This window comes from Ischnura elegans, chromosome 8 (assembly GCF_921293095.1).
Source record: "Ischnura elegans chromosome 8, ioIscEleg1.1, whole genome shotgun sequence".
Classification (NCBI taxonomy): domain Eukaryota; kingdom Metazoa; phylum Arthropoda; class Insecta; order Odonata; family Coenagrionidae; genus Ischnura; species Ischnura elegans.
In genome coordinates, this window is record NC_060253.1 from 104,341,671 (window position 1) to 104,463,566 (window position 121,896).

The 121,896-nt window shown below is 35.7% G+C and overlaps 2 protein-coding genes across 12 annotated transcripts; one reads left to right on the forward strand and one right to left on the reverse strand.

Annotated features, from left to right (window-relative positions):
• The first annotated feature begins 42,654 nt into the window (after nt 1-42,654).
• On the forward strand, nt 42,655-53,226 carry LOC124164106. 7 transcript variants are annotated; one of them, XM_046541284.1, is made up of 9 exons: nt 42,655-43,249; nt 43,531-43,557; nt 50,977-51,160; nt 51,238-51,390; nt 51,703-51,843; nt 51,931-51,996; nt 52,107-52,512; nt 52,739-52,928; nt 53,043-53,226. In XM_046541284.1, the coding sequence occupies exons 3-7, from the start codon at nt 50,977-50,979 to the stop codon at nt 52,268-52,270; spliced, it is 708 nt and encodes a 235-aa protein (XP_046397240.1). In that variant the 5' UTR covers nt 42,655-43,249; nt 43,531-43,557; the 3' UTR covers nt 52,271-52,512; nt 52,739-52,928; nt 53,043-53,226. The 7 variants fall into 7 exon arrangements, with proteins under 7 accessions (XP_046397240.1, XP_046397239.1, XP_046397236.1 ...); XM_046541283.1 differs by having other exon boundaries at nt 42,655-43,240; XM_046541282.1 differs by lacking the exons at nt 42,655-43,249; nt 43,531-43,557 and adding an exon at nt 50,782-50,890 and having other exon boundaries at nt 52,739-52,954.
• A 6,426-nt stretch (nt 53,227-59,652) lies between these two features.
• LOC124164226 lies at nt 59,653-120,795 on the reverse strand. Of its 5 annotated transcripts, XM_046541456.1 has the most exons (15): nt 120,643-120,795; nt 120,363-120,528; nt 118,146-118,319; nt 111,861-112,120; nt 110,812-111,019; nt 106,673-106,924; nt 102,779-103,262; nt 98,838-99,082; nt 97,610-98,023; nt 93,896-94,137; nt 93,198-93,432; nt 92,642-92,809; nt 90,131-90,341; nt 72,881-73,437; nt 59,653-60,730 (listed from the first exon to the last, which is right to left on the reverse strand). In XM_046541456.1, exons 2-14 carry the CDS (start codon nt 120,366-120,368, stop codon nt 72,977-72,979), a joined length of 3,360 nt encoding a protein of 1,119 aa, XP_046397412.1. In that variant the 5' UTR covers nt 120,369-120,528; nt 120,643-120,795; the 3' UTR covers nt 59,653-60,730; nt 72,881-72,976. The 5 variants fall into 5 exon arrangements, with proteins under 5 accessions (XP_046397412.1, XP_046397411.1, XP_046397410.1 ...); XM_046541455.1 differs by lacking the exons at nt 120,363-120,528; nt 120,643-120,795 and adding an exon at nt 119,591-119,734; XM_046541454.1 differs by lacking the exons at nt 120,363-120,528; nt 120,643-120,795 and adding an exon at nt 119,414-119,497.
• Between the last annotated feature and the right edge of the window lie 1,101 nt (nt 120,796-121,896).

A 121,896-nucleotide genomic window follows, 5' to 3' on the forward strand; every position in this document is an offset into this window, starting at 1 on the left:
AATAGAGTTTTAGTGAGATTGTGATAGAAATACGAATTCGCACATAGAAATTCAGATTTTATTAAAAGAACACATTTTTAAGTCGGAGATGATAAAAATAGTAATTCAAACATAGAAATTCATTTTTTTTTTCAGAACACAGTTTTAGTGCGGAGATGATAAAAATACGAATTCACGCATAGAAATTAAAATTTTATTACAGAACAAAGTTTTAGCTCAGAGATGATAAAAATACGAATTCACACATAGAAATTCAAATTTTATTGCAGAACACAGTTTTAGTGCGGAATGATAAAATACGAATCAACACATAGAAATTCAAATTTTATTACAGAATACAGTTTTACTGCAGAGATGATAAAAATACGGATTGAAACAAAAAATTAAGTTTTTATGCAGAACAAAGTTTTAGTGCGGAGATAATAAAAATACGAATTCACACATAGAAATTCAAATTTTATTTCAGAATAGAATTTTAGTGCGGAGATGATAAAAATACGGATTGAAATAAAAATATAATTTTTATTGCAGAACACTGTTTTAGTGCAAATATGATAAAAATACGAATTCACACATAGAAATTCAAATTTTATCACAGAATACAGTTTTAGTGAGGTGATAAAAATACGAGATCAAACATAGAAATTTAACTTTTATTACAGAACACAGTTTTAGTGCGAAGATGATAAAAATACGAACACACATGTAGAGATTCAAATTTTTTTACAGAACACAGTTTGAGTGCGGAGATGATAAAAATACGAATTCAAACAGAGATATTAAAATTTTGTTACAGATAACAGTTTTAGTGCGCAGATGATAAAAATACGAATTCACACATAGAAATTAAGATTTTACTAAAAGAACACAGTTTTAGTGTGGAGATGATAAAAATACGAATTCACACATAGAAATTCAAAATTTAATCACAGAATACAATTTAAGTGAGAAGGTGATAAAAATACGAAATCAAACAGAGAAATTTAACTTTTATTACAGAACAAAGTTTTAGTGCGTAGATGATAAAAATACGAATTCACACATAGAAATTCAAATTTTATTACGAAATACAGTTTTAGTGAGATGGTGATAAAAATACGAATTCACACATAGAAATTAAGATTTTACTAAAAGAACACAGTTTTTGTGCGGAGATGATAAAATACGAATTAAAACATAGAAATTCAAATTTTATGACAGAATACAGTTTTAGTGAAAAGGTGATAAAAATACGAAATCAAACATTGAAATTTAACTTTTATTACAGAACACAGTTTTAGTGCGGAGATGAAAAAAATACGAATTCACACTGAGAAATTCAAATTTAATTGCAGAACAAATTTTAGTGCGGAGATTATAAAATTACGAATTCACACATAGAGATTCAAATTTTTTTACAGAACACAGTTTGAGTGCGGAGATGATAAAAATACGAATTCAAACAGAGATATTCAAATTTTATAGCAGAAAAAAGTTTTAGTGCGGAGATGATAAAAGTACGAATTCACACATAGAAATTAAGATTTTACTAAAAGAATACAGTTTTAGTGTGGAGATGATAAAAATACGAATTCACACATAGAAATTCAAAATTTAATCACAGAATACAATTTAAGTGAGAAGGTGATAAAAATACGAAATCAAACAGAGAAATTTAACTTTATGACAGAACACAGTTATAGTGCGAGATGATAAAAATACGAATTCACACATAGAAATTCAAATTTTAATACAGAATTCAGTTTTAGTGAGATGGTGATAAAAATACGAATTCACACATAGAAATTATGATTTTTCTAAAAGAACACAGTTTTAGTGTGGAGATGATAAAAATACGAATTCACACAGAAATTTAATTTTTTACGGAACACAGTTTTAGTGCGGAGATTATAAAAATACGAATTCACACAGAGAAATTCAAATTTCATTACAGAACACAGTTTTAGTGCGGAGATGATCAAAACCTAGTCACACAGAGAAATTCAATTTTTAGTACAGAACACAGTTTTAGTGCAGAGATGATAAAAATACGAATTCACTAATAGAAATTCAAATTTTATTACAATACACAGTTTTAGTGCGGAGATGATAAAAATACGAATTCACACATAGAAACTCAAATTTTATTACAGAACACAGTATTAGTATGGAGATGATAAAAATACGAATTCACTTATAGAGATTCAAATTTATTACAGAAACAGTTTTAGTGCGGAGATGATAAAAATACGAATTAACAATTTGTTATTCAAATTTTATTACAGAACACAGTTTTAGTGCGGAGATGATAAAATACGAATTAACACATAGAAATTCAAATTTTATTACAGAATACAGTTTTAGTGCGGAGATGATAAAAATACGGATTGAAACAAAAAATATAATTTTTATTGCAGAACACAGTTTTAGTGCGGAGATGATAAAAATACGAATTCACACATATAAATTCAAATTTTATTACAGATGACAGTTTTAGTGCGGAGATGATAAAAATACGAATTCACACAGAGAAATTCAAATTTAATTGCAGAACACAGTTTTAGTGCGGAGATGATAAAAATACGAATTCACACAGAGAAATTTAAATTTTATTACAGAACACAGTTTTAGTGCGGAGATGATAAAAATACGAATTCACACATAGAAATTCAAAATATTATTACAGAACACAGTTTTAGTGTGGAGATGATAAAAATACGAATTCACACATAGAAATTCAAAATTTATTACAAAACACAGTTTTAGTGCGGAGATGATAAAATATGAATTAACCCATAGAAATTCAAATTTTATTACAGAATATAGTTTTAGTGCGGAGATGATATAAATACGGATTGCAACAAAAATATAATTTTTATTGCAGAACACAGTTTTAGTGCGGAGATGATAAAAATACGAATTCACACATAGAAATTCAAATTTTATTACAGAATAGAGTTTTAGTGAGATTGTGATAGAAATACGAATTCGCACATAGAAATTCAGATTTTATTAAAAGAACACATTTTTAAGTCGGAGATGATAAAAATAGTAATTCAAACATAGAAATTCATTTTTTTTTTCAGAACACAGTTTTAGTGCGGAGATGATAAAAATACGAATTCACGCATAGAAATTAAAATTTTATTACAGAACAAAGTTTTAGCTCAGAGATGATAAAAATACGAATTCACACATAGAAATTCAAATTTTATTGCAGAACACAGTTTTAGTGCGGAATGATAAAATACGAATCAACACATAGAAATTCAAATTTTATTACAGAATACAGTTTTACTGCAGAGATGATAAAAATACGGATTGAAACAAAAAATTAAGTTTTTATGCAGAACAAAGTTTTAGTGCGGAGATAATAAAAATACGAATTCACACATAGAAATTCAAATTTTATTTCAGAATAGAATTTTAGTGCGGAGATGATAAAAATACGGATTGAAATAAAAATATAATTTTTATTGCAGAACACTGTTTTAGTGCAAAAATGATAAAAATACGAATTCACACATAGAAATTCAAATTTTATCACAGAATACAGTTTTAGTGAGGTGATAAAAATACGAGATCAAACATAGAAATTTAACTTTTATTACAGAACACAGTTTTAGTGCGAAGATGATAAAAATACGAACACACATGTAGAGATTCAAATTTTTTTACAGAACACAGTTTGAGTGCGGAGATGATAAAAATACGAATTCAAACAGAGATATTAAAATTTTGTTACAGATAACAGTTTTAGTGCGCAGATGATAAAAATACGAATTCACACATAGAAATTAAGATTTTACTAAAAGAACACAGTTTTAGTGTGGAGATGATAAAAATACGAATTCACACATAGAAATTCAAAATTTAATCACAGAATACAATTTAAGTGAGAAGGTGATAAAAATACGAAATCAAACAGAGAAATTTAACTTTTATTACAGAACAAAGTTTTAGTGCGTAGATGATAAAAATACGAATTCACACATAGAAATTCAAATTTTATTACGAAATACAGTTTTAGTGAGATGGTGATAAAAATACGAATTCACACATAGAAATTAAGATTTTACTAAAAGAACACAGTTTTTGTGCGGAGATGATAAAATACGAATTAAAACATAGAAATTCAAATTTTATGACAGAATACAGTTTTAGTGAAAAGGTGATAAAAATACGAAATCAAACATTGAAATTTAACTTTTATTACAGAACACAGTTTTAGTGCGGAGATGAAAAAAATACGAATTCACACTGAGAAATTCAAATTTAATTGCAGAACAAATTTTAGTGCGGAGATTATAAAATTACGAATTCACACATAGAGATTTAAATTTTTTTACAGAACACAGTTTGAGTGCGGAGATGATAAAAATACGAATTCAAACAGAGATATTCAAATTTTATAGCAGAAAAAAGTTTTAGTGCGGAGATGATAAAAGTACGAATTCACACATAGAAATTAAGATTTTACTAAAAGAATACAGTTTTAGTGTGGAGATGATAAAAATACGAATTCACACATAGAAATTCAAAATTTAATCACAGAATACAATTTAAGTGAGAAGGTGATAAAAATACGAAATCAAACAGAGAAATTTAACTTTATGACAGAACACAGTTATAGTGCGAGATGAAAAAAATACGAATTCACACATAGAAATTCAAATTTTATTACAGAATAGAGTTTTAGTGAGATGGTGATAGAAATACGAATTCGCACATAGAAATTCAGATTTTATTAAAAGAACACATTTTTAAGTCGGAGATGATAAAAATAGTAATTCAAACATAGAAATTCATTTTTTTTTTCAGAACACAGTTTTAGTGCGGAGATGATAAAAATACGAATTCACGCATAGAAATTAAAATTTTATTACAGAACAAAGTTTTAGCTCAGAGATGATAAAAATACGAATTCACACATAGAAATTCAAATTTTATTGCAGAACACAGTTTTAGTGCGGAATGATAAAATACGAATCAACACATAGAAATTCAAATTTTATTACAGAATACAGTTTTACTGCGGAGATGATAAAAATACGGATTGAAACAAAAAATTAAGTTTTTATGCAGAACAAAGTTTTAGTGCGGAGATGATAAAAATACGAATTCACACATAGAAATTCAAATTTTATTTCAGAATAGAATTTTAGTGCGGAGATGATAAAAATACGGATTGAAATAAAAATATAATTTTTATTGCAGAACACTGTTTTAGTGCGAAAATGATAAAAATACGAATTCACACATAGAAATTCAAATTTTATCACAGAATACAGTTTTAGTGAGAAGGTGATAAAAATACGAGATCAAACATAGAAATTTAACTTTTATTACAGAACACAGTTTTAGTGCGGAGATGATAAAAATACGAATACACATATAGAGATTCAAATTTTATTACAGAACACAGTTTTAGTGCGGAGATGATAAAAATACGAATTAACAATTGTAAATTCAAATTTTATACAGAACACAGTTTTAGTGCGGAGATGATAAAATACGAATTAACACATAGAAATTCAAATTTTATTACAGAATACAGCTTTATGCGGAGATGATAAAAATACAGATTGAAACAAAAAATATAATTTTTATTGCAGTACACAGTTTTAGTGGGGGGATGATAAAAATACGAATTCACACATAGAAATTCAAATTTTATTACAGAACACAGTTGTAGTGCGGAGATAATAAAATATGACTTAACAAAGAAATTCAAATTTTATTACAGAATACAGTTTTAGTGCGGAGATGATAAAAATACGGATTCAAACAAAAAATAAAGTTTTTATGCAGAACACAGTTTTAGTGTGGAGATGATAAAAATACGAATTCACAGAGAAATTCAATTTTTTACGGAACACAGTTTTAGTGCGGAGATTATAAAAATACGAATTCACACAGAGAAATTCAAATTTCATTACAGAACACAGTTTTAGTGCGGAGATGATCAAAACCTAGTCACACAGAGAAATTCAATTTTTAGTACAGAACACAGTTTTAGTGCAGAGATGATAAAAATACGAATTCACTAATAGAAATTCAAATTTTATTATAGAACACAGTTTTAGTGCGGAGATGATAAAAATACGAATTCACACATAGAAACTCAAATTTTATTACAGAACACAGTATTAGTATGGAGATGATAAAAATACGAATTCACTTATAGAGATTCAAATTTATTACAGAAACAGTTTTAGTGCGGAGATGATAAAAATACGAATTAACAATTTGAAATTCAAATTTTATTACAGAACACAGTTTTAGTGCGGAGATGATAAAATACGAATTAACACATAGAAATTCAAATTTTATTACAGAATACAGTTTTAGTGCGGAGATGATAAAAATGCGAATACACATATAGAGATTCAAATTTTATTACAGAACACAGTTTTAGTGCGGAGATGATAAAAATACGAATTAACAATTGTAAATTCAAATTTTATACAGAACACAGTTTAAGTGCGGAGATGATAAAATACGAATTGACACATAGAAATTCAAATTTAATTACAGAATACAGCTTTATGCGGAGATGATAAAAATACGGATTGAAACAAAAAATTAATTTTTATTGCAGTACACAGTTTTAGTGGGGGGATGATAAAAATACGAATTCACACATAGAAATTCAAATTTTATTACAGAACACAGTTATAGTGCGGAGATGATAAAAATACGAATTCACACATAGAAATTCAAAATTTTATTACAGAACATAGTTTTAGCGTGGAGATGATAAAAATACGAATTCACACAGAGAAATGCAAATTTTATTACATAACACAGTTTTAGTTCGGAGATGATAAAATATGAATTAACCCATAGAAATTCAAATTTTATTACAGAATACAGTTTTAGTGCGGAGATGATAAAAATACGGATTGCAACAAAAATATAATTTTTATTGCAGAACACAGTTTTAGTGCGTAAAAATACGAATTCACACATATAAATTCAAATTTTATTACAGATAGTAGTTTTAGTGCGGAGACGATAAAAATACGAATTCACACAGAGAAATTCAAATTTAATTGCAGAACACAGTTTTAGTGCGGAGATGATAAAAATACGAATTCACACAGAGATATTCACATTTTGTTAAGGATAAAATTTTTAGTGCGGAGATGATAAAAATAATAATTCAAACATAGAAATTCATTTTTTTTTTCAGAACACAGTTTTAGTTTGGAGATGATAAAAATACTAATTCACACAGAGAAATTTAAATTTTATTACAGAACACAGTTTTAGTGCGGAGGTGATAAAAATACGAATTCACACAGAAATTCAAAATATTATTACTGAACACAGTTTTAGTGCGGAGATGATAAAAATACGAATTCACGCATAGAAATGAAAATTTTATTACACAACAAAGTTTTAGCTCAGAGATGAAAAAAAAATACGAATTCACACATAGAAATTCAAATTTTATTACAGAACACAGTTTTAGTGCGGAATGATAAAATACGAATTAACACATAGAAATTCAAATTTTATTACAGAATACAGTTTTAGTGCGGAGATGATAAAAATACGGATTGAAACAAAAAATTAAGTTTTTATGCAGAACATAGTTTTAGTGCGGAGATGATAAAAATACCAATTCACACAAAGAAATTCAAATTTTATTTCATAATAGAATTTTAGTTCGGAGATGATAAAAATACGGATTGAAACAAAAAATATAATTTTTATTGCAGAACACTGTTTTAGTGCGAAAATGATAAAAATACGAATTCACACATAGAAATTCAAATTTTATCACAGAATACAGTTTTAGTGAGAAGGTGATAAAAATACGAGATCAAACATAGAAATTTAACTTTTATTACAGAACACATTTTTAGTGTAGATATGATAAAAATACGAATTCTCACATAAAAATTCAAATTTTATTACAGAATACAGTTTTAGTGAGATGGAGATAAATATACGAATTCACATATAGAAATAAAGATTTTACTAAAAGAACACAGTTTGAGTGTTGAGATGATAAAAATACGAATTCACATATAGAGATTCAAATTTTATTACAGAATACTGTTTTAGTGCGGAGATGATAAAAATACGAATTAACAATTGGAAATTCAAATTTTATACATAACACAGTTTTAGTGCGGAGATGATAAAATACGAATTAACACATAGAAATTCAAATTTTATTACAGAATACAGTTTTAGTGCGGAGATGATAAAAATACGGATTGAAACAAAAAATATAATTTTTATTGCAGAACACAGTTTTAGTGGGGGGATGATAAAAATACGAATTCACACATAGAAATTCAAATATTATTACAGAACACAGTTTTAGTGCGGAGATGATAAAATACGAATTCACATATAGATATTCACATTTTGTTAAGGATAACATTTTTAGTGCGCAGATGATAAATATAAGAATTCACACATAGAAATTCAAATTTTATTACAGAATACAGTTTTAGTGAGGAGATTATAAAAAAAGCAAGTTCACACAGAGAAATTCAAATATTTTTACAGAACAAAAGTTTAGTGCGGTGATGATAAAAATACGAATTCACACATAGAAATTTTAATTTTATTACAGAACACAGTTTTAGTGCGGAGATGATAAAATACGAATTAACCCATAGAAATTCAAATTTTATCACAGAATACAGTTTTAGTGCGGAGATGATAAAAATACGGATTGCAACAAAAAATATAATTTTTATTGCAGAACACAGTTTTAGTGCGGAGATGATAAAAATACGAATTCACACAGAGAAAGTCAAATTTAATTGCAGAACACAGTTTTAGTGCGGAGATGATAAAAATACGAATTCACACAGAAATTCAAATTTTTTTAGAGAACACAGTTTTAGTGTGGAGATGATAAAAATACGAATTCACAGAGAGAAATTCAAATTTAATTGTAGAACACTGTTTTAGTGCGGAGATGATAAAAATACGAATTCACACATAGAAATTCAAATTTTATTACAGAATACAGTTTAAGTGAGAAGGTGATAAAAATACGAATTCACACACAAAAATTTAACTTTTATTACAGAACACAGTTTTAGTGCGGAGATTAAAATATACGAACTCACACAGAAAATTACCTTTTGTTTCAGAACACAGTATTAGTGCGGAGATGATAAAAATACGAATTCACACATAGAGATTCAAATTTTATTATAGAACACAGTTTTAATAAGGAGATGATATAAATACGAATTAACACAGAGATATTCAAATTTTATGACATAACACAGTGTTAGTGCCGAGATGATAAAAATACGAATTCACAAAAAGAAATTTGATTTTTATGACGGAACTGTTTTAGTGCAGAGATGATAAAAATACGAATTCACACATAGAAATTAAAATTTTATTACAGAACAATGTTTTAGTGCAGAGATGATAAGAATACGAATTCACACATAGTAATTAAAATTTTAGTTCAGAATACAGTTTTAGTGAGATGGTGATAAAAATACGAATTCACACATAGAAATTCAAATATTATTACAGAACACAGTTTTAGTGCGGAGATGATAAAAATACGGATTCACACACAGAAATTCAAATTTTATCACAGAACACAGTTTTAGTGCCAAGGTGATAAAAATACGAATTCACACATAGAAATTCAAATTTTATTACAGAACACAGTTTAAGTACGGAGGTGATAAAAATGCGAATTCACACATAGAATTTCAAATTTTATTATAGAACACAGTTTAAGTGCGGAGATGATAAAAATGCGAAATCATACATAGAAATTCAAATTTTAATACAAAAAACAGTCTTAGTGAGAAGGTGATAAAAATACAAAATCAAACATAGAAATTTAACTTTAATTACAGAACACAGTTTTAGAGCGGGGATGAGAAAAATACGAATTCACAAAGAGATATTCGAATTTTGTTACAGAACACAATTTTAGTGCGTAGATGATAAAAATTTGAATTCACGCATAGAGATTCAAATTTTATTACAGAATAAAGTTTTAGTGAGATGGTGATAAACATACAAATTCACACATAGAAATTAAGATTTTATTAAAAGAACATAGTTTTGGTTGGAGATGATAAAAATACCAATTCACGCATAGAAATTCAATTTTTTTCAGAACACAGTTTTAGTGCGGAGATTATAAAATACGAATTCACACAGAGAAATTCAAATTTCATTACTGAACACAGTTTTAGTGCGGAGATGATAAACACCAAGTTAACATAGAAAAATTCAAGATTTTGTACAGAACACAGTTTTAGTTCGGAGATGATAAAAATACGAATTCACACATAGAAATTCAAAATCTATTACAAAAAACAGTTTTAGTGCGGAGATGATACAAATACGAATTCACACATAGAAATTAAAATTTTATTACAGAACACAGTTTTAATGCGGATATGATAAAAATACGAATTCACACAGAGATATTCAAATTTTATTACAGAACACAGTTTTAATGCGGAGATGATAAAAATACGAATTCACACACAGATATTAAATTTTTTTATTACGGAACACAGTTTTAGTGCGGACATGATAAAAATACTAATTCACACAGAGAAATTGGAATTTTATGACAGAACAGTTTTACGGCAGAGATGATAAAAATACGAATTCACACATAGTAATTAAAATTTTATTACAGAATCCCATTTTGTCAGAAGGTGATATAAATACGAATTGACACATAGAAATTCAAATTTCATAACCGAACACAGTTTTAGTGCGGAGATGATAAAAATACGGATTCACACAGAGTTATTCAAATTTTATTACAGAACACAGTTTCAGTGCGTAGATGATAAAAATTTGAATTCACACATAGAAATTCAAATTTTATTACAGAACACAGTTTTAGTGCGGAGATGATAAAAATACGGATTCACACAGAGTTATTCAAATTTTATTACAGAACACAGTTTCAGTGCGTAGATGATAAAAATTTGAATTCACACATAGAAATTCAAATTTTATTATAGAACACAATTAAGTGAGAAGGTGAAAAAATAGCAATTCACACATAGAAATTTAAATTTTATTACAGAACATAGTTTAAGTGCGAAGACGTCTAAATACGAAATCATACATAGAAATTCAAATTTTATTACAGAACACAGTTTTAGTGAGAAGGTGATAAAAATACGAAATCAAAATAGAAAGTTATCTTTAATTACAGAACACAGTTATAATGCGGAGATGATAAAAATACGGATTGAAACAAAAAATATAATTTTTATTGCAGAACACAGTTTTAGTGCGGAGATGATACAAATACGAATTCACACATAGAAATTAAATTTTTATTATATAACTCAGTTTTAATGCGGAGATGATAAAAAAACGAATTCACACAGAGATATTCAAATTTTATTACGGAACACAGTTTTAGTGCGGAGATGATAAAAATACGAATTCACACAGAGATATTAAATTTTTTTATTACGGAACACAGTTTTAATGCGGAGATGATAAAAATACGAATTCACACAGAGAAATTTGAATTTTATGACAGAACACAGTTTTAGTGCAGAGATGATAAAAATACGAATTCACACATAGTAATTAAAATTTTATTACAGAATACAGTTTTAGTGAGAAGGTGATAAAAATACGAATTCACACATAGAAATTCAAATTTTATTACAGAAAACAGTTTTATTGCGGAGATAATAAAAATACGGATTCACACAGAGATATTCAAATTTTATTACAGAACACAGTTTCAGTGCGTAGATGATGAAAATTTGAATTCACACATAGAAATTCAAATTTTATTACAGAACACAGTTTAATGCGGAGATGAAAAAATGCGAATTCACACATAGAAATTCAAATTTTATTACAGAACACAGTTTTATTGCGGAGATGAAAAAAATACGAATTCACACATAAAAATTTAAATTTTATTACAGAAAACAGTTTTAGTGCGGAGACGATAAAAATACGAATTCATACATAGAAATTCAAATTTTATTACAGAACACAGTTTTAGTGAGAAGGTGATAAGAATACGAATTTACACACAGAAATTCAAATTTTATTACATAATATAGTTTTAGTGCGGAGATGGTAAAATAACGGATTGAAACAAAAAATATAATTTTTATTGCAGAACACAGTTTTAGTGCGAAGATAATAAAAATACGAATTCACACATAGAAATTCAAATTTTATTACAGAATACAGTTTTAGTGAGAAGGTGATAAAAATACGAAATCAAAAATAGAAATTTAACTTTTATTACAGAACACAGTTTTAGTGCGGAGATGATAAAAATACGAATTCACACATAGAAATTCAAATTTTATTACAGAATTCAGTTTTAGTGAGAAGGTGATAAAAATACGAAATCAAAAATAGAAATTTAACTTTTATTACAGAACACAGTTTTGGTGCGGAGATGATAAATATACGAATTCACACAGAGATATTAAATTTTTTTACAGATAACAGTTTTAGTGCCCAGATGATAAAAATACGAATTCACACATAGAAATTCAAATTTTATTACAGAATACAGTTTTAGTGAGATGGTGATAAAAATACGAAATCAAAAATAGAAATTTAACTTTTATTACAGAACACAGTTTTTGTGCGGAGATTATAAAAATACGAATTCACACATAGAAATTCAAATTTTGTTACAGATAACAGTTTTAGTGCGGAGATGATAAAAATACGGATTGAAACAAGAAATATAATTTTTATTGCAGAACACAGTTTAAGTGCGGAGATGATAAAAATACGAATTCACACATAGAAATTCAAATTTTCTTACAGATAAAAGTTTTAGTGCGGAGATGATACAAACACGAATTCACACATAGAAATTCAAATTTTATTACAGAATACGGTTTAAGTGAGAAGGTGATAAAAATACGAATTCACACACAAAAATTTAACTTTTATTACTGAACACAGATTTAGTGCGGAGATTAAAAAATACGAACTCACACAGAAAATTACCTTTTGTTTCAGAACACAGTATTAGTGCGGAGATGATAAAAATACGAATTCACACATAGAGATTCAAATTTTATTACAGATCAAGATTTAATAATGAGATGATATAAATACGAATTCACACAGAGATATTCAAATTTTATTACAGAACACAGTTTTAGTGCGGAGATGATAAAAATACGAATTCACACAAAGAAAATTGATTTTTATGACAGAACACAGTTTTAGTGCAGAGATGATAAAAATACGAATTCACACATAGAAATTAAAATTTTATTACAGAACAATGTTTTAGTGCAGAGATGATAAGAATACGAATTCACACATAGTAATTAAAATTTTAGTTCAGAATACAGTTTTAGTGAGAAGGTGATAAAAATACGAATTCACACATAGAAATTCAAATATTATTACAGAACACAGTTTTATTGCGGAGATGATAAAAATACGGATTCACACAGAGATATTCAATTTTATTACGGAACACAGTTTTAGTGCGTAGATGATAAAAATTTGAATTCACATATAGAATTTCAAATTTTATTACAGAATAGAGTTTTAGTGCGGAGATGAAAAAAATGCGAATTCACACATAGATATTCAAATTTTATTATAGAACACAATTTAGTGAGAAGGTGAAAAAATACCATTTCACACATAGATATTTTAAATTTTACTACAGAACACAGTTTTAGTGCGAAGGTGATAAAATATACGAATTCAATCACAGAATTATAAATTTTATTACAGAACACTGTTTTAGTGCGGAGTCGACAAAAATACGAATTCATACATAGAAATTCAAATTTTATTACAGAACACAGTTTTAATGAGAAGGTGATAAGAATAAGTATTCACACATAGAAATTTAAATTTTATTACAGAATACAGTTTTAGTGCGGAGATGATAAAAATACGAATTCACACATAGAAATTCAAATTTTATTACAGAATTCAGTTTTAGTGAGAAGGTGATAAAATTACGAAATCAAAAATAGAAATTTAACTTTTATTACAGAACACAGTTTTAGTGCGGAGATGATAAAAATACGAAATCAAAAATAGAAATTTAACTTTTATTACAGAACACAGTTTTGGTGCGGAGATGATAAAAATAGGAATTCACACAGAGATATTCAAATTTTGTTACAGATAACAGTTTTAGTGCCCAGATGATAAAAATACGAATTCACGCATAGAAATTAAAATTTTATTACAGAACAATGTTTTAGTGCAGAGATGATAAGAATACGAATTCACACATAGTAATTAAAATTTTAGTTCAGAATACAGTTTTAGTGAGAAGGTGATAAAAATACGAATTCACACATAGAAATTCAAATATTATTACAGAATACAGTTTTAGTGAGATGGTGATAAAAATACGAAATCAAAAATAGAAATTTAACTTTTATTACAGAACACAGTTTTTGTGCGGAGATTATAAAAATACGAATTCACACATAGAAATTCAAATTTTGTTACAGATAACAGTTTTAGTGCGGAGATGATTAAAATACGGATTGAAACAAGAAATATAATTTTTATTGCAGAACACAGTTTAAGTGCGGAGATGATAAAAATACGAATTCACACATAGAAATTCAAATTTTCTTACAGATAAAAGTTTTAGTGCGGAGATGATACAAACACGAATTCACACATAGAAATTCAAATTTTATTACAGAATACGGTTTAAGTGAGAAGGTGATAAAAATACGAATTCACACACAAAAATTTAACTTTTATTACAGAACACAGATTTAGTGCGGAGATTAAAAAATACGAACTCACACAGAAAATTACCTTTTGTTTCAGAACACAGTATTAGTGCGGAGATAATAAAAATACGAATTCACACATAGAGATTCAAATTTTATTACAGAACACAGATTAATAATGAGATGATATAAATACGAATTCACACAGAGATATTCAAATTTTATTACAGAACACAGTTTTAGTGCGGAGATGATAAAAATACGAATTCACACAAAGAAAATTGATTTTTATGACAGAACACAGTTTTAGTGCAGAGATGATAAAAATACGAATTCACACATAGAAATTAAAATTTTATTACAGAACAATGTTTTAGTGCAGAGATGATAAGAATACGAATTCACACATAGTAATTAAAATTTTAGTTCAGAATACAGTTTTAGTGAGAAGGTGATAAAAATACGAATTCACACATAGAAATTCAAATATTATTACAGAACACAGTTTTATTGCGGAGATGATAAAAATACGGATTCACACAGAGATATTCAATTTTATTACGGAACACAGTTTTAGTGCGTAGATGATAAAAATTTGAATTCACATATAGAATTTCAAATTTTATTACAGAATAGAGTTTTAGTGCGGAGATGAAAAAAATGCGAATTCACACATAGATATTCAAATTTTATTATAGAAGACAATTTAGTGAGAAGGTGAAAAAATACCATTTCACACATAGATATTTTAAATTTTACTACAGAACACAGTTTTAGTGCGAAGGTGATAAAATATACGAATTCAATCACAGAATTATAAATTTTATTACAGAACACTGTTTTAGTGCGGAGTCGACAAAAATACGAATTCATACATAGAAATTCAAATTTTATTACAGAACACAGTTTTAATGAGATGGTGATAAGAATAAGTATTCACACATAGAAATTTAAATTTTATTACAGAATACAGTTTTAGTGCGGAGATGATAAAAATACGAATTCACACATAGAAATTCAAATTTTATTACAGAATTCAGTTTTAGTGAGAAGGTGATAAAATTACGAAATCAAAAATAGAAATTTAACTTTTATTACAGAACACAGTTTTAGTGCGGAGATGATAAAAATACAAATTCACACATAGAAATTCAAATTTTATTACAGAATTCAGTTTTAGTGAGAAGGTGACAAAAATACGAAATCAAAAATAGAAATTTAACTTTTATTACAGAACACAGTTTTGGTGCGGAGATGATAAAAATAGGAATTCACACAGAGATATTCAAATTTTGTTACAGATAACAGTTTTAGTGCCCAGATGATAAAAATACGAATTCACGCATAGAAATTCAAATTTTATTACAGAACAATGTTTTAGTGCAGAGATGATAAGAATACGAATTCACACATAGTAATTAAAATTTTAGTTCAGAATACAGTTTTAGTGAGAAGGTGATAAAAATACGAATTCACACATAGAAATTCAAATATTATTACAGAATACAGTTTTAGTGAGATGGTGATAAAAATACGAAATCAAAAATAGAAATTTAACTTTTATTACAGAACACAGTTTTTGTGCGGAGATTATAAAAATACGAATTCACACATAGAAATTCAAATTTTGTTACAGATAACAGTTTTAGTGCGGAGATGATTAAAATACGGATTGAAACAAGAAATATAATTTTTATTGCAGAACACAGTTTAAGTGCGGAGATGATAAAAATACGAATTCACACATAGAAATTCAAATTTTCTTACAGATAAAAGTTTTAGTGCGGAGATGATACAAACACGAATTCACACATAGAAATTCAAATTTTATTACAGAATACGGTTTAAGTGAGAAGGTGATAAAAATACGAATTCACACACAAAAATTTAACTTTTATTACAGAACACAGATTTAGTGCGGAGATTAAAAAATACGAACTCACACAGAAAATTACCTTTTGTTTCAGAACACAGTATTAGTGCGGAGATGATAAAAATACGAATTCACACATAGAGATTCAAATTTTATTACAGAACACAGATTAATAATGAGATGATATAAATACGAATTCACACAGAGATATTCAAATTTTATTACAGAACACAGTTTTAGTGCGGAGATGATAAAAATACGAATTCACACAAAGAAAATTGATTTTTATGACAGAACACAGTTTTAGTGCAGAGATGATAAAAATACGAATTCACACATAGAAATTAAAATTTTATTACAGAACAATGTTTTAGTGCAGAGATGATAAGAATACGAATTCACACATAGTAATTAAAATTTTAGTTCAGAATACAGTTTTAGTGAGAAGGTGATAAAAATACGAATTCACACATAGAAATTCAAATATTATTACAGAACACAGTTTTATTGCGGAGATGATAAAAATACGGATTCACACAGAGATATTCAATTTTATTACGGAACACAGTTTTAGTGCGTAGATGATAAAAATTTGAATTCACATATAGAATTTCAAATTTTATTACAGAATAGAGTTTTAGTGCGGAGATGAAAAAAATGCGAATTCACACATAGATATTCAAATTTTATTATAGAAGACAATTTAGTGAGAAGGTGAAAAAATACCATTTCACACATAGATATTTTAAATTTTACTACAGAACACAGTTTTAGTGCGAAGGTGATAAAATATACGAATTCAATCACAGAATTATAAATTTTATTACAGAACACTGTTTTAGTGCGGAGTCGACCAAAATACGAATTCATACATAGAAATTCAAATTTTATTACAGAACACAGTTTTAATGAGATGGTGATAAGAATAAGTATTCACACATAGAAATTTAAATTTTATTACAGAATACAGTTTTAGTGCGGAGATGATAAAAATACGAATTCACACATAGAAATTCAAATTTTATTACAGAATTCAGTTTTAGTGAGAAGGTGATAAAATTACGAAATCAAAAATAGAAATTTAACTTTTATTACAGAACACAGTTTTAGTGCGGAGATGATAAAAATACAAATTCACACATAGAAATTCAAATTTTATTACAGAATTCAGTTTTAGTGAGAAGGTGACAAAAATACGAAATCAAAAATAGAAATTTAACTTTTATTACAGAACACAGTTTTGGTGCGGAGATGATAAAAATAGGAATTCACACAGAGATATTCAAATTTTGTTACAGATAACAGTTTTAGTGCCCAGATGATAAAAATACGAATTCACGCATAGAAATTCAAATTTTATTACAGAATACAGTTTCAGAGAGATGGTGATAAAAATACGGATTCAAACACAGAAATATAATTTTTATTACAGAACAGAATTTAGTTCGGAGATGATAAAAAACGCGATCGAACATAGAAATTTACCTTTTATTAAAGAACACAATTTTAAATCGGAGATGATAAAATTACGAATTCTCACATAGAAATTCAAATTTTATTTCAGAACACAGTTTTAGTAAGGAGATGATAAAAATACGGATTCGAACACAGAAATATAATTTTCATTGCAGAACACATTTTTAGTGCGGAGATGATAAAAATACGAATTCAAAGTTAGACATTCAAATTTTATTACAGAACAATGTTTTAGTGCGTAGATAATAAAAATACGGATTCAGACACAGAAATATAATTTTTATTACAGAACACAGTTTAGTACGAAGATGATAAAAATACGAATTCAAGCATAGAAATTCAATTCGAAGGTGATGAAAATACGGATTCAAACAATGAAATATAATTTTTATTGCAGAACACAGTTTTAATGCGAAGATGATAAAAATACGAATTCACACGTAGAAATTTAACTTTTATTACAGAACAAAGTTTTAATGCGGAGAAGATAAAAATACGAATTCACACATAGAAATTTAAATATTATTACAGAACCCAATTTTATTGCGGAGATGATAAAAATACGGAATCAAATACAAAATTATAATTTTTATTGCAGAACACAGTTTAAGTGCGGAGATGATAAAATTACGAATTCACACATAGAAATTCAAATTTTATTACAGAACACAGTTTTAGTAAGGAGATGATAAAAATACGGATTTGAACACAGAAATATAATTTTTATTGCAGAATACATTTATAATGCGGAGATGTTAGAAACACAAATTCACACATAGAATTTCAAATTTCAGTACTGAACACAGTTTTAATGCGAAGACTATAAAAATACGGATTCAAACACAGGAAAATAATTTTTACTACAAAACACAGGTTTATTGCGGAGATGATAAAAATTCGAATTCCTATTTAGAAATTCCAATTTTATTACAGAACACAGGTTTAGTGAGAAGGTGATAAAAATACGGATTCAAACAAAGAAATATAATATTTATTATAGAACACAGTTTTAGTTCGGAATTGATAAAAATACGAATTCACTCATAGAAATTCAAATTCTATTGCAGAACACAGCTTTACTGCGGAGATGACAAAAAAACGAATTCACACGTAGAAATTTACCTTTTATTACAGAACACAGTTTTAGTGCGGAGATGATAAAAATATGAATTTACACATAGAAATTCAAGTGTTATTACAGAACAAAGTTTTAGTACGAAGGTGATATAAATACGGATTGAAACACAGAAATATAACTTTTATTACAGAACACAGTTTAAGTGTGGAGATGATAATAATACGGATTCAAACACAGAAAAATAATTTTTATTACAGAACACAATTTTAGTGCGGAGATGATAAAATTACGAATTTACACATAGAAATTCAAATTTTTTTACAGAACACAGTTTTAATGGGAAGATGATAAAAATATGAATTCACACGCAGAAATATAATTTTATTGCAGACAAAGTTTTAGAGCGGAGATGATAAAAATACGGATTGAAACACAGAAATATAATTTTTATTACAGAACACAGTTTAAGTGCGGAGATGATAAAAATACGGATTGAAACACAGAAATAATATTTTTATTGCAGAACACAGTTTAAGTGCGGAGATGATAAAAATACGAATTCACACATAGAAATTCAAATTTTATTTCAGAACACAGTTTTAGTGCGGAGATGATAAAAATACGGATTGAAACACAGAAATATAATTTTTATTACAGAACACAGTTTAAGTGCGGAGATGATAAAAATACGGATTGAAACACAGAAAAAATATTTTTATTGCAGAACACAGTTTAAGTGCGGAGATGATAAAAATACGAATTCACACATAGAAATTCAAATTTTATTTCAGAACACAGTTTTAGTGCGGAGATGATAAAAATACGGATTCGAACACAGAAATATAATTTTTATTGCAGAACACATTTTTAGTGCGGAGATGATAAAAATACGAATTCAAAGTTAGACATTCAAATTTTATTACAGAACAATGTTTTAGTGCGTAGATAATAAAAATACGGGTTCAGACACAGAAATATAACTTTTATTACAGAACACAGTTTAGTACGAAGATGATAAAAATACGAATTCAAGCATGGAAATTCAATTCGATGGTGATGAAAATACGGATTCTAACAATGAAATATAATTTTTATTGCAGAACAAAGTTTTAATGCGAAGATGATAAAAATACGAATTCACACGTAGAAATTTAACTTTTATTACAGAACAAAGTTTTAATGCGGAGAAGAGAAAAATACGAATTCACACGTAGAAATTTAAATATTATTACAGAACCCAATTTTATTGCGGAGATGATAAAAATACGGATTCAAATACAGAATTATAATTTTTATTGCAGAACACAGTTTAAGTGCGGAGATGAAAAAATTACGAATTCACACATAGAAATTCAAATTTTATTACAGAACACAGTTTTAGTGCGGAGATGATAAAAATTCGGATTTGAACACAGAAATATAATTTTTATTGCAGAACACATTTTTAGTGCGGAGATGTTAAAAATACAAATTCACACATAAAAATTCAAATTTCATTACTGAACATAGTTTTAATGCGAAGATTATAAAAATACGGATTCAAACACAGGAATATAATTTTTACTACAAAACACAGGTTTATTGCGGAGATGATAAAAATTCGAATTCATATTTAGAAATTCCAATTTTATTACAGAACACAGGTTTAGTGAGAAGGTGATAAAAATACGGATTCAAACAACGAAATATAATATTTATTATAGAACACAGTTTTAGTTCGGAATTGATAAAAATACGAATTCACTCATAGAAATTCAAATTCTATTGCAGAACACAGCTTAACTGCGGAGATGACAAAAAACCAATTAACAAGTAGAAATTTACCTTTTATTACAGAACACAGTTTTAGTGCGGAGATGATAAAAATATGAATTTACAAACAGAAATTCAAGTGTTATTACAGAACAAAGTTTTAGTACGAAGGTGATATAAACACGGATTGAAACACAGAAATTTAACTTTTATTACAGAACACAGTTTAAGTGCGGGGTTGATAATAATACGGATTCAAACACAGAAAAATAATTTTTATTACTAAACACAATTTTAGTGCGGAGATGATATAATTACGAATTTACACATAGAAATTCAAATTTTTTTACAGAACACAGTTTTAGTGCGGAGATGATAAAAATGCGAATTCACACATAGAATTTCAAATTTTATTATAGAACACAGTTTTAGTGCGGAGATGATAAAAATGCGAAATCATACATAGAAATTCAAATTTTAATACAAAACACAGTTTTAGTGAGAAGGTGATAAAAATACAAAATCAAACATAGAAATTTAACTTTAATTACAGAACACAGTTTTAGTGCGGGGGTGAGAAAAATACGAATTCACAAAGAGATATTCGAATTTTGTTACAGAGCACAATTTTAGTGCGTAGATGATAAAAATTTGAATTCACACATAGAGATTCAAATTTTATTACAGAATACAGTTTTAGTGAGATGGTGATAAACATAAAAATTCACACATAGAAATTAAGATTTTATTAAAAGAACACAGTTTTAGTTGGAGATGATAATAATACCAATTCACGCATAGAAATTCAATTTTTTTCAGAACACAGTTTTAGTGCGGAGATTATAAAATACGAATTCACACAGAGAAATTCAAATTTCATTACTGAACACAGTTTTAGTGCGGAGATGATAAACACCAAGTTAACATAGAGAAATTCAAGATTTTGTACAGAACACAGTTTTAGTTCGGAGATGATAAAAATACGAATTCACACATAGAAATTCAAAATCTATTACAAAAAACAGTTTTAGTGCGGAGATGATACAAATACGAATTCACACATAGAAATTAAAATTTTATTACAGAACACAGTTTTAATGCGGAGATGATAAAAATACGAATTCACACAGAGATATTCAAATTTTATTACAGAACACAGTTTTAATGCGGAGACGATAAAAATACGAATTCACACATAGAAATTCAAATTTTATTACAGAATACAGTTTTAGTGAGAAGGTAATAAAAATACGAAATCAAAAATAGAAATTTAACTTTTATTACAGAACACAGTCTTGTTGCGGAGATGATTAATATACGAATTCACACAGAGATATTCAAATTTTGTTACAGATAACAGTTTTAGTGCCCAGATGATAAAAATACGAATTCACACATAGAAATTCAAATTTTATTACAGAATACAGTTTTAGTGGGATGGTGATAAAAATACGAAATCAAAAATAGAAATTTAACTTTTATTACAGAACACAGTTTTTGTGCGGAGATTATAAAAATACGAATTCACACATAGAAATTCAAATTTTGTTACAGATAACAGTTTTAGTGCGGAGATGATAAAAATACGGATTGAAACAAGAAATATAATTTTTATTGCAGAACACAGTTTAAGTGCGGAGATGATAAAAATACGAATTCACACATAGAAATTCAAATTTTATTACAGATAAAAGTTTTAGTGCGGAGATGATACAAACACGAATTCACACATAGAAATTCAATTTTTATTACAGAATACAGTTTAAGTGAGAAGGTGATAAAAATACGAATTCACACACAAAAATTTAACTTTTATTACAGAACACAGATTTAGTGCGGAGATTAAAAAATACAAACTCACACAGAAAATTACCTTTTGTTTCAGAACACAGTATTAGTGCGGAGATGATAAAAATACGAATTAACACATAGAGATTCAAATTTTATTACAGATCAAGATTTAATAATGAGATGATATAAATACGAATTCACACAGAGATATTCAAATTTTATTACAGAACACAGTTTTAGTGCGGAGATGATAAAAATACGAATTCACACAAAGAAAATTGATTTTTATGACAGAACACAGTTTTAGTGCAGAGATGATAAAAATACGAATTCACACATAGAAATTAAAATTTTATTACAGAACAATGTTTTAGTGCAGAGATGATAAGAATACGAATTCACACATAGTAATTAAAATTTTAGTTCAGAATACAGTTTTAGTGAGAAGGTGATAAAAATACGAATTCACACATAGAAATTCAAATATTATTACAGAACACAGTTTTATTGCGGAGATGATAAAAATACGGATTCACACAGAGATATTCAATTTTATTACGGAACACAGTTTTAGTGCGTAGATGATAAAAATTTGAATTCACATATAGAATTTCAAATTCTAATTACAGAATAGAGTTTTAGTGCGGAGATGAAAAAAATGCGAATTCACACATAGATATTCAAATTTTATTATAGAACACAATTTAGTGAGAAGGTGAAAAAATACCATTTCACACATAGATATTTTAAATTTTATTACAGAACACAGTTTTAGTGCGAAGGTGATAAAATATACGAATTCAATCACAGAATTATAAATTTTATTACAGAACACTGTTTTAGTGCGGAGTCGACAAAAATACGAATTCATACATAGAAATTCAAATTTTATTACAGAACACAGTTTTAATGAGAAGGTGATAAGAATAAGTATTCACACATAGAAATTCAAATTTTATTACAGAATACAGTTTTAGTGAGAAGGTGATAAAATTACGAAATCAAAAATAGAAATTTAACTTTTATTACAGAACACAGTTTTAGTGCGGAGATGATAAAAATACGAATTCACACAGAGATATTCAAATTTTGTTACAGATAACAGTTTTAGTGCCCAGATGATTAAAATAAGAATTCACACATAGAAATTCAAATTTTATTACAGAATTCAGTTTTAGTGAGAAGGTGAAATCAAAAATAGAAATTTAACTTTTATTACAGAACACAGTTTTGGTGCGGAGATGATAAAAATAGGAATTCACACAGAGATATTCAAATTTTGTTACAGATAACAGTTTTAGTGCCCAGATGATTAAAATACGAATTCACACATAGAAATTCAAATTTTATTACAGAATACAGTTTCAGAGAGATGGTGATAAAAATACGGATTCAAACACAGAAATATAATTTTTATTACAGAACAGAATTTAGTTCGGAGATGATAAAAAACGCGATCGAACATAGAAATTTACCTTTTATTACAGAACACAATTTTAAATCGGAGATGATAAAATTACGAATTCTCACATAGAAATTCAAATTTTATTTCAGAACACAGTTTTAGTAAGGAGATGATAAAAATACGGATTCGAACACAGAAATATAATTTTCATTGCAGAACACATTTTTAGTGCGGAGATGATAAAAATACCAATTCAAAGTAAGACATTCAAATTTTATTACAGAACAATGTTTTAGTGCGTAGATAACAAAAATACGGATTCAGACAAAGAAATATAATTTTTATTACAGAACACAGTTTAGTACGAAGATGATAAAAATACAAATTCAAGCATAGAAATTCAATTCGAAGGTGATGAAAATACGGATTCAAACAATGAAATATAATTTTTATTGCAGAACACAGTTTTAATGCGAAGATGATAAAAATACGAATTCACACGTAGAAATTTAACTTTTATTACAGAACAAAGTTTTAATGCGGAGAAGATAAAAATACGAATTCACACATAGAAATTTAAATATTATTACAGAACCCAATTTTATTGCGGAGATGATAAAAATACGGATTCAAATACAGAATTATAATTTTTATTGCAGAACACAGTTTAAGTGCGGAGATGAAAAAATTACGAATTCACACATAGAAATTCAAATTTTATTACAGAACACAGTTTTAGTGCGGAGATGATAAAAATTCGGATTTGAACACAGAAATATAATTTTTATTGCAGAACACATTTTTAGTGCGGAGATGTTAAAAATACAAATTCACACATAAAAATTCAAATTTCATTACTGAACATAGTTTTAATGCGAAGATTATAAAAATACGGATTCAAACACAGGAATATAATTTTTACTACAAAACACAGGTTTATTGCGGAGATGATAAAAATTCGAATTCATATTTAGAAATTCCAATTTTATTACAGAACACAGGTTTAGTGAGAAGGTGATAAAAATACGGATTCAAACAACGAAATATAATATTTATTACAGTTTTACAGAACACTATAATATTTATTACAGTTTTTTTTTACAGAACACAGTTTTAGTTCGGAATTGATAAAAATACGAATTCACTCATAGAAATTCAAATTCTATTGCAGAACACAGCTTTACTGCGGAGATGACAAAAAAACGAATTCACAAGTAGAAATTTACCTTTTATTACAGAACACAGTTTTAGTGCGGAGATGATAAAAATATGAATTTACAAATAGAAATTCAAGTGTTATTACAGAACAAAGTTTTAGTACGAAGGTGATATAAACACGGATTGAAACACAGAAATTTACTTTTATTACAGAACACAGTTTAAGTGCGGGGTTGATAATAATACGGATTCAAACACAGAAAAATAATTTTTTTACAGAACACAATTTTAGTGCGGAGATGATATAATTACGAATTTACACATAGAAATTCAAATTTTATTAAAGCACACTGTTTTAGTGCGAAGGTGATAAAAATACGGATTGAAACACATAAATATTATTTTTATTACAAAACACAGTTTTCGTGCGTAGATAATAAAAACACGACTTCACACATAGAAATTAAAATGTTAGTACAGAACACAGTTTTAGTGCGGAGATGATAAAATTACGATTTCACACATAGAAATTCAAATATTATTACAGAACCCAGTTTTATTGCGGTGATGATAAAAATACGGATTCAAATACAGAAATATAATTTTTATTGGAGAACACAGTTTTAGTGCGTAGATGATAAAAATACGAATTTACGAATAGAAATTCAAATTTTATTAAAGAACACAGTTTTAATGCGGAGATGATGAAAATACGAATTCACACATAGAAATTTAACTTTTATTATAGAACGCAGTTTTAGTGCGGAGGTGATAAAAATACGAATTCAAACACAGAAATATAATTTCTTTGCAGAACACAGTTTTAGTGCGGAGATTAAAGAAATACGAATTTACACTTAGAAATTCAAATTGTATTATAGAACACAGTTTTAGTGCGAATGTGATAAAAATACGGATTGAAACACATAAATATAATTTTTATTACAGGACACAGTTTTAGTGCGTAGATAATAAAAACACGAATTCACACATAGAAATTCAAATTTTATTACAGAACACAGTTTTAGTGCGGAGATGATGAAAATACGAATTCATACATAGAAATTTAACTTTTATTATAGAACGCAGTTTTAGTGCGGAGATGATAAAAATACGGATTGAAACACAGAAACATAATTTTTTTGCAGAACTCAGTTTTAGTGCGGAGATGATATTAATACGAATACACACATAGAAATTCATATTTAATTACAGAACACAGTTTCTGTGAGAAGGTGATAAAAATACGAATTCAAACATAGAAATATAATTTTTATTACAAACAAATTTTTAGTTCGGGGATGATAAAAATACAAATTCACACATGGAAATGTTCATTTTTATTGCAGAACACAGTTTTAGAGCAGAGATGATAAAAATACACATTGACACCTTAAAATTGAATTTTCCATATGGATTTCTTTTAGACTCAGTGCGGGGATGATAAAAATACGGATTTCCGAGCAGAAACTTAATTTTTGTTACTGAACAGAGTTTTAGTGCGGTGACTATAACAATACGGATTCACACACAAAATTTAATTTTTATTCAGAACACAGTTTTTGTTCGGACATAATAAAATACAAATTCACACATAGAAATTTCAACAAAAATTTCTAAACAAGCTCCAATACACAAAATTAAAATATGAAACTGAAATCTGAAAAATCTGAAAAGTAATATAATATAAAAAACTTTATGTCTCGATTGTTACACTTGCTATATAGGACAAACATCAAATTATTTAAAACATATTATTTCACAACGTAAATCATCAGTAAAAGGTGGTATAAAACTGTAAGCTCTTGCTAGCCAAAGCATAAGCAATAGCTATGTTTTTGATTTTGACAACGCCGAAATTTTAGATAATGAGATTATATTTAAAAATGACTTTTCAAAGAAATGGTTTACATATCTAAAACAAAAAACAGTTGTAAAACAAAAAACAGACATTGATAACCTCAGTAAAATTTATTTTTATTTAACCAATCAAAATTAATGGCCTTTGAATACCTTAGTAACACAACGTCAATAAATATGTACAAAGTTAAGAGGTATGTAGAAATGTTTTATGTATTCCATTCTGTTCTTATATACACATATATATATGTGTGTGTATTCTTTAGTGTATATTCGATAGTAACATTTCTATGTAAAAAAAATTGTATATCGGTTCATCTTTGTATTTTATATTGTTCATGTTTTCATTTTCATAGCCCTAAGGAGGATATTACATGAATCGAAACGTTGGCTTTAACCTTTCAATTGACCAAAACACCATATACCACACCACAAGAAACATCATATAAAAGCTATTTAACAAGTTCAAGAATAGAAGAGAAAAAGTTGTAATAATACATATTGAAAATTAGTTAATTGCACATAGAAATTTAATTTTTATTACGGAACTGTGTTCTGAAATGAAAATAAATTTCCATGTATGAATCCGAATTTTTATCATCTCCGCACTAAAACTATATTCTGTAATAAAAATGAAAATTCTATATTTAAATTCGTATTTTATTATCCCCAAACAGAAACTGTGTTCTGAATAAAAAATTGAATTTCTGTATGGGAATCCGAATTGTTATAATCTCCGCACTAAAACTTTGTTCACTAAAAAAAATAATATTTCTATGTCTGAATTCGTATAAATATTGTGTCCGAACAAAAACTGTGTTCCGTACTTAAAATTACATTTCTGTATTTGAATCCGTATTTTTATCATCTTTGCACAATACAACTTTGTTCAGTAAGAAAAATACAATTTCTATGTCTGATTTCGTATTGATATTATCTCCGAGAAAAAACCGTGTTCTGTTATAAAAAATATTTTCTGTGTGTGACTCAAAATTGTATAAAAAAATTGATATAAAACATTGTTCTCCAATAAAAATTCAATTTCTATGTACTTACCAATTTGTATGTTTTTTATCTCAAAATAAAAACATTGTTCTTTAATAAAATTAAATCATTGTGCGCGAATCAGTATTTTTATCATCACCGCACTAAAACCGTGTTCGGTACAAAAAATTCAATATATCTGCGTGTTGATTAGTATTTTTATTATCTCCGAATCAAAACTGTGATCTGTAAAAATAATTAAATTTCTATGTGTATATTCGTATTTTATTATTATCTGCAAACAAAAACTGTGTTCTTTAATAAAATAAAAAGTCTATGTGTCAATCCGTATTTTTGTCATCTCCGCACTAAAACTGTGTTCAGTAATAAAAATACAATTCCTATATCTGAATTCGTATTTATATTATCTCCAAGCAAAAACTGTGTTCAGTAAAAAAAATTAAAATTCTCAGTGTGATTCCGTATTTTTATAATCTGCGCACTAAAACTGTGTTCTGCAATGAAAAGTATATTTCTGCAGTGAATCCATATTTTTATCATCTCCGCACTAAAACTTTGTTCTGAAATGAAAATTAAATTTCGATGAGTGAATTCGAATTTTTACTTTCTCCAAGCCAAAACTGTGTTCAGTTATTCAAATAAAGTTTCTCTGTGTGAACCGGTATTTTTATCATCTCCGCACTAAAACTGTATTCTGTTAAAAAAATAAATTTCTATCTGTCAACACGAATTTATATTATCTCCATACAAAAAATATTTACTGTAATAATAATTAAATTTCTATGTGTGCATCCGTATATTTATCATCTACGCACTAAAACTGTTTTCTGTAATTAAATTAAATTTCTTTTTATGAATACGTATTTTTATTATCCCCGAACATATACTGTGTTCTGTATTAACAATTAAATTTCTGCGTGTGAATGCGAATTTTTATCACCTCAACACTAAAACTGTGGTCTGTAGTAAAAATTAAATTTCTGTGTATGAATTCAGATTTTTATAATCTCCACACTAAAGCAGAATTCTGTGTAAAAATTAATTTTCTATGTTGCATTCGTATTTCATTATCTCCGAACAGAAACTGTGTTCCATAATAAAAATTAAATTTTTGTGTGTGAATCCGTATTTTTTTCATCTCCAATGTATAAAATTTGTTCAGTAATAAAAATACAATGTCTAAGTCTTAATTCGTATTTATGTTATCTCCAAACAAAGCCGTGTTCTGTAATAAAAATTTAATTCCTGCTTGTAAATCCATATTTTTATCATCTGCGCACTAAAACTGTGTTCTGAAATGAAAATTAAATTTCTATGTGTGATTTCGTATTTTATTATCTCCGAAGGAAAGTTGTGCTCTGTAATAAAAATTAAATTTCTGTTTATCTGTTTGTCTAGGGAGCCTGTGACAGGTATATGGTCAAGGTACAGTGATGCATTTGGAAAAGCACCCAAAGTCACCATAGCAAACGCTGTTGAAGCTTAAGTGGAAGCTTATTTATCAGAGATGAATGCACCACTAAATTCCTTCCCTGGGAAATACCGGAAGACTTGTATCTCCTACCCAAAGCTGAAAGTATTAGCGAAGAGGTTTCTTGCCATACCGCCATCCCCTGTGTTCAGTGAAAGACATTTAGTTCTGTTGGAGAAATATGTGAAGTAAAATGCAACGGGCTTTATCCTGACAGAGTGAAGATGCTTTGCTTTCTGAGCAAAATTTAAAGGCTGTAAAGGGAGACTAAATTTGTGAGGCACTATTGATAATGATAAGACATTATCAATAAAAGATAGATGTTAAAGAAGATATTTTTTTATTTAAACATGAGTGCTAATATTCTAAAGTAATACCTATCATGTAACTACACTTTTCAGGTATGTTCCGTTTTGATTATTATATTTTAATTACATAGTGATGATATGAAAGATGCTTTTGTCAACTCACTCTTTCAGTGAGTAATATTTTTTAAGTGGTTTTCTTGCTGGCTGGAATTAAGTGATATTTTTCTTGGAGCCTATGGCATCAGAATCGATGGAATCGGTATCGGTAGAATCGGAATCGAAATGTCAGAATCGGAATCGGGATCGGAATCGATAAAATTTTGGAATCGACCCATCACTAGTTATAACAATTCCATATATTTTAAGAAAAATCAGATTCGATATATATCGAATGACAGACTACATACAAAAAATGTTCCCATTGGGCATTGTGAGGGATACCAATGTGTACCTATTCACCAAATTTCAATGGTCCAACGCATATATTATTCAAGTTATGCCAATTTGCATATTTGCTATAATAATCGATTCGATCTTTCCATTTAACTGCCATCTGCACTGTAAAATCCGCAATGCTGTATATTTTAATTCCAGTCAATAGTCATCTACTCTATAATTCCTGGTCAACAATGCCTGTGGATGTAAAATCCTAAATGTTAAGGCAAATCGATATAATTTGGAAAATGAAGATTCGATATATATCGCATGTGAGACCATATACAAAACATATTTCTATTTGTCATTGTGAGAAATATCATGATAGACTCATTCCCAAAATTTCTTTGGTCCAACTTATATAGCAATCAAGTTATGCCAATTTGCGTATTTGCTATAATTATCGTATCGATCTTTCGATTATACTGACATCTGTACTTTAAAATCCGCAATGCTATTGGTTTAACTTTAAGTCTGCGGGTATTTTCTATATGATTCCTGGTCAACTATGTCCTTGGATGTAAAATACTATATGTTATAGCAATTCGATATCTTTTAGGAAAAAGTAGATTCGATATATATGGAACGTGAGACTACATACAAAACATATTTCCATTGGGCATTGTGAGGAATACCAAAATGTACCCATTCACCAAATTTCATTGGTCCAGCGGATAAAGTATTGAAGTTATGCCAATTTACGTATTTGCTACAATAATCGAATCGATTTTTCGATCATACTGACAACTATACTGTAAAATCCGAAATGCTATTGGTTTAACTTAAAGTCTATGGGTATCTACTATATAATACCTGGTCGACTATGCCCTTCGATGTAAAATGCAATTTGTTATAGCAGTTCGATATATTTGAAGAAAAAGCATATTCGATATATATCGCACGTTAGACTACATACAAAACATATTTCTATTGGGCATTGTGAGGAATACCAAGATGTGCACCTTCGCCAAATTTCATTGGTCCAACGGGTATACTTTTCAAGTTATACCAATTTGTATATTTGCTATAATAATCGAATCGATTTTTCGATCATACTGACATCTGTACTGTAATTACGAAATGCTATTGGTTTAACTTAAAGTCTATGGGTATCTACTATATAATACCTGGTCAACTATGCCCCTAGATGTAAAATCCTATTTGTTATAGCAGTTCGATATATTTGAAGAGAAAGCATATTCGATATATATCGCACGTTAGACTTTATACAAAACATATTTCTATTGGACATTGTGAGGAATACCAAGATGTGCACCTTCGCCAAATTTCATTGGTCCAACGGGTATACTTTTCAAGTTATACCAATTTGTGTATTTGCTATAATAATTGAATCGATTTTTCGATCATACTGACATCTGTACCGCAAATACCGCAATGCTATTGGATTAAAATCCAGTCTATTGGTATCTACTATTTAATCCCTGGTTAACTATGTCCTTGGATGTTAAATCTTACATGTTATAGCAATACGATATATTTTAAGAAAAAGTAGATTCGATATATATCGAACGTGAGACTTTATACAAAACATATTACCATTGAGCATTGTTAGGAATACCAAGATGTACCCGTTCACCAAGTTTCATTGGTCATTGGTCACACTTATCAAGTTATGCCAATTTGCGTATTTGCTATAGTTATCGAATCGTACTTTAGACAATAGTGACATCTGTACAGTAAAATCCGCAATCCTATTGATATCCCTTCCATTCTATGGTCACTGCGTTATCCCTGCCTTCTCTACTATCCCCGCTTTCAAAATTTATGTTCTTATATTGGTGACGTAGATAGACGGGATGCGTGTATTTCTTACGGGGGCCTAATACAAAAAGGTATAAATTCATATCGTTGTATCTTCATAAGGAAACATAATTCATCTAAATAATGTATGTGTGCGCATAATTCATTCTTTTCTTTACATATTGTTAAAATTTTTATCCCCGTAACTATGTAAATAAGCCCAAAAAAAGGCTCAGTCGAATACAACCTTGTATCGATCATAACTTCGAGTCTTATCAATCGATCCGCTTGATTTAACTTTTGTCGGATGAGTGACATTATCAGTTGTATTTTGTATGACTTTCATGTTCAAATCTTGATTAACAAAAAAGTTATTAGCGATTAAAGCGTATCCAAGGAGATTCGTATCGATATAACTCGCACCTGAATCAATCGAGCGGAATCATCACCATCGCAAAAGTTGACCATTTTTATGTTGCTATTACCCTGAAAATTTCATTCATCTAGCTGAAATGGTTGCTAAGATATTTAAGGTTGTATGCTCCACAAAAAAATGGCGACAATGATTTTTCGCTTGCAGGACATTTTTCGGAATTTAATTATTAATTAACCAAGAGGGATACGGAAGAAGTGAGCTCAAACGTAGTGTAGCTCTCCTAGAAAAACCGTACAGGGTTCTCCGAACCCTGTACGGTTTTTCTAGGAGATTCCAAATTTTCGCATGGCACATGTATCAACGCCGAAATCCAAGATTGAAAATTCGACCACCTCTACAATGGAAAGTCGAAATCGATTATTCCTCGGAATTGTTTCGACATGTGAAAATTCCGAGATAGCCAAAAAATCAACCAAAAAATCTAGTACCTTGCGTTTCAAGGAATTTGTCCTGCGATGATTGGAAGTTGAACAAAAAAATTCTTTACGTAGTGCCGTAAGAAAAGCATGGGGCACTTTCAAAAAATCATAAAAAATACTAAATATTAATTCATTGCATTGACAACCACACCAAAAAATCAACCAAAAAATCTAGTTTATGTCGAGGGATTGTCATGTTCGTGACGCATTTGCAAATACCGAAAAAAACCTCAAAATTTTTAGTCCCATAAGGCTGCCATGTTAATTCAAGTCGATATATCTCGAAAAGTTATCGACTTTTTAAAGTTTTCAGATTTTTCCTCCCGATGATTTTTTTTTTTACTTTTGCATCCAATATTTCATGTAGCCACACCTATCACCAGAACAAAAACTGCCTATCGTAATCAAAATAAAATTTCTGTGTGTTAATTCCTATTTTTATCATCATAAAACTTTGTTCTGCAATAAAAATACAATGTCAATGTGTCAATTCGATATTTTATTAACTCCAAACAATAACTGTGTTCTGAAATAAAAATTAAATTTCTGTGTGTGAATTCGAATTTTATATCTCCGCACTACAGCCGTGTTCTGTTATAAAAATTAAATTTCTATGTTTGAATTCGTATCCCAGCCGGCACAGCCCATACCGCATCTATATGTGAAGTGGATGCAATGCGTGACAAAATGCGCTAGGTACCAAATATCCTTCTGCCATCCTTTGCTAGTTGCGCCTATGAATGCCATATTTTTCATGATGTGGTTTAATACTTAAAAATATCTGCAAGTCCTCGCATTAATTATTATAAAATTTCAAGAACTATTATTATTATAATTATTCATTGTATTCAAGATTTTCACGGACATACGGAACTACCAATGACTACAGCAGTAGGTATGGACTTGTCGTCTTGTAGCCATCTATCCCTATCTCGACGTGTTGGAGCCTCGTAGATAGAGTGTTGTGTTGGGTATGTTTTATAGTGATATTTTTTTATTCTGACCATTGCAGCAATTTTGTCTAATCTCCCGGTATCGACCCTCGCGCACTCATTGGCCTCTACTTTCCTGGATTTGAACTCTTGCGTTTGTTTTGGACTCCGATGGATAGCAATGTTGTACTGAAGTTCTCATATGTTGTCTTGTGTACGCCTGTATTCCTGTGTTCGCCTGCCTCTTGTTTTATGCTGAGTCATTAAAGTTATATTCATGAAATAAAACGTGCTCTGATTTATCCCGAGTAGTGTAAAACAATCACGAGATAAAGAGAACCAGACAAGCAATATAGGAATACTAGTATGACCGAGTTCAATTTTCCGCCGTTAGATGGCAGCACTTTCGTGCATCCTCATCCTCACGGCATCTCTCCAAGTGCGGCGGTTCATCCCCTCGGCGGTGGACCGGCATATGGATGGCATCTGTATAAAAGGATGCACTCATACTCTTTGCATCTGGATGACATCCAGCTGCCAAAAAGAAATTTGATGGTTTGTGCCGGCTGGGCCATACCATATATATATTAATATCCCCGCACTAAAACTGTGTTCTGCAATGAAAAGTATATTTATGCTAGTGGATCCATATTTATCATGTCCGAACTAAAACTTTAATCGGTAATGAAAATAAAATTTCTTTTTATGAATTCGTATTTTTTTATATTTATACTAGAACAATTTCTTTATAAAAAAAATTTTCTAGTATAAAAATTCAAAATCTATGTGTGAATTCTTGTTTTTGTTATCTCCGAAAAAAAATGTTGTCTGTCATAAAAATTAATTTCAATCTTTGAATACGTATTTTTATTATCTCCGATCAAAAACTGTGTACTGTAAAGAAAATTAAATTTCTATGTGTGAAATCGAATTTTTATTATCTCCGAGCCAAAACTATGTTCTGTATAAAAATTAAATTTCTATATGTGAATTCGTATTTATTATCTCCGAAGGAAAACTGTGTTCTGTAATAAAAATTATATTTCCGTTTGTGAATCCGTATTTTTATCATCTCCGAACAGAAACTGCGTTCTATAATAAGAATTAAGTTTATGTATGTGAATTCGTATTTTTATCAACTTCGCAATAAAACTTGGTTCTGCAATAAAAATATAATTTCTATGTGTCAATTCGTATTATTATTAACTCCAAAAAAAACTGTGATCTGATATAAAAATTATATTTCTGTGTGAATCCGTATTTTTGTCATCACCGCACTGTAACTGTATTCATTAATAATAATTAAATTTCTGTGAGAATTCGTATTTATATTATCTCCATACTAAAAATATTTTATAATATAATAATATATTTAATAATATAAAAATAATTCTTCTGCGTGTGAATAGTTTCTTTATCATCCCCGCACTAAGGCTGTGCTCTGTAAAAAATTAAATTTCTATGTGTTAATTCGTATTTTTGTTACCTCCGAAAAAAAAATGTTCCAGGATAAGAATTAATTTTCTATGTATGATTTCGTATTTTTTCATCTAAGTACAAAAACTTTGTTCCGTAGCAAAAATTAAATTTCCTTGTGTGAATACATATTTTTATCATCACCGCGCTAAAAGTGTGTTCTGTAATAAAAATTAAATTTCTTTTTCTGAAATCGTCTTATTATCACATCCGCTCTATAAAACTTAATTCTGCAATAAAAATTCGAAGTAATAAAAATTAAATTCAAGTGTGAATTCGTATTTATATTAGCTCCGAACAAAAAATGTTTTCTGTTATAAAAATTAATTTTCTATGTGTGATTTCGTATTTTTATAATCTCCAAACAAACACTGTGTTCTTTAATAAAATTTTAATACCAATTTGTGAATCCGTATATTTATCACATCCGCACCATAAAATTTAGGTCAGTAATTAAGGGTTTATTTTAGAGCACGTTATTCATTCCTGACTTATTTTTGTGCAGTTTAGTGCAATCCTGACCTCACTGTACTGGATAGTGGCCGAGTTATACATTTTTAAAGTTTCAAGTGTTTTTCTTTCCGGCTTTGCAGTGTCATCAGTCTACGTTCCGATACATGGGGGTTCGTGACTCTTTTTTTCGCCGCTGGTTCTCTTTCCCCCAGCACCTTTGCATAGGAGCGGTGCCAGAATGCCCCTGGTCCGCGCCATGGCGGACCCGGGCGCAAAGCTTGCGGTCGCGTGGAGTTCGGGATCGCCGTCGAGGGAACCCCCAGTAACCTCTTCCGACGGGATCGCCCCATCCCTCTCCATCCCCCATCTACTTCTGTTGCTCCTCCGACAGCAGTTACCAGTAAACCTCCCTCCAATTCCACCATTGCCACATCTTCGACACTTTCCACCCCCCAGCCACCAATGCCCCCTGCCCTCATGGCCATTCGGGTCCCCAAGCCCCCAAATCCTCCGGCCCCGCCACGACTTCTGCCTCAAACCCATCCTCCAATGCCCCCAATGATGCCCGTTCGTACTCGGCTGCCGCCCAAAGTGAAACGGACTTTCACCGCGATACCTCACAACCGGAGGTCGGCCTGCCAGATAAACGTATGGCGGTCATCAGTGAGGTCATCGATGGGCTGCCCTTGGACGACTATCTACTATCCATGTTTTCGGCGGTGGAGCCGTCGGACATCACCCATGCCGCGAGGATCTGCCACGGGAGGGTGTGCGTCTACTTGAAGTCCATTAATCTGGCTGAACGGGTTGTGAATGCGTCTCCTCTCCAATATGGGGGACGACAGTTCGCGTTCCGTAAATATATCTCTGGGGCCACGCGGATCTTTTTGTCTAATTTGATACCGGATATCCTATCCTCCACTCTTCACGCCATGCTTTCCCAGTATGGCAGGGTCGTCGGGTCCATCTCCGCCTTCAAATCCTCTTGCCGCGACCATCGTCTGGCCCACGAGAGGGGATTCCGTCGTTTCGCGAACGTGGTCGTGGACAACCTGGCGGTCCTCCATGTCGCGGTGCCTGTTCTCCACGCGGGTGCTACGCATACGGTGTTCCTAAGTTTGGATGACCACACCTGCTCTGTTTGCCGACAGACTGGGCACCACGAAGCCCGGTGTCAGGCCGCTCGCAACGTGGAGCGTCATGATGTGCCTGCGGTCGCCAACGCCGGGAATCCCAGTGTAGTGACTGAGACAGTGGATTCGGGGGTCCCAGGGCGGGCCCCGCTAGGATACGCTCTCGAGGACCAGGAACCAAGTCTGAGACTTATACGCCCCTGCCTCTCGAGAGCGGGAGGACAGAGGAAGGAAAAAGGAATGGAGGCATCGCCGCGATGAGAGCCCGACGACACCTCCAGGGGAAGGATAGGAAAGGAAGGGAGGGGACGAGGAATCCCGAATCGTCACAAAGGCGGGCGGGCCCTACTAACAGCGAAACCAAGCTTACGCAATTAATGTTCTAACGACCTTGGAGGATCATTCTATGGGGAAGAATGATCCGACGATCAAATCGTTAGATGGTGACTGAGACAGCACCAACTGACGTCACGACACCAGAGCCGGAGGAACCCGCAGAGACAGCAACGGAACGTTAGGGATCCTCTGAAACTTCCCCCGCTGATCCGATCCCTGGGCCCGAAGAATTTGGGGAAGAGATGAAGGCTGATACCCTAAATGTTGATTCGCCCCCCATGGAGGCCGAAGAGAACGCCTATAGGGCCTCAAAGCGTGGCCGCCAATCGCCGCCCCGAGAGGCGTCCAAGAAGATGGCGACGGAGCTCGATGATTCCGATGATGACCGACTGTCGGTGACGACCGTTGGGTCTGATCGTTCTGCCCCCGATGCCAGTCAGGGTGAGTTCAACGATCCTTCGGAGCAGCAAGTCTTCGCCCGCATAATGCGGGAAATAGGTAACCGCAAGGACACCCTCGCATACCGCCGCTCCCTCAGGGTCCAACCTAAGGCTTTCCACCGGAAGCTTGAGGACACCCTAATGGACATACCCCCAAAGGAGCAGCGAGGCAAGAGTGGAGGCAAGTACCGTAGCCTTCTCCAGAAGCTCCGGGGAGAATTGATATTATAATGGCGGGACCCCGAGATGGAGAAATAACTTTTTCAGCCGTGGATATCCTTCGCATCGCACATGTAAACGCAGAGTCCCTGAGGTCGCACTGGGAGGACTTCAAGGCCATAATGGAAAGGAGAGGTGATGATGTCATGGCCATTTCCGAGACTCATCTGCACCCACAACACAGTGACGCTGCACTCATGATCCCGGGCTACTCCCTCCTCCGTAACGATCGGGTGTACAGGGGTGTAGGCACGGGCAAACAATACCGGTATTCGGTAGTACCGAGTACTACTTTTTTTCTACTTCGGTAGTACCGGCCAGTATTTTTTTATCGGTACTACCTGAGTACCGGTACTAGAAATACCGGTATTTCGACGGCGCTGCCATCTTATGTGTTATCAATCAACTACCTACCCAGCTACTTAAACAAGTTGATAATATACAAGAACCCTACATGTAGGGTTCTTGACAATATATCAAGCGAGGTAGGCCATTTGCAAGAAATAAACATCAATTTACAAGTGGCTTTCAGCAAAAAGTGTTTATTTAATTAACGCCAAGGATATTTCTCAAGAAGTCATAACAAGAGACAAGAAAATGTAGATGCAGACGTATGCAATAAGTGCACAACTTGTATTTAAGCACACTAAAAATAGTACCATCTGTTTATTTTAATTTAAACTGATGGTATAAGCACTAATACAGTTGATCAACGTAGGAAGAGACTGAAAAATAGCGATGTTATCGTGAAATAGGCATTTCTATCAAGTTTAAGCTTGTTTACAATAGTCATCAACTTTTTTTAATGTATTAACAATGTTAATCCGTTTCTCGTTTTTTTACATACAACCATTCAATTGCACCACCAAAAGAACAAATTAATTTTGCTTCTTAATTATTAAGATGTGTCCTCCTTCCTTTGTACCTTTCTTGTTTACTCATCATTTTACAGTACTTTCACAAAACTGTGAGTTCGATACGAGTGATATCATTATTGATGTAGAAGATATTTATTTACTCAAATAAGGCAAGAAAATTTAAAGTTAACGAACTCCACGTATGTATTTCTTTCTCTGAAATAAATGAAACAGCGACCTACACGTCAAATTTTATTCGATCGCGGTATTTTAGGCATAACTAGCACCGATTCTTGCTGTGTAAAATCATAAAATTAAATGTCTTAATATTAGAGGAGCTTTTTCTAGGTAATCTCAGATTGACAACGTAAGCTCTGTGAATAAGAAGCCTTTTCATTATAAGTTCTCGGCAGATGACGTTCTAATGTTGGTCTCGACTCTCGAGTGCGAAAAAACGTGTGGCTTTAGGAAATAATTCATCTGATAAAGTTCCCGAGAGAACTTCACACTTCATAGACGCCAGGAAAGCACCAAAATTTAATGATATGCACCAAAATCAATGCCTTTAAAAGCTTTATCGCTATCACTCTTCTCACTGTTATAGAATCTAGCCTCCCATGTATTTTTCAGATAAATTTTCGTAAAAAAATCCAGTTAATGATTTTTTTCAGCGCATTCCTTCTGTATGTTACGCCAATTTGCCGAAATACCGGACAATTAGGGTAAGACAAGCGTTTAATTTCAACTTATTAGCATATTTTATCAATTATGAAAGTACCGGTATACCGGTATTTTTTCGCCGGTACTACCGGTAGAGTACTATTATTGCTTTTTAATACTCATCACAAAAATACCGGTACTTTTTCAAGTACCGCCCATGCCTACAGGGGTGGTGGGGGGTGGCCTTGTACGTTCGCGAGGGCCTCCGACCTAAGGTACTCGGCCGTTCCTCAGCTTCCTTAGATGACCACGCCGAATATATGTCCGCTGAGTTGTGTTCCAGCCACGCCCGTGTAGTCATTGGGGTAGCGTATTGCCCTCCCAAAATGCTCTCTCCTCAGTCTGTGGTCCATCCTTCTTTGCAATGGGCTTCGGGCTATGAGGCTGGTGTCCTCCTAGGGGACTTCAATGTCCCCATCAATCGTGACATCTCTTCTTCCTCGGCCTTCCTGCGGACCGTAGATGATTGCGGCACGGAGGTCCTCTCTAGGGTGCCTACCTTACATACCACGTCCTCGCCCAACACCCTGGACTTGGTCATCTGCACCCGTGGTAGTGGAGCCGCGAGTTTAAGTCAACGTGCGGTGCCTGGTCTGTCCCGGCATGACATGGTGTTCCGTTCACTACCAGTACATGTCACACCCTCTCCCACCAGGATTGTCTACACCCGCAATCTAGACCGGATCTGCTAAAACTGACCCACTGTGCCCCAGTCTCCCCTACTTTTTATACTATCTTGAAAAAAATATTAAATATTGTTGAAAATTTAAAGAATATTAGAATCGAAAGTAACCAATGTTCTCCAGTTATTGTTATTTAAACCAGTTGGAATGCTTATTCTCACTGACATTCATTATCATTTTTTCGCCAACTCCAGTCTATAAATCACATGTTTTACGTGCTAAACAAAATAAAAATATCCACAAGAGTTCAAACTTTATACTTGAGGAGAAAAAGCATTTACTTCACATTAATAGGATTAAATATTAGCATTATGTGAATGTTTCAATTAGCCCTGTAGGACCTTACCCAATGTTCAACTCCGGTTATTTTCTATTTGAAATTCTCATATAATTCCTCCTACAGTTCTAAGTTGAGAAATTTATCTGCTGTATCATTGAATATTAACTGTAACACAAATGGTAGTCAAGATCAGTGGCGGTTTTGGGGGATAACCCCCCCCCCCCCCCACCCCCCAGAGCTCAGTTAAATTTTTAATTTTAATCCATTTTACTTTTTTGGATCAGTACTATTACTTATAGAATAGTGTTAGGATTAGTCAAATATCCCTCAGGAAGGCATAAAACTCACCATTTTGAACCATTATTCTTAAAAATTTTCTGGAGTCGGGCCGCCGCTACTCATGCTTACCCGGGTTGGTATGCAATACCCCCACACCCATAAGTATTAGTTGCACCTAAAACCCCCCTAGCCTTAATTCCTGGGTGCGCCCCTGGTCAAGATGTTTGATCCAGCTAAATTTCATGTTCCACATAGTTACAGTATCTCCCACCTTTTGCTTGCTGGGAAAATCCTCTTCCAGTTCTACTTCCACAACACTGAAAGGGTCTAGCCGGTTAAGATGGTGAAAAGTGCCCCCCGAGATTTTGAAAAATAAAAAATATACACATAAAGTGCATCAAAAATAATATGTTTCCCCAAAGTTTCAGGCCTCAACAATGGAAAATAACTCCAAAAAAAATTGAAACACAATTTTTAGTTTTTTAACCATATCTCCAGTATTTATTTCTTTAAAATCGTTATCGTGATTTTAAAATGAAAATAGTTACGTTTTACCATCCTGATTTTTTTCATAAATTTTTGATCCAAAACTCAACTTTTACATAAGTTTGAAATTTTCAAAATTAAATTAAAAAATTTAGGAAACAAAAGTCACGCCGAAAAAAATATACATATGTTGTCACCCCTACCCTGAAGTATAATCTTAAATTTTTCAGATTTTTAAAATTGGTGGAACACGGTCAAAAACACGAATAACTGCTTCGCGCCATTTGCATCTATGTATTCCAAAAGGATGTTTGATTTGATTGTTGAGAGCAACTATTGTTGATCAGTTTCTAATATTATCGATTAAGAATAAACATTAACATGAACAATGCCTATCACACTTAGATTGATCGTAATTATTTTTTATAACCATACTGTTAAACTTTAAATTCCTAATTACTGCGCGAATATGACAGAAGCGGTGATAATTGGTATATCGCAGAGTCCTCTGGATTGTTGATAATACACTACAAAGTTGAGTCGTCGCATCCTACCATCTTTGTTCTCTGCACTTGTTGTTTACACATAGAAAGTGAATGTGGCTGGCAGTTGCTCGGCAAGATATTCCGTTATTTGTAGTAGAAATACGGCACAATAGGTTGTAGTTCGGCTCCTAATTGCTCCATTAGCACCAAGGACGTGTTTAAAAATTTAAGTTTCCCTCAAAATACTGAGAGAAGAGCGAAATGGCTTCAAATATGCCGAAGGGACAAGTGACACCAAGCAACGTCTTCCCGCCTACGTGAGGTAAGTTTTTCTACACTTAATGGTTCCTTTAATACTATTACCTTAAATTTTTATTAGTGTTGATCCACGTATTTCAATTATTAGGTTTGAACTGTGCATAAGTAGTAATTTTAAAAAATATGTGTTCCGGTTCAGATAATCCGGCGAGGTTCTTGACGAGTGTTATGTGCTCCTGTGTTTTCTATTCATCAATGGAATATGTGGACCCTATGAGGTAGTAGTGTAGAGAACTGCCATCCAGAGGACTCTGGTATATCGCCTTTTCGAATATGCATACTGGCCGTTTCCCTGGAAAAATCATTGCGCAGGTTAGTACCCAGTCAACACAGGAGTCGTGATGAGGTCATATAAGAGGTCGTACGTGAGACCTCTTTTAGACTCGACTCTAGGAGGTCTTAAAGAGGTCTTCACGGCTCATGCTGTGTGACTCTTGTTCGACTCGACTAGTAGTAGGTCTAAAGGTCTGGTTACACGGATATTTACACGTACAAGTTAATGTACGAGTGCATTTCCCAAATAATGAGGGTGAACTTGCCTCTGAACGTAAGACATTAAAAAAATAGAGGACGTATAATGTCTTTGAGATATACTAAATCGAGGAGACATTTATAGACCAAAGATTGGACCAATGGATTATTAAGTACATTTTTTTCTTAATTCTCCACCATTCCAACGGTGTGGGTATATTTCTCCTGTATTCTTATTTCCCCTGTAACTTCGTAATTCCGCGCGGAATAAATTTAAAATGGCGGTATTGCGAAAATACGAACGGAAAGTTACACCATAGTTACACAATCGGCCCCCTTGTGGTAGACCACAGAAACGACACATTCAGTTGTTAGCTGGCGTGGGCGCGTGGGTTTCCTTGTGATTCGGTGTGTTTGTTTTGCGACTCGGCTTCTTGTATTATTTGACCTCTGCTTCGTTTGGACTTTGCTCTCCTGTTTTGACCTCCGCACCTGATTGAACTACCCTAACGGAACCTTTATTGACTTCGCGCGTAATTTGGACCTCTCTCTCCCGTTTTCGACCCTCGCACCGCTTTGGACATTCCGCTCAGTGAATCTATTTTGACCCTGCCTCCTTCGGACTTTCTTTGATTTTCACCCTGCCTGAATCGGACTATTGCATCGTTTTACTTGCCCGATTTTTCTGGGTCTGTTTTGACATTTGGTGGACTTGAGTGTCGTCGTAGGACGCGTGCGTGCCCGGACATCGTCTTGAATTTCCGAGGTCAGTTTGGTTCGTATGCATTCCTTTTGCACAATTTATAATAATGAGTTCGCAATGAAATATATTTACGTGACTAATTTTTTTCTCGCCCTGCTGTTGAACCCTTCACGGAATCGGGACATGTTTTGGATCATCCTTCTTTGCTCTTCCTTTGGATTCCTAAAAAAATATTATCACCATACCTTCTTTGGACCGCTCTACTGATCCGGCTTTGTTTCGACCCGTTTTTCCTGGGATCGGCTTGTTTTATCGGACCCTCGTGTGCATCTTGCACCTCGTCTGGTTCGCAGAAAGTGTACATCGTGCTGAAAATCGAGGTGAGTAACGTTCATACAATACTAATATCGGCAAATGAGCGATAGGGTCGTCTGGGAGAAAATTCTCCCAGACTGGACTTTATCGCACAAACACCCTTATTAAATATAATTAATTGCGGCGGGTGAGATGTGTTCATGAATTGTTTATTATATTCACCCTGATCTTGCTCTACATGTGCGTAAGGGTGTACCATGATGAAAATTCCAGTTTAATCTATTTTGAGGAACTAGAATAATATAATAATATGTAGAAACCATTAGCACAATTGATAAACAAAAATATGACACGGTACGACAGTCATGAAGGGAAATTATGTGTTGAATCTGTTTATCGACATATAAATAGAAATTATGGTTATTGACCATGACTCTTTTTATCAAACATACCAAACATAATTCTACGGTGGAAAATAGTGGCTGCCGGCTATCACAATATCAGCCTGAAATTTTAGCATAAGATTACATTAGAATTTTTCGGCCCCGAGGTGTTAAGATTTTTTTGAACAGGACTGTACATTTTAAATGTGTATTTAATGCTAACATTACCCAGTCAGCACACGAGGTATTATATACATATTTTTTAAGTCAATCTTGGTAAACTATGTAAAGTATATTGAAATATGTAAAATTTACATATCATATACTCGAAAATATTTACATGGAAAATGTTGTTAACTTTTATTTTAGGTCAACATAAAATGCTGTCTTATTTAATACGTGATTGATTTAAACCTATTTTCTGACCCATTTATCGATGCATTTAATGTAAACTGAATGTAAATTATTTACATTCCATATACTTTTAGAATTGACGTAAAATATACATATATTTACGTCCAATATACATAAACCATTTTCATGGATTCATGCCAGATAGTTCATTTACTGGACTACCCACACAGCAGAGGATATTCCAGGAATATCCCATTTTGATCCCCAATATTCCTATTTCGTCCAAGGGTTATTGCAAACCATTACGGGATATTCCTGGAATATCCTATTTTGATCCCCTATATTCCTATTTCGCCCACGGACATTGGAAACCATTGTGGGATATTCGCGGACTATTTTTTGACAATAGGCTTTTGTGTTCGTAATAACTGAGTCATAGGTGTTACTAAATGATATTGTAACAAAATAAGAATAACTACTTGACCCTTTCGAGACGGGGGAGTTTTCACTGCTGTACTGAGCCCCAAGAGAGACTTCTTTCTAGTGGTACGGAGCAGGGGGTTCCTCTTTTTTTGCACGTTCGCAAACGCAGTTCCAGAAATGCACTAGAGGAACACAGTAGAGCACCTACCTAGGGTGTTTGCCTTTCTGTTCTGGAACACTCATGAGCGCTATCCAACTGGGCTGTGTTGTAACGCAGGTGAACGCCCGAGAAAATGCCTACCACCTTTGTTTTATCATTTCTGTTCGGAACATCCAAGAACGCTGTCCGCCTGGGTTGCCATGAAATGCAGATTTATTCAAAGATCAATCAATTCCCTTAAGATGTAAAAAAATCCTGCCATGAAAAGTTTTCCTCGTTTCATAAAGAAGAATGCTTTTCAAAATGTGATTTCACTCGTGCTTTTTAATCTACTGAGGCGATGACACAAAAAAGATATATTTCTCAGTGGGATTTATTCCTCAAGTCGTAAGGCGAAACTTAATTTTTTGAATGCCAAGATTGACTCCCGCCCGCGATTTCGACCTATCGATTTGGGATACCATCGATGGTCGATTCCACCAATAGTCGATTTCCATCGATACACACATGGCGCACATGCGTCCCTTAACTACTTCGACGCACACCTGCTGCAACGATTGATGTTACGTTAACTGTGTTGTGTTCGTCGTTAGCGAAATTGATCCTGCCGAAGTTTATCAACCTCTAAAGCTCTTCTTTTACCTGTTTCACCAGCACCTGCGTAGTCATCTACCGTTACAACGAAATTTGTAGTGTTGTTTTTTTCGAAACTTCTCCAACAAAAGTTTATCAACCGCTGAAGTTCTCTTTTTTCTTCCTTCACCAGAATCTGGGTAAGTAGAAGTGTTGCTCATTGCAACAATTTTTATTTTAAGTGAAGCGTATTCTTAATATTTTCAACCTTCTTACACTTCCTGAGACAGCTCAGTCAATCATCTTTTCAATCCATCTTCTGTGGATTGAAAAACGTTGCATATGCTTACCCTTAATTTTATTTTTATGCTTGACGCATTTTATCACTGTATGGTGGGAGGATTATGAAGAAAAACTTCCCGGCTTAACTATTTATTGAGTCATTTAAAGTTATTTCCATTTTTTAAATTCGCTGTCGAGTCATAAGTTTAGCTTCCTTCAAAATGTAATCATATTTGTTGAAGGGGTATTTTAGTCTTTAGGTTTGTACACATTGGTTTTAAGTTATTGCGAATTAAATTCTCACATCAAATTAGTACTTCGAATTTTCAATGTGAATAACTTGTCAATTTTTACACTTAGAACAGATTTTTTCGAAATTTCCTTTGTTGACTGTTGGGGGATTTCATCTCAAATCAGGCAGAGGGGTGTCAGGTGACCATCACCGATTTCTCTGAAATTTATATATGTGAAAGCAGTATCCTTATGATGAATAATGATGCCTTTATCTCAGCTCAGAACCGAACCGTCATAAAGTTACCTTCCTTTGAACATTGCAGTGTCAGGCCTCACAGTAAAAAAATGAAAAATCACATAAATGCTGATTACTAAGGAACCATGGCCTGTAATGCAGTGGTTATTGTTTCATTTTGAAGAAAATTCATTCATGCACATTATGGCATAACTTGCAAGTCATTTGAAGCAATAATAAACAAATAGGACTTGTTTAAACAATAAAAATTAGTCATTATTTAACAATTTATTACTAAAAAAAGGCCACCTTTTATTTTCTTTAAAATTTCTCAGGGGGTAGTTTAAATGTTCTGCTTTCAATTAAAAAAATAAAAAAAGGTAGTATTTTTATACTTTTTGTTTTAAGGCATGTCAAATTTAGGCATGTTTTAGACTCTTTTACACCAAGATTGCATACCTTCATGGGGATAAAAAATGAAGTTCCATTCTACATAGCATTCATAACAGTGAAAAGTTCATATCTGAATGATTGGTTACATCTATTGAGTGAAAGCAAGTTCAATCTTGTTTACTTCCACGGCATCCAATGTGTGCAAACACCCACTGCTACCGGCTGGAAACTGTGAATGAGTCGCAATTTGCACAGAGTATTTTTCAATGGCACTTCACATAAGTCTTCTACTTTGGGCCATGTGAAACTATTCGATGGACCTTGTGGATGTATAAGCAAGACACTAATGTCATTCTCTTCTAAAGACACTGCAGTGATTTTTGAAATTGACCAGGTTTTTCGGAAACACACAAGTCATTCATGGTGAGATTTTGAGTACTGTACATATGTCATTATATCTGAATTTGTTAGAGTCACAGCCTGTTTGATTGTGTGCATTACAGAGCGAGCTTTAGTTGTCCCGTGTCTGTTAACTACCAAGACATAAAACTGTCGATGCCATGTACAGGTGCTACTTTCACCGCCTGACACTGCAATGTTCAAAGGACGGTAACTTTATGACGGTTCGGTTCTGAGCTGAGATAAAGGCATCATTATTCATCATAAGAATACTGCTTTCACATATATAAATTTCAGAGAAATCGGTGATGGTCACCTGACATGATTTTGTGCAATCTGCCTGATTTGAGATGAAATTGCCCTGTTGGCATTTATATAGCTTTAGGGAAAATCCCATTAATAGAGATTACTTTTTAACAAAATGACTAACTTTAATTAGAAAAATTAGATGTATCACTAATAGATTTTAATAAAGTGTTTATCTAATATTGTTCACAGGTGTAGTAAGAAAGAATTTTCCAAATGCCAATTATGAAGAAATACGAGGAAAAGTGAGCTGGTTCTTCATGGATTCTGTTGACCTTAAGGAAGGATGATTAGGCAAAAACATTGATATTGATCCTATTGGCCTTTATTTTTCGTATATATTGAACAAGGGCATTTCTTACGGTATCTGTTATTTATCAACACTTATCAAAATATTCAGAAAATATTTGGCTGGTTTTATTTGTAATCGAAATTCTGACTACTTCTTGAACTGACTTTTAACTTACAATGCTTATTGAATTTACTCATGCAATACGATCGTTTTTTTTTACATTTGATGGATAGACTGAGTAAATAATTCCGTGAGAGAATCCACTAAAACCTCTTGACAATAATTAAGCACCAGAGGTGGAATACCATCTGGGCCTGGCCCCTTTGTTGTGTCTAATGAATTAAATTTCTTATATATTTCTGAGATTGTGTGGTATATTTGTAAAAATATGTGTAATATTTAGTTAAATAAAATTGTTTTGTCAAAGCAGCACTCTATGTGTTTTCTATTTTCTCCGTAGACCATGTTAAACCAGAATCTCACTGATTTTATTCTTTATTTAATTATTTGTCAGGTAGAAGTCTAAAACAAACTGGTAAGTGTTCCCACAGTGTTCCAGAACAATGCAAAACACATTAGCATGTTACATTATGTTGATGAAGGCTCTCTACTTCCTAGACAGGATGTTCTCAAATGCATGTAAACGCCTCAAAATGCTGAAGCTGTCCCTCACACTAAATGGCACAATGGATGCACTAGTACTTCCATGATTGCACTAAATACATACTGCCACCAGAACAGAGTTTTTAGTTTTTGTTTTAATAATTTCGATACTTTTTGGATATTCATGCAATATTATTGGATGAAAATTGGATATTAGGTAATATACAAAAGGATATTACATATGGCAACTTCGGATATTATGTGGAGATCTAGGCAATGTTGTTGGATGAAAATTTACATTCCAGATACATATATCATTGACGTATTATTTATGTATATCATTTACGTAAATTGACGTATTAGTAATACGTATTATTTACAAAATAAAGTGGGACATATAGACGTATTATTGATGTATTCAATATCAAAGCAATACGTATCATTTACTTAAGATTTACTTTGGCTCAAAGTAAATAATACATATTATATACTTCTGTGTGCTGACTGGGTAATGTTTATCTGCCTGGGATATGAATAATATAATTTTATTGTGACATTTAAATATCTGGCCTTTAAAACATACTCTATCCCTTTGAATTTGCTATTCCTCCTGCAGGTTGAAATTGATATGAGGAAGCAGAAATCATTCCTTGATCTCTCGGAGAGTCAAAAATATAGAAGGCTTAAGAAAATACGACTACAATTCAACAGCTCTGGTAGTACTGCCGGTGAACTGGATGCATTGCCTAATCACTCTACTGGTGACGTGGATGCATTGCCTAATCACTTTGATGAAATAGACGTTGCTCATCTGCATTCACCTTCAGAACACACTGATATCTTACCTTCAGTCACAGACTTGCCCTCAACTCCAGTTGTTGATAATGATCAGTCACCTGAAAGGGATATTGCCCGTGGAACATTAGAACCACAGTTTCATGCCAATGAAAGTCAATTAAAGAACGCCCTTGCCCATTGGAGCATTGAAAACAATGTAGCTCATAGTACTGTGGACAAGCTGTTAAAAATATTGGTCTCAGAAGGTAAGCTGGAGGGTCTTCCTACCACTGCTAGAGCATTGTTATGCACACCAAGAAGCAACAACTTAAAAAAAACTAGTTGTGGCGAATATTTGCATTATGGCCTAAAAAAGGCATTGGGTGAACAATTGCAGAAAGTGGATAGTGATTGCTTCAGTGACGTTATTGAAATAGATTTAAACATTGATGGCCTCCCTTTAGCAAAAAGCAGTAGAAGTGTGTTTTGGGCTATTTTAGGACGGATATATTGTAAAAAAGTACAGCTATCCCCATTTGTAATAGGAGTACATCACAGCTATGGAAAATTAACTTTAACGCCACAAGAATTGCTTAAAGAATTGGTAGAAGAGTTCAAAATGTTGCAGGAAAGTGGATTTCAAAATGACAAAAAGTCATTTGGAATAAAAATAAGAGCTATCATTTGTGACACTCCTGCCCGCTCATTTGTTACAGCCACTAAGGGTCACATGGGTTTTAACTGTTGTGGAAAATGCATTCAGAAAGGGTATGAGAGCAACCATCGTATCATCCTCAGTGACTTGAACTGTCAGCTTAGAACTGATGAGTCATTCCGTTGCCGGGCAGACATTGGACATCATGTGGGTGTTTCCCCGTTTGAAGAAATTGCAGAGTTGGGAATGGTCAGCCAATTTCCCCTAGATTACATGCATTTAGTTTGTTTAGGTGTTATGAAGAAGCTGCTACTGCTTTGGAGAAAGGGGAATGCCGAGTTGAAACTACCACCTCGTAGAAGGGAGTGCCTTTCCAGGCGATTAATCTCAGTTGCCTCATGGATTGGTGTTGAATTTGCACGAAAAACCAGAAACTTTGATGATGTCTGCCGATACAAGGCAACAGAATTCCGGCTCTTTCTTCTTTATGTGGGACCCTCTCTTCTGCATAACTATCTGCCAGAGAAGTATTTAAGGCATTTTCTTTGTCTTCACGTAGCTATTTCAATTCTCTGTGATGAAGTAAACTGCATTGTGTACAATGAATATGCCAGAAGTTTGCTTATGTATTTTGTGAAGTCTTTTAGCAAGTTATATGGCAAAGAAGCACTCACATATAATGTTCACAACCTAATTCATTTGGCCAATGATGTGAAAGGACTAGGTTGTCCTTTGGATGCATTTAGTGCATTTCCATTTGAAAATCACTTGGGAGTCATGAAAAGGGCTCTTAGGAAACAGGTAAAACCTCTTTCACAGTTGCATAACCGCCTGCATGAAAAGTCAATGCTTAAAAAGCCCGAGGGTCATCCAATCAAGAAGTACCCAATTATGTTGAAGCCACTAAATAAAAAGATTGCTGGGTTGTGTGCAGCATATGAAAAATTAGAGTTCAACCATTTTGTGTTATCTAGTAAAAGTACTGCAAACAATTGCTGCTTCTTGAGAACTAAGGAGCTTGTAAAAATAGCAGTGATAGGAGTAAAGAATGACACTCCTGTTGTGATTGGCAATGTGCTAGAGGAATCGGAAAGCATGCCATTTTATCCATTGGATTCTCGTTCCTTGGATATTCATGTCGGAGGGAAGTGGAGTACAGAAAAAATTATCAATGTTGACCAGATTCTTTCCAAGGCTATTCGCCTACCATATAGCAGTGAAAAAGTCTGCTATTTTCCCTTGCTGCATACTCATACAGCATGAAAGAAAAATTATTTGAAGAAAAGAGGTGTTCCTGTACATTTGGAAATGTTAAACCTTGGTCTTCTGGTTTGTAGTTCTATACTATATCCACGGATGTATTGGTATACCAAAAGTTTGATATTATATTATTATGCTTCTTACTTCAATTGCAGATGTACTACTATGTTGTGTTAGCTGAAGACTGGTGTGCATCTATTCCCAGCAGCTGGATTAATGAAGTAGAAGGAGTCTACAGGTGGCCAAGAAATGTGTCATCGAGGACTGCTGTTTCTCGTCAGCTTGAGCCTGATGCTACCTGGCATAAAGATACCTATGATAGAATACTAGGGCCTTATGGTATGATAATACAAAATTTTTTCTAATGGTGGACAGATTTGAGAGGAAGTGAAACTAAATTCATTCTTTCACTCCAGATACCGAGGAGCAAGCACGAAAAGTGGAGAGCAGAATGGCTCAGGTTAGCACTGAGGATGAGGATCATATACTCTGGGCAACCCAAGGGAACAAAGGGAAGAGGCAGAGAAAAAGGAAACATTTTGATGATATGGTGGAACTTGGAAGTGAAGGTAGGAATATGTTCCATCATGAATACTGGATGGTTCCTCATCCACTGAGGATTGGATATTCTTGGTGGATAAGGATCTACTGCTCCTCAGCCTCAATAGGAGTTATCTTTTATTTGTCGATTTTTGTAGCTCATTGTTTATGGTATTCAGGCTTTTGGTTTTGCAATCAATTAATTTCATAGTATTAGGCAACAGTTTCGCCGTGCTAAGCTGCTGGTTTCGTCAGGCTTTCAAGAACAACAAAAGTTGTTTGTTGTTCTTAAAAGCCTGACGAAAGAGTAATTGTTCTCCAAATATGTTCTTTTATTCTAGGTGATGATCTTTTAGATAAGTTGCCCCCTCCACCTGTGGGATTGTCTCGTGGAGAACACACTAAAGGCATTCAAAGGCCTCAGTGCAGTGGAAGCATTAAAAAATCATCAAATACTATGAAGTCGGGCATCATTGAAAATGGTTGGTTTTCTCAATAATGTATGGACAAAGTTTGTGTTGAAGGAATTTAAATAGTCCCAATAATGATGCCTTACCTTTGCCTTCCAGAAGTTCATGAAAATTGTGCATCTAAAAGTGGACCAAGTTCGGTCAAAATTAATGTGGAAACGAATGGTAGGAAATATATTAATGATGGATGATAATGGATTATGTAATTTGTCATTCAGAAGGTGATTTGCAGAAAGAGGTTATATTTGGCATTGAATTGCTATTTTTGTTTTCAGGTCTTGGTGGTGACAATGAAGAAGGACCTCTGCCTTCTCCTATAGAGACAGATGACGTTGGAGGAGGTATTTTTACTTCAAATCTTGGTTTTAATATGTCTTTATCAATCAGTTTAATCCCTGCATTGCATACTATATTTCAGAATATAGCATTGCAGCTCTAATGAAAAGAGAATTTGCAAATTTGCATGCCAGATTAGATAATATGGAAAGGAAGAATGAGACGCTAAGTAATAAGCTTGACTTTGTGCTGGCATTCCTTCAAAATGAAGGATTAGAGAGTTATTCTGGTGCCCAAATGTCGAGCACATTAGATGCTCTGCCAACTTTTCCATTAAAGTCAGTCAGAGAAATTACAACTTTTGAGGGAAAACTACTGAGTGATGAGCAAGCCCGGAAACAGTTGGTGAGCCATATCTTCAATTGATTCATATTTCTTAAGATGTGAAATATATTGTTTCTATGCAAGGTTTTCATTGTAGTAATGAGCCATGAATTTTAAACATTTTCCTGAAATAATAAGCATTATGAATTTTAAACATTTTCCTGAAATAATAAGCATTGTGAATTCCTTAGGAACTGGGTATGATGATCCAAAACATTCTAATTGAGATCTTTCTTGCACTTCGCAGAAGCTGAAAGTAAAACTCATTGGAGGAGCAAGTGGAGATGCCCACCTGAGGAGGGTGTTGTCGACCCTCCTGACTAATGAGTTAGCATATCAACTGACGTGGACTGGTCCACAGCATGGGAGCAAGAAAGGAGGGTGCTCCCAAGATACCATGTCTTTAAGAACTACTAAGTTTGCAGATACATTGATTGGTATGAATAAGTTTTCCTCCTGAATGGTATTTAGGTGGCTTATGAAGTCTACTTAATCATTTCCTCAGCCTTATAGTTATTTTCTATCACCCTTATGATGAATATATTTTCCAGCTGCTGTAATGGAGTCCCATTGTTCAAGCAACATTGCCAGCTTGGAGAGAGTAGCCAAGCAGTGGCTGCAGCATGCAGGAGACCGTTTGAAGTATGCCGAAAAAAAAAATGTTCCTGCTGTTTAGTTGTTGATATTGTTCCCATTTCGTGTCCAATAAAAAATTGTTCATGCCTGTAAAGTGAATTATATGTCTACTTATGACTTCCCATGCTTCCTTCCATTAGTGGTTTAGTTGCCTTTATTGTCAGTTCGTTTTATAATTTCAGGTGATTTATTAACAGGATGAGGAATGCATTTGTTAATTCAGCCTCTGCCAGCTTAACATCTAGGTAATTGATACTATTTGCCAAGGAACCAAAACCTTGGGAGATTGGTTGATGGCTGTCTACTTTTTTAACTGGAAACTTTTCTCTAAATGGTTATTTCTATTGAGTAGGTTAATGTTTTGGTATTTTTATACCTCTCCCTAGTGTGTTTGAATGTGTAGCTACTCTATTTCCTTTTTAATAACAAAGAAGATTGGTTTCTTTCACTGCTTTTTTCCAGTAATATTCATGGTCAGTAAGTTTTAGAACAACGGAATTACTATATTATTAACAGACGGTACTGTGGTCTCCCGGGGGTTATATAGGCAACCCGGCGTATTATGAATCGATTTTAGCGCCATCTTTCGGTATAATTAAGCGATGATAGATCGTAGTTCTACCATCAATCAACAGATGGCGCCCCCTTCGCAGCTACGGTCTTATAGGAGTCTTACGGGACCTCATGCTGGAGGTCTTTAGGAGTCTTACGTGACATCCTTCATGACTCTTGTATGATTGCATAAGACCTCATAAAGACCTCCTCATGAGGCATTTGAGACCGTGTCATAAGACTCATACAAATTTGTATGAGCTCTTTAAGACTTCACATAGGACTCATGTGTGTTGACTGGGTATGTATTGAAAACATTTGTTGAAATTGCGAGAATCCGAGCCTGCAGTTAGAGGAGGGCCTATTTTCCCCCCTGATAGCAGCACATGCTCTCGTGCGTTGTAGCAATTCACCGCTTTTCACGAAGCAATTTTGACTCTGCTTTCGTATATACGTAAGATTGCGCAGTGATGTGACCGGAGTAAAACGGCCTAAGTCATACTAGTACACCATTTACGGCACAAAATATCTTTGAACTAGACCACGTCACTAATTTCCTAAGAAATTCCTTCATAAACTAAGCTGTGTTAAGCGACTTTTTGTGTGCGATTTTTTCCTTGCAGTGAATGCCACGCCTTACACATTTTAATCCATATTCTGTTTCCTTGTAGACATGACTGTCCATTAGAACAGATATATTGGCTTTAATGTAATGCTCTACCGATGAAGGTATTAACAGTATGTTTGTAAAACCAAGAAATAGAATGGGTATACAATGTAAAAATGAAGTCATATGCAGCAGTAGCTATGCTTTATTGCAAAATGATTTTTTTTTACATTTTAAAATTAATTGTAAACAATATCTCCATTATATAATACCATTCATAGAGAAGGGCGAAAAACACTATCTTTATTTTGTTACAATAAACATTTCGTCATACCATATGGTAACGATATCGTTAACATCACAATCTCTAACCCTGTCAGTTATTTAATATAGGGTATCGTATCTCTTCGCGTTCCTAAACTGAGAAATGGAACCCTCTACGACTCAACTTCGTATGTCATAGGGCAGCAGCCTGGTTCTTTTGGAATACAATAATTGCACTTTTCTCAAGTTGAAATCCCGCCATTGCTCCTTCCGAATGTGGTGTCTCTGGTTCCTCTTCCGTCTCGGTGAATACCAGGTGCCAACGGACGAGATTATTCGACTGCCCTATTTTTTCTACGGAATTGGACTAACTCTTACAATGTACACGCATGTAGACTTTTATAATCAACATTCATGGAAACCTGTCTCTCACTTAGCAATTTATCCGAATAATTTTCTCTCTCAGTGCTGCACGTGACTCGTACGTATTGTTTCACATTCACTGATTAAGAAATTAGGCATCAGAGAAAGCCTATTGCTGGCATTAACAATGAGGAGGTGTCATTGTCTCGTCGAAAACCCTTCCCCGAATATTCTGTCATATTCTCATACTATTAGGAAGTTGGCTTAAATGTAGGTGATAAATACAAAGTTAATTAGAGTCAGGAGATCATTCTTAACAATCATTTTCGGCAGACGTATTTGTAGAAGCTTGGGGGCTTAACCTTTCGTCAGGCGCAGTATTGGAATTGCTGTGTTCAGGCACAATTTGCCTAGCAGGCAAAGATGTAAAATAACATAAATGACTCTTAGCGCGGCTCAGTAGTTCGCCTTTTAAACTCATAAGCGCCTTAACTAGCGTAGTCTAACACATAAATTAATTATTATTTGTTATGTATAATACAAGGATATACATATTATATATCCGATCAAGTTTTTATTTCGCTTTATTTTACCATTATTTTGCTTAATTATGCTTGGCAGGGAAAGTCTATTGCTTGCATTAACAATTAAATTCTTAACTGATATGTTGGCATAAATGCGAAAACCGAAAGGCTGCATGTAGCGTTAGAAAGCAAACAGATACTATGAGTATAAAAGGTCTATGACACCTATTGGCAAGAAAAGCGCCAAGTCTGTCAGATCCATTGCTCCCGAATGAAGATTAAAGTTTAACAGTATGGTTATAAACAATAAGGGCCCCCGCGCACTGGCAACTTTAATCATCGGCAACTAAACAATTTACTCAACCAAGAGTTGCTCGCTACCGCGCACTGGCGATTAAATAGTTGCCTCTCAGCTCAGTTTACAATGGATATCGTGGAAGCAAGTTGTGTTGTTGCGCTCATTTTGAGATAGCGAAAAAATAAGCAAAGGAACAAAATGTTTTGGGTACAGTATTTGTCCTTGTGGACTATCCTCTTTTTAGAGTAATTTAGATAAACTATACTGCAAGTAAAATTGGTAGAAATTCATAGAACTTTCGTTTAATCTAAAATTTTGTTGCCTTTAATTCCAATTCATTATCAAGTTACTTAAAAATGATCACAAATCCAATCACCTAAATAAAATAGATATCTTAATCAAATTAAATAAATCTGGTTTATATAGGTACCAGGAATGATCTTCAATAGCTTTAATCGCAAATTAGGCACTAGAGAAGCTGTAAAAATGGTGGAGTGGCTATTTAATATGGGACTAGATATCAGGGAAGAGATACATCCATCTAGTTATACATGGAAAGGAGACTAAACTATTGAAAAGAGACTATGCTGGATCGAGAAGCACATGAGGAGGGAACTCAAGAAAATAAAATATGACGCGAGCTAGGAAGGATTGGGCTGCAGTGAGTGGCGTAAATATGGGGGGTGAGGGGATAGATCCCCCCCAAACTATCAGAGGAAAAAAAGATATTTAAAAAATTACCTAGTACTGAAATATAGTAACTTTATCTGCTTAAATTTAAATTTTTAGCGCCAAAATTATGTAAAATGTATATCGTGGCATGTCATATTTCAAAAATTTTCCCACCCCATGCCATCTCATCCTCACCCCACCCCCAAAGCATATTCCTAGTTGCGTCACTGGCTGCAGTACAGCATTCTTTGGATTGCAATCACGGATGCAATACTGTGGAATCTTTGGGGATACACAGTGTTTCCTTGTTTTTGGTAATCCTCTGTTCAGAATCACTTACTAATCTTTGACATGTAAGTACGATTCCTCCATTAAATCCATGATAAATTTGAGTGAATTTTAAACGCTTTCCGCCTTTTATTAATTGTAATTTGCTTCTTTCAAACAACTTTCATTTTATAATGCTCACTAATTTTAAAAAATGTGAAATTGATAAGAACCTGAAAAGAGACTGAACCAGAAAATAAAGAAGAACGTTAGGATTATATTTCAGCATTAAATTTTAAACGAAAAATTAAGAAAAAAAGTGGTTCTATGGAGTAACCCACACCTGTGCATATTAGCTCCAAATTCGAACGATTGGCGCCGCCTCAGTCGAACTTAAGACTCGAATTTTAACATGGATTGCCGAATCTTTCCGTAGGGTATATGACCGTTGGTTGTGAATTTATGGCTTCCAAATTCAATCCAGGGCTTGTTCAATAAATTAAAGTACCGCAAATAATCCCAAAAGGTCGGAGCAACATTTGCAGTAAAATTGAGAAATGGGAAGAAAGAACGGAAGGAAAAAATTAAAGAAATGGTGGCGTCGGGTGAAGGTGTGACGCATACACCGTAGCGGAAGGACAAATCAACCTACCCAATGTGGTGTTTTTAAATATAAATCCCATTTCGAACAACAGAAATGATTGAAATAATTGAAGGTGTCGACTTGAACGAAGAAAAAGAAATGAATCAAGATCAGAAACGTAGATGGAATGCGAGAAATTCCAAGGCTCAGCATTATATAGTCTCTTGAGATTATTCTCAGCATTATATAGAGATCCTTGGTGTAATGTGCTGTGAAACAGTTGTAGTTGGAAAAGTAGAAAGGAGAAGAATAGGAAAGTGAAGAAAAGAATTTCGAAGAATCTCAAGAGCATAAAGAAAATCAAGATGAAGAAAATTTAATGAAAGGTGTTAAATGAAGGGAAGTTGTAACTATGTGTGTAAAATTATTCTGAGGCTGTTGTGTATTTATTTAATGGAAGTAAGTGAAGTTATAAATATAAGGCTTCCAAATAAAATTCAGAGCATGTTCAGTAATTAAAATTACAGTAAATAATCCCAAAACTTAAAAACTATGAGACCTTTGCAAAACGCGTCCTGTTAAACACTTCCCATGATGCGCTCCGATGAAGTGCCATCAAGCAACTGAAAAGTTGACAGTGCACGGGGTTGGGTAAACATCTACGCGATCTATTCCTGGCGGCAACAGTTTAATCACCCTCAGAATAGGTCCGGACGCAATTATTTAGTTGCGGCAACTAAAAAGTCGCCCGTGCGCGGGGCCACAGTCAATGCCGTGTGTTTCATTTGAACTTCCATTAAGCAACTAAATAGTTGCTTTGAAAAAGTTGCCAGTGCGCGGGGGCCCTAATTACGATCAATCTAAGTGCGATAGGCATTGTTCATGTTAATGTTTATTTTTACTCAATAATATTAGAAACTGATCAACAATATATTATCAACTATAGTTGCTCTCAACAATCAAATCAAATATCCTTTTGGAATACATAGATGCAAATGGCGCGAAGCAGTTACTCGTGTTTTTGACCGTGTTCCACCAATTTTAAAAATCTGAAAAATTTAAGATTATACTTCAGGGTAGGGGTGACAACATATGTATATTTTTTTCGGCGTGACTTTTGTTTCCTAAATTTTTTAATTTAATTTTGAAAATTTCAAACTTATGTAAAAGTTGAGTTTTGGATCAAAAATTTATGAAAAAAATCAGGATGGTAAAACGTAACTGTATTTTCATTTTAAAATCACGATAACGATTTTAAAGAAATAAATACTGGAGATATGGTTAAAAAACTAAAAATTGTGTTTCAATTTTTTTTGGAGTTATTTTCCATTGTTGAGGCCTGAAACTTTGGGGAAACATATTATTTTTGATGCACTTTATGTGTATATTTTTTATTTTTCAAAATCTCGGGGGGCACTTTTCACCATCTTAACCGGCTAGACCCTTTACCATGATTTTGGCCAGGGATTTATAGAACAGAAAAACCCCTTCACTTGGGCCCAATACTTTTAGATCAATAAGTCCCTGCCGAAATCATGGTAACCACAGTAGTGCAACTGATTGCGCATTCACCTCTCAAGAGGTTCTTGACTCCCAGTAAGGGGAAGAATTGACTGGTGTGACTTAGAGAGCAATATTTGGCCCGGTTAGTGTCTTAACACTTTCGTTCATCCCAGATGTGCACCAATTGCAAGTTCTCCCCTCAACGCTGGCAGCATTTATGGGGAGAATTTCTATTAGGGAGAGGGCCGGGAGATCCTCTCCCAGTGACCGAAAATATGATGACAGAATTGATCAGCACCCTAAATGAACTCTGCAGGGAGATAGTATGGGCTTCAAAGGAAAATAGAAGTTTATGGGGGTCTGGCTAGCATCCTAAAAGGCGATTGGCCTACCCTGTGAGCAATGGTCCTATCAAAGTACTATCGAAGGAGGCAGCGTGTTGGGGTACAGGCTCAATGAATGGGAGGCACGACTTGGTGGAGTGGTGGTGTTTATTCATCCCAATGAATGCTGGTATGGTGCATTCTCCAATACAATATTCAGGGAAAAAATTACAGGACAAGCGGTGGACAACATTGAAGAAGGTGCACCAGGGAGAATAGGATTTGCTGATGACTGGTGAGGAGATGGAGCAAAACAGGCGGCAACATTGTTGATGAGGTTCATTGGCTGCTTAGGTTTTCCGTGGTGTGTAGTGTATTTAGCAGAGGGTGATAGAATTTTCTATTTAAGAAGAGATAACCTTTTCAGAGGCCTTCTCAATTATGGCCTGATGGCCTGGGGGTGGGGGGGGAGGATTTCTGAGATATCATTCTTGAAAACAGATATGTATTTATTATGTGGTCAAATATAGTAATCACATTTGTCATCTCCGATAATAAATAAATACGAATTTTATAATAATAATTTTTATTATATCTGTATAAGATTCCTGAAAGCACCTGTATCTTTAATCACTGGCAAAGTAATACAAAGAAAACATCTTGTTTTCTTTTAAAAAACAAATATTAATTCCATATAACAAAATCTTCACCCAATACTTATGGGGAAGGGTTTGAACAGCATTTAATCACCCTATACCAAATGCAATGCAAAATTCATTTCTTCACAACTGGTTAAAATATTATAACTCAAAATAAAAACACTTGTGCAAAATAATTTTCAACATGCATCTGCCAAAATGACAGCAGTCACAGAGTTTAAAAAACAATATCTCCTTTGAGTATACAAGGGTAATACCCATTTTACGATTCTCCATCATTGAACAAAGATCATGAAACCCCACCAGGGCAGGCGAAACAACAACTGAATTTGAAAGACGATTTATAACAAAAATAAATAACCAAAATACAGACTTGATTGTAGAGTGGATATGAATAAATTAGTTGATAAATAAATACAACAAGTTACTCCATAAATATTGACACATTATTTAAGTGCAACAGTTAGAGCAGAATATTATCTGAACACACAAAACATAATGCATCATACCACTTCATAAAATATACTAGAAATAATGGAAATGGCCAATGTATTTCGCTAAAGGTAAAATATTTTTAAGTAAGGTAATTCAGACAACATCACATAAAATGATGGCAATTATAATACCAAACCTTTGAAATTAAATTAGTAACAATACAAATACAAGATGCCAGTAATGCCTAGCAGTACACATACTGTATAAGCTTGTCACCTAAAACAATTTTAGTATGTAGCTATTTCTTGGAATGAAAGCCAGTTGACACTTAAATGACTACACTCCCACTCAAAAATCCAATAAAATTGTAAGAATAAAAACCACTATTACATTTCAATTACATGATACATACTATTTTATGTAAACCCGTGCACACATTTGTATGCTGTCTTGATTACTCATATGTCAAGGCAATAAACAGACAACAGTCTTGGCTGATAATCCACATTTAGTAAAAATATCAACACCACACAGCATTAAAAATCTGACGTAACTGTAAAAAATGATAAATATGCGATAAATTATTCAGCACTAACATTCTGCTTTTAGAAAAAAGCAAGTACATGTCATACAAATTATCATTTAGAATCTGAGTCACATGAAACCTAGAGAGCAAAGTTAAAATGGCAATTTTCATATATCAGGATTCAACTGCCTTCCCTTGCAGATGGCAGCTAAAATAGACCTGGTATACATATAGAATTTCTACTGAACCAATGTAAGGCCAATTTTTTACATCTTGCAATTTTGAGGTGTCAAGAGATGTAAATATTTTAAATTCACATCAATGCAAACTATTGTAGCGCTGGCATTTTTGAAGAAAATATGCAAACGCAAAAAAAAATATTTCATTTTGAGGCTAAAACAGTAACAACAGTGCAATAAGATCATTAATGCAGTGCTATGAATATTCGAGCATGACCAGGAAGTTAGTGAAACATGCAAAAATGGTACTTTAAAAAATGATGACTCCTCATTTGCTTATTACAATATTCACATTTAACTAATAAATTATGCCAGAATGGATTCATAATGCTTACAAAATTATCTTTCCCCCAAATAACCAAAATTAATGTCTTTCCTCTAAGCACACTAATGGATTAATAGAATTTCATAACTAGATATACCCATCATTTGACCCACAACACCCAGCTCACTTAAATACTCTGAACTTTGCAGAATCTGGGCTGTGATGAAAAAAGAACAGATCTTTCAACACTCTAGATCAGCTAAGAACAATTAATATGTAACACTCATAAAACAGTAGTTTGGTAAGACACAGCTATCATAATCACAATATAGTTAACATTCATATCTTCTAAGACAGAACATCTTCTTCACTAGTTTAATAATATATACTGAGGTACTCCAAGTTTTATTTTTTTTTACCTTTTTGATATGGTGCCAGAGAGGGATGATGAGTTTCATAAAACGTATTACTTTCTTTCTGAGAGGAAAATTCATGTGAATGTATAAAATGTGAAATTGTACATAGGTACTGTTTTATCATGTAAAATGTATGGCTTTAACAATGGGTGCTGAATTTTCAATAATGTGATATGACACATATTTCCAAGGCAAGGGGATTCCTTATCATGAAATTAAGTAAAAAATGCCTATAATTATAGATATCACGAATTATTACATAAATCTTGAAATTCAACGTCAGCATCACAAGGAAGCTAATTGGTGGTCAATTAATGCCAACCAGATATAGTTTCCCAAGTCCACCAAGCACTCAAATGCAAAAAAATAAAAAGCAAGGTGTTTCTTACATTTCAATAGTTAATATTTGTATGGCTGTCTAACATCATACCAATCAAACTTTGTCAAAAATTACTATAGCAAGTCAGTCATTTTACTACAAAAATATCACACTATATATTACGAGTACATGTATATGGATAAATCTAATAATGTTTATCCTTTTTAGAACATGCTTGGCAATGGAGTTAAATTCCCTACTTCCTATTGCATTTAAAACCTTTTTTTTAACATCAAAAAAGTGATTTAGATCAGAAGAGAAACATTAACCATCTGGTTCAGTATAACTGGGTGTACAAAGCAGGAATAATTCCTCAAAATTGCCAATATGGTTTGCAAAAACTCCACTTTCAAAGTTTCTGCTCTGCAATTCTTATTTCGAAAGGAAGCAACAGCAAATGGCTTTTGTACTTGAGAATCTGAAATGGCAACAAGGCTGCTAACTGGGTACGCATGATTTGTGCATGTACGTAATTAGAGAATTCTAAAACTTGCAAATGATATATTGGAATTCTAGCTGTATCCTTAAAAGTATCCTCACTGCTGTTGCTTTATGATAGCCCATAATAACTAGAGACAGATAAGTGTGCAAAATTCTGAGACAAAGGATGATCTAAATTATTCTGAAACTTTGGTATAACGTGGCATAATAAAGATCGTTTAGATATCTGCATCCAGCAGACAAACTAACTGTACAGGGAAGGATGAAAATGATGGAATTAAAACTGACAAGAGAATGAAGATGCCAAAACAAGAACTGCAAATAATTTCCTTCGCCTGAGTTGACAACATCACAGAAACTAAAAAGTTGATAAACGATGATATCATGATAAAAATAGCAATTTTTTTTTCAAACAAATCTTTCAAACACCTCTTAAGCATATGGAGTAAGCAGTTTTCACTGTGGATACTTTTCTTCGAGCATATTCTCAGTTAACAAGTAGTGGTAGACTACTTGGAAACCACTTTTTCACTCTATACTTTCCGACAGAATCAACTGGTACTTGCAAATGTAACATAAACATGAGAATGAGAAGTACTGCTGCTCCATTAGCCGGCTTCAAAAAAGAAATTGAATTTAAAATCCGTTTTCTATATGATTGGTCCCTGTTGACAGTTAGCCAATGCTAATTCAGGAAGCACACAATTAATGGCAAGAGACAAGGGCATCGTGTAACTTATAAAAGATTATCACTCAAGTCACTCTTATGTAGTCTTTTATAATTACTATTACAGTTAATTCTCTTCAGAAATGTGTTAATCCATGGCAAAAAATGGCATGCTAAAAAAATTAATGGTTCCTTAAATAGCAATGATTCTTATCACACTGGTACCATAGCCAGGCACAACTCCAAAAGCTTAATATATGATCAGTGAAGATGAAAACTTGAAGCAATTTGAGTTAACTTCTATAGCTAGTAAAACCATGAAGGTGAAGTTTATTCAGAAAGTTAATATTCACTGACCACTGGATGCAGCAAAAGGAGTACTACACACCCTCTGCGGTGAGCAAGATCATCTACATTACTCCCTTTCTTGAGAAATCAAACTTTACCCATGAATGGACCAATGAAAGCAGTGTTTTTAAAAGTAGAGAAATCTTTTCATTCCCATCATATATAAAAGCCGGCCCATAATACCAATATCTACGAGTTGTGACATTGGGGCATGCACGAACAACCTGCAGAAAACTACATGTATAAAGGTAAAGCAATCCTGTTTTTTCGCTTGGTGAGATTTTCATTTCGCTTCACACCACACGAGCGCATATTGCCGTGCCGCATCTGCAATCCACAGAATCACATCTTCATTCAAGCTTTACTTTCATAAAGCTCACCCACCAACTCTGAGGGCATTCAAGGCATGATCAAAAGTGAACCAATTAATGGCAAATTCATGAAACCACGCTCTTTTGATCAACAAGGGAGACCCCTGCCCTATCATACCACAAGATGGATTTTCCTCATCTACAGGTCTCTGCCAACAAAACAATACTGTCCCGCCTTCAAGCCCCCAAAACTTCCTTCACATTGCCTACAGCACAACAATTTTATTTAGACCTGGAAACTGGATTCCAGAGAACAAAACACCACACAATCCAACTCGGACTAATTATGGAATCATTCCCAAATTACCATCAGCAAGAACATTAAGGAAGAGATTATAAATTCACTATTCAGTCCCTTAAGTTAGTCATAGGTATGTTCAAATGATTTGTTTAGCACTTGCCCAGATACAAGGATAAGAAAAAATAATACACCTGGAATATTTAGGAAAACCATTTCCATAAATGTATGAAAGGACAAATGTAAATATGCATGTATATATAGTATGTGAGTGTATATGTTCTAACTAACCTTCTAAAAAATTTCATGCTATTGACTAACACAGCCCATGTATAGATAGGTAATAAATTTTTACGATTGTGCGAGTGCAAACGGTATAAGGTATTAGCCGAGGGAGCATTTTCATTAACCAACATTCCCTTTGCTCGAGAGAATTATATATTATTAAAACTAAATATGCCCACCGCTTTAGCTCGTCAAAAGCACTGAATGACCATTCATGAAGAAAAGTCTGTCAAGAAGTCTCATAACATCACTAACACACAACATCCTTCAAAGTTGCTAATAAGGTTAGAATTCCACCACCACACCCACAACCTCTTCTTCGATACTTATGTTTAAAGTGATCACATGCAGTACATCAAAGCAGACAACAATGTTTGCCCTAGTTACACATTATTTTAATTTAGAATTGTAGCCAATTTTTCCTAGTGGCAGAGGAAAGCCTTTCAAAATATGTTAAATGGATGTATTGCCTTGACAACACACTTAAGCAACCAATTAACATTCAACATTTGGACCTCCAACCGCTTTTGACACTCACTTTCATGGAATGCCTTTCAACACAACAGAGTGATTCCTTCAAAATAAAATACCATCGGAGGACAATGCTTGGGCCGACAGTTGGCCCTCGCTGAAACATTTTTGCTTCCCAGTACGTAAATGATGGTGTGCACAATAAAAAATACCTCGTAAGCTTCTGAGGTTCTTCAAATGGCCCCAATAAATGGCACAACAATAAAATTGACATTGTTTTCAATCACTTGGATGGAAAAAATGGATGGAAGGCCTAGAAATTAGCAGCACCTATATACAAATATGATTACACACATAACATTTATGTATACCAGAATTTTTTTCAACAAGACAAAACATATCAAAATATCAACTCAGTCCATCCATGACGAACAATCATTTGTCAAACCACTGCATCCAAGTGTTTAGCATTAAATTACGAAATGTGGGTCTGGTTGCAAAATACAAATCCACCTTTTATGACCAAATAAAAGTCAACAGCATGCATATCCTCAAATGGGTCAATTTGAACTTATGAGAAGTGCTTCAATTTTATCGATAGACACTCTTCATGACATGCAGTGAGAGAGCAAAAATGAAAACACCTACCCAGCAATGAAATTAAATCCCTAACATGCAGCAGGCACAAAATACATCCCTAAATACTAAGCAGCAGAAAATGCCTTGAACTTAAGTGTGCTCATAGCCACTGCAGAGCTATAACAATCATGTTCATTTGACTTTGTTCCCTAGTATGACCGCTCTATAACACGAATTACATGAGACTATCACCATTCATTTTGACTTCTCCTAACAAAGTTACACTATTGTGCTTCATTCATCTCAAAGAATTGCTATGTAGTAGGCAACAACATCTACTTAATGAACAGACAATGAACCAATTATCACAACAAAACAATCATGTTCACATAAATGTGTGTGTGTGTGTTTGCATTTTAATCCATAAATATTGTTGCATCCACACCCATGAATATCCACAAATGGACCATCGTCACTACTATAAAATATTAAGCATGAAAAATCCTCAACAAATGTTTGTAGTTCAACCCTGATTCAATCTTAGCCATCATAATGTCAGAAATATTATCAGAATTAACATTTGCTCTTTAAATGCAGTCACCACAAATTAAGCTAACAAGATTTAAGACCACAAATTACTTGCAATTTGCATCAGTAATCAATGCGATTAATGTGAGCACCAATTGCTTTATATATCTTAAATTATATGGAGTGCTTTTTATTTTCCAGGATCCAGTCAGTCTTTGTATCATTTAAAAATTCAAGAAATATTGAAGATAAAAGTTAAGTCAACAAACTCAGCCATAAAAAATGGTAAATTTCAAGAATACAGTAGCTGCCTTCAGAGGGTGAGTGAGGAACTGAGGCACTAATGGCAGTGATCCCAAATGAGAAAGGAAGAACCAATACAAGTGAGGAGAGCTAGGACTGCAATGGGCTGCCAAGCTGAAAGGGCAAGCAACTGCAATGGTTTCCAGAGAACCAAGATTACAAATATTCTGCAAAAACATGAGCCCCAAATGGATTTATCAGATGAAGTGCACTGGTTTCATACAAATACGAAGAGAATCCGTAAATTATTGAAGAAGTGAAATGACATCTAGAAATCTGCCGAGAGGAAAGGTTCGCTTTTAGCTAGAGAATGCTATCAACAAACCGCTTCCAACCTTCCAACATTATGAAAAGAAACATTAAAAAATTCCATCTATTTAGCAATGCTCAACAGATCTAGCACCACCATCTAGAAAAGGCATAAGAAGAATTAAAATCAACTGCCTTCTACCAAAGAAGTGCCATGTGGACCCAAGATACCTATTCAGTCTTATGAATTTCTATGCACCATAAGATCAAAAAGCAGAAAATGCACATGAAGCTAGTGGACAACTAAGAACAATACATTACTGTCTCAGTTGAAAGCACAATTTAACGAGCACTTCCAGAATATTTTTGACTGAAGCATGCTCCTATTAGAAATAGCAACCACTAAACCCGATAATGGATCCTGAAGACTCCAAATTCCCCATTTCATGGTGTTTTTTTCATTATTTGCACTTCCATTAGAGTCCAAAAAAGTCATCTCCTAAACTAAAAGACACTACTAAAATCACTAACTAATCCTTTCATCAAAGGAAGGAAATCAACCACCAAAATGCCAAATTGTCTTCAACAGCTTGATAAAAGAGAAGAAATAACGATTTTTTACCTAAGGTAATAGCAAGATGAAACAGTTCACCTTGCAGGATATCCTACTAGGCCACCAATAGAGCATCTTACGATTTCCTTTCCTCTCTAACCCTAGAAGTATATGTAGAATAAATCCCAAATGGCAATAGATAATCATAGAGTGGCATTTAAAATTATAACAAGAGATTTTATTAAGGATGATATATGTATTTATCAGTATCAATGTCATAAGTTATATCTCACTTCTTTCCAATTAACTCAAAACTATCAGAAATTCAATGGTCTATTTGGAACAAAATGTGCAGAGTGACTAATGTAAATCAGGATCAATTTATTACATATAACTCACTTTAAAATCAATTGAAGATTAAACCGGTGAAAGGACACCAAAGTTGTGAGTTCATTTGCTATTGGCAGCCAGGTGATTATGATTGGAGAGTTGATAATGCTTTGGCAGTGCTATGAGTGCCAAGAGGAAAATAATAGTATATTAAAAGTTATGTTGATTATTAATTAGTGGCTACATATGTGAATTCACCTCAGCCATCTACACCCGACAGTAGTTTGGTCAATGCTGTAAACAGTCTCCTTACACCTACAGCACAAACAAGTTTCTAGCATCCTAATACTTGTAATTATTTAATTTTTAATTATTAATATGTATTATTAAAAGCTTTTATATCACAGATTTTGATTAACACTGGAAGATAGAGGAAATATCCACATTCATTTTTCACAGGTAATATGTATCATAAATATATTAGAAGCTCCAAAAACTGAAAACTAGTGAGTATATGAAATTTATGATAGTAATCAAGTGGCAACTCATCACTCTGTTGTCCCTGTTAACAGATGTTGATTTAAACCAAGAAGGGTGCAGGCATCACCCTCTACACACCCTCCACTGGAGGGATGCACCAGAGGAGACGCCTTGGGCCAATTCCATGAACGCCCTTCCACAAACGTCCACCAGCATGAAATTCAACCTTGGCGGGTGAAACAAAAGCCAGGGATCAATGCAAGGCTCGTGGTGAGATAGGGCCAAACCACTCAGCCATCCCCTGTCCAGTGACAAGCTCCAAAGAAAGTCGAAGAGAGAGAGAGGTGTGAGTGTATAATTCTAGTGAGTGGTAGGTAGGGCCACTTTGCATCAAAGTCACCTCTCTTCGCCCTGTTGAGTGCAATGGGAAGTCCCCTATGTGGTGGAGTGCACACCTTTGCTCCACATGCTATGCAAGGACATGCACATGCATGCATGCCAACAAACACACACACACACATGCTGCTTGGGAAAGAGACATCCACACACAAAAAGGAGAACGACAAACACGCAAGTACGTACACACACAAGCAATCTGTACAATATGGTAATGTAACACCCTTCCCTCTTCCTGCACCGGCTCATGGAGCCTGTGTGTCCTTCTAAAGAATTGATGCACTCACAACAGATCACAGCAATATCAATGGAATATTAAATGTGCATTTAATAGTCTCAACGCCCAAGCAAATGCTTCAGTCCAATGGGATACATGCGTGAGAAATGCAATACATCTTTTACAACTTATTTCATCATGATTATATCATCATAATTAGAATTTAATTATCTGACAGGTCAACTGTTTTTATCTCTGTGACCAAGCCATATTTTTTGAGCTTCGCTTACGTAAGATTAATGCTGCACTTGAATTGTTATCAATACCCTTAGATCTCTAATTCGTTGCTCAGCAAGCTCAAGTTATAGGAAGTCAGTTGCTTAAATGGCACGGACTTGGAAAAAATTGACATATTACATATATTAATATATATATATATTTACACATACATGTGTGTGTACTTAGATATACCCAAGTTAACCTTCAAAGTAGATATCTTCCACCACTAAGAAAACTGAAGTAGGAAAAAGTGGGTGACACAACATGAGCACAGCCAAAAATTACAATCAGCAGAGAGGTACACCTCATGCTGGGGAGAGCGTATCGCTCCATGCATCTGGCGAGACCTCGTAGAAGCAAATGTGCCGAAGCAAAGGGTCAAGAGCAAAGAAAGAGAGGTTGAGCATTCATACAGGCACTTCAGTACTTTTTTGAGCTGAACATTTCCAGCACTTGTGTAAAAAATTCCTGGACAAAATTGTGATAAAATATACTTCATAAGAAAGCATTGTTTAAAGAAATCAATCATGTGGCATCCCTTTAGAAATGAAGACAAGGCACGGCCTTAATTGCAACCTCTTGATTATTTCCAGTTGAAATTAAGTTCCCCTATGCTCTGGATTAACTGATTTCTTGTCTTCATAAAAACAATCAAAGGCTATTCACATTATTTCTCCAGCGAGTAGAAAAAATTATGCAATGTCATGACCTGATAACTTTTCAATAGTTTTAAGAAAAACGTACTTAATTATGGTGATCCTGTTTTGAATGCTGGTGGAGGATATTCAATTCAGAACTTCACAATCTAACAATCTGCTCTAATAATACATGGATGACCCAAAATCCACTTGTATATTCAGTATCAATGCTTTAAGTGTTTGAGGTCCTACCATCCAATGAGAGTTAACATACATCTAGACTTACTACTGACGTATTATACACTCACAAAATCCTTAGGATCATTATCAGTACGTGTCATAATTTGCATGTACTCACATATTAATTAGTGCTCTAATTATTTCCTATTCTGTAGCATTTGAATTATACATTTATTGAATAAGCTACAAACCAGTCATTTAAGAGCAAAGTGCAGTCCAAAAAATACCACCAGCTATCCTATCACAGGCAAACTGCCAAAAGGTATTAAGAAGTATTACAAGAAGTCAGATGAAAATATTATTATTATTAATCATTAGCTTTGATTGATGAAGCCATCTTCTACTCTTAAAATCTTAGCAGTCCATCAACTTCTACAGTAGTACTTGGGTGGAGTGAGGTAAAGAGAGGAGAGAATATTTTTTGCAACTATAGTCTTTCAACTGAGAAAGCGCTATAAAGAACAGGAGAAATAGAATTTTAGCAAAAGCTACACCTTGTATATTTCACTTGGGAGAAATATTCAATGAAATGTTATATTTTAAACAGGGCTGAAGATTCTTAGTCTAACTTAGCATCTGAGCACAACCAAAAAAAATGAGAAAATTCACTCCACCCTGATGGAAAAAATGCCATATTGAATGAAACTGGGAGATCTGTTTCCATTATTTTTTTATGACCCCACAGAGAAAGCAATAAAAATACAATACCAATTTTAATAGCTGCAAAAATTATTTTTTTCTTGGGTATAAAAATTGCATTGAATATTAATGACTCTGAATTACAAGTGTCTGAGAATCATCAAAAATTATCTCCAAAGAAATACTTGCATTAATAGTTGTTTCTCTCCTTAAAATTTTAAAATCTGAATCCGGAACTGTGAATAATTAAGATATAATACAAGACTCCAATCTACATCTCCTTAAGGAACTGACACTCTTAATAAATAGCTTTTTCCACCAAACTTCAAACTTAAAAATCTTCAAAATCATTACTAAAATGAATCAACTTGAAACAATTGGATAAAGAAATTCCATTCCTTGAACAGACTCACAACTCAAAAGCAACTAACCAATTAGCTAGGCTAAATTCATTGATTTTGAATATTTTTCCCATATGAAATTAATCCAACAGCTTTTACTGTAAACTTAACCACCTTTCAAAGACAAAATTCTTCCACCCAACAAACATCCTGCCAATGAAGATATATTGGAAGACAGCTTTAGAGGTGCTCCAAGCTCACTACACACAAATACACCTGATATTTGCACTATGCCAAACCAAACAATCATGGTCATGACTAATTTACGACGGCCTATATACACATTATCAAAACAAGTTGATGTATGGCTAACTTTCCATTATTTAAAAAATTACGGACAATATGCCTTGAGTAAAATTTCATCTCACTATTCAAAAATTTGAGATCCATAATAGTAAACCTGGCAAAAGCTGTCACCACACCAAATGCAGCTGCCATTGAACAATTTTCAATATATAGTTACACATGTCGATAATGTCTATCATGTTATATAGATGCAATCACACCAAACAAGAGGAAGGATGTATTTAACAAAGTAAAATATAATCAAGAGTCACTTAAAACACAGAATACACAGCTTCAAATGCATTAGAACTTCCTCTATAGACTAGGGGTATTCAACAGCCAATCTTTAGAACTGTATGAGAATCTACATCCCACTAAACGATACAAATTATAACAATAAAAATTAAATAAGCTATGTAATGATTACAAAAAGTTTAAACCAAGGCCACCTGTACATGAGTATTGGTAGATTATCTCCTCCAAAATAAAATATGACTAATACCTTATTGCTTCAAATCACTCAAGCAAAATATTCATCGATGCTTGAATTATTTTTCTTTTCACCAAAATATCACATCTATAATTACTAAATTTAATTCCTTGAGAGCCACACCAAACTAATGAATTACTTCCATTGTAATTGACCACTCCAGTAAACAAAATGCATTCTCATCACATGAGTGCTATGGTGAAAACTACATAAAAATTTCCACTAAATTGATTCAATGGACTATTTGCAGTTATCTATGCACGTGCATGCACATAGATATATATGTGAGATCATATACATCTATATACACTTAATGTATACGTGTACGTACTTGCAAGTATACAGAGTCATATACAATCAAATACGCACAGCTAACATAAATATGATATGATAAATTAGGAAATACCACTTCAAAAAGTTAATGGATGATAAAACTTTCTTATGGTGCAAAAAACCTGGCTCTTTCTCTTGGCCTTGTCGAGCCTGAAGTGGATAAGCAAGCAGAGATTCTTGCCACAATGGTCCTGGTTAAAAATGCTGCTGCATCTATATGATAAATTCTGTCAATACAAGTAGTGCTATGGCAACACACTGCTTGCAAATCCTTAACAAATATAAATTAGCTTTCCCAGTAATCAAACCCTTCAATTAGTAAACAAATCTACAGTGAGCTAACAGACATCACTTTTTTCTGATGTCAAGAGAAAGAGTGAAGCAAGAAAAAGAGTTTAATTAGTAAAACTTCCCTCCGGCACATCAGCACTAATCAAATGTGCACAGCATTTTTGTACTGTCTCATACAGGAGCCACCCTTGCTCCCTCCTGCCCTCTCAACTCATGCGCAAAATACACACCTTAAAAGGGAAAAATAAAAAATACATCAATAAAATAAATCCAGCAATTAAGCTGAGAAAACAAGAGGACTTATGACCTGAAGCTTGCTGAATGCACACAAATGCAAGCCATAACTCCTTCCCTGCTTCACACTCCTCTATTCCACAAGCATGCCAACAACATTAAATCTATCAAGAAATACAACAAAATTAGAACTTTTCAAAGGTGAGCACTAGAATAACTGACAAGGCATAAAAAAAATATAAAACATTTCACACCATAGTGATCCCAACCTATTATCTAAAGCCTTCCTCATATTAAGAATTACCTTGAGGGAAACCAAGTTCCAGGGAATCAGAATGGAGAATTCAATCATAAATGCCATGGGCAGCATTATTCAGTGGTCAGGAGAGTGCAACCCACTCGATCAACCACCTTCTTCCCAAGTATGCACACTTCCCAATACCAAACACAGTCTTTGGGAGGAGTCCTAATTCTGTTTTAGGGCAATAGGACTATTCATAACCAAAACATATTTCATCGCGTGCATCTTCCACAGCTCCTGAATTACCTCATTTCATTGTAACAATAAAAAATTCAACTAGATGAACAATACCTTAACAAAGTACATCAATGCTCATCTCTTCCACCAGGCAATGTTTCAATTACGACCATCACCAGATATCAGTCTGCTCCAATACAAAAGAGACCATTAGCAGGATTCGGCAGCTGATTCCTCAACCACTTCCTTCTCCTTTACACTTGCCCCAGGCTCAGCTGTATCGGATGAGCTGCTGCCAGCCGCTGTGCTACCCTCCTCCCCACCCTCAGCCATGGCTCCCGTCGTCGCAGCAGCATCCCCCTCGGCAACTGACTTCTCTGCATCCCCTCCCTCCACCTTGTCCCCTCCACCATCGCCAGTCTGCCCCCCCTCCCCCTCTTCCATCGGAGCAGCCGCCTCCTTACCTGCAGCCTCCTCTCCCGACACCCCCTCGGCAGCTGAAGCACCACTAGTCGATGATGACATCTCTTCTGCTTCATCTCCTGCTGTAGCAGCGCCTTCAGACTTCCTCTCGGGCAGAAGAGTGCACACGAGTGAGCACCACAGTGCCGTTCTGGCATAGCGAGAGGCCAGACCCAGCTCATGGATGCCAGATGCCAACGCCAAGATATCTGATGAAAGAACATACACATGGGAGAATTTTAACATCACCGCTTCACTAGCATTCACCCATGAAGGCCAGTTATAAGATAAGTGGACGTCCACCTAACTATGTGTTCAATTTATGATGGCATTGATAAAAAACCTGAGCTGACTTTATTTGCATTTCTAAAACTTTCAAATTTTCACCTATTTTGTTTCCACAACAAAAACACACCACCATCAGTCCATACCTTCCTGCATCATTAATGTATTTTATTTTCTTTGCTCTTATAGGTTTTTCCTAGAGCATAATAAATATTCAATCATTCATTCACCACTGATCTACACCATTGATTGATGTTGTTTCCCTGTGTCCTGTCCATTCCTCTCAATATGAATTCAGCATATGTCATTAATGATAAAACTGAAACCACAGAGGCAAATCATCCTCAAAATTAAGTCACCGGACCAAAAACAAAAACAAAATTAACAAAAAACAGCGAAAGTGACATATTCATATTGTGTTACTGCAGGTGTCTCCCTTCCAGATTGTCTAGGTCTTCCTCAATCTTGAAGAGCCAAAAGAAGCTGTGCAACACCAACAGATGAGAATGACTAACAATGAGCAAGGGCAATCTCATCTACAAAAATATCTGCCACTTAACCACTTGTGCCTAAGAACCGCTCATATTAGGTTCATGATGCGTGGTGGCACAATTACAATTCCAGCAACCCTTAGGGTGAGCCCCAAGTCGGAGCTTGACACGTTGGCTAACATGGAGAATTTAACCCAGTAGTGGGAGTCCCAAAAAGCATTTATCCACATTATTCCCCTGGAAATCATCAATTGCTAATTCACAATTTACTTGCTTCAGTTCTTATGCTTACTGTTTCCACAATCCACTGATGACTCGATTGCTTCTCATACTGACGGAACAGCATCCCTCTACGACTTTGAGCAATGCCACTCTTACATATGATTTGGAATATGCTTTCTGCCACCACACGGCAGTTTGGATCCATCATGCCAATCCCTGGCAAAACCAGATTGGTGATCATGTCACTACCAGGGTTCCCACTCTACCTGAATAATGAAATTCACGGTTTTTTCCAGGTTTCCGCGGTTTTTTTTTCAGGTTTTCACGGTTTTTTTTAGGTTTTCACGGTCTCAATTCCGTCAAATTCATGGTCCGTTAAGAAGCCAACAATAAGAAAATCACTGGCCGTATATCAACAGAAAATTAACGTATGCGACAAACGGCCGTGAATGTTAACGCCGCAATGAAAAGTGATATCTGTTATGACGTGATCTATCGTTTGCAAAATTCAGGGCCGACTAAAGGACCAGCCCAACCGCGCTCTTGCCCGGACGCCGAATACCCTTTGGACCTTCTTCTGTCCAGGCACCAGAAGTCCTTTTTTAATTCCTCGCCGAGAGATTATTTTTAGCACACGTTGTTATTACTGCACAGTAACCAAATTTACCATACCCAATCTTTCGTATTTAACAGAAAATATTTTATTAAAATTATTTATAGAACATAATAAATCAAAAAACAATAACATACACCGTATTAGCACTAATCTAAGACGAACATGATTCTAAGACTACTCTCCTTTTGTGGAACTCCACCAGGGGAAAAAAATTTTTACTAATAACGATACGATTATAAAATGAATGCGGTAAAACAATTAATGCTTGATTTTTTGCTAGGTTGCCTATGTCCAAGGAAATGCAGGATTTTGGCGAGTAATTATGATATTCATTAAAGGTTTCAAACAATATTTATGATAATAACAGGAATAATAGTTCTTTATCAAGACACTTAGGTCATATTGTCGATTCGTCTCATATCTCTTTCAAAATCCTGAAGGAAAACGCCACCTCGCTAAAAAAATGTTTGCTCTCCACTCGGCATTTACACTGCTATTATGGATTTCTGTTTGATGTAATGAATATGACTGCGCCATGAAATTTTTTAACCTAAAGATACCCATTCTTCTCTAATTAGCGCAGTGCCAGATGAGCAGATGAATTCGGATTGTTAGTAGGGAGAAACAAAAATACAGAGAAGATATCCCTTCGTCAGTAACCCTGACAAGTGAGATTTATAGTATAACTCGTAAATTGATAACTGATAATAACCTGATATCTTGTTCTCGGAAAAATGCCACATTAACTGCCGAGAAGCTCAGCTACGAGTATATAGAGTTTCGCCAGAAATCATCATTGTATTTTTCCAACTATTTTCTTGTTTTAAATGCTTAAATAACGTTAGAAATACATCGTGTTTGGTCTCATTCTTTTTTGAATTACATGCACTTTACAAATATTTCAATCTAATAAAAGTAAAAAGCCAATTGCCGAAATTAATTGTTAGACACCTTTTGGGCTAATAGGTGATTCATGCAGCAGTTGACCTCCAGAAACTGGGAACTTCGAAGCAGTTAGGTTGAAAAAGGTCAGTGGGTGAGAAAAGGGGGGAGCACGAAACACGTTTCTATTGTTCTCGTGTAACTTGATATTTTTTTCAAAGCTAAGGTCTTCGTAATACGATCCCTGTGCGAGCTGAGACCTTTTTCTTATTTCGGAGAAGAGGAAAGCTTCAGAGGGGGGAGGCGAGTTCTGGCAAGGAGACATCGCCAAAGTGATGTTCGGGATCTGGATGCGGATGTTATTTTCTAAAAGTATATAGGTTAGATAGAAATAACGTCACGGCTTTCTTTCACATAGGCCCGGGTTCAAGAGATATTCACATTTAAAGATTTCGCGCAGCATGAGATCCCAAAGGTAAACGCTCCCTTTCTCAACTACGGCCGTGGCAGTGCGGTCTGGGGCGTTAGTCTCCTGAACTATAATTGGTAACATGGGTTTGTGTTCCAGTGATGGCAATATTTTTTCTCTCTTCCAATTTTTGAAATCAGTGTTACATTTATCCCCATTCGTTTTATTTAGTTACTTCGCGAATTTTTAAATTTAATATCAATTTATGGATTTTAAACGAAACTCCTAATTGTGCTTTACCACGCAAATTAAGAGGACGTATATAATGACTTACCCGCAAATTTCCCGGAATTTGATCATCCTCGCCCTAGCCATTGCTCCCACAGCCTCTTCGTGTATTCGTAATCTCAAGTCTTTCTTCTCAACAAATAAACACCATTGCCTATCCTCACATTCTGTTAATGACCCTAGCCAGTTTCCCCTCCTACCCATCCAGTACAATGATCCTGCTATCCAGCAGCCTACTCAAGCCGTTTTTGAGGTCTTCTTTGTTTACCTTTCGCACCTGTTTTCACACAATAGGGAAATCGCATACTTTTTATAGACAGTATGCTGATATACTACAGTAAATACTTAGTACTGCAATATAATTTTTTCCGCTAAAAATTCAGTTTATACCCTAGAAAATGAATCCCAAAAGTCTCCAGAGTTTCGCCGGTTAAAAAATACCGCCCCCACTAATCTTACGCCGTGACGTCATAATTCAGTAGGAGTCCAAGATCCAAGCCCAGTAACGTCGTAGCTGCAGGTTTGGAAGAGCCACGTTGCGTTTAAAGGAGAACATGGCTGAAACAAGGAAAACCTACAAGTTGTGCATTGTTGCAATAACACCCCAGAAAAAATTTCGTTTGCATTCCCACAGAGGAAATTAGAAGAAAAGCCTCGATGCATGCCGTCTGGCCGGATGAGCGTTCACGCTTTTGCAGAAAAATAAGAGTATAATAAACGGAATGATAAACCCGTGAGCAATGTGTTCGAAGATAACTTTAATATAAATGATATTTCGATATTTCATCGACTGAATAACTTGAACCTCAGATTTTTCTGTAATTTGGCCGCCTTTTAATAAAAACTTCGAGATACTTGTTTCTCGATGGGCTCGAATTATTTATGGCAGTTGTTCAATTTCAGTTAACGAAGGACATAGAAAATTCCATGATGTTTACAATCAAGGGAGGAAATATGAAAATAAAGAGCAACGTTGTTCCTCATACATTCGACTGCCAGCCAAGTATACATCGTTTTCTTCTACTGTCGGCATTAAAATTATGTGCCGCTGTACTTCGCAAATTTACATCTTGGCTTCAGTGCATGCTATAATAATGAATTATACGTCATTATAAAGAAAATTTTATCCTTAATTCCGATTTATTTTTTTACAAAAAATTCCGAACTGTATACACACCAGTGCAATAAATGACTCCGCGCACCGTAAAATTAGCCGTTTTGTCAACTTTATGAACTTTGTAACTCAACCCAGGGAAAACGGCTACGTCTACACCATTCATCTACCACAATAAGTTGCAAACCTTAATGAAGATAATAATAATAGCTTTTGCGTGTTTCATGGACCGGAGACGCATTATAAAGGAAGTTGTAGATGGAAAAAGAATGGAATATCCGGAGGTGGTCACATAAAATGAATCGTAGCATTCTTTCTTTTTATTCTACGCCGTTGCTTGCTTTTCAAAGAAAGTTGAATCACAAGAGGAATGCTCCGCGGCCCTTGATTTGGAAATTGTGGAGGAAGAAGCAGAAGACATGTGTGGCTCAGGAATTTCTATTCAGCATTTTATTTTGGTTGACAGGAAAAACCAAGGATCCATTTAAAGGTTGTCAGGCCATCGTATAACGTAGGACTGATGTGCATTACAGGGGAAATGGGGAGTTTAAGGGAAAGTAAAAGTTGCCCAAAGAATGTGCAGTTCTCTCATATGTTGCTCTTTCCCCAGATAAAACCAAATAGAAATTGGATTATGATGATATTTTCCCCACGGATTCCACTGATGGTGAGAGTCCAGGTGGAGGTTATCCCTCTAGGATTTCCGATACGGAATTTTTAAGTGACAACGATCGCAATGACGATGAGCTCATATTGTGAGTACAGGTTCCAGATATATCGTGAGAAAAGCTCCCAAAATGTATTAAGGACTCTGTTTGGAAAATATTCATATTTTAATGTTACTTTAGGAAGGCCTTAATTACAAAAGTAACTTATTATTATATTGATCGAAGTGTGATTGACTGATTCTTTCTGCAGAATAGGAAGTGGCTTCCGAGTTTTTGAGTCACAAGCTGGTAGATTGTGTTGGAAATTCGTGCATATTACCGCTACTAAATAGAAACAATGAATAGTCTGGCTTGCTCAGATACCAGTCTTAAAGAGCTTCCTGTCGCCGTCCAGACAAGTATTTTTAAGTTAAAAGCATCATTGATTACTTCGAGGTGGAAAATAAGTTCACCATAAGACTCTCTACCGGACTGCCAAAAGAATACACATTTCACATGAGTAGGGACATGCAAAAGTCGCAAATGCGATAACGCGAATTTTAACGCGAATTCCGGTATTTTCCCGCGAAATACGCGATTTCCGGGGTTTTCCCGCGAATACGCGAATTTCGTGTTAATTGCGATTTTCTCCAATTCATGGGCGATTTTCACTAACTCAGACGCAATTTTCACAATTTTTTTCTTCAGCTCATGCTCCTCCCACGAAATTATTTTTCGAGACGTAGATTTAAGGCGTAATTTTTTCACTGCATTGGCCGCTTTCCGACGCGGCGAATTTCCATGGGCCGCCGTTCACGGCACAGCGCCGTGAGATGTCTCGTTAGAAAGTGGCCTGAATTTCACGGAACCGTGCCGTGAACGGCGGCCGGCGAAAAGTCGTTGCGTTTGAAAGTAGCCTCAAGGTAGCACGATGTGTATTTCACGCCATAAACGGCGCACCGCCGGGCCGGATTGAACCTTGCCTTGCTGACCGTCAACAACGCCGTGCCGTCAACTGCGCGAGTCGACTCGCTTGCAGACATGCATTGTGACCAATGGTTATTTAAAAGCACAGTGCCGTGCCGTTGACGACGGGCGGAGCAAAGCAAAAGTCTGAAAGCGGCAAAAAGTGGCTGTGCGCCGTCTATTCCGTGAAATACACACGGAGCTACATTGTGGCAGCTTTGTGCCAAAACGACTTATCGCCGGCCGCCGTTCCCGGCACAGCGCCGTAAAATTCAGGCCACTTCCCGACAAGATGACTCTCTGGATTTCATGGCGCTGTGGCGGGAACGGCGGCCCGCGGAAATTAGTCGCGTCGGTGAGCGGCCAATGCCGTGAAAAAATTACGGCTTAAATTTACGCATCGAAAAACAATTCCATGCAGAGCAGAAGGAAAAAAATGATGAAATTCGCGTCTGAGTTGGTGAAAATCGCCCATGAATTGGAGAAAATTCATGGTTTCCACAAAGAAACACCCTCGAGGAAATAAGGCGACTTGTTTGTCCGGAGGATGTCTAAACCGCATTCACGATGTCTACAAAGTAGCCAAAATGCCATTGGAATCTGGGAATCTGATGGTTGACTTAATACAATTACTGGAGGGTTCAAACTATCAAATACTCACATTCTATAAAGAGTTAACCCTTTCGCTACTAATGACGAAAATATGCGGCAGGACGTTTCTTGACCCGGGAGACGAAAGGCGAAAATTTTCGTCCGAGATTTTCCTACGCAGGCCTAATGCCGAAAATACGTTTCCTTGCTCTCCTCCTTTTATGATATTTGTGGGTTCGCAAAGTCTTAGTTTCGGGACCCAACACAGGCCAACACCATGGACTGGCAAAATCTGTAACTTCCGAAATCCGGAAGCATGAACCTAGACCCTCGTCTCTTATTACCTCTCTTTGTGGCAAGGGACCGCAGTCATACACTTGTTCATTCAGTTAGTATGCGAAATAAATATATGGTTCTTTCTCAAAAAATATAAACGAAGAATTGAATTCTTAGTCTTTTGGCAGCGTTTACAATTTTTAAACGAAATTCTACCACAAATATTAACTTATATCTCGATTTCAGTATAAAATCAACATGGAAATTGTTAATGCATTAAATTCGTTAATGCAGATGGTAGAGCTTCATTCAAAATTTTAATATTCTCAGAATAAATCGAGGAATTCAATTGAAAGTCTGCAATTTACATGCAAGCAACAATCATCCATATAGCTAATTCACATGAACAAAGCATGAGTTGACAGCAAACCAATGCTGCTGGTAGGGTTGTAAACCACGAAAGGAGGGAGACCAACTACCCTCAGAGTCCAAGATAATGCAAAATGCCCACTAGGAAGGATCAGAAAAGGTTGGTGTTGAGAGTGTTTGATTATCTGCAAGACCTTTAACAGATGTCCAACATAAATGCTCCATACAGAGGGGACCGAAGAGTCTCATGGAGCGCAGTACCGCATTCATCTTAAGGAGAGAACTCCACCATTTTGAAAGAGTTAAGGAAGTTAAAAATGAGCCTCCAGAAAGTTCATAAGAGTACTTTTTTTTTTTAGATAAAACCACTTGTTACATCTGCAAAACATGAAAACCTCTAAAGCAGCTGCTGTAAAGTCAATACCTATGCAGATGGCTGAAAAAGCGTCAACCAAACTTAGTTCTCTTATGGTAGAAGACCTAAGCAGAAAAGATCTCAGTTTTTGATCCCCAAGAAGTTCCGTCTACAGACATGAACCCTGACTTAAAAACAAACAATTCATGGCCTGGAATCAATGGAGACAGAGAAGTTGGAGTTGGGAGAATTACAGAAATTACTACAAAAGTAAAATTCCCGGGGTTCAATGGATGTAATTAAAGCAATCCAGGAGCTCAAATGTCTGAGACATCGTTTGCATCTAAGTGCCTTTAAGCAATTTGGATCCCTTCTGCAAACATGGACTGAGAAAGATTTCTTTCCTGCTATAGCACTGTGTTAACAGATATGAGAACAAAAGTAAAAGATGACAACTTGATCACAATAGCAATATTTCATTTGAAGTTACAGACATTTAAAAGTAATTTCTCTCTATGTAAGCTAGAGATATGGTTACGCGAAGGATAAAATATGTAAAATAGGTTAATTCAGTCAATACTCCATGTATATTATTGCTTTAATTATTCCCGATCAATAATATCCTAAATTTAGGGCAATGGGTGGGCCACTGGAAGGATGGCTCTCAATCAACATAAATTATTTTGCCGTTAAAATAACACCGATTTCAGGGCAAAATAACATCGCTTTTGTAGAAAAATAACACCACTTTTGGCTATAAAATAACCCCACCTTTTGCATGTCCCTACACATGAGTACTATACGCTTTGGCCAATAATTCATGCAAGTCTCACTTTTTTGTGAACTATAAAACATTTCAGATTCACATGAACTACCTTTCCATTTCTCAGCATCGACTTTCGCCGCCGACGAAGTCTACAGTTTCACTAAAATACCCTGATATCATGATGAAAAAAGTAACAGAAAGCTTGCTGGGATCAGCCTAAGAATAACCATATTCCTTCATCTTCACGCAACCTATCGCTTTCAAAGAAAGATAAATAGATCAAATAATAGCCCTGCAGTCACAATTAACAACTCCGAAACGTCTGCACTTCAATAAATGAATCATAACTACGCCGTCGCTTGTATTCAAGTATGCAATCTCTACAATGGCCGTGCCTCCTCGTACTGAATAATGACGTCACTTTTCTACCAGCCAATCATCAGGCGTTTCCGATTCTCACTTGTATTTGAAAATTCTCGAGAACTTTGATGAATAAAATATCGCAAACCACGTCATAAAATAATAATAAAACTTTCACTGTGGTATGCTAACATATATTTTTATATAATTTTGGGGCTCTTGATTATATCTTAAATATATGCAAGTTCCTTATTGGGCCTCGGCGCCTCATTCAGGGATTATCGAGGGTCAGCTGTGGAACGAGGGTTGTTGGGACGGAAGTCTTTGAAGGACGCTAGAAGGCAGGGCATAAGGGAGGCATGGTGAGTGGAAGAACATTCTGTGGTAAAGATCGAGATTTGTAGGCAAGACAGTGGGTGGGCTGTGAAGAAAATCTAATAGAGGGAATGCCTAGTGGAAATGATGTTTTGAATCAAAAACATAGAAGCCGGAAAATACCGGTGCTTCAGAAATGGAAAAATGACATTGAAAGTGGAGGCACACGCGTCAAAAACCAGAGAATGATTCATGAATAGATGTAAAATCAGTATTTATTATTTATTATGTTAATCGATGCGAGGCAGAGGTGTGCATCGGTGCACATGATGAGTTCATTACACGGAAATTGGTTTTAAATATATAAAGACAAAATAAATACCTGACTGAAACACATTATTTTCACTATTACTTTATTATTCACATAAATTCAAACGAGGTGAGCGTAGTCTATTGAGAGCTATTGCTATAAATTGAAAGCCTATTTGCCGTAGAAATTTTTCCTTAAGTAAAATTCCAATGGCAAACTCATATTTTGAAGCATATGGCATGTGCCCTAATTTTTTTGTGGGAACCAAACTTCGAGTTAAAAATCAGATAATTTCGTAAATGGTTCATTAGAAATGCAAATTATTTCATTCGTCCTTTTTCGAATACAAGTCCATCCCAAGCTATCACTGAAATAGGGTCGTTTCCTTCATCACAGAAAACAAAAGGCATTGATTGAGATTCGTTACCCACCATTAGTGCATTCATAATATACAAATTATTTGGTTTTAGAAATACCGATTTAGACGAATGGCAGTGGTCAATTTTATCCTCATTTGAAAAAGGCCAGATTGCTGCCCATGCGATGCCACTCCACGTGACGTCACAGGGACTTAGTTTCTACACGAAAGGATAGGAGTTTCACATCGTCCGAGATTACCAATGCATGCATGAGGCACAGAGCTCAGGGAAACATGTCTTTATAATCACTTATTAAAACTGCCTATGGTCGGAAAGTTTCCTTCGTTTGATAAGGTATTAATAATCCTTATTTAAGCCGAGCCAAGCGTAAAATAGATATCATAATTTAAAAATCTAAAAGCGTGAAATACGTACTCCAGGAGTAATAATCTTTCGATTTAGGCAATAAAAAAATAATAGGAAACCACCCTATTGAAACGCTTAGACAAAATAACAGACTTCCGCCATTAAAATGGAAAATATCGGTCAATATGCCGTCATATAGTACGGACCAATTATTACACTTCGAATATTCGTGTGCAGAGAAATGCGTAGACTAAGAGTGCGCGTGCCTGACCATGAAACATGATTAACATATCGAATTTCATCAGTCAATCATAGTATTATTATCAAGATTGAGATAATTTTAAGGTTTCATGGCGAAATTCACGGCTTTTTCCAGGTTTTTTTACGGTACATGAAATTCACGGCTTATTCACGGTTTTAAGGTTTTCACAGTTGAGTGGGAACCCTGCACTACACGTTGCGCGACAGGCAGCCATAGATGCCAGGTTTTCAGAAGCAAGCTCCAATAATTTTTTGACAATAATTCATTCGCAAAATTATATACAAATATGCAATTACATACAAATGCAGATCCTATTCCTCTGAGAACACTGGTATGAAATAAAAGAGTAATAAAAGGTGATACTGGAATTGAGGGGCTTGAATCTTCACCTTCGGATATGATGTGAATCTGACGTAGTGAGTGATTTTCCAAGGATAACGACTACTCGTTAAACCAAGCTTCCACTGTATGTATTCCAGGGTGCTATCCAGTCACAAAAATTGCAGATGCATTTTTGGGCAGATATACGCCACGGAGTTGATTTTACTGACCATAGCACAGCTCGCATGAGGAATAAATAGCACAGGAACAACAGTATACTCTCGTTATTACGAAGTTCATGGGACTGAAAAGCCGGAGGTTCGTAATAACAAAGTTCGTATGAATGTTTCTTTTAGGAATGATCGAAAGGAAAAAAAACGTACTTTGTCAAAATTTCCTATCCCTTCAAACTCCCGCATTTATAATCTTCAGAGTCAAGAGTATAATATACGCGATAAAATTATGTGCAAGTCCTCAATATACTAGGAAGATGTATCCCGAGACCTTGCTCATAAGTTAATTAATCTATACAAGGCATTGAGGAGAGTGCTTATCCTGCAGAATGCAACACTGCATAACAATCCCACATTAACTCACAATGGAGAACTTGCATGGGTCGTCGATTACTCTAAAAACTATTTTGAATAAGTAAAATGTACATATTAGTTCGCAAAAATAACCAAAGTTTCTCCATTCATCATCAAAAGAAATAAAAAAATTGACTTTAAAATTGAGAAAAATTTCTCTGAGCCGACCACTGCGCGAAGACACCCAAGCGTTGCCGAGGCCAGGCGTTATAGGTGCCTAAACAACCGTAGGGAGTAGGGAAATACGCTGAGCGCATGCTGTAAAATTTGTTTGAGGGAGTGCTTAGCCGCTCATCGTCACTTTATTTTGCTCTGTTATTCTTAGGCAAGTTTTCTTATTGCTATTGTGCCACGATTATTACTCGCGATATAAATAATGCGACATCAGAGTGATGAAATACAAGCGTTTCACTTCATATGTTTTAGTTACCAGAAAAATGGATGATAACGTTGCCCCTCGTTCGAATAGTACACCTGAAATTTATCTACATCTACATAATACCCCGCAAGCTGCCTATCAGGCGTGTGGCAGGGGGTGTTAGGACATCAGCCTATTTTTAGGACTCCAAAAATTGATGCCACGACCCTCATGGAATTTGTTATGACAAATTATTGCTATATGTCGGTGAAAAATCGAGATATAAAAGAAACTTGTAAAACTGGAGGATAACGATCGTAAGCTAACGAGTTGTGTTGTTGAATTTGGTAACATCGTATTAGCGGAGAAGGTAATCCTATCCGTCCTAAGGTACGAATTCACAGCAAAACAGTCTGCACACAATCCACATGTGAGATCGAGAATCGGTTCCGCTGCCAACACACACACAAGTTACAATCTATTTCAATCACATAGGTAAATGCATAAACAATATACATGCATATACCATAAAAATATAGTGGGAAATAGGCAAATAAAATTATCAAAAACTGAAAGTCACTACCATTCTTATATTCATCACATAAAACTTCCAATAATAACAGAGCTTGTTATGATGAATACAACTATTCATTCACTGATTTAAAGCCTTAAATTAGCCCACGCAAGTGGCACAGGTGACTTTTCTCGCTACTATTCGTTGAAATAGTAGAATAACAAACTTCAATATAGTTACTAATTTGGACTCCACTTTAGTTGTGTCCAAGATTCTCAGGTCTGACCTTTCAGACCACTACCCTCTTGTTGCTAATTTTTCAGTGCCATCTACTCCGCAGGTTGAATATCGCATAGGTCGCTCTTGGTCCGCCTCAAATACGGCTAATTTCATTAGATTACTTCAAACTGAGACGTGGACTGATGTATACTCTTTTAATGATCTCAACTCCAGCTTTGATTGCTTCTACAAAAAATTCTTAGCTTTCTTTGATTTCTCCTTCCCTGTAACTAGAAGGAAAATTAAACCCACTCCTTGTAATCCTTGGATAACCGATGAAATTCGTTATTTCTCTCGCCTCCTTAGAGACACTGCATACACCTGCAAAAACTCCGACAACCCTGAACTCAAATCTCAGTACATTGAGCTGAAAAAACAATACAGAAAAATGATCTCAGAGGCTAAACATAACTTTAATGACCAACGAATTTCTTCTGCTGATAATAAGTCCAAAGTCATCTGGAAAATTATAAATAGTTCTAAAATGAAGCAGAAACCCACCCACCTCCAGTTAAAAGATGAATCTGGTAATTTAATTAATGATCCAACGAAATTAGCTGCAGCATTTAACGATCATTTCTCGCAACCCAATGGTTCAACTCCCACCCCTGGACGTCCATCTCACCAACCCAACTGTTCAACAGCTTCATTATTCCTTTACCCCTGCTCTGAAACTGAGTTAACCTCTATTATCCGAAAGTCTTGCTCTAAATTTTGTGCAGGTACTGACAAAATACCATATCACTTAATACGCCTGTCTTATGATTATATTAAATCACCTCTTCTTTTCCTTGTTAATGCCTCATTACAACAAGGAGCCTTTCCTGATTCTCTAAAGGAGTCTAAAGTAATACCACTCTATAAGAAGAAGGGCTCTATCCACGATTTCAGCTCCTATCGACCCATTTCACTTATAAATCAGTTTGGCAAGGTTTTTGAATTAACTTTTTATAGAAGACTGACCTCTTATTTAGAGTCAAACAACTTCCTATCACCTTTTCAATATGGCTTCCGTAAGTACAGATCTACCAGTCTTGCTATTGCCCAGGTAGTCGACAAAATTTTAACAGCACTAGACCGCAAAACGGAAGTACTTGGCATATTTTATGACTTCTCCAAGGCTTTCGACAGTGTCAACCACCGTATCTTGCTGAATAAGTTACCCTCTTTTAGCATAAGAGGTATTCCCTATCACTGGGTAGAATCATATCTCTCCAATAGATCTCAAATTGTCTCAGTGGTGTCGAATGGTCATAAGTTCAATTCTCTTCCGAAATTTCTGACCCAAGGTGTTCCTCAAGGATCTATTCTTGGCCCAATTCTATTTTTATTATACATAAATGACCTCACCAACTTTGTATCCTCTGCAACTGGTATTCACCCAGTATTATATGCAGATGATGCCAACTTTATTATAACGTCCTCAACTGTCAAAGGGTTACATACAGCAGCCAACTTTGTCTCCGATCAGGTTCTTACTTGGTGTAAATTGAATTGTCTTAATCTCAATGTCACAAAATCCCAACTTATTTACTTCTCTAATTTCAATAAAACCCCTAGTTTGCTTAATGTTGACCTAAATGGAACATGTATTCCACAGTTTGACGACACCATGTTTCTGGGAATGAATATCGATGCGCATCTTTCCTGGGAAAAACTTGTCTCTAATCTAGCTGGTCATCTTAGCTCTAAGTGTTTCCTAATCAGATCAATTAGATCCACTGTATCCATTGATGTTCTTCTAATTATTTACTATGGGGAATTCTACCCCCATTTACTATACACCATTCTACACTGGGGCTCTTCACCCCATGCAGTGACCATTTTTAAAATCCAAAAAAGAGCTATACGTTTGATTGCAAACAAACCATGTAGAACCCCATGTCGCCCTTTGTTTAAATGTCTTCGCGTGCTACCCATTCCCTGTGTCTACATACTTTCTGTTTTATTATATGCCAAGTCAAACTTTAAGGACTTTGCACTAAACTCGGATATTCATAACCAGGGTACTAGGCAGCAGGGTGACTTGCATATCCCATTTGTACGCACTAAGAAAGCTATCTGTGGCTTTAAAACAATGACTCTAAGGCTTTATAACAAGCTTCCGAAGAACCTAAAAGCTCCTATGAGTTTGTCGACATTCAAAACTAAGTGTAAAAACTTTTTATTATCCAATTGTTTCTACTCAGTTGATGAATATTTATCTTTGTAACTGCCTTTGTATTTAAACTGCCATTTTGTAAATAACTTGATTTTGTATACATGACGTGCCATATACAATGTGTGTACAATACTTGTCGTCTGGCAAATTAATAAATTATTATTATTATTATTATTATTATTCACACACAGTTTTGATCTTGATAGCTTGATCGTGAAATGTCATGTCTACGGTGAACAATGGAGGTGAACACGCCACTGACAACTTTTAAACTAGGTTAACTGTTAGACGTTTATCGATAGCGTAATAGCACTTTTTACAATTCAATCCCAATGGAACACTGATAAGTCTTGGCCGATATGTTTCAACCTCGCCAAAACTTTAGCGTTAAAACCACTGGCACTATGATTATTAGCGGTAGCTTAACGGGAGACGTCACGTTGAAAATAACACTATTTTGGCACAAAAATTTTCTCCGATCTAGATGTTCTAGATGTCTCAAAGTGAGCAAAAGTTGCATTGACTGGAATTGACCTCGTAATACAAGCACAGGCAGTCCTAAACGACGAATTCTCCGGTACTTACGAATAAACGGATGAGGTTATTGTATATAAAAGCTAAGCGGACATTAGTAAACATCAAAATCGTTCCAATTACATACTTAAGTTTTTTAAATTTAATTAAAAGTTGATTTAATTAAATGAATGACGTGCCGTCGATAACATCAACCTACAATTAATGTATCCCCCTTCCAACGGCCACGGCGCAGACTCCAACAACGATGTTATTTAGGTATTATAACATTTTTGGTTTAACTGCTCCAGTTTTATATTTTATGCCCTTACTCAGATATTAATATTAAAAATAATACAAAATATGAAGGCTTCCGAGCCTCTATCGTCGGATATTTATCTTTAAATAGAAAATAATCAACACGTCTAACAAACGAAGCTCTCACAACTGCTGGCAACTATTACAAACAATCACAACAATTGCTCCGTGTGATGTTTAGGCACCTTTGACGTCATCGAGGCTTTGTCGGCAGTGGCTTGGGGGGTGAGGGAGTTTTTCCCGCGCTTTAAAATTCGTCATATTTATCATTGAATATCTCGCGAAGGAAAACTCAGATATACATACGGTTTTCTTTTTTGCATTCAGAAAATAATTTTCTGTCCGCCTGTGAAATAAAAAAAATTCATGCAAGTTCCTCATTGTGACAAACTGATCTAGCTTGCAACGTAGCTGGAGCTGAAAAAAAATCGCTTTCCTTGGGAAGAAAGAATGGGTGAAGCACTGAACAGTTCCTGACTTCACACCGGATTAAATGATACTTTGTCCAGAGTATGCCCAAAGTGTGAGTTCCCCTACACCACGTCGTGTCGCATCGGCAAACTCCTAAGGACGCCAAATTTGAAATTTTGGGCGCGCTTGAATTTTTCGAATGTTCATATCTCTGAAAGTTCATTAATCCAATGCGCTTAAGAAGAGGATTTACTGTGCATCCAATTTACGAGCCTTAATGATTGGGTCACCATAATTCCTCAGGAATGAAGCTTATTATATGATGTTGCGTGCAATTGAAGTATCTCCTCCTGAATAAAGACCCAAAATTGACGCTCTTGGGCACAGTACAAGAAGAGAACTTCAACGTAGATCAATGATGACAACGTAGCATTGTGTATATACACCTAAATGCCATGGCTTTTTCGTGGAACTTCGTAATAAAGTTCATTTTGTAACCACCAGGACCGAGACCGAGGTTCGTAATTTTGTAATAACAAAAATTTCATAATAACGTTTCTTTAAACATAGATTGAATATGCTTTTTTGTCAGGACCAATGAATTGCATCGTAATAACGAGGACTTCGTAGTAACGTTGTTCGTATTGATGAGTCTGCTGTATCACATTATCATGATCTTCACAGATATTAATATGGCAGACACTCTCGACTACTTCCTTCCAAAGATATCTACTTAAATGTTGTCAACATTACAGCGACTTAACAGCCTGAAATATTCTGAATAGAAAGTGCACAGATCTAGATCTGAAATCCAGCTACCAATCACTTCTGCTAACAAGTTTCCAAATGTGAGCTGTACATCAATAGGTGAGGAAAATTAAGCAAGCAGCGATGCTAACGGCAAATTCCTCTATAGAAGGTTAAGAAGAGGAGCTTTCACTTAAGGTATTCAGATATCTGGGGAAATTAGAAACAAAAATCCAATTAAAATTAGTTTCAGCTGCGCTTTTGGTGAATCCCAAGAATTCAATGCATTAGATTAGGATCACCAGACAATGCATTTGCTAAAAACAGATTTTCACAGGTCACTCAAATAAATCCCAGAGTTTCTCTAGAGGAGCAAAATTCCCTGAGCGTTTGAGGGAATTTTATGGTGGCATTTATGGTGGCCTGACCTCAGGGAGGGCTTACCTTTCTCCTCCTGTATCTTAGGGTATGCCATCGGTGGAGGGACACTCGTCAGGGGTGTGCCATCCTGCCCCAGCAGCAGCCCACCTGGGAGGTGAGCTTGGGCCCCTGACGATGCAGCAAGGAGTGGAGGATGGTGTCCTGCCCCAAGAGGATGCTGGTGATGGTGGGCCGCCACTGCTGCAGCAGACATCAAAGATTGGTGCAGGTGGTGCTGCAAACAACACCCATCAAGTCATCAGTAAAAAGCCTATTTCGTTAATATCATTTGCCTATCATAACCACAACTTGCTAGAACAAATAAGCAAAGCCAAATCTACAGTCAAGAAATTTACTTTGAAGGGTAATGACTCAATGACAGAGGTGACCACTCCTCCTAAATCCTCACGGGTCACTCAAAAACGTTTATAAAAGTGATAACTCTTGAAAAGTTTTCCAGACATTCCAAATTTTAAAATTAAATCATTATGTCATGCTTCTGTTGTTAACAAATCCTCCTTCCTTTTACTAGTCACAAACCAGAGCAACTGCAATGGATGCCACTATCAATGTTAGCAGCACAAGTAATGGCATTCTCAATGAATTTGTAAAGGAATCCTTTCACCGGAGTTCCATAAATTAATGAAAAAAGACTTTCTGTGCTATATTTTGTGGAAATGATACAAAAAACCAGCGTTTTAATATAGACTCTTATAGCAATAGTTTTCTAAACATATGAAAAATGAGAATTTTAGGGCTTGAATTCTTCAAGCGCTAAAACTTGTGTTAAGAGGACTGAGATGTTTTTGTGTCACATCTATCTGATTATGGTGTCCATAAGCATTTCAACTTCTCAGAATTTCCCTTAGGATTTCATTGAAAGTGATGAAATATTTGAAGAACAACTTCATGAATGCTTGAATTCTACAAGAGGATTTGATTTAATGGCTAAGACATTTATGACTCATGTGATGCAGCGTATCGAGTCGCTACTGCCCTTCTAAGGCAAGGGCACATGCTCTCTTGCCATGCATTGCAGGAACTCAAGAGAGGATCAACAAGAGTTCTTGCCAAACACGGCGTTTTGACAAGATTCTAAAGCTTAAAGAAGACCTCTGACCCCCATCGGAGTGAAAAAGATCACCACCCATCCAATATTTAACACGGAGTGCATGAAGTACTGTGTACCTGTGGTCAATCATGCATCGGGCAAACATCTAGATCCCTCAAATGTAGAAGAGAAGAATACCATTAGGCAACCGAAAAGATAACTTTTCGCCTTTCTGCAGTTGCGGAACAAGCACGGTCTGAACCTGGGCACGTCATACTATTCCAAGAGTCAAAAATCATTGCCAGAGAAAATAAATATTTCCCTCAGCTGATAAAGCAGCCCATAGAAACAGTGAATCACGAAAAGAACTTCAATAAGGAGGACGGCTATCCTTTAGCTTCATCTTTCAAACGGCTCTTACAACAATGGAATCCAAACCGAGCAAATCAGCATGCACCTGACTACCCTTATACATTAAGACTGAAAGCACTGTAGATGATTTGGACCCGAAGACAGAAGCTGGAATGCACCCAAAAGTGTCGTCCACGAAAAATGAGTCAACACGACATTAAACAGAAAACAATCACCAATTCCAAATCATGTCAGAATTTCACTCTTGGAACACTCACCACTTTCACAACTGGCAATAATTTGCATTATGGTTTTTAGATCAAAGGACTTGCATTTACCAGCCATTACGTTAGCAGTTGGGCTGAAGAATTTTGAACCTGACTGCAGGAGGTGCATAAGCATGACAAAAGAACATTAAAATAAGCAAATGAGAAATTAATTATGGAGCAAACAGAGAATGTGTGCATAAATAACACTTCAACATAGAGGCAGGTGGAATAATTGCAGTTTTAGTAGCATTTATTGCTAGAGATATAGCACGTGATAACTAAGTCAATCTGCCGTAATTACAAATGGTGTAGGCAAGGAATCAAGCCATTATTGCAAGTAGGGATTTATTTTACATTTAAATCACAGGGATTCAAATTTTTCCAAGGCTCTCTCTCAGTAATTTGACCTCATCACTGTACCCCATATTTAAGTATACCGGGACTAGCCACGGTGATAACTTTTACGGAGTCACACACAATACACTAATTGTGTAAAAAATCCACAGAGGAAAAATCATTCGCCTTGACCTGGATCCCAGTCAAGGCAAATGCTTTTTTTCCCTCTGTGGATTTTTCGCACACTGTATCAGATGTTTATTGTATGGTGCTTCCACTAGTGTTCATTTTTAATTGCTCAGTTGCAAGCCTTAATTTTCAAAATATTCATTAACTTGAAATAATTTAAAGAGCAATTATTATCAACAACCATACAACAACCATTGATGGAATAATTTATAGGAAAACCCTAGTTTTGCATTCCAAGATTTCACGTATTCCTACTTTTTGCATCATTCTTGGGGGCCAATCATTTCCCTCATTATTAATCATGTTAATCAAGTGGAGATTAAATGCCAGAGGTCATACCTGTGCCACTTGGCTTTGGTGCTGTCGGTTGTTGGTGTTGGCAATTTCCTCCTTCCGACGAGACTGCACAGCCTTAATGGCAGCCAACCACCTCTCAAGGGCTAAATGAATTCGAGCATGAAGACTCTCCTCACTCAGGCGCTCCATCTTGGCAACCAGAGTGATAACCTAGTCAAAAAAATACAACAGAGGCACTTAATTTTTAAATATTGTTATGCTGAGGAATTTTCACATAAGAATCTAGAGAGATACTTAAGTACTTTGCCATTAACTAATACAAAAGAACACTAAATCTATGGGTTAATTAACATGGATTTTCTGCAGAATATAAGAGCCGTAGGCCAGTGAAAAAAATGGTCAAAAACATCACATTAACATAGCAACATTTATCAAGGAGACCTCATGTATGTGGCAGTTGCTGCAGTGGTCAAATATGAAAAATCAATTCCAGAAAATTTTCAAAGACCAGTTTCCTAGATTGCATGCATCTGGATTCGAATGTTCTACTTGAGGTCCAGCGTCATTTCAAGGGTACAGTTGCAGCATTTGTACTTACCCTAGCATGCTCACGCAGCTGGTCCACAATAAGCCTGTCAACACGGGATGGTGATGGGGGCAAGCGAGGGATGGGGATGTTGTTAGCAGAGGAGAGACGTTTGCCTGGGTGATGGCGTGCCAACTCTGCCTCCGTCTTTTTCCTCTCCCTCTCTAGCATTCGGAACTGCCCGTAACACTCCTCCAAGCAAGCATGCAGCTCTGAGGATGGTCCACATCGGCGAAAGAACATAGATCTATAAACCGCAAAGGTGAGAGAAATGCAGGTGTTAAGGACATCACCATTGACAGAATTCACATATGGCTTTAAAGAAATAAACCCAAACTGTATGATATCACACATAACAGGCATTGCAAGTTCCATTTTTCTCTTTACTGACTTTCCAAAATAAAAGAGAACATTTCAATTCATTTCAAGAAAGCGAAGAATATAATGAAAAGTACCGTTTAGTATTGCTTTAGAAATATTTTTCAAAAACATAGAATTTGTATACAGTAAAACCTGACTGCACGTGGCACTCAAAGAAAAATCAATCATACGTCCTTCACAGTGAAGTCAGAATCCATCTTCATTAGGGCAAAATGAGCAAGGAGCAAATGCCTCACTTCCACAATTGTAATTCTTATGAATATGCTCACTAATATTTCCACCACAATGTTTCCATAATTACACCATTATATGTATATAGATTTATTTACCTCCAAGATCGCAGTCCAAAAGCCTGGGGTGGCAGTCCTAGGAAAGCTGGGGGGATGTCATAGGAGGCCATCATATCTCCACCAGAAGCAAAGATATGGTCTGGCTGAGATTGACCACCGGTGAAGTTGGCCCCGTTGGCAGGGCCACCCGTGGTGGCATCGGAGAGGCCACAGTGCGGAGGCTGCTGCAGGTGAGGAGGCAGCGGGGGCGGCACGAAGAATTGTCCATTCCCAAAGAGGCCCTGGTAGGAGGGTGGGATGGGGTGAGGAGGTGGGGGAGGATCAGAGTCCGTAGCAGAGTGGTGGAACATGGGTGGGGGGAGGGGGGCAGAGAGGTGGTGGGGAGGGGGTGGGCCCTTATTAGCCCCCCTCATTGTGGGGGGAGGCACGCTGAAGCGCGATGCGATGCCGCCACGATCCGGGCTTGTCAAGCCCTACAATACACACACACACACATCCACCATTCAAAAACACTTGCACAATCAAATTTCACCATTCAACCATCTCCAAATACATATGTATTACCAACCATACTAATTCTCAGCATATTAACACCTCATCCAGGGTAACAAATGCTCTCTATCTCTCATTTCATCCTCTAACCCTTGATTCAAAAATGGATAAACATCATTAGCTACTATTAATTTAACTCTTTCACCACTCCAATTCCTTTCAGGACACCATTTCTCTTACACATGACCAGGTGTGACCTCAAATATTGAGTAAATTATTTTTCAATCATGAAGTTGGTGGTGACACGATGCTATCCCACCACAAAAATAAGTTTCTTTAAGGCTGCCAGAATGTTTCAGAGTCCCTTTATTTCATCTCAACTCGCATCATTGCACACTTTATGGATACTTGAATGTGAGTCATGGAAAATATTATATAAAAACTTTCTTCAGTAGACTCTCGTTAAAACGAAGTTCACAGGACCAAAAAACCGGAGGTTTGTAATAACAAAGTTTGTATGAACGTTTCTTTTAGGAATCGTTCAAGAAAACAGTGTATAATGTACACGATTAAATTATAAAGCAATGCTTTGCATGATTTTTTTCCAGTATGGCACTTATAAATTGTTTGAATAGTTAGTTGTTGTGTATGGAAATTTAGTGATTCAAAAAAAAAATAGCCTTTCGTCTGGATTTATGCTTACATTTATCGGATAGAAATTTCATTGCCGCACCACTCCTTTTCCTGCATAACTGTTCGCAAAAGGTATATTGGCTATTATTTGCTCCACCTCCGGTAATGCGACAATTCGATATGGCGAGTGTTTATTTGAGCACCATGGGGTCTCGTTTTATCGAGGTTGCACAGTAAGTGCTATTTGTCAAGACTGTACTGCATCTTCCAGTATGCATACTATCTTTAAACCTGTCAATAATTCAGGATAAATATTTCTCATGACTGATGATGAGATTAAAATATAATGCTACGAAAAAAATTATTTGAACTGAGAGATACATGGGTTTTTCTAAAACTGGGACAAATAGTCTACTGCACCACTTAAACGTATTGTTTACTGGACTCTGACATCATGCTCAGCCAACATGGCTATGGGTCGTTTGGAACGCAAGATTACTATACAATTTTCAAAGTGGAATTTTACGAATAATACGCAGGTTATAGAAGAATGGCTTTTACTATAATTTTCAGAATTAAGGATATTTTTTTATTGCATAATCATCCATTTTCAGTGGAATTCCCCATTGAGGTCACCTATAACCGAAGGTTGTGCATCTGCGGTTCAATTGTATTCAAGTACTGACCCAAGCATAAACAGTGGACTCTCGTTAATACGAACGTTATTACGAAGTTCTCGTTTTTACGAAGAAAATCGTTGGTCCCGACGAAAAGGCCTATCCAAGCTATAGTAAAAGAAAAGTTATTACGAAATTTTCGTTTTTACGAAATTACAAACCTCAGTCCCAGTCCCGGCAGTTACAAAATGAACTTTATTACGAAGTTCCACGCATAAGCAATGGCACTTAGGTGGATATTCTCTACGTTCAGTTTTTATAATCGCGCCACGTTTAAGTTCTCCTCATGTACTGTGACCAAGAGTGTCAATTATGGTTCTTTCTTCACCATACACGCAACGTCATATAATAAGCTTCATTCCTGGGGAATCATGGTGACTGACTCATTACAGCTCGTAAATTTGATGAACAGATAGTCCTCTTCCTATGCACATTCGAATTACGAACTTTCAGAGAAACCAGCATTCAAAAATTTCAAATTTCGAATTTGGCGCCTTTTGGTATGGCCGTTGCTACGCGGTGCGGCGAAGAGGAAATCGTACTCTGGATGTAATCAGAACCAAGTATCATTGAATCCAGTGTGAAGTTAGGAACTGTTCAGCGTTTCGCCCGTTGTTCCTTGCTGCAGAGAGCGATTTTTTTTCGGCTCCGGCTGCGTTGTACGCCCAGCTAGATCAGTTCTTCACAATCGTGTAACACAATTATTATGAAGTGTTGCATTCTTCGTAACTGCGTATTCTGCAAAGATTACCGTACTCCTCGATGCCTTGCATACAGTCCGGCCAGCAAGAGTTGTCCGATGACGGCACAACAGGAGGTGCGGATGACCCTCTGCCAGCACGGTTTGCAGCCAATCGCTGTCCCCCAAACGCACCTCACACCATCGCCTAGTCATACAACGTTGTCAAATGCATAAACGAGCAGCGAAATAAGCCTGATCCACTAAAACATGCCCTTTCTTCGAATCCCCTAAACAAGTGATTCTTCCACTGGGTCCTTCAAGCTCATCGTCCTCTCCGTCTCCTTTCTTCACGGAGCCCTTTATAGGCGTTTCACTCTCTTACCTGGCAATTCTGCCCCAGCATAGACTATTCTACCTGTCATCGGACAACTCTCGGCGGCTGGACCGTAGGTTTATCAACTTAGGAACAAGGTCTTGGAACGCATCTAGTTTGTAAATCGGACTTACTGTACCCGGGAGGATATCAACCCTCGACTACATCATGCCGCATGCCGAAACTAAAACGAATTTTCCTGTTTATATATATTTCCGCGTAATTTAATCGTGTTTATCACATACGGTTTTTTACGACGATGCCTAAAAGAGACATTCATACGAACTTCGTTATTACGAACCTCCGGTTTTTTGGTCCCGTGAACTCCGTAATAACGAGAGTCTACTGTAGTAGCAGGGATACTAATTGGAATGTAATGGACAATATAGCGGGATAATCTCACTTTATAAAACTTTATCACACATCTTTCAAAGGCAAGGATAAATTCTTTTTATTTCAATTATTGTTTTAGCAATATTTATTAATCATGGACAATGAGAAAAAATTGAAACAATCAAAACTTCTATTTAACTTGGTAATGAAATTTTGTTGCATGCGGAAATAGTTCATTGCTTCTCACTTCAACACAAGGACACTGAGAAAGTTAGAATTTGCACGACAAATTTTATGTTTTACTTGAACTTCGAAGATGTTTCAATAGCAATGCAAAAAATTAGTGGATTATCCAAAAAATTCATATTTCAGCAATAAAGCATACTTTCCAATAGTCAACACAGATTTAATAGAGCTTAGGACATTAATTGAAAGGCAGTGTCAGAAGAAACTGATGAAAATCTAGAAAAACAACGAGTGCAGATTGAAGAGTGAGCCCATGGCAAAATGTGAACCATGATGTGAAAGAGACGGACAGTCACCAGGGAAGAGACAACACTCACCTTGGCAGAGGAGGCAGCAGGCCCCCCTCCCACCCGACCCACGTCGTAGCTGCGCGCCGCAGTGGGAGAAGACAGGGAAGGGGCATCCTGAGAGCGAGGGGGGAGATGGGGAGGGAGCATTGTCGCAGGGGAAGAAATGCCACCCCTGGCCAGGGGTGGAGGTGGTGCGTGGTGCAGCATTAGTGAGCAGGGCAGGGCAGGGTGGTGGTGCGAGGGGGTGGGGTGGGAGGGGGACGAATCCATCTTGCGTGTGCTGTTGAATATGGGTGAGAGGGGGGAGAGTGGGGTGGTGGCAGTCGATGACGAGGGCACGGCCGTTGGGTGTGGCCTCTCGCTCCCCCCACCCAAGTAATCTCGCTCCATCACACCACCCTCACCAGATCGTGAAACTTGCAGCACACCCAATGGGAAAGGCTGCAAAGGATCAAACAAATACCAAAAGGGTCCACAAACAAAGACAAGAATGGAGTAAACAGCTGCTCATTCACTTAATACGGTTTACTAATTTCTTACACATCTATAGTATAGTGTGACTATTTTTAAGTTAGTGATTCCAGCTTAAGCTAATGGAATTAGCCCATTCCAAAAATAGGAAGAGATGACAAGCACATCAAATCCATGGTACAAATGAACTAACCACCATAAGTGTATTATACCACCATAGCTAACTTTCAAGTCTCAGGAATATAGTTAGAAGTTGAAGAACAAGAAAAAATATGATTATCAAAAAGGTCATAAATACAATTTCATACTTTCACAACATGAAATGAAATGGAATTCAGAGAAAAAGAACTCTAATGATGATGGAATCATTGTAAATATCAAAGAGCCATAAATATTTAAAATAAATTATTTTATACAAGTAAAACACATCCCATAGAAACTGTAGGAAGAGTATTTAAATGGATTCAAAGAGTGGTCATCTGTCAGCTTAAACATAGATTGATTTTCATACATCAAAATTTGAACATGGAAAACAACTTCATAAAATAAATTTTAACGCTCCATGGGAAAATGAGAGAAAGAAGAATAATCATATTCGGTATTTCATTCCTATAAGGTGATTTTGTGGCCTTAAGGACACACTATTATTGCAGTGAGAGGAGGTTAGTACAAAATAAGGAGTTTCAATGAGTAATGGTTGATATTGTAATAAGACCAGCAAAAAATCATTCAGTAAAAACTTCGTGGTAATGAATAATCGATGTTGTAACAGTCAAAATCATACCTTTCCATTGGGAGACCTCTTGGGAGGTTTCACAGCAGCCATCTCCAGGCTAAGGCCATTCTGGCCATTCAAAGACTGAGACAAAGATGTTGGAAAGGAGCAACTGGTGCCATTCGCCATGGTCACACCATCCATTCCCTTCCCAGAGCCACCCATGAAACCACCATCCGCCCCTAGGATCTGCACATAATTCAAAAACTGCTGGTCCTTTGACATGTTCTGGCCATAAAACGACGGAGAAGACACTGGAAAAGAAGATGGGAATAGGAGCAATGGCAAGCATTCTTTCCTAAATTTAAATATTTTACTTTAAGATACACTTTTAAAAAAGCCATAACTTTATTCATTGAGACATGAATACCTTGAACTTAGGCAATTTGAATTATCCTTTAGTTCAAACTTTTGCTAGATTTGCAGCACCTTGCAAGCAAAGAATGTCACAATGATTTTACAACTACAATCTATTTTATTTGCAGTTAAAAGTGATTCTACAAAACCAGTATGTATATAATAAATTCATAGCAACTGATCTGCAAGTTATTTCACATGCTTGAGTTTGAAATACTTGATAATTAAGTATGCAATTGAATGGGATATGGTAAAACTATAAGAATTCCTTCTATGTAAAAAGAAAAATGTTAATTTGTGTTACATCATGAAAAATGAATCGCTTTCACAAAGTTACGCCTCAAACAATCAATTGTGTTACATCATTTTTTGATTACATTCCATTCATTATTTTCGCTTAATTATTTGAGAATCTCACTAAATACAAGTACAGTGGAAGCCCCTTATAACGAGTACGGGATATAGCGACAAGCTCGAATTAGCGACAGCTACCCAAGGAACCATTTTAAACCCTATGATTTAAATGTAAAATAAATTCGTATTAGCGATAATGGCTCGATTCCTCTCTTGCACCATTCGTAATTACGACAGGTTGACTTTTTGACCACGTGCCACATCTCTGGAATTCAATGCTTTTAAAACGGCATTTTTTCCGCCAACGTCGACGTCTACATGTTCCGTATTCTCCTATTCTTCTTTCCTTAATAAAATTCTCGAGTACACATTTCATTGCTCTTTTGTCATCTCCCTCCCGCGCCTCCGCAGTGAGGTTAAAAATTATTCCGCCCGTCTGCTAGCACTATGGCTGGTAAACGTAAGTCCTTGGATTTAAAAACCAAAATTAGAATTATTGCTGATTGTGAAAGTGGAGAGTGTTCAAAGAGTGAAATAGCGAGGCGATTTGGAATTAATACATCAACATTCTTCACTATTTTAAAGAAAAAAGAGCAAATTTGTTCGGCAGTGCTTAAAGAAGGGCGTCCAAGCACTCAAAAACACCTGCGGCCCGGAGAGCATCCGCAGCTAGAAACTGCTCTTTTATCGTGGTTATGCCAGCAAAGAGCCGCAGGGATTCCTATCACTGGCCCTATGATGAAGGCTAAAGCTGAGTATTTGTGTGAGAGGCTTGGTGAAGACAATTTTAAGTGCTCGGATGGATTGTTTGCACGGTTTAAAAATAGGAAGGGGATATCCCTTTACCAACTATCCGGTGAATAATCAAGTGTTGACCTTAATGCCCTGGAAGGCTGGGCTTCGGTCATTAAAGGACTATTTGGACAAAGGACTATTTTCGGACTATTTGGACAATTACAGCCCCTGCGATATTTACAACGCGGATGAGACGGGCATATATTTTAACCTTCTCCCGGACAAAACTCTCGCCACTCGAACGGGCCCCTGCAAAGGAGGGAAGAAAAGTAAAGACCGCGTAACTGTTCTTTTATGCGCCAATATGGATGGTTCAGATAAGTTAAAACCGTTCGTGGTGGGGAAATCCGCCCATCCCCGATGTTTTAAGGGAGTTAAAACTCTCCCTTGCACTTACGAAGCAAATAAAAATGCTTGGATGACGGCTGCTATCTTCACGCAGTGGTTACGAGCGTTTGATGCCAGGATTGGTGGAAGGAATAAATAAGTACTATTATTCATTGACAATTGCCCAGCCCACCCACCAATAGAACTAAGAAACGTTAAAATTGTGTTATTGCCGCCTAACACTACGAGCGTTCTTCAGTTCCAGTCAGCATTCCTATCAAAAAGTGTGCGCTACTGCCGCTAGAGGTCTCTACGTCTGCTGATATTGCGTCTGATTGCGTGAATCTCTACGAAACATAAATATTGCTAACAGACAGAAAAAGAGTGGACTTCATTTATCATTTGTCCTTCTATTTATTTGAAACAGTTTTTCACCCTTTCCACCGAAGATAATTGATATGACTAATATGCTTTTTAGATGCCGTAATGCTGTTCGGTTTCATGATTCCGATAGCATTTGAGTCGGCTGTTTTGAAACACGATAGTAAACCATTCATACTGGCAGACTTGAAGCATAAGAAGATTACTTCCACCTTCATTCCGCCGTTAACCTGAAAAAGATAGATTTGCAATGCTCATGTGGAACCCTAAAATTTTATCACGCTCCTTTCGTCACCCAATTGCAGCAGCCACCCATCATTTTCATTACTACTCGGAAAGATAGAAGGTATGAATTTTTGAACAGATTCCGAAGTTTTAGCATTTAATAGTCTGATGCATAGCCATAACTGGTAGTTATGACATGCATATTTGGAGCATCCAAGAAATAAGGATAATAACAGCTCATAATGCACAATTCAGTACGAGTGAGTCTGAAGCTGGGACTTTTAAAATAGACTTCCTAATGCCTCGGCATATAGCATCCTGCATAATTACATATGATTTGATCATAGATTGCAAGTGAATATGATCATTTGTGAATTAAATGTTCAAAATAATGATTTAAATCGGCTATCATGCTGCAATTTTCGCCTCTCGGCAGAAACAGCCGTGGTGACGCCTGATGAGTGATTTTTTTGTGACGATGTAATTGCATTCGGTAACAACGACAACTCACTATAGCGACAGATTTCTCAGTTCCCAACAGCTGTCGTTATAAGGGGCTTCCACTGTAAATGAGTCCTTTAGCATTTTTTCCACATATTCAAACTCCTGCTATATAAACGTACTTTTTAGGATGCCTAGAAAAAATGCAAAATAGTTAACTGCACTCAAAACATGAAAATGAAACACTGTCCTGGACTGAAACACAATATATGCATACAAACAACTACAGTAAAACCTCTATGTAGTGAACCTCTCTACATCATAAACCTCCATACTTCATACCACCCGTACGGTCCCGTCAGATTGACATGTAAATTTATAGGCAATCCTCTTTGTAGTGAACCTCTTTATCTCGTAAAACTTCCACTTATCATACCAAGGAGATACCCCCGAGACAGCCTAACTACCTCCGCAAATCGTACCGAAACTACTAGAGACCATTAATGCAGCCACAATTACGTACGTGGAATGACATTTTCAGCGATAAATGTTTCACCCTCATTTTTTTCTTATACACCTTTAACATGCTGTAATTTTCACGTTAACCATTAGTTGTGGCCATTTTGTTCCATATGAGAGCATACCTAACAGTAAATAAGAAAAAAGGTATCCAACTGTCCTAATCATTTTAAGTGACTTGAATTAAGAGAGATCACATTGTTTTCTCTCGAATCATGGCAAAAATCACGCAATAGCACTTGCTTTCTGTAATCATTAAATAATAAATATATGTTCACTAATGCATGCATGTTTGTTTAAAAACATAAATATAATGGTTTAGAAGACAGTAGTGCCTTTCATTTCCGAAGGATATGAAAAAATGGTGCCTATCACTAAAACCTCTCCATAGTGAACCTCCATACATCAAATTGCCCAAATTTTGGTCCCCTCCATTACGATGTAAAGAGGTTTTACTGTACCAAACTTTAAAAACCAACACTTAAAAATACGTAAAAAATTGAATACATTGTGCCCTCATTAAGGAAGAGAGACAAATACATTCAACATACACTGATGGTTGTAGTCAATGGCGTTGCTGAGAGCCATGGGGTCCATGCCGGAGAGGCCATTAAGCGTCCTGTTAGGAGGCGTCGAGTCGCACGATGAAGGAGAGTAAAGGGAGAGTGGAGATGGAAACCCTGAGTCAGATGAGGGCGAGAGGTCACCAAGGAGCACGTTGGCAGTTGAGGGCGGTGAGGACCTTGACGAAACACCTCCACCCATGCCAGATGGCGATGAGACTGTCGTGGAGTGTCGATGGCCCCCATTGGCGACAGACGTTGAGCTGCAGTAAGGTGGGGGCGGCTGCGAGAAAGAGGTCGAGAGGCGCTGCTGAGCAGCCTGCTGGCTGGGAGTGTATGACGAGGAGGGGAAGTAGGAGGAGGAGGAGGAGATGATGGGGGAGGCAGAGGAGAGGCCCTTTTGCAGCGGAGATTGTGACTCACACTGGAGCAGTGGGTGCAGCTGGGCTGAGGGCATCATTGGAACATTTGCCTGCAGAAATTAAACACAGTAATGAGTAGTGCAAGCAAGAAGGCAACATGCCATTGCTGAAAGTACTGAATAAATATATTAACATTTGTACACAGTCATGCATACAGGTTATTCAACTTCACTTGGATTGGAACAGAGGTCTCCCCAGGATGTAATGGCTTTTCCAAGGCACCTCCAATGCCAGGTGGGGAGGATTTTCCTTTGATTTATTTTGTCCATCAATGTTCTTTTCTCAACTATCCTATTTAACACTTGCTCATTTCTTACTCGATCCGTCCACTGTATTCCCTCCCTCTTCCTCCAAACCCACATCTCAAATGCTGTCCCTGTCTCAGTATTGTATTGAAAGTACACATTATCATTACGGTAAATTTGCATTATTTTTAGATTTCTGCAGAATATTCATGGTAAATTCCACAATACGTGACCTGAATGAAGATTTCTCGTAAGATGTTTACTTGCAAACACTATTATTTCCAGTTTTTATGTATTAATTTTTAACTTGGGTATATCATATTGTGAAACTTTGTTATTCGCTTGAGTCAGAAGACAGTAATGAGGAAGTTGTGCGTTGATTCCTCTGTTTCCACTTCCATTTTTACTTCGGAACCGGAGTCTCTACCCCAATAACCCGAAAAGGACACGTCAGCCAAATCTTTCCTCATACCACCCCCATCTTTTGACGTGCCGATGGCAATCCCAAGAAAGATATTCTCCTAGTTCTTACAAAGAGGACCGACTAAATCTCACTACCACACCTCCCTTCTTCCCCTTCAACCTTAGAACAGCCAGCAGGAGTGGTGTACGCCAAGAGACACCCTAACATACCGTCGTAAAATAATCTTGAAAGCAGATAGCTGCCCATCTCAAGCAGCTGCAGTGAAGGGAATAATGGGATGTGAAACCCATTTTTTGTTACGTGATTCTTACGGATGGTTGAATGGGAGGAAGCGTATTGGAGCTGAAAACATGAAACAAGTAAAGGAACCCATTGATGAGAATAGTAGCTTGAGAAGAAAATATAGAAATTATTCAATATTCTAGAACCCTATCCCAACACTGAGGTGTACTAGTAAAAGAAATATTCCGAAATATCTTGAGCGGAATTACCATCCCAATCAAACAGCTGTTCATGGCGATTCCTTGTCCTTATTACTTGCATATTATGTCCTTATTATTTGCAGGGGATACATCCATCTAAACCAATAATGTCCTATGGCAGTGGCAAAATACAAATGGCGACACCAGTAGGACATTACTAATTTATTTTCCTGGTACTTTTTCAGTTACATCGCTTAGAAAAAAAAATTGAAAGAAAACTATGGCGTAGAGCAAAATCTTACATTAGGCAACCTGCATTACGTGCCTCTGTGCGGTTGACGTGATATCTTGTCATGAATAAAAAATTGCAAAGCTGACAAATTACAGCCATGGACAATTTTTCATTATTTTTCCCAGCTCTTTTGGCATCCAGGCATGCATTTTGCATCAAAAAACTGAAGCTGCACCAGGGGATAATTTTGACTTTTACATGGTCAGCATTGAAAGTGTTAATCTGACTCTATAGACATGGTCTCATCAGCCAAGGCACTTATGACACTATATTATGAGTAAAATAATATAAAAACATTGGAAGTTCAACACTACCCTAGTTGAATGAAAATGGTTAATGAAGAGCTATTTTCGAGAGGAGTCTCTCATCATAATTTAGGTAAACAGATTACCCGTATTTTGGGCATAGGGCACCTTGGGGCAGCTATCTCAATAAGAGTTGCCATCATACAAGCCCATTTTTGCACGAAACATAGAACACCAGCTATTTTGATTCCATCAAAATCCAGGAGAACAGTCATACATGAAACACTCATTATCCACAAGACCCAACCTTAACTGGTGAAAATTTCAGAACAACATTTTAAAGATCTGATTTACAAATAAAACCCTGCAACTGCCACTTTTATTCAATATTCATCCTTTCTTTTACCTCGGAGATCAGTACATCACGTTGAAGGAATGACCTTTTCAATTAAGTAAGGATGAAACAACATACAAGAGTCTTCCATAAAGTTGGGTTACATTTTCTCTATTGATGGGTTGGTTCCAGTGGCATAACTATGGGTGGGGTGATGAGAGAAATAGATACCCCCCGAACCCTGCCGAGAAAAAAAATAGCACACTAATGTTTTCCCTGTTGTGATGATTTCCCATGGAAATACAAGAGAACCCAAACTTTAAGTATATGTAAATGATGTAAATGTATTTCCAGGCATGTCATTTTTCAAAAATTTTCCCAGACTTCCAAAATATTATTGCCTGGAGGGGGAGTCGCCCCCCCAGTCCTCCTTGTCCCCCAAAAGTATATTCTTAGTTATGTAACTGTATGTTTTTTGGCTCTCGGTTCCATCAGTTCTTGAGGTTGAATCAGGGACCAGAGCCAATGACAAAAAGAACCAGTACCAAAATAAATGGCAGGAAAACTACAGTCTGGCCACCAAGAGCTGTCCAATGACCGGCAGAAGGGTCTGGTTTGGGGTAGGGGGCAAGGTTGCCAGGTGAGAAAGGGAAATGCCCACGTCACATGGAAACAAAATGCTTCCGCGAAGAAAGGAGCCCGAAGGGACGACGAGCGAGGACTGACAGGAAGAATCCCTTGATTTGGTGATTCCAAGAAAGGGCTTTTTTTGGTGGTTCATATGCACGTGACAACATTGTATGACTAGGAAAGGGTGTGAAGCGCCTTTGTGGGACAGCGATCGGCTGCAAGCCCTGCTGGCGCAAGGTTTCCCACCCCTCCTTTTCTGCTCTCATTGGACAACTCTCGCCATCCGGACTGTAGTTTGAAATCTGTTCACCCATCGAAAGTAAAGGGCTTTAAAAAAAAAAATCAAATGACATTGTTCTTGGAACCAGGACCTGAACCGATACCAAAAGATCAGCACTATAATTGGCAATAAATCCTATTGATTGATTGCCTAAAGCCTTTCGATGCTTTCAGCAATATTAGAAGGAAACTTTCTCAATGATGCAATTAATATAATCCAAGATAGGCATGCTAATAAGACAAAAAAATTGTAAAATATTGAAAAGTGAGGTATTTCAGCAATAAATTAAGAACAAAACCACAATAAAAAAGTTAAATGAACCCTTCCCCAGTTTTTTACACCAACAAGTACTAATACAATCATAAAATTAACAATAACTCTTAAAATAAATAGCGAGCTTCTTTATGGGTCTCCAGTGATGATTAACACAGAAATTTACAGATGCAATGCTCACCTATTCACTTTCTATACTCATCATTGACATTCCCTGATATTGACACACAGTTCTCAAAACATACTTCAATACTTGAAGAAAAAACTCATAAAGCACACCAAGCCTGCGATAAAAAGCTCCGAACAACCACTTACTTGGAGATGATCGGGGAATGTATCGCCATGCAGAGGAAAACCAATGCCCATCCCATCGAGTTGAGAGAGACCTATGAGGTTGGCAGTGGCAACGGCAGCAGCCGTAGTCTCATCGTCAATGCCGTTGGTCAGTGCTGCCTTTCCCCTCCTCCCATCCTCCCTGTGCAGACCAAAGTCGACAACATCTCCACCAAGAATGGAGGCCAGTCCACTGGACCCTCCCATGCAGCCCACTACGTCCATGTGGGCGGCCTGCAATATGGGAAAACCATCACCAATAACTAGAGATCCGTGAAATTCGAAAGACACCATATCTCAAATTAAAACGAAATAACACGAAATCGGTGATAACAAAATAAAATCGATCGATAAAAACAAAATTTTGCTTTTTCGCGAATTTTAAGTGAATTAGCAAAATAATCACATCTATTAAATCAAAATTCAAGATTAAGCCTTCCTTGTTTAATGCTGCTGACGTTCATTCAATCTCACTCATTACGATTCCAAGGTTAATGGGCTTGATTTGCCTCGCGCAAATCGCATTCGTGTGATATCGCGCAAGGTAATCATGTCTCCGCTGGAATTTGCCGTCAAATTTATCACAGCCTCTCTCTTCGACTCACATTTATAAATCCTGAAATTCTCCGAAATATCTATAATCCGCTTTCTCTCCTGAAGATTTAAATATTCTGAATCAATAAAGTGCTGAAAGAAATTGAAAGCACCCGCAAAAGAGTGGAGATCACGCACCCCTCATGCGTCAATGCTGAGCAGTAATTACGGTGACTCATAGTAATGCAGTATACAGCATTATTGGATAACTTTTTACATAAAAACCTTAAGTGAGGGCCTAACTCAACAAATTTTGTAGACTTAAACACAGCCACTGGCTGGGGACGGAAGGTGGCTTTCAGACGAGACAGCTTTCAGACCGGCCGCCATTCACGGCACGGCACACAGCGTGGCAGAGCAAGTCGTCTCGTCTAAAAGCAGCCTGAATTTCATGCCTACATGCTGGGCGGCCGGCAAAAAGTCGTTTCGTCTGAAAGCAGTCTAAATGTAGCCTCCTGCCTGCATTTCATGCTGTAGACAGCCCACCGTTATGCCGGATTGAAATGGGCGCTGTGGTGACCACGGCGGCCGTCGACAGCACCATGCCATCAATGGCACGATTCGTTTCATTTGAAGACATCAGTAGAGACAGATTGATATTTGAAAGCATGAAGCGCTAGCAGTTGGGGGAAGGAAGACACAGAAGAATAGGAGGAGAGGGGGTGCTAATTATTAGCGGACGGATTGTCGGATATTCGGTGCTCTACTGAGCTTTAATGCAAAAAAAAAGTTCATTTTGACAAACCCACAGTTCAAGTTTCCTTGTACAGGTCTCGAGACCTATTGTTATTTGAAAGCAAGAAGCGTTGACGGAAGTTGGGGAAGGGATGGAAGGAACAGAAAGGATTGGAGGAGAGGAGGTGCTAATTACTAGCAGGTGGATTGACGGATATTTAGCACTCCACTGAGCTTCAATGCAAAAGAAAAATCATTTTGACAAACCTCCTGTTCCAGTTTCTTTGTATCCGATTGTGTTTAGTTAAGCGTGCTACTTTCAGTGCCCTTCTTGACCGATTGGCAACAACTGTAATCAATACTAATCGGTTTAGTTCAATCTAGCTGCTACCTACCTTCCCCCAGCACCTGGATGAGGGGTATCAAGAGGGAGCCCATGATATGAAAAATTTCCGCCAAAATGTAAGTTATACATTTCTCATGGTTTTATGGTAGATACCTGTCACTCGGTTTGAAAACACTGTCATGAAAGGTCGTGATTCTCGATTGGACTGTTTTTTATCACAGTTACAGCGGTAAATATCAAACAAAGGAAAGGAATTTTAAAATGCCGAAAACCTAGTGTTACCATTCATACCAGGGCGAGTGAATTCTGCTCAGAAGGATTTTATGGGAAAGACAAAGTATTTCTGTGTATGCAAATTTAGCGATAAAAGTCTTGAATCTGAAAGACTTAGGCACATCAGTGGCAACACACATAACTAAACATGTGAAGAAATGGGACCCATAAAACGACAGCCATCATTTGAACATGCAGTTACTCAGTCAAAGAAAGTGACCATTGATATATATTTAACCATTGATATACCGTATAAGCACGTGTAAGAGGCGCACCTTTTTTCCCAGAAATTGCAGCCGAAAATGAGGGTGCGCCTCTTACACAAACTTCTTATCTTCCCCCCCTCCCCTTCACCGGTCGCAAGTCTAAGGGGAACTGAGTGGCCTTGGTTTTCAGTGTGAGTCAGTCATCTGTAATCCTAGGTCAAAAACAAGCGGCAGGCAGGGGAGTTTCTCCCTTAGTGACATATTTTTAAAATGCTCCTGTTTGCTTTTCTTGTCGCCGCCCGCGCAAGTATTTTTCTCCGCGCCGTCTCGTTGGTACCCCAGAGGTGAACATGGAAAAGATCGCGCGGGGTGATTCGCTCCGGAGCACACGATAAATTTACTGCCACGAGTGGGCATCCCGTGGCATTTATACTGCATATAGTAATCGCTTATCAAACGTAGAGAAACGCGTAGTTTTGAAGGACATGCCTGGTTAATAGTCAACATCTCTCTTGCCGAGCAATTTACATAACGCTGAGCACCTGATTTTCAAAAATCATCTTCAGACGCTAATATGAGGATTTTTGCAACTGAAAATTATATTGGTGTCAAAACCTGCGGTTTAAAAAATTCGAACGAATGTGTTCATTGGACTAAATGGTGGACAGAAGAAATCGGAAATGCTTCTAATTGTAAGTGAAGAGTGCTGAAGGAGAGGTCGAGGGGAAGGAGCACACTCCCTCCCCTCCGTATTTCAAGCTACGAGGCTATGAGCAAAAAAGCAAGGGAAGAACACGTCTGATCTTGCACGTGACGTCGTTGCCTTGAAAGCAAAGGGGCGAAGGCGCAGCAATGTGATATACGCAGTTTTCGTTGCCTGAAGTTTCCAGTCCGTCTCGTCTTGTTCGAATGCGCTTATGCTACACTTGTTTCTTCCGAAATTGTGCTGTTTGGACTATGTTGAATATTAGTAGCCTTGTTTTAACTATAAATCTTTGTGTCAATCAATTAGAGCTCAAAAAACTTAAATGCCATCATATATACGTCGCGTTAGGTCTCATTCTTTTTAGAGCCACGTGCGTGTCATACCATTGCTGAAAGATATCGAGATATCTTTGAGCTCAGTAGGTGACTCGCCTAATATTTGGCCTCCAGAAACTAGGAGAATCGAACCTGGTAGACCGAAAAAGATCAGTTTGTATATATTTAAAAAAACGCAGAGTAAATTTTTATAGCAATGAAAGTGGAAATTTTGCTCAAAAACTGCCCTAAGTCCAGGCATCTGCAACGTCTGCATCGCCATATGATAGGATAAAAAAATGCCACAAAAATTTTTTTCTTTAGCTTCAATGCTCAACACAGGGGTGCATCGCTTACACGCATATATACAGTATATCGATTTTGTAACACAGTTTAGGATAATTACGAGCAGATCTTTATTTTCAACAGTGTAAATTCCCATAAAAAATTTATTCAACGTAGCCTGCTTCCATCACTCAACATGGTCTAGCAAACAGTAAGATTATCATCCCATTCGCATTACTTGCAGAAATCTACCGGTCCAACAACCTCATGCCAATCTTTAAAGGGAAAAGGAGTCACCTCTTCTGTTGTGTGATCCCCTATTTCGGGCTCTATACGAGAAACTCCAGCAGCTTTTTAACAACAAGTGGAGTTAATATTTTCACACATTATTTCATGTAAGAGAAAAATCGAACTTTTGATCTGAATTTCAGAGGAAATATCAGAATTATTACTACAGTAAATTTTAACGCACCAAGTGGGTTTCTCCGTGAATCATGGAATAATTGAAATGAAAAAAGAACTCATGACAAAACACCAATAGGATAAATGAAAAATATTCCACTGTTTGCCAGTTGTATAACCAGGATATAAATTCTGTTACATGGATCTACCATTGATGTTTCTTTTTAATTCTGCCCCTATTGAACACAACAGCAATTAGACAGCAAAATCAGCAGACCTCATATCGTTAAAAAATAGCTCTGTAATTGTAAACCACTCACCTCACTTCTGCCGCAGTCAAAGCCATTGGAAACACTGTGATGGTGGTCATTGATATCACTACCACACATTCCCAGTGGTCCATCACAAAGTGACAGGTCTCTTCTCCTACTGTTAGAAAAGTCAGACGACCCAGCCTCAAGAGGCGACGCCCAACCATTATTGCCACATAAGGACAAGAAGTCATTCTGCTCACCAATTGGAGGCAACCTGTCAAGAAGAAACAATATGATATAATATTTCATTCAATGATCATGACTTTGCTTCGAATTAAGCAAGACTTGATGCTTTCCCAGAGTAAGCCATCAATTTAAGCTGCTCCAGTTCTCCACCAATTCAATTAGTCCATCATAATATCAGCAGTGGATGAATTGATTGGTTGCAAAACCTAATTAGACTTCACCTTCCTTTTAAATACTTATATAATGAATGCTTTTCCATTTTGACACTAATGCTTTCTTAACTTGCTTAATGATCCATAACTTCACCATAATCTTCCCAGTGCATAATAGAGCGTAACTTGTCCTATATATAATACCGTATTTACACGAATCTAAGACGAACACAATTCTAAGACCAATTTTTTTCCTGTGTAAATTATGCAACCCGAATGACGTCGAGAATTTTGCATCCAATTGTAAGACGAACCCTCTTTTCTGCAGGATTTAGGAGGGAAAAATACCTCGTCTTAGATTCGTGCAAACACAGTATAACACTTGACTCTCTTCTAGCTTAACATACTCAGGTAAATCCATTCCTATTAGTCCATTTTTGCTTCAATAAGAAAGATATTTTTCAGTTAACAGATTTTCACATGTTTTGACTGCAACAGCATTTGCACCATTAAAGAAATACCAGTCATTTCAGAGCTTAATTCATATTCTATGAGCCTACTTTCAACACTTAAGTATAACTCCATTCTGAACCAAAATATCATTAATTAATTATAATACTACTTTATCAAGCACAAAATAATGATACATTTCACTAGACTGCCACTTTTATTCCTCAGTAGCCACAAGCCAGCCTATTCAAAATACATGTCTCTCACCCAAAGGAGGACGGCGACAGCAATGGAGCCTCTGACTGAGAATTGGGAGATGAGAAGAAAGGACGAGATGAGTCCTCCTCAAGAATCTTAGTAACCAGATCATGAATCAAGAGTGAGCTGCCTGCACCTCCCAGTTGGTCTCCAGCAGCCACAGAAGATGACGATGACGAAGAAAACGGATCCATTATACCCCTTGTCCCACCACTAACCTTTGCCAAACCCTCCTCCGAACCCATCCCCTCTCCACCGCAAACATTATCCTGCAAATAAGAGGAAACCATAATGTCACAAGAATTAGCAGAAAACTAATTTGAGAATACTTGGGTTACATATTTCTATTCCTGCACAAAACAAGAAATTTCTATTTTTAACAGATTTACAACACTCAATGCTGAAAAAAAATTATCAAAACACACCACCATGCAGATTTTTTTAATAATATCAAGTGCAGAGTGAAGGCAAAAATTCTGCTACCAGCAAACGACGCCTTTCCGATCACTGTGAAAGAGATATTGAGATGCTGGGCACAATTGCAAGGTCTAGCAGAAGATGCGGAGACAAATGGCGGGCTAAGAAACATTAGGGGACCAATGCCTTGAATTCAATGTGTTGAACTAGCAATATTTAGACCAAAAAAAATGATTGGGCGAAGGGAGCACCCGTACATGGCATCAAAACTGAGTTATGTCTGGGTTGTTAAAAGACATGGGACAACTATTACTCGCTCTGCAAACCACACATGCATACAGGCTGTGACACTAACAAATTCAGGTATAAAGACTTCAAAATCTAACCATGAATGACTTCATTGGTTGTTTCTGAAAATTCTGGAGGATTGCTAAAATCACTGCAGTGTGTTTAGAAGAGAACAACATGAGTGTCTCGTTTATGCATCCACATGGTCCATCGAATTGTTCTAGGTGGCCCAAATTAGAAGACTAATGTGAAATGCCATTGAAAAATACTATGTGCAAATTGTGACACATTCACTGTTTCCCGTAAGTAACAGTGGGTGTTTGCACACATTTGATGCCATGGGAGTACACAAGATTGAACTTGCATTCAGTCAATGGATGTCACCAATAATTCAGATAAGAAATTTTTATCCATTATGCATGCTAACGCAAGTAAAATGAATCTTCATTTTTTTTCCTTGAAGGTATGCAATCTTGGTGTACAAGAGGAGTGCATTGGGTCGAAAACATGCTTAACTTTGAAATAGAAAAAAAATACTAAGCATCTTTTTTTATTTTTTAACTGATAGCATAACATTTCAACTACCCACTGAAAAATTTTAAAGAAAATAGGGTGCCTTTTTTATTAATAAAATGTTAAATAATTAATGTTTGGAAGTTGTTAAATAATTACTCATTTTTATTGTTAAAAGAAGTCATATTTGTTTATTATTACTTCAAATTACTTGAAAGTTATGTCAGAATGTGCATAAATGCATTTTCATCAAAATGAAACAATAATCACTGCTTTATGGGCCAAGGTTCCTTAGTAATCAGCAATTATGTGATTTCTCTTTTTTTACTCAGAGGCCTGACTCAGCAATGTTCAAAGGATAATAACTTTAAAATGGTCCAGTCCTGAGCTGAGATAACGTGATCATGATTCGTCATAAGGATACTGCTTTCAAATACATAGCTTTCAGAGAAATCAGTGATGGTCACCTGACATGATTTTGCACTATCTGCCTGATTTGAGATGACAAGGCCCACAGGGCAAGATTATAAGGAAGGTTTTTAAGTCAATGGTAAGACCTGGCATGAATGATAGCTTTAAAACCTTGGGGGGATTCCTTGTATTAACTCATCTACCATAATCATTTTATTGTTATTGATGATGCTGTGTACGATAGACGTTTAAAATTATATGGCCCTCATATCCTAACGTACTTTTCAACCCATTGATAATTGTAACCCTTACACAGATAAGTTGATGGCATCAATAACTCATGCTGTGTAGATCACTGCTCCTCATACGCTCCACAGCCTTGTAGCTCAGTTTGTTGTTGTTCACACTTTTGTAATCTATCCCTGCCCTTAAAGGAAGGTTCTCTTTGGTGGAGTAAATGAGCCGGAAATGATCTAATGATGTTACCAATTCATAAGAAGTGGGCGGCAACTTTCACATTGTCTCAGAGAGAATTTAGTCTAATGGAGAGGATCAATTTCATCAGAACTCATTTATCCCTCCCATCTACCAAATTGTTAACAACAATTGCAATTTTGGGTCTGACTGAACAACCACATAATGAACAATTAAATACAGTATCTTACCAAGAACTTATCCAATTTAATAAACTAAAAATAAATTGGAATTAATCCATCAAAATGAATCCCCCATGGTTTGAGCACCCCTCCTGTCCATGAAAGAAGCACATGTGAAGAGACTGGACACGAGAGAAAAGAGAATGCTGACTTGAACAATGTCTCTGTGTTGCCACTTTTTAATCACCACAGATTTCTTGTAGAGTATGAATGTGCAGTTCACACAAGACCAAAAGTATTAACGGCCAGCATTATTCCTGCAGTTATTATTGTAGCCTCGTGCAGAAGATAGGTTATCATTTACGTAGCTCATGCTACAAATACAATTATGCCATAATGAATGAGAAATGTCATGAAGCTTGTTGAAGATCAATTAACTTAAAAATATCTCCAAAGCAAAAAAAAAAAGTGAAATTTTGTGAAAAATCAATTTAGAAGGAAGGGACCTCAAGAAAATTAGAGAATAGGAAAAATGAGCCATTAAGTTGAACACATATATGATTGATTATTATTGATGTTTTTTAAGACTAAATTACTTTTCATTTTTAAGTCTCAAAATTCTCATTCCTGGGTTTATTTTTGATGAACCAAAATTTACATGGAATTTGCAAATTGAATATAAAAAAAAGGTGACGTCGGGGATCAAACTATAGCCTGCCTCATGAAGAGATACTTAGTGCAGCCTCTCAGATCAATTAATCAAATGTTGTTAAGAGTGGCACATGACATTTTCTCCTGACTTGTGATTGGAGTTTTCATGCTAACTTGCATTCTGTTTTTGACTTCATATGTACCTTATTTCATTCATTTATGGTTATATAGCTAGCTAATTGCCAGAACAAGAAGGTTTAATATTGTAATCATAACATCTGTGGCTATAGAATTTGCTTTCCCAATGATGGAACTAATTCAAACATCATTGATTGTGCTAGGGTAATATCCTCCCAACTGGAAATATTTGATGGTTTATTATTAATTTTTGTTTGCCAATGATGATGGCTAATGCTTGTGAGCACCAAGAATCTGGTGAATCTAGAGAATATTTTACTTCAGCACAATCAATGATGCGTGAATGTATTCTACCTTATAGGAAGGCAAATTCGAACATTAACCATCAATGTTAGATTACAATATTTAAGATTCTTGTTCTTGCATTGAACTATAAAGCCATATATGAATAAAATAAGGTTCATTTGAAATCAAAACAAATGATGATGGTTAATGCTGGTGAGCAACAAGTAACTAATGGTGGATGGTAATCAATTAAATTTTAATAATACTTTTATGCAAGGGAGCTGAGGGGTTGAACAGGAGTTAAATTTCCAGCTGTGACCTAATATTGATGCACTAAGGCAGGTGTCTCACGTTCATTCAAAATCTTCATGAAATAGCATCTAGAAACTAAGCGTGGATGGCCAAAAGGCCTATATTCTTGCAGACTGACTTTTAACACACATTCTTTATTTGGCCAAGATACCTAATGATTCCTAAAAAATTTTAAAAATATAAGGAAAAACTTCACAAACTCTTCCCACTAAAACCTCAGGTAAACGTCAAGAAAACTCACTCTGGTTCAAACATAGTGTAGGAAAACCCAAGGAAAACCATTTGAATTAGAGGAATAAATAAGAAACTCTGCTTCTCTTATTTTTGTTGAGCTTTTTCTTACAGGAACCCTTATAAGTCAGGAGAGTGCCAAAGTTTTATGATAAATAATAATAGTGAATTACAAACGTATAAAATCGTTTTTCAGGCTTGATTTGGTGGAATTTCGATATATCCATGATAACAGAACACAAATGGTAATTTCTAAACTTTAATCCTCTCAGGCTCTACGACTGAATAGGGTAGTTTCCTTCATCACAGAAAACAAAAGGCATTGATTGTGATTCGTTACCCACCTTTAGTGTATTCATAATATACAAATTATTTGGTTTTAGAAATACCGGTTTAGACCAATGGCAAGGGTCAATTTTTTCCTAATTTCAAAAAGGCCAGATTGCCGCCCATGCGATGCAATTCCACGTGACGTCACAGGGACCTAGTTTCTATACGAGTAGATAGGAGTTTTGCATCGCCTGAGGTTACCAATGCATGCATGAGGCACAGAGCTCAGGGAAATATGTCTTAATAATCACCTATTAAAACTGGCTAAGGTCGGAAAGTTTTCTTTATTTGATAAGGTATTAATAATCCTTACTTAAGCCAAGCCCTACCAGCTAGCATGGTACTCCACCACTTGCTAGCATCCTGCGCGGTATCCGTGCTCAGAGCCTCGCCCCAAGGTCACCTCACTTGCGGCAGCGGGAACCAGAATGACGTCACACGGAGTTTTCCCGGCATTCATGCTTACCCGCCGCGTTTTAGTGCACTTGAAAATTTTCACTTTTTATTTAATCGAGAAAAATAGATATCATCATTTACAAATCTAAAAGCGTGAAATACGTACTCCAGGAGTAATAATCTTTCGATTTAGGCAATAAAAAATAATAGGAAGCCACCTTATTCAAAACTCAGTTATTACAACCAGTTTGATGTGGAAAGAGTGAAAATTACGATTTGTGTTCTGTGTTATGTAAAATTGAGATGATTTTTGAAGATTTAAACCAATCGGGCACAAGGAATACCGTAGGGCTCTTCCATAGATAATGAAGGGGCTTGGTATGTGGTCCTTAAATAGTCACACAACAGCCAAAGAAATATTTAGTCTTTCCATTACAATATGGTTAATGAAGATCTTAAAAACTTTGTCATGAAATAATTGATTTAATCTCTAGGATTATTTCCTGCTGAAGAAAAATGATTTTAAAGTGGCTCAGAACTTTCCACAAAGGACTACATTTCTTTTCAGAGTAAGTTCGAAAAATAAAGTATTCACTGATTGTGGGATATACTTGAAATGCTCATATTCTACGTTATTTATAAAGTAAACATTTGAATTGATGCATAGTGTACAAAATGGTCACCAATTAAGACAAAAATTAATTTAAATGAAAATGACATCATTCTGACAGCCAGAGTAGATAGAAGCTTGAGCTGAGGAAAATCGATCAGTGTCCCATAGTTCAGGTATCTCCTGGTAATGCTTAGTTTTGGTCTTCTGTGAAATGTGGGTGTCTGCTACCACCTAAATCCTTATTTACATAGGAATCTTTACATCAATGCTGACCCGGATGTTCACCTTGTTGCTACCTGCTCAGTAAGCTCATGCATTGGATCCCCACAGGCTCTCTGCTAGTGAGATCCTCCACTCTTGACTTCACGGGCAGAAAAAGTACACAGTGAAAAGAGTATTTAAATTTTGAGCAGGGTTACTAGCATGCGCCCTATGTAAATCAGCAGTGGCCACGCAACTAATAAATCATAAGCTTAATAATCAGGAAGGAAAACGAACAGACCGCTCCAAACTCCGTGAGGTCTCAAGTAGCTTTTCCCTGATTTTGGTTCCGTTCTCGCATCCGAACTTCCACAAGAGAATCAGAGGAATTTGCACATTTACTTGAATGGATTGCTGAACTTTAAAACCGCTGCATTGGCCTGCCCCTGAGTGCGACAGCAGCCATCTGGCGAGACCATCCACGCAATCGCAAGAATTTATCGATGACGGCAATGAGTACATTCTGTAAGAAGACTACCATAGGTGACCAATCACTTTCCCCAGGATGAGATTAATGGTGATCGAAAGTAAATATGACGCACAGAATTTCTATTACCGGCTGAGTGACGTGCGCTTCATTTGCTCCTTCTGAAGGTTGTCCCTAAGGGGTTGCAACTCCGCAGCATATATTGAACATTCAACACAATGGGGAACCCTAAAGAGGATAATTCACGTCCTCATGACTCCCTTTCGCTAAGTGAAAAACTGTTAAAATAATATAAAAAGGATCACAAACATGCCATTCCAAGCATTACAAAAAATTCAAAAGAAATTGAAGCAAACCAACTGAGCCCCAATGTTGGTTAGAGCGACCCCACTGAATTTCGAGAATAAAAATAAAAATTAACTTGCCTGGCAGAATTCAGCATAGGCCGCTTTTCCAATCATATCTTGATAAGACCACCTCTGTTGCTGCTGTAGTCCACTGCTGCTCCTCAATACACCACAACCTCCAACCATGTCACCTCTCTCGCTGATATTAGCCGATGACACAGTATCCAATAAGCTCCGTCCATCTTGGTCACCCTAATACGTAGTCAAGAACATATGTTTCGTTAGTTAACAATACTAACAAAGTTGACTCGATGAAGTGATTGATTGTTGTTTCAACAAGATAACAGACAGCACAGTCAAGAGGCGAAGTATGCAATCCATATACCGCTTGCAATCATTCGGATGAAATTCGTACTGATAGTATTTCAATACCTCGCCTACGCAAGAACCTCAGGGGGAAATTTCGATCGCCGATATATTAAAGCAAAGCAAGATACACATAAGTTCTTGAATACTTCGTTGCCAACGAAAAAATCGAATATTCCAGATTAATTTATGAAAAATAAGTCTTTCACATAAAAAGTAAATCCCAGAGTGACTGAAGTAACCACGAATATTCAGCTGTATAACATGAATGTTACTCCTTCTGCCGCTAATTTTTTAAATCTTACAGCCTAGGAATGGTACAATATCTGCCCCACTTACGGAGTATCCTTTCCAGGATTTGTAAGATTGCAACCAGCGACTTTCTCGTGACACTATTCAATACATATATATTCTAACGCACTGCCGTCTCGATCTCTTGACTATAATATTATTATTACATACATTTCCATTGACCGAAAAATTAGAATCAAGAAATTAAGGGAACATGTAAAAAAAATTTAACTTCATCCAATAGGGAGAGCCGGAAAGAATGCGAAGTCATTACGTTTGATTGATCTAAATAGTATGGGTAAATGAACTTCAATGCATCAATGTTATTCACAACTTTCACCACCTTGTTCACGTAATAACTATTGCAGCACTCCAGTTAAGGTTAAAAATGACACACACGCCGAAATTGTAACATCAACACAAACACAATCCCTTGAGTCGCAAAAGAAAATATCTACGGAAAAGGCAAAACCACGGGTATTGGGCACCAGAAGAGTAATCTTGGACAAAGGCACGCCAACAAGTCAGGAACCAAGAATAAACATCTGCACAACAATGGGGCAAGTTCTCTGATTCTCGTTTGTGCTATCATCTTCGTACACCAGAAACAATTACGAACTATCCACAGCGCCGCAACTCCTTGCCACGTACCATGCAAAAAGATAATTAAAAAGCAAGAAACTGTTTACCCACAAATTCTCCGCTCTCCCAAGCCATTGACTAACGATTGATCCGTACCTCCCTGATACTAAAACCTTACTGCACATATAGCAGACGAGATGACGAGACATAAGTAACACGGCATGTGGAACATAGAAGACAACAAGAAATTCTAAGATATAAATGGAAATAATAACAATATGTACCTTGCGAAGAGGTAAAATGTTCGATTCGAGCAGTCTGTGCACACTACGGCAGTCGGAAAGAGCCATTTATTACACACTTTCAACAATATCCATGTTTTCCTTGCTTGGAGCAGACTGATGCACTCTCTTTTTTTTAAGCTGTTCCAATTGACAGCTTTACTCCCTCCAAATGAAAACACTGAATACATAATAAACAAGCATCGGATTCTATTTAAAACTAACAAAAATATTTTATTTAATATTAAAAATTCAATTTTAAACAAATAATTCATTACTAGTACGTGAAATTATAGTGATCCACTGAACGTAACAGCCGTTTGAAATCCGTCTGCTGTGGTTGCCATTGGTTGCCATGCCACACCGCTAGGTGACGAGGAGACCAAATAGTTGGGAATGAATATTTCCATTTTTCCCCGTGAACGAAGTTTAGTTTAATATTGCTCTGTACAATCAACTGATTCCAATTGAATTGGAATTCTGTGTCAATGTATCGTGTATAATATTTGCTTTCCCCTCAATTTTTATACTTTGAAAGGGGTGAGACAGGAGAAAATGCTTCACCCTCGCGGTCTTGCTGATGTTAGTTTTCAAATAAAGCACTTGTTTGTTAATAAAACACACGAAAGGATCATCATCGTAAGGCTTCAGTTGCAACCATATCATATGCCAATTCTTTCGAGTTCCTATGATAATTATTACATGATGATCACATCATAATCGGCATTTAAAAGTATTGATTAAAAATTGTTATCCGCGGCTATTTGACACCTACCTTCATATCTCGATTCCTTGCACTGGAATGCTTATTTGACAGCTATCACGGCCGTGGCTTCGCACACATACACGAGAAGTCCCACTTTTTCGATTTGGTATTCACGAACGATTCTTGACACTTTTTTCGTATCCAAATGAGATTTCAGTTAATTCAACCCACCGTTCTAGATAGAATAGAGAAAATTCTTGACTGCATTAACATACAGATGACACCAACGGCACGCGCTCACGAAATTAATGAACAGGTTAACATCAACAATGACATTAGGTATAATTACGCGTTGCGGAATCCTTTTCACAGAAAAGAGAATCATCGACCGAGATTGTAATCTTCAGCTTCCAACATAATTTTTGCCCATGATTAATCGATTATCAGCATTCTAATTCAATTTGTCACTGTTAGACGATTCGAATTAAGTTATTGAGGTGAATTGTCGGAATATTACGCAACAATTCCTCATACCTTAAATATTGTAACTAATAAGACACCCGCGTCGCTATGGGGGTGTCTATAGACATATAGACACCCCCATATAGGGGCAGTAGGGTAGCCAGGAATTTCGTTCGGGGGGAATCCAAAACCAGGGGGGAAATTTTTTAAAAACAGGGTACTAAGTAATGGGGTTTAAACTAATTGTAACACTTTTCATAATCGAAAAAACTTCATTTGTTAAATAAATATTTTTTAATTCATGATTTTTCAATATTTTGTTTTCTTTTATGAAGGAAAATGATTGTATTTTTATATTTCGGGGGCGAGGGGTCCGGACCCCCCGGCACCCCTCCGCCCCCTGGCTACGCCACTGTCTAGAGTGGTCAATAGGTTGGTCCTTTCCCTATAGTCATTGGTGGATCCAAAGGGAATTATAACCTTTGTTCCCCTCCCAGCAGGTGGGGGTGACTGGGGTCCCTAGGCTGGGGCTCCCTACCTGCGAATTCGGGGATCCTCCCCCGGAAAATTTCAGGAAATTGCTTGACTAGAAAAGGATTTCGACGCTATTCTGGCTCTAAATAACAAGATAGAAGTTCATCTTCAAAAATTGCAATTTCGGAAGAAAAAAATATCATTGAAAGTGTGAATTTCACGACTTATAGAATTTAATAATGTGTTATGGTCCTATTATCCACTTGGTGAATTAGTTTCTTGAAACTGCACAGAAATCTGAAAAACCTCTCAAATAACCTTTTCGAATAACCCTTTCCAAAAAGCATCGGGTACTCTCTTATCTTCTGACTCCTTTGTTTTTTTTTATCATCTTTTTGCAATGTTGTAAACAAAGCAACTAATGAAAACGTATAAGTTAATAATTGCAGTAAAAACTGTGGCTCAAGTAATCTTAGTTTTTTACACATCTTCTTTCATTTGCGTTTCACTATATGGACACGAGCGGTGTTTATTAGGGGGGCCTAATCTCGGGGGCCTCCGGGATCTCTGGCCAGACCACCAGTGGCGTAGCCACGGGAAGGTTTCCGGTTTACAAACCCCCTGCAGCCTTTAAAAGAGGGTTTTTCATCCAATTCATTTATTTATT

What these genes read in the sequence shown, in the direction of transcription:
- LOC124164226 (XM_046541454.1), bottom strand. Translation starts at nt 119,491, where the DNA reads ATGTGCAGTAAGGTTTTAGTATCAGGGAGGTACGGATCAATCGTTAGT. An exon ending in TTTGGACTGCGATCTTGGAG is followed by an intron (nt 93,433 to 93,895) that starts GTAAATAAATCT and finishes TGCGGTTTATAG; the next exon opens with ATCTATGTTCTTTCGCCGAT. An exon ending in ACCAAAGCCAAGTGGCACAG is followed by an intron (nt 90,342 to 92,641) that starts GTATGACCTCTG and finishes TGTTGTTTGCAG; the next exon opens with CACCACCTGCACCAATCTTT.
- LOC124164106 (XM_046541280.1), top strand. Translation starts at nt 48,758, where the DNA reads ATGAGGAAGCAGAAATCATTCCTTGATCTCTCGGAGAGTCAAAAATAT.